This window comes from Taudactylus pleione, unplaced genomic scaffold (assembly GCF_031769625.1).
Source record: "Taudactylus pleione unplaced genomic scaffold, aTauple2 ptg001357l, whole genome shotgun sequence".
NCBI classification, from domain to species: Eukaryota; Metazoa; Chordata; class Amphibia; order Anura; family Myobatrachidae; genus Taudactylus; species Taudactylus pleione.
Window position 1 is genome coordinate 578302 of NW_028285757.1, and position 124509 is coordinate 702810.

At 43.2% G+C, this 124509-nt stretch overlaps 1 protein-coding gene across 1 annotated transcript; it reads left to right on the plus strand.

The window, feature by feature from the left end:
• Positions 1-36670: 36670 nt before the first annotated feature.
• On the plus strand, positions 36671-112079 carry LOC148443006 (venom factor-like; the record flags this gene model as incomplete). The annotated part of the gene is made up of 25 exons (XM_088463401.1): positions 36671-36736; positions 39006-39100; positions 42900-42982; positions 45042-45129; positions 50502-50604; positions 51030-51150; positions 55393-55508; positions 60503-60649; positions 64068-64274; positions 65743-65946; positions 67275-67436; positions 69146-69275; positions 70196-70270; positions 76879-77079; positions 79411-79522; positions 83813-83898; positions 86108-86247; positions 90372-90578; positions 90785-90851; positions 93547-93633; positions 97702-97905; positions 98824-98899; positions 100149-100308; positions 101514-101615; positions 111929-112079. Coding segments are annotated over exons 1-25 (3175 nt in total), but the record flags the coding sequence as incomplete, so codon positions are not given.
• Between the last annotated feature and the right edge of the window lie 12430 nt (positions 112080-124509).

The following is a 124509-nucleotide window of genomic DNA, read 5'->3' on the forward strand; positions in this document are numbered from 1 at the left end:
CTCCACCCACACAACTCCACAACTAATCACAACTCCACCCAAGTCTGCCCTATACCCCGGGGGCCCCTGCCTATTTTGTCAGTACCGGGCCCCAAAATTTCTGATGGCAGCCCTGAGTTAGGCTAGGGCGCATGTGCAGAACATAAAACATTGTCCATTTGCGAACAAATAAAAACAGCATCCACCTGTGTCCCTAATATGTACCCTGTGATATTGCATTCATCACTTCCTTGTTGCCCACCTGCTTTGTACTGTTATGTCTTTCTGTTTCTTTTTTTATGTTTTTGTAAGCGCTATATCCAAAATATGCATATAAAATAAATTTATTTAAAAAAAAAACTTTTAATAGGAAAAAAGGTGTATTCCACCCCTAGCACTTCCCCAACACCACATGCAAAAAGGTGATAAGGCAAAAAAAAAGAGGACTTATAATCACCATAAAACAACTTCACTTGTTATGGGACCATATAGACATAAATGAGTCTTGCAGTCTCTAGTTACAATAGGATCTGAATTTTCTTATCCTCCAAAGCTTAAATGCGCTGATCACAGCAGGATATCACATATGGGGATAAAAAATACAAACATAGTGTAGATCCAAATAAAATAAAATATACTTTTAATTAAAGGTTACACTCACAAATGACAAGTCAAAAACGAACATGTAGAAATCCATACAGCATGGCACAGCAACAGCATGTACGCGAATTCCCTCCTTGGATTTCTTTGGATGATGGAATACCAAAGATAACTGCTCCGGATGCAGTATTATGTCACAAGGTGATGCAAGTACAGCCCAGCCTCTGCCAATAATGGATATCGTCCTTAGAGCACACGCTTAACGAGTTTCAGACCGATTGGTCTTTCCTCAGAAGCGTATCAGGGGCTCATTCATACAGCGTATATATACCCTATTTAATTATCCTAACATGCTAACACAGCCGCTAATCGGCAGTCATTAGTGTGTGCACATGCGCACTCGTAAACATATCCCGGAAATAAGATGGCCGTGCGTTCCACCCAGCAGGAAGTTGTCATATTCTGCGTTCCACTACCTCCGCAAACCCGGAAATCATCGATTCTTTTCGTTCCAAGCTGTTTTTTTGGAAATAAGATGGCCGTGCGTTCCACCCAACAGGAAGTTGTCATATTCTGCGTTCCACTACCTCCGCAAACCCGGAAATCATCGATTCCTTGCGTTCCAAGCTGCTTTTTTTGGGTGGCACTTCACACGAAGATCAAATTTATACATCCAGCCACCTCCATATTGTAAAGCAATGCATATATTGCCTTCCAAAAACATAGAATATTAAAATTCACGTAATCATCCCATCTCACGATAAGGTTAACCTCCATATTGTTTTAAAACATCCTAACTCAAAAATCCCATCAGGGGGACGACATAGTGTCCATGAATAACGTCCATATATAGATGAGGAATATACATATATAAAAGAAGGGGAGAATATATAAAAAATTAAAACAAATAAAAATGCAGAGAATTAAAGCAAGTAATCACACATATATCAATATAAAAAACATTTCAATTCGAAATAACCATTCAAACCCCTGGGTACAAGGGTCTTTAATTGATGAATCCATTTAATCTCGGATTGGGACAACCTTTTATCTAAATCTCTGGTACGCCATTTTGGCATAATAACCTGTATGCCTAAAACATTCTTTATATGGCATATCTGTGAATTATGCATTTGTTTAAAATGTTTAGAGACTATACGGGTCTCCAATCCTTTACATATATTATAAATATGTTCTGACCATCTCGTCTTTAGGTTTCTACTCATTTTACCTACATAGAATAAACCGCATGAACATTCTAAGATACATATTGCATTTTTAGAATGGCATGTGATGAATTAATTGATTGGATACTTAATACCTTTAACTGTAAAATCTGTAACTTTTCTTACACTTGATCTCACGTTTTTACACATAAGACAGCTGCCACAGCGATGGAAGCCCTTAGTTCTTATACTTTGTCTTAACTCCATATCTAGACTACTTTTAACCAGTTTGTCCTTCAAAGACGGAGCCTTTCTATAAATAAATTTCGGTCTCTCTGGTATTTTATCCCCAATAATCGGATCTTGTTTCAATATACTCCAGTGTTTTTTTACAACTTTTTCAATATCTTTATAAGAGGAACTATATTGCGTGATGAAAGCCCACTGAAAATTTTCTTTAGAATTATTCTTTTCTTTATCCTTAATTAGGTCAACTCTCTGAATCGCTTCTACTCTCTCTCTTGATTTTTTTAAAAGATCCTCCGAGTATCCTTTTACTTTAAAGCGATCTGAGAGTTCATCTAACTGTTGTTGGCAAATTTCATCCTCTGTACAGTTCCTCTTCACTCTTAGGAACTGACCGAAAGGGATACCATCCAACCAATTGGGATGATGTTCACTAGTTTTTTCAATATATCCATTTGAGTCAGTTAATATCCTAAAATTCCTAGTATTAATAGATCCGTTTTTTATATAAATGAGGAGATCTAAGAAGGAGACTTCTAAAGTGCTATGTGCAAATGTAAACTTAATGGAAAAAGTATTAATATTCAACTCCATGCAAAATTTTAAAAGGGATTCCTCACCTCCTCTCCAGATAAAAAATATGTCATCTATGTAGCGCTGCCATGACACCAGGCCCGCCACCATAACACCATCAATCCAAATATGTTGGTCCTCCCAGTACGCCATGAACAAATTAGCGTAACTGGGGGCGAACCTGATGCCCATGGCAGTGCCAATGACTTGAAGGTAGAACACCCCATTAAAATAAAAATAATTATTTGTTAAAATAAATTTTATACCATCCACTAAGAAAGACTTCAACTGTCCACTATAGTTGCTAAAATTTAAAAAATAATTTACAGCTTCTAATCCTTTTTGCAAGTCGATAATGGTATATAACGTGCTTACGTCCGCACTGCATAAAATATCTCCCTCCTGCCACTTTAAATTAGAAACTTTACTTAACAAATCACTAGTGTCTTTTAAATAAGCTTTGGTTACTTGGACCAAAGGTTGTAAATAAAAGTCAATCATGGCTGATAAATTACTAGTAATACTATTGCAGCCTGAAACTATTGGTCATCCTGGGGGGTGGAGGGGGTCCTTATGTACTTTTGGCAATGTGTATATTGTAGGTATAGAAGGGTCTTTAATTAATATAAATTCTGACTCTTTTTTGGTAATAACATTATCATTCAGTGCTTTTGATACTAATTCACTTAAAGCTTGTTGGATCCTTAATGTAGGGTCACTTTTTAGCTTTTTGTATGTTATACCATTATTCAATTGTTTTAGTACCTCTTCCATATAAGTTTCTTTATTCATAACGACCACACCCCCACCCTTATCAGCCGGTTTGATAATAAGCTCATTATCATCTTTCAAAGATCGTAAGGCCTCAAATTCTTTTTTAGTAAGATTTAATTTATGTTTGCCATTTTTATTAGGTTTTTCTAAACATTTTTCAATCCCATCACATACCAATTTGTTGAAGCACTCCACGAAACTCCCTCTCAAGTGCACTAGATTGAATGTGGATGGAGGTTTAAAATTTGATTGTTCATCTATGTTTTGCGTAGGACACAAATTATCTTCCTTTTCTTTATTCAAAAAGAAACGCTTAATGGCAAGCTTACGAGTGTATTTTTGTACGTCTAAAAACAAATTAAATGAATTTGGATGATTCCACGGGGCAAATTTAAGGCCCTTTTTAAGGACTTGTTCCTCATACTTTGTTAATATTCTACCCGAAAAATAAAAAATTTTACTTTCATTATTTTCATTCAAATTCAGACCTAATGATCTATTTTTTTCAATAATTTTACTTCCCTTATGGTTACCCGCTCTCTTACCTCTATAAGATTTTTTACTTGTATTAGTGCTCTTCTTATTTACTAAAACTTGTGTCTCCTTGGTATTCTCGGTTCCCACCCTAAAAAAGAGGAATAACCTGATGTGGAAGGATCATTAGTCTCGAAATCTTGCAAAGGTGTGTAACGGTTAGACGTATTTCTATTTAAATTTCTATTGTACTCCATATTATGTCTACTGTTACCATTATCTTTTCTCCATCTATTCCTTTGGGGTCTTTGTTCTTTCCCTACTCTTCTCCATGTAGAATTCTTTTAATTATTAATGGGAAAATCATTTGTTTTTGATGGATATTTATCATGAATTTTCCTTTTTACAAACGGTATCCTCTCTTTAAATCTCCCATGATTCTTTCTATTTTCCATAATATTATTATCATCTAAAGTGATCGCAGTTAATTTATTTTCTTTAGGTGTAAGTGTCAGATTTATATCCCTCATATATTTTTTTTATTTTTTATCCCGTAGTTCTTTAGTACTTCCATTTATTTTTGACATTAGGACATTTTCTAGTGCCCTAAAATCATTTGAGTCCTTATAAGGATGTACCATAGTCTGTAATATGGTTATTTCCTCATTTAGCTTAGATAATATAATCCTCCTTTCTTTAATAATTAGTTCAATTAAAGAAAAAGAGCATGTTTCAAGGATAGTTTCCCACTCCTTTCTAAAGCTACCTTCTGATGAATCAAAGGACGGGGGTTTAAATATCCTTAACCCTTTGGGGATAATCGGAGCAGCCTGATACTGCTCCATTGTAACCACTTCCCGCCATATTTTATTTTCTTTTAACATCGTGTTTTCCAATTTAATAAACATCGATTGTAAATCATCATCACAAATTTCTACATCTTCTAGATTCGTAGAGAAAGTATTTTCAATAAGATCTTTCCGCTTATCCCTAAAAGCAAACATGTTTGCTGCACTCAAATTAATCAATCAGGTGAGAAAGAATACAATATAAAAAATATTGACCGTAAGTGCGCAATAAAATCAGGGATGCAGCAATGGTGAAAAATACAATTGAGTAAACACCCACTACTCAACAAATCACATATAATAGGAAATAAGGTGTATTCCACCCCTAGCGCTTCCCCAACACCACATGCAAAAAGGTGATAAGGCAAAAAAAAAGAGGACTTATAATCACCATAAAACAACTTCACTTGTTATGGGACCATATAGACATAAATGAGTCTTGCAGTCTCTGGTTACAATAGGATCTGAATTTTCTTATCCTCCAAAGCTTAAATGCGCTGATCACAGCAGGATATCACATATGGGGATAAAAAATACAAACATAGTGTAGATCCAAATAAAATAAAATATACTTTTAATTAAAGGTTGCACTCACAAATGACAAGTCAAAAACGAACATGTAGAAATCCATACAGCATGGCACAGCAACAGCATGTACGCGAATTCCCTCCTTGGATTTCTTTGGATGATGGAATACCAAAGATAACCGCTCCGGATGCAGTATTATGTCACAAGGTGATGCAAGTACAGCCCAGCCTCTGCCAATAATGGATATCGTCCTTAGAGCCCACGCTTAATGCATTTCAGACCGATTGGTCCTTCCTCAGAAGCGTATCAGGGGCTCATTCATACAGCGTATATATACCCTATTTAATTATCCTAACATGCTAACACAGCCGCTAATCGGCAGTCATTAGTGTGTGCACATGCGCACTCGTAAACATACCCCGGAAATAAGATGGCCGTGCGTTCCACCCAGCAGGAAGTTGTCATATTCTGCGTTGCACTACCTCCGCAAACCCGGACATCATCGATTCCTTTCGTTCCAAGCTGTTTTTTTTTAAAATAAGATGGCCGTGCGTGTCTTTTAAATAAGCTTTGGTTACTTGGACCAAAGGTTGTAAATAAAAGTCAATCATGGCTGATAAATTACTAGTAATACTATTGCAGCCTGAAACTATTGGTCGTCCTGGGGGGTGGAGGGGGTCCTTATGTACTTTCGGCAATGTGTATATTGTAGGTATAGAAGGGTCTTTAATTAATATAAATTCTGACTCTTTTTTGGTAATAACATTATCATTCAGTGCTTTTGATACTAATTCACTTAAAGCTTGTTGGATCCTTAATGTAGGGACTTGTTCCTCATACTTTGTTAATATTCTACCCGATAAATTAAAAATTTTACTTTCATTATTTTTATTCAAATTCTTTTATATATGTATATTCCTCATCCACATATGGACGTTATTCATGGACACTATGTCATTTTTTGAGTTAGGACGTTTTAAAACAATATGGAGGTTAACCTTATCGTGAGATGGGATGATTACGTGAATTTTAATATTCTATGTTTTTGGAACGCAATATATGCATTGCTTTACAATATGGAGGTGGCTGGATGTATAAATTTGATCTTCGTGTGAAGTGCCACCCAAAAAAAGCAGCTTGGAACGCAAGGAATCGATGATTTCCGGGTTTGCGGAGGTAGTGGAACGCAGAATATGACAACTTCCTGCTGGGTGGAACGCACGGCCATCTTATTTCCAGGATATGTTTACGAGTGCGCATGTGCACACACTAATGACTGCCGATTAGCGGCTGTGTTAGCATGTTAGGATAATTAAATAGGGTATATATACGCTGTATGAATGAGCCCCTGATACGCTTCTGAGGAAGGACCAATCGGTCTGAAACTCGTTAAGCGTGGGCTCTAAGGACGATATCCATTATTGGCAGAGGCTGGGCTGTACTTGCATCACCTTGTGACATAATACTGCATCCGGAGCGGTTATCTTTGGTATTCCATCATCCAAAGAAATCCAAGGAGGGAATTCGCGTACATGCTGTTGCTGTGCCATGCTGTATGGATTTCTACATGTTCGTTTTTGACTTGTCATTTGTGAGTGTAACCTTTAATTAAAAGTATATTTTATTTTATTTGGATCTACACTATGTTTGTATTTTTTTATCCCCATATGTGATATCCTGCTGTGATCAGCGCATTTAAGCTTTGGAGGATAAGAAAATTCAGATCCTATTGTAACCAGAGACTGCAAGACTCATTTATGTCTATATGGTCCCATAACAAGTGAAGTTGTTTTATGGTGATTATAAGTCCTCTTTTTTTTTGCCTTATCACCTTTTTGCATGTGGTGTTGGGGAAGCACTAGGGGTGGAATACACCTTTTTTCCTATTATATGTGATTTGTTGAGTAGTGGGTGTTTACTCAATTGTATTTTTCACCATTGCTGCATCCCTGATTTTATTGCGCACTTACGGTCAATATTTTTTATAAAAAAAAAAACTTTAAAATACTAATTTTCTATAATACTTAGAGAAATCCATTGTCCTCTCTTACCAGGCACTTCCATTAGAGACAGTTCAACTATCTGTATGCTGTAACAAAATAGACATCTGCTTTTAAAGCTAGGAGTCATTTGAGGCTTTGAACTTAGCAACTGGACTGATTTACTTGGCCCACTATAGAATATTAACTGCTTTCTCAATATATTTTGGCATTGAGGTATCTAGTTTAGATAGTTTAACTTGCACACAGTCACAGTAATGTTCTAAATTTTCCATGAAAACAGTCTTGAATATAATATATATATATATATATATATAGTGGTCTAAGTGGCAATTTTAAAGTGGGGGTATGGAAATATCAGGAGGGGCTTTACTTAGGCAGTCCCAAATCCTTAGCCCTCCTGATATTTCTATACCCCCACTTCTTCCCCTCTCAGTACACACACCCCACCTCACAGCACAGCACACCTCACCTCACATCACAGCACACCTCACCTCACAGCACACCAGCACTGCACAGCATAGAACCGCTCCACACCTCACCTCGACATGTTGCGCTCTGCTCAGACTGGTGAACGCAGAGATCTGCTCAGTTCAGTGACAGCAGTGCTCCCAGGCTTCTCCTCGCTCCTTGGCGGCATAATTCAACCATGGGTCTGCGTATCCCCATCGCAGCGGCCGGATCGCGCACGTGCCCTGCGATGCCTGATGACAATCTACTGTAATCCCACATTGAATTGTTGGACTGACTTGCTGTAGTAGTGTTTTATTTAACCCAATGGTGATGTACCGTATTATGGGTTCATGGATGCAGCTATGTTATTTAATGTGAGTGACTTTCTGACTGATTGTTAAATATATACAGGTTGAGTCTCCCATATCCAAATATTCCGAAATACAGAATATTTTTAGCGTGACTGAGAAAGTGAAATCTTTGCTTTCTGATGGTTCAATGTACACAAAGTTTGTTTAAAGCACAGAATTATTAAAATACAGTATAAAATGAGCTATAGGCTGTGTGTATAAGGTGTCTATAAAACATAAGTGAATTTCATATACAGTATGTACACAAATTTTTTTTGATACACAAAATTATTAAAAATATTATATAAAATGACCTGCAGGCTGTGTGTATAAGGTGTATATAATAACATAACAGCATTCTTTGTGTATAGTGAGGTCCCATTTCCAAGATAACTCATTATGATATGCAAATATTCCAAACAACTGAATATTCCGATATCCAAAATACCCCTGGTCCCAAGCAATTTGGATATGGGAGACTCAACCTGTATATTAATAGTTAAAATGGCAAAAAAAAGGTCAGCCATTTCCAAAAAGGTCGACAAAGATTGACAAACTGTTGAATTGTTAAACAAATATGTAATTTATGCTAATAACAATATAAACTGACATTTTAGAATTCGAACACACATATATATATATATATATATATATATATATATATATATACACACTATTGCCCTGATTCAGATTGCATGCAAACCCTTTTTTGGACAGTTCTTGTGACTTTTTTCACTGCGCATGTGTCCGCCCCAAGCATATAACATTATGAGCAACTACAGGCAACCAGAGTTGTATGCATCCCCGTCGGATAAATTGAGACCAGTGGAGGCTCCAGAGGTGGTGCTGCAGCACAGTTCAGAATTCAAATAGGGGAGTCACACCAACTGCCAGTGAGTCCCAGCCAGTGACATTTGGCTTTGTATGAAGTGGCAGTTGGTGTGGCTAACCTATTTGAATTTTGAACTGTGCTGCAGTCGCCACCTCTGGAGCCGCCACTGATTCTAAGTCACGTGCAAAAGCGGGCATCTATTGCCAGTCACCCGTCTGTGGGATAAATTTACTAAAGTGAGAGTTTTTAGAAGTGAGTTTTAAAAGTGATGTTGCCCATAGAAACCAATCAGATTCTAGCTACTCTCTTCTAGGAGGTGCTAGTTAAATGTTAAGTAGAATCTGATTGGTTGCTATGGGTAACATCACTTCTAAAACTCACTTCTAAAAACTCTCACTTTAGTAAATTTACCCCTGTGACTTTATGCAAATACCACTACAAAATTCTTCCCTTGTGTACATCCGTGCTGCTGAATGTACAAGGTCTGAGAAGCCTATTTTTAGCGCCGCGCAAGCTGTAATACTGATTGGTTTGTCCGTCAGTTGCAAAATTTGCACAATCCCTATAGCAGGTGTGTCAATCAAGCACAGTCATACGGGTCCTGCGCACACAGATTCCTGATGATCGGGAATCTGCTTTCAACAGTGCACTTACATGCACCACTGAATCAAGCCCAAAGATTGCAAGCTCTCACATGCTTGAATCTGTCCCTTCATGTTTTTTTCCTTCCCTAGTAGATCATGCATTTACTGTACATGTTATAAAGACTTTGTATACCGGAATGCATGGTAAGAATCCATACAGTAGCACCATGATGACATGAATCTGGCCCTGATTCAGAGCCGGACGCTCTGACCAGAGCGCTCGCTCTGAATCAGGGCCCACCTCCATAAATATGGAGCGTCCTCCTGGACGCTCGTATAGCTGTGGGTCACCACCCACAGCCTATACGAGCATGCAGGATGATGGTCGCGATGGTCTTGACCATCGCGACCATCGCCAGTGCGAGCAGAAGCCTGCGGTTGAGTTTCTCAACCGCAAGGCCAGGAGTGATTTTGGCTCTATCAGAGCCAAAATCACTCCCACTGACATCACTAGTGATGTCAGTGGGGCCGGCTTCTGACGGTAGGCGTTCCCTTGGGAACGCCTCCGTCTGGCAGGCACGCCCATGGCACGCCCACCAAAGGGGGCGTGCTGTCAATCAACATCGACAGCACGCCCCCTTTGATCAGACACACCGAGCGAAGAAAAGTCCTTCACTCGTCGCGTCTCGCGCATGCGCACGACGGAGCTCCCTCCGTCGTGCGCATGCGCAGTGCACACCATCGACCCACTTGCGAGCGGACAGTCGCTCGCGAGTGGGTCTGAATCAAACCCTCTGTTTTTAAGAGAATCTGTGGTAAGCAATTCTTATTACATGTTGATAATAAAGAGCTCAGACATCGCAGTCTGTATAACAGGCTATGAGGGGACGACAATGTGTGAAATTAAAGGGACTGCAGGAAATCGGTTACCAAATGCCCAAAGTAGGGATTACCCCTTATTCAGAAAAACACAGGAAAAGGGATTATCACTGCTGGATAAATAGACCCCATTATATAGAATAAGGGTGTACAAAGCAAAGTGTATCAAAGTCAGGGGAGTCACACAGTGAGAATAACAGTTTTTCTGCAATATTTTTTATTTTTTTGTTATTACAGACAAAGACCCACATGTTTTGCCTGTAACATTGCTGTTTTAAAAAATGGTCTGCAAAACCACCACAAATCTGTGAATTAGAGATACGCCGCTCAAAAGGCGATCTTACGTGGCATTTACATGTCAAACTCAACTTTATACAGCAATAGAGGGCATTAGACCTTCGGAACAAACATTGTATCCCTTACATAGATCCAGGGCCGGATTAAGGCTTGTGGGGGCCCCAGGGCAACTAAGTTGCATGGGCCCCTTTGAAGCAACACAGAGCCGAGCCCAGCCCAGCCGTGCTCCCAGTAGCAGTCCCCCTTCAACAGCAGTCCCCCCAAGAGTACCCCTAGTAGCACTCCCCCTCTATGCTGTGTCCCCCAGTAGTGGTCCCAGCAGTGTGCAGTGCCCCCAATAGTATCCCCAGCAGTGCCCCTAGTAGTACCCCCCCTCTATGCAGTGTCCCTAGTAGTGGTCCCACTAGTGTGCAGTGTGCCCAGTAGTATCCCCAGCAATGCCCCTAGTAGTACCCCCAACAGTGCCCCTAGTAGTAGTCCGATCCCCCCAGCAGCGCCCTTAGTAGTAGTCCTTGCCCCCCAGCAGTGCCCCTAGTAGTAATCCTTTCCCCCCCAGCAGTGCCCTTAGTAGTAGCCCTTTCTCCCCCCAGCACTGCCCTTAGTAGTAGTCATTTCCCCCCCAGCAGTGCCCTTAGTAGTAGCCCTTTCCCCCCAGCACTGCCCTTAGTAGTAGACCTTTCCCCCCCCAGCACTGCCCTTAGTAGTAGTCCTTTCCCCCCCAGCAGAGCCCTTAGTAGTAGACCTTTCCCCCCCCAGCAGTGCCCTTAGTAGTAGTCCTTTCCCATCCCAGCAGTGCTCTTAGTAGTAGTCCTTTCCCCCCCAGCAGTGCCCCTAGTAGTAGTCCTTTCCCCCCCAGCAGTGCCCTTAGCAGTGCCCTTAGCAGTAGTCCTCTCCCCCACAGCAGTGCCCTTAGTAGTAGTCCATTCCTCCCCCCAGCAGTGCCCCTAGTAATAGTACTTTCCCCCCCAGCAGTGCCCTTAGTAGTAGTCCGTTTTTCCCCCCCAGCAGTGCCCTTAGCAGTAGTCCTCTCCCCCCCAGCAGTGCCCTTAGTAGTAGTCCATTCCCCCCCCAGCAGTGCCCCTAGTAATAGTACTTCCCCCCCAGCAGTGCCCCTAGTAGTAGTCCATTTTTCCCCCCCAGCAGTGCCCTTAGGAGTAGTCGTCACCCCCAGCAGTGCCCCTAGTAGTAGTCTGATCCCCCCCAGCAGTGCCCTTAGTAGTAGTCTGTTCCCCGCCCCCAGCAGTGCCCTTAGTAGTGGTCTTTTCCCCCCCAGCAGTGCCCTTAGTAGTAGTCTGTTCCCCCCACCAGCAGTGCCCTTAGCAGTAGTCTGTTCCCCCCCCAGCAGTGCCCTTAGTAGTAGTCTTTTCCCCCCACCAGCAGTGCCCTTAGTAGTAGTCTGTTCCCCCCACCAGCAGTGCCCTTAGTAGTAGTCTGTTCCCCCCACCAGCAGTGCCCTTAGTAGTAGTCTGTTCCCCCCACCAGCAGTGCCCTTAGGAGTAGACGTCCCAACCCCCAGACACACACACAGGAAAAAAAAAATCTCCACTTGCCTTAATACCCGCTTCGGCATCTGCTCCTCCGTCCAGCGTCCTCCCGGGCCGGCCCGCTGTGCATGATAGGAGAGACGTCATCATCTCTCCCATCAGCCACTGCGGGAGCCGGAAGACGGAGGCTCCGGCAGTGGGCCACAGTGCAGCAGCCAATGAGAGTCTGCTGCTAAAACAAACACACAGCAGCCAGTGCCGACGGCTGTGTGTTTGTGTTGTGTAGTGTGGATGGCACTTATGTGCCGTCCACACTACCGCCCTGCCCCAAGCTGATGCAGCAGCACTGACTGTGCTGCTGCGTGCAGTAGTGTGGGGGCCCTCTGTGTGTGGAGGCCCAGGGATGAACGCCCCTGTCCCCCCCCCCCTTAATCTGGCCCTGCATAGATCACAATAGAAATCACTGATTTACATCACTTACTGTGTTGTCCAAAATTGCCCTTAGTAGTAGACCTTTCCCCCCCCAGCAGTGCCCTTAATAGTAGTCCTTTCCCACCCCAGCAGTGCTCTTAGTTGTAGTCCTTTCCCCCCCAGCAGTGCCCCTAGTAGTAGTCCTTTCCCCCCCAGCAGTGCCCTTAGCAGTGCCCTTAGCAGTAGTCCTCTCCCCCACAGCAGTGCCCTTAGTAGTAGTCCATTCCTCCCCCCAGCAGTGCCCCTAGTAATAGTACTTTCCCCCCCAGCAGTGCCCTTAGTAGTAGTCCGTTTTTCCCCCCCAGCAGTGCCCTTAGCAGTAGTCCTCTCCCCCCCAGCAGTGCCCTTAGTAGTAGTCCATTCCCCCCCCAGCAGTGCCCCTAGTAATAGTACTTCCCCCCAGCAGTGCCCCTAGTAGTAGTCCATTTTTCCCCCCCAGCAGTGCCCTTAGGAGTAGTCGTCACCCCCAGCAGTGCCCCTAGTAGTAGTCTGATCCCCCCCAGCAGTGCCCTTAGTAGTAGTCTGTTCCCCCCCCCAGCAGTGCCCTTAGTAGTGGTCTTTTCCCCCCCAGCAGTGCCCTTAGTAGTAGTCTGTTCCCCCCACCAGCAGTGCCCCCCAGCAGTGCCCTTAGCAGTAGTCCTCTCCCCCCAGCAGTGCCCTTAGTAGTAGTCCATTCCCCCCCCAGCAGTGCCCCTAGTAATAGTACTTCCCCCCAGCAGTGCCCCTAGTAGTAGTCCATTTTCCCCCCCAGCAGTGCCCTTAGGAGTAGTCGTCCCCCCCAGCAGTGCCCCTAGTAGTAGTCTGATCCCCCCCAGCAGTGCCCTTAGTAGTAGTCTGTTCCCCCCCCCAGCAGTGCCCTTAGTAGTAGTCTTTTCCCCCCCCAGCAGTGCCCTTAGTAGTAGTCTGTTCCCCCCACCAGCAGTGCCCTTAGCAGTAGTCTGTTCCCCCCCCAGCAGTGCCCTTAGTAGTAGTCTTTTCCCCCCACCAGCAGTGCCCTTAGTAGTAGTCTGTTCCCCCCACCAGCAGTGCCCTTAGTAGTAGTCTGTTCCCCCCACCAGCAGTGCCCTTAGTAGTAGTCTGTTCCCCCCACCAGCAGTGCCCTTAGGAGTAGTCGTCCCCACCCCCAGACACACACACAGGAAAAAAAAAATCTCCACTTGCCTTAATACCCGCTTCGGCATCTGCTCCTCCGTCCAGCGTCCTCCCGGGCCGGCCCGCTGTGCATGATAGGAGAGACGTCATCATCTCTCCCATCAGCCACTGCGGGAGCCGGAAGACGGAGGCTCCGGCAGTGGGCCACAGCGCAGCAGCCAATGAGAGTCTGCTGCTAAAACAAACACACAGCAGCCAGTGCCGACGGCTGTGTGTTTGTGTTGTGTAGTGTGGATGGCACTTATGTGCCGTCCACACTACCCGCCCTGCCCCAAGCTGATGCAGCAGCACTGACTGTGCTGCTGCGTGCAGTAGTGTGGGGGCCCTCTGTGTGTGGAGGCCCAGGGATGAACGCCCCCTGTCACCCCCCCCCCCCTTAATCTGGCCCTGCATAGATCACAATAGAAATCACTGATTTACATCACTTACTGTGTTGTCCAAAATTACCAAAACTGAGTGTACGGTACATATTGCATCAGAATAGAAGAATTAAATAGATGACCAAATCAGTGGTGGCTTTGGCTGTAAAAAGGAACCCTATCTGTCCAGCCTTACTTATGATGCTGATAAAAGGAGCCCAAATCACCTGCAGCAATGTGGCTGTTACTAATATGGCAGCTGGAGGTTTAGTAATAGTACTTCCCCCCCAGCAGTGCCCCTAGTAGTAGTCCATTTCCCCCCCCCAGCAGTGCCCTTAGGAGTAGTCGTCCCCCCCAGCAGTGCCCCTAGTAGTAGTCTGATCCCCCCCAGCAGTGCCCTTAATAGTAGTCCTTTCCCACCCCAGCAGTGCTCTTAGTTGTAGTCCTTTCCCCCCCAGCAGTGCCCCTAGTAGTAGTCCTTTCCCCCCCAGCAGTGCCCTTAGCAGTGCCCTTAGCAGTAGTCCTCTCCCCCACAGCAGTGCCCTTAGTAGTAGTCCATTCCTCCCCCCAGCAGTGCCCCTAGTAATAGTACTTTCCCCCCCAGCAGTGCCCTTAGTAGTAGTCCGTTTTTCCCCCCCAGCAGTGCCCTTAGCAGTAGTCCTCTCCCCCCCAGCATTGCCCTTAGTAGTAGTCCATTCCCCCCCCCCAGCAGTGCCCCTAGTAATAGTACTTCCCCCCCAGCAGTGCCCCTAGTAGTAGTCCATTCTCCCCCCCCAGCAGTGCCCTTAGGAGTAGTCGTCCCCCCCTGCAGTGCCCCTAGTAGTAGTCTGATCCCCCCCAGCAGTGCCCTTAGTAGTAGTCTGTTCCCCCCCCCAGCAGTGCCCTTAGTAGTAGTCTTTTCCCCCCCAGCAGTGCCCTTAGTAGTAGTCTGTTCCCCCCACTAGCAGTGCCCTTAGCAGTAGTCTGTTCCCCCCCCAGCAGTGCCCTTAGTAGTAGTCTTTTCCCCCCACCAGCAGTGCCCTTAGTAGTAGTCTGTTCCCCCCACCAGCAGTGCCCTTAGTAGTAGTCTGTTCCCCCCACCAGCAGTGCCCTTAGTAGTAGTCTGTTCCCCCCACCAGCAGTGCCCTTAGGAGTAGTCGTCCCCACCCCCAGACACACACACAGGAAAAAAAAAATCTCCACTTGCCTTAATACCCGCTTCGGCATCTGCTCCTCCGTCCAGCGTCCTCCCGGGCCGGCCCGCTGTGCATGATAGGAGAGACGTCATCATCTCTCCCATCAGCCACTGCGGGAGCCGGAAGACGGAGGCTCCGGCAGTGGGCCACAGCGCAGCAGCCAATGAGAGTCTGCTGCTAAAACAAACACACAGCAGCCAGTGCCGACGGCTGTGTGTTTGTGTTGTGTAGTGTGGATGGCACTTATGTGCCGTCCACACTACCGCCCTGCCCCAAGCTGATGCAGCAGCACTGACTGTGCTGCTGCGTGCAGTAGTGTGGGGGCCCTCTGTGTGTGGAGGCCCAGGGATGAACGCCCCTGTCACCCCCCCCCCCCCTTAATCTGGCCCTGCATAGATCACAATAGAAATCACTGATTTACATCACTTACTGTGTTGTCCAAAATTACCAAAACTGAGTGTACGGTACATATTGCATCAGAATAGAAGAATTAAATAGATGACCAAATCAGTGGTGGCTTTGGCTGTAAAAAGGAACCCTATCTGTCCAGCCTTACTTATGATGCTGATAAAAGGAGCCCAAATCACCTGCAGCAATGTGGCTGTTACTAATATGGCAGCTGGAGGTTTTATGGCTGTACCAAGCAATTATGTTATATACCCTTAATGTGAGGAATTTTACCTATGACATCAGCCTATTAAATTGCATATTAATGCAGGATTTACCATTTTCTAGTTAATTCAAATGAATAAAGTTGTAGAAAAATGTACTCATTAAAGTTAAAAATCTATCTCTGTATCCCTGACTGGATGGGACCAACTGGAACACCAGCTGCATGTATAGATGCATTTCCTAAAGAGCAATAGAGCAGATCAATAGCAGGTGACATATAAAAATGCATCTAAGGTTATACAATACATCACTGTAGATGTATCTACAGTTGTGCCCTCATGTACCTATCCTTAACCAGACATTACTTAGTTACAGTGGTATGAAATGATGACAAGATGTCACAAGCTACAGAACTGTGTTGGTAGCGTGTGATATGTTAGACATAAGGTATCACAAAAGCTTCATGTGTGTGTCTGGCCAGAGGGACAGTTATACTGCTTTTCCATCTGATGCCGGGTCACACCCGGGATTTTGTCCACATGCCCATCCCGGGTGTGACATGGCTGAAACCCCATACAGACAGACAGCCTGACCCTACACTAATGCCGAGTCGATGATGCCATTGTCATTAAGTGATGAGCCGGCCATTGGAGATTATCTCATTTACAAGCACTGGCTCTTCCTATGCAGAGAACGGGACCAGGGTCGCATCGACCCGGGTTACCCGTTCACACTGCATCACGAGCAGGGTTGAACACGAGTTTGACCCTTCTCGCAACCAGGGTGGCAATGTCGGGTCGCTTGACCTGACTTATTTCAACCCAGCCCTTTCAGAACTGCTCAGTAACTCGGGTTGCTGTGCGCTCACGCAGACAAACCTGGGTTATTGAAGCTAATGTAATAGGGGTAAAGGGGTATTACTGTAAGTCAGGACACATCTGTAGACAAAAGAGCAGTAATAGTACACATCATCATATACAGTCTGGAGAGCATAGGCATGTGCAGGATGGGCGCCTCAACAGCCCCACCCCATCCTGGGTCATGGACTACCCCCATTGCCTCCCTCAGGGACATAGACTACTCACATGGGTGGCCCAGGTAAGTAGTTATGTCCCAAAGAGGGGGGTACCCCCTAGGCCAGTTCCTGCACGTGACAATGCTGGCAAGAAGGGAGTGTCCAGTTGGCTAAACATTTAGGGGTCTATTTACTAAGCAGTGTTAGGAGACACAGGGGTCTATTTACTAAGCAGCCAATCAGCTCCCAACTGTCATCTCACAGGCTGTGTTTGAAAAATGACAGTTGGGAGCTGATTGGCTGGCACCTTATCACTTTCTTATCACTTTTCACTCTGTCTCCTCACACTGCTTAGTAAATAGACCCCAAAGTGAAATGAGATACAGCCAATCAGCTCCTAACTGCCATGTCACAGGCTGTGTTTGAAAAATGACAGTTGGGAGCTGATTGGCTGGTACCTTATCTCCTTTCACTTTTGTCTCCTAACACTGCATATTAAACAGACCCCTATATCTTATTCTCAATGCCTGACCTGATCTTGCCACAATATGCATTGCACAACTCACATTCATACTGTGTGAAGCTGTGTGTGGTATTTTCCTTCAGGCTAGATTTTGTAATAGACATTTATTTTTTCAGATAAATATTTGTTTCTGCACCTTGGCACATAAACCTATTAAATTCAATTCTCTAAAGTTACTGATTAAATTATTATTTGGTCAGGGCTACAGAAAAGCTGATCTTCTATAAACTCCCCCCAAGCCTCAGAGACTGCATATACAACAGACAGAGCCATGGAGGGCAGAGGTCTCTGTCTCATCCTGCTATGTGGGATTATCCGGACCTACGCACAACCACAGTGAGTATAGGGATGTCCCCATTACACCTCCTTTATGCTTCACTCATGTTGGTGCTAGAAAGTTACTGAATGTAATCAATGTACTAAAATAGGAAACAATATGAATTTATATCTACAAGTTCAAAAGAGCAGCCACAAATTCAGTGCAAACATAGTTGTATTGCTTGAAAACGGGGAGTGGAGATCCGAACGCAGGCGTGCCAAACGGTCAAAACGGGCGTTTTAAGGGTGTGCATAATTAACAAAGCTGCGTCATCGACCACGTCACTTGTGGTTGTCTTTTAGCCTGAACTGCTCGCATGATTGCGGTAGGAAAATGCTACCACAAGAATAGCGAGCAGTTCATACGCCGTTCGATGTACTCGAATAATCTAATAAATAGCGGAGATGACGTATGATGAGAGCGGCCAGGGGGCGTTTTTTCAAAATAGCGAGCGCATGTTTCATTCGCTCGTTCAGACATAGAGGCGTCAACAGGCCGCAAAGAGCGAGCGCTTAATTTAAATATCCGGCCCCTTTTTCAGAACGACCGTCCGCAAATAGCGTCTGGCTCTGAATTAGGCCCATAGACCCCTGTGGCTTCAGTTGCGCCAAACAGCCTATTTCAGCGCACCAGCTCAACCGTGAGCGTTTTTATCACTCAAAATAGTTTCTTATTTGCATACATAAAACAATAGGAAGCGACAAAATTATGTTGCTAGATTACATTGATCAATTTGATCTGCGACATTTGTACATGTGTGTGCGACTGATTCTGAAAGCGTATACAAAGTGCTATGGTGCAGCAGCCGCCAAGTTCCGTTGTGCTGTGTCTGCGACTTTGTACGTGTTTAAAGCTAATTCCTGTGCGGTTAAAGTCACAGCCCAGCGTCTCTAGCCCTCTGTGAGTGGTGTTATGCTGCTTCTGCGATGTGAATAAGATGCATCATTTAAAGTAAAAGATTGTACGCTGCACCTCTCAGAGCTGCTCAGTTGCAGCAAGCATCTCGCGCCGTATGGCGTATAGACATTAGGTGAATAAGGACACATCTGTATTTCATCAAAATATATTTGTTTGAGAGAAAGTGTTTCATTCAATTATAGTGTATTTATCTGTTTATATTCTATAATGTGTATTTTCCTTTTATCCTTTTGTTAAACAATACAACAGCTGCTTCCAATGTCTGATTTTCAGGAAATTTTCAATTTTTTTTTTTTAGTCGTCTAACTTTAATTTTTTTTCCACTTTAGTTTTTCTGCAGTTTTCTTCATAATTAATGTTTGTATGAATGTGGTAGAGGATACAGATCTTTTAATGGCACAATGACCATCTGAGAATCCATTAAGTGGACCAGGAACCATTTCATACTGGTCGCAGCACTCTAATGCCTGCTCACCATATTCACACTGTGAGCCGTATTCAATTTGAGCCGAGCCGCGATACTTTTTCGCGACCCGGACATTCCGCCTACTTCGCCTGTTTTGTAGGCGGAAAAGTATTGCTCGCGTGCACACTTTACCCCGTATTCAATTTGAAAGTACTCTAAAACGGGACCCGACGAAACTTGAACAGGCGGAAAGTACTGTCAAATTTGGTGAAATCAGCCTGACACCACCCAAATGATGCTATGACAAGGGGGTTAGCTATGGTACCCCCCGATTTGGCTTGCTGAAGGTATTTGGGGTTTTTAAACGGGCTTAATTGTCACTAAATAGCGTTTTTCTATACGAGATACAGAATAGTTTTTTTTCCAGAAAATAACTTATTCCAGCAAATTTGGGGTACTTGAAAATGGGGGTTAGCATATTTAAAAGTTGCTAAAGTGAAGTTGAAAAAATCATGAAAAATCCACCTGCCGCAAGCCCCTGCAATCAAAAAACATTTGGGGCATACTAGGGGACCCCCTCAGAGTCAAGTTCGCTAGTTTTTAACTTTGTCCCCCAACATTTTTTTTTTTCGTCCCCTTTTTCAAAGTAATTTTTTGGGGTGTCCTTAAGTGTTTTTTAAAAATTTTTTGACAGTTTACCTTTGGGGAACTGTCTGAAGGCTGCAGGGGGTTCCCGCAACGTTGCACCCCAAAACCCCAATTCTGCACTTTTTTCCGCCTCCCATTCATAGACGAAACTTTTCCGCCTATTACATTGCATTGACTTTCTGCCTAGGCGGAAAGTCTTTCAAATTGAATATGGGGTAAAAGCCAAACAGGAGAAAATGACGTCATCGGCGAGAAGTTTCCGCCAAAAACACGTGAAAATTTACTTTTCGTCTCAAATTAAATACGGCCCTAAATGTGTGTTCATAATTTAGTAGTGAGGGCTTCACATTATTAACAAAGCTATACAATTATTTCACTGCAATTAATCTCACCTGAACTAAAGCACTAAAGGTGGCCATACACCAGACCAACTTCATTTGCTCCCAAACACCAGAAGATAGACAAAAACGGTCATTCGGACAAGTTGTGTAAATCAAACAGATTTAACCAACTTTTCTGAATGACTGTTTTTGGCAGTTTTCGAGCTGATTGTCATTTGCCCCCAAACATTACCAGATTTTGATTCCAACCATTCAACTTGTTGGATGTTTGGCGGAAAGTTGGTCTGGTGTATGTACAGTTTAAGTGATTCAGCGCAGGGAGATTTTGAATTTCTCTAGGCAATTCAAAGATGAAAAATCTATTTCCCATCTATAATAGCACTGAAATGAAGGTATTAAATGAATGACACTTTATATAATGATACAGTTTTAGAGATGACATACAGTACATACACAATGATAAATGACTAGATCCATTACTTTTCCTATATCTAAAAAAAAGAATAAAAGATAATCTGACTGATATAAATATACATCACTGTAGGGCAGAGGTTACCAAACGTGGTCCTCAAGCCACCCCAACAGCTCAGGCTTTGGAGATATCCATGGTTGAGCACAGGTGGTTAAATCAAATTGACTGAGGTAGTAATTAAGTCACCTATGGTCAAGCATGGATATTCTTAAAACCTGGACTGTTAGGGTGCTTTGAGGAATGAGATTGGGAACTTCTGCTGTAGGGTAATGGCAAAAATATAGAATGTTGCTCAAAAATGGCAGTTATTAGGTATCTGAAAGTTAAATTATCTGACTACCTCAAGGCCAAAAAAAATTGAGAAAGCAGATAATATCTAAAGATGCTAAGTACAAACCATCAATATAAATCTTAATTTTAAAAGCAATTTGCCTGTTAAAAAAAACACAAGACAATGGTGTTATCTCTTAGTAGCATAGAAAATATACAGTGTTAAACATTTATCTTTATATTATAGTATGGATTTTTTACATATATGAATTGTATGTAGTATTGTAAATATTATTAATGGTTATATATTTAATTATCAGAATCTGTATAATATGGTTGCTTAGCAATTCTTAGAGGTTGGGTATTCAAGTCACTCTCCTATTGGCTACCTTAGTATATACTAAAGTTACTGTTCCTGCTCCATACACCTGTGCTGGTAAAAGTTCTTGCTGACTGTTTTCCTTAGTGTGCTTATTGCTGTAAACCAAATTGACTTTGTTCACTAACAGCCCTGACCTAGGATTATGTACTGACTTTGCCTTGTCTGCTGCTAGCCCCCAACCTGGGATTGTTACTGCACTTTGCTATTATGCTCTACCTGATGTGACCTTGTACTGTTTTCTGGACTTTGTGCTGTATCTATCCTTTCCTAGTCAACAGTCTACAGCACCTGGCACACCTACTCCAATACCTCATGAACTATTTAAATCTATCAAAACTCAACTCAGGGATCTCTTTTTTTAAAATTCACTGAGAAAACTTTAGCTAAAACTATAAAAACTATACAAGTCTGACACATGATGTAAACTATGGCCCTGATTCAGAGCCGGACGCTCTGACCAGAGCGCTCGCTCTGAATCAGGGCCCACCTCCATAATTATGGAGCGTCCTCCTGGACGCTCGTATAGCTGTGGGTCACCACCCACAGCCTATACGAGCGTGCAGGATGATGGTCGCGATGGTCTTGACCATCGCGACCATCGCCACTGCGTACAGAAGCCTGCGGTTGAGTTTGTCAACCGCAAGGCCCGGAGTGATTTTGGCTCTATCAGAGCCAAAATCACTCCCACTGACATCACTAGTGATGTCAGTGGGCCGGCTTCTGACGGTAGGCGTTCCCTTGGGAACGCCCCCGTCTGGGAGGCACGCCCCCGGCACGCCCACCAAAGGGGGCGTGCTGTCAATCAACATCGACAGCACGCCCCCTTTGATCAGACACAACAAGCGAAGGAAAGTCGTTCGCTCGTCGCGTCAGGCGCATGCGCATGATGGAGCTCCCTCCGTCGTGCGCATGCGCAGTGCACACCATTGACCCACTTGCGAGCGGATAGCCCCTTGCGAGTGGGTCTGAATGAGGCCCTATATCTTATAGCTACTTTAGCTCCCTCTGTGGAGTCAGGATTATTTTGAGAGGAATACAAGGCATCCACTCTCGATACACTCACCATACATATATATATAGCACAAAGGCCCTCATTCAGAGCCGTACGCTTTGAGCAGAGCGCACGCTCTTAATGAGGGCCGCCCTCCATAAAAATGGAGCGTCCTCCTGGACGCTCGTATAGCTGTGGGTCACCACCCACAGCCTATACGAGTGTGCAGTTTGATGGCCGCGATGGTCGTGACCATCGCGACCATCGAAACTGCGAGCCGGAGCCTGCGGTTGAGGTTTTGAACTGCAAGCTCCGGAGTGATTTCGGCTCTATCAGAGCCAAAATCACTCCCACTGACATCACTAGTGGGAACGCCCCCGTCAGGGAGGCACGCCCCCGGCACGCCCACCAAAGGGGGCGTGCTGTCAATCAACATCGACAGCACGCCCCCTTTGATCAGACACAACGAGCGAAGGACTTTCCTTCGCTCGTCGCGTCTGGCGCATGCGCACGACGGAGCTCCTTCCGTCGTGCGCATGCTCAGTGCAGAACATCGACCCACTTGCGAGCGGACAGCCGCTCGCGAGTGGGTCTGAATCAGGGCCATAGATTGCTTCTATTAAAAGGGAAGCCTCTATTCAAGGAACTGTCCCATTGATCTTATAATAGAATTTGCCTGGCAAACTAGTCTTTCTATGCTACAAAATTTCCCTTGGCCATCACCAGTAATTGCTAAGGAATCAAACGTTAAGTTCTGAACTTCTCCTACCATTAACACCTATTAAATACTTAACTGACCATTTTTTTTTCTGAAAACTGCTCAGAAATTGTGTTTTTTTTTTAATGAGTGAATTATGTGAAGAACATGTATTTTAACTTATTCAAAACTATTTCATTAAAAAAAAAAGATTTTTTTTTTTTATATATTTGAAAAAAAAATTAGATTTTTCAAACAACGGAACATCACATCACCACCATCGGAACATTGCAATCATCGTGACTTTCCTTTTCCCAGCAGCTGTTAATCTCTGCAGCCGCTGGGTGGGGAGAACAGCTGTGCTTTCCGATTAGCAGTGATCGGTACCACGGCCGACACTGGGGGAAGGTGCACGGAACAGAGGGCCTGATTCAGAGATGGCCGCAAGCGCTGAGCCCTCGCAACCGGGTCGATGGTGGCCCACTGGGCATGTGCACGACGGAGCCGGCTCCGTCGTGCACATGCCCAGTGGGCCACCATCGACTCAGGGTCTCGCAACAAAAGTGACAGCTTGTCCCCTTTGGTAGGCGTCCGGCGGTGTGGCCGGGCAAACAGAGGCGTTCCCGAAGGAACACCTACCGTTTGGGGGCGGTCCCACTGACATCACAAGTGATGTCAGTGGGAGAGCTTCCGGTTCAATTTGAGCCGAAAGCTCTCTGGGGCTTGCGGCCACGAGACCCTACCACAAGCGTCTCATGTCAAGCCCGATGGTCGCGATGGTCTTGACCATCGCGACCATCATCATGGCCGCTCGCTATAGCTGTGGGTGGTCACCCACAGCTGTGCGAGCGGCCAGGAGGCCGCTCCATTAAAAAAAAAAATGCCCTGATTCAGAGCGAGCACTCTGTCAGAGCGTCCGGCTCTGAATCAGGGCCAGAGAGAGCAACAGCTGCTAGTAGATTCTCACATTGCGTATCTGACTGGTCGCAAACAATGTGCAAGGGGTTAAACTTAGTCTATAAGTTAGATACCTACTATTACTTGTATCCCATTGCAGACATCAAAATAAAAGTTACACAACAGTGTTGCCTCAGCCTCTAGAAATGACCCAGGTCAGGCTTCACTTATTTAAATATGCACCACTGTGAAAAATGTCCATTAAATTAAATTTGTGAAATACTTTAAATGACGAATGTACTGTTTTGACATTTTATTGGGTTAACTTTATATAAGGTATAAGTAATTTAAGATTAGCAAATTAGCTAATTATATATTCAGTAGAATTACTGAAATATGCTAGAATTTAAGATAAGATAATTTAAGATTTCAGACAATCAATAGAGTACTTTGTGACTGTAAACAACCCAAAAATTGTAAGTGATATTTCTGTACATTGGTTGAGCCAATTATTACATTTTTTAAATAATTAATTTAAGGGATTGACCTAATGGGTTATCGCTAATAACAATAAAATAAATCTGTTTGTAAATGATTGTGATTTTATTGTGTTTGGAGGTGAGAACCCTTACCTCTCTGCCATTCAGTAAGTAAGAAAGACATGAACCATTTGTGCTGTTAGCGAGCAACCACTTGCTAGAGAGGAGCAAACCAAATTATTGACTTCATCATCCAGGTATTTTAAGCAAACAAACCACTGACAGTAATTCTCTAACTCACCTGTCATGGTGTTACAAACATAAGTCCCACATTATTGATTTACACACTTTAGATATATATGTTATATAAAATAAATCAGCTCGGATGTCTCTTCACTGATATGAGTTACATTATACTGATAAGTGCTGTACTACTAGCTAGAGTCCCCCAGGGTTCTGGTGCAAAATCTGAACTGGAACTTTTTAATGTATCTTATCCACCTCCATTGTCCAGCATATCATGTGGCCACATTACACATATAAACCCTGAGCATTGGAAGTTATATTCCAATGCAAAAAATGGAAATTATTGTAAACCATAGCAACTGTAGCTTAAAATACCTGGAATCTGTCTACTTCCCACTGTCTCCATTAGATATAAAGATACATCTGTGCATGTGTTTGTGTGTATATCTCCTTAAATGGCTATCCTCCCACAGTAATTGTCTTCTTGTGGGTGTTATCATCGACTCATCTACTTCACAGCCCACATTTATGCTGTCTCCCCAAATCAGCCACTTTCACTCCAGCAACATCTCTTGAATTTGACACTTTCTCACTGTTTAGGCTATCAAGTCTTTTATTATTGCCCTTGTCATCATTGCTCCATGCTCCTAGACTCTGGTCTTCCTCTCTCATGCCACCCACTGAAATCTATCCTCAATTATGCTGATTATCTCATCCCCTTCTATTGTTGCTCTGATTGGACCTCTTTCATGTCCTTCACTGGTTGCCTCTTCCCTTATAGTACAGACCCCTCTCCCAAACTTTCCACTTCATTGCTCCTTCTCTTCCTTCATCTCTTACCTCATCTAAGTCTACACTCCCTCTCATCACATCATTGCTCCTTCTATTCCTTCATCTCTTACCTCATCTATGTCTACACTCCCTCTTCCCACATCATTGCTCCTTCTATTCCTTCATCTCTTACCTCATCTATGTCTACACTCCCTCTCATCACATCATTGCTCCTTCTCTTCCTTCACCTCTTACCTCATCTATGTCTACACTCCCTCTCATCACATCATTGCTCCTTCTATTCCTTCATCTCTTACCTCATCTATGTCTACACTCCCTCTTCCCACATCATTGCTCCTTCTATTCCTTCATCTCTTACCTCATCTATGTCTACACTCCCTCTCACCACCACATTGTTCCTTCTCTTTCTTCATCTCTTACCTCATCTATGTCTACACTCCCTCTCATCACATCATTGCTCCTTCTATTCCTTCATCTCTTACCTCATCTATGTCTACACTCCTTCTTCCCACTACATTGCTCCTTCTCTACCTTCATCTCTTACCTAATCTACATCTACACTCCCTCTCACAACTACATTGCTCCTTCTCTTCCTTCATCTCTTACCTCATCTATGTCTACACTCCCTCTCACCACTACATTACTCCTTCTCTTCCTTCATCTCTTACCTCATCTATGTCTACACTCCCTCTCACCACTACATTGCTCCTTCTCTGCCTTCATCTCTTACCTCTTCTATGTCTACACTCCCTCTCACCACGACATTTCTCCTTCTCTGCCTTCATCTCTTACCTAATCTACATCTACACTCCCTCTCACCACTACATTGCTCCTTCTCTGCCTTCATCTCTTACCTCTTCTATGTCTACACTCTCTCTCACCACGACATTTCTCCTTCTCTACCTTCATCTCTTACCTCAGCTAAGTCTACACTCCCCCTCTCCTCTACATTGCTCCATCTCTTCCTTCATCTTTTACCTCTTCTATGTCTATACTCCCTCTCACCACTACATTGCTCCTTTTCTTGCTTCATCTCTTACCTCAGCTAAGTCTACACTTCCTCTCACCACATCATTGCTCCTTCTCTTCTTTCATCTCTTACCTCATCTATGTCTACACTCCCTCTCACCACTACATTGTTCCTTCTCTTCCTTCATCTCTTACCTTATCTCAGTCTACATTCCCTCTCATCACATTATTGCTCCTTCTCTTCCTTCATCTCTTACCTCATCTACATCTACACTCCCTCTCACCACATCATTGCTCCTTCTCTTCCTTCATCTCTTACCTCATCTACATCTACACTCCCTCTCACCACATTGCTCCTTCTCTTCCTTCATCTCTTACTTCATCTCAGTCTACATTCCTCTCATCATATCTGCTCTTTTTCTGACTGTTAGCTTACCACTGAACTTATTACCTTGTCCTAATCCTGCATCTAAGTCTTCTCCCATACTGCCTCCACCTCTGGAATCATTTCATTGTCCTAACAGATGGTCCAACAGCCTGCATTGTTTAAAAAGTAGCCTGAAAAATGCACCAGTTCTATAAAGCCCACAAGCACTCCTCACTCATGCCATCAGTCATTCCTCCTCATCTGTGTCCAGTTCACATCACAGTTATAGTCCTCACTTGCCTTGACTGTACTCTATAATGAACATGGTCTTCCTTCCTTTCTTGTGCACTTCAACTCACAGGACCTGATTCAGAGATGGGCGCTCCTGGACAGTCTTAGCACAGGCAAGGAGACAGTCTGCATTATGGGTGTGATATAGGAAATTTGTAGGCATGTTGGTGAAAGTGGTTACATGTCAGCTTCTCTCTGTGGTAGCAAGTGTCATCGACAGGTGACAATTGAGGTGACATGAGTGATAAATTAGCAACCTTCAAGAGTCATCTTTTGTTTTTGCACTTGTTGAGTGGTTGCATACATAGCTACTCAACTTCTCACATAGGAGACCATAAGTGGATGGAGAAAATGCACATGCCATAGAGCTGGTGAAAGTTTCAAAGGTGCATCTAAAGATCTACCAACAGATATTTCAGCACCTACTGATGCTGACAATGGGCAACTCAGTCCTTGCACATTTGGTCGCACGGATATACTGTGTACCAGAAAAGGACTTTGTGGCAGCATTGGAACAAAGGGCCTGATTCAGACCTGCTTGCGAGCGTAGCACGCTCACAAGCGGGTCGATGGTGTCCTAATGCGCATGCGCACGACGGAGGGAGCTCCGTCGTGCGCATGCGCGAGACCCAAATAACGACGGCCAAGCCGTCATTATGGGTCTCGCACCAAAGGGGGCATGCTGTCGATGGTGAGTGACAGCATGCCCCCTTTGGTGGGCGTGGCTGCCAGATGGAGGCGTTCCCATCTGATAGAGCCAAAATCACTCCAGGGCTTGCGGCAGCGAGACCCTACTGCAGGGTCTCATCGCAAGCTCGATGGTCTTGACCATCGCGACCATCATCATGGACGCTCGCTATAGCTGTGGGTGGTAACCCACAGCTATGCGAGAGTCCATGAGGCCGCTCCAAGAACAGGTAGTAGGGCCCTGATTCAGAGCGAGCACTCTGGTCAGAGCGTTCGTCTCTGAATCAGGCCCAAAGTCACAGATGGCTGACTGCCAATAGACACAGCCGCGGCCTCTTCTCTGGTCCTTTTTGTCTGCCCTTCCCAGGGTACTGGGTCATTGAGTGATACTGTTTCAACTCAGTTAGATGTCTTAGTATTTCACTGTTTGTATTTTCCCTCTGTACTGTCTGTTTAATTTAATTGTTTGTGTTTCATTGCAATGTTTCTCTATATTGTGCTACCGACATTTGGTGGTACCATATAAATATAATAATAATAATAATAATAATAATAATATATAAACCAACTGCATATTGCAAGAACAGTAAAATGACCTTTACAACTGTGTTTTCACCCGTGGTTCTATTCAGAACCAAGGACCTGATTCAGCAACAATCGCAACTGCGATTCCGTACGCAATCGGCCGATTGTAGCGTACTCACATGCGTATGCATCAGAGTGTGTCTGCGCAAACCCTCCACTGTGATCGGGACTGCGATCACAGTGACTTTGCTGACCCATCGCAGAGTGTTTGACAGGAAGTACAGTTTAGTGGTGGTGATGGGTGGTGGTCAGTGAAACGCAGGCGTGCCAGGGCGTTTGAACGCTGTTGCATGGGAGTGGCATAAATTATCTACTGCTATGCCTTACACAGCTTGTGTACTCCTTGCTTGAGACGAGGTTAGCAATTCCTGAGTAAGGTCAGACCTTGTGCAAGTGTGCATGAGGCTGCGATGGTACCCGATGTTACCGATGGTTTTGCAGTCTTGCTAAGTATTACGGATGTTTGTAAGGTAAGGTGGGCGTCCTTATGTTGTGCTGCCGCGGCATAGCGATCGCAGAGGATTAGCATATCATCGCAGTGAGACTGCATGCATAATCGCTATTGCAATCGCAGTTGTGATCCGTAGTAAATCAGGCCCCAAGTTTGCTAAAATTACAGCCGTGATTCTAATCACGATTCTTGTTAAATTTCGCTGTTGGAAAGTACCTGCGAGTTTGGAAGATGGTGTATTTATTTCTATTTGGCTTTTCACCTGTGTTTTGCTGAGAGTTTTATGATTTTTCACCCGAGTTTGTCTTTAGTAAATTTGTAAGTTGTAAAAAATGGCCAAACACACCGGTGATTGCAATCTCGACCAGACATGATTCTTACTAAATTTACCCCCAAAAACCTTAATTATCACCAGGAAGAAAGCATGATAGGTTGGTGCTTAAGCACAAGGCACTAAATAAAATGTAAATTTTCAGTACAATGATATCAAGCTATGGGCCTGATTCAGACCCGCTCACTAGATGCTCCCTGCATATGCAAATTCGGCTAAGTGATGCCAAGACAGGCGATCGCACAGCAAGTCATAAGCACACCCACTACGTTTTGGCGAGCGATCACTTTGTGTGTGTAGACGCCCACCAGCTTGACTTAAGATGCCCACTTGCGCTCGTCATCTCCCGGAAGCGCATGAAACCATTGGTACATCGAGCACCATCGGATGTGATCGCAGCGCTTGAGGTTGACTATACCCTGCCACAAGCAGTGCGAGTACTTCAGTGTATATTTCAACCAAGTGACGTGTCCTATGATGCTGGCTATAAATTATGCACGCCTCTAAAACGGCGTTAAAATTCTCAGGCACGCCTGCGTTCGCACCTCCACTCCCCCGTTTTAAGTGGCCAGCCCCTGTTACCACCCACAGATGGCTTGACCCGTCACTCATTCAGCTGGGCTGTCTAAGCTTGGCGAGCGAGTGTTTCCAGAACACTCGTACTAGTTCGCACACGCGCAATACGAAGCGTACGCATGCGCACATTGAAAAACATTGCTCGCTCCGAGCGATCGCCTGCTAGCGAGCGGGTCTGGATCAGGCCCTATGTCTGCAGAATGTTCAATGTGTTCTATATGGTGAATAACAAATGTAATTTAAAACAATCACCTAATGCATAGCTATATTGCCCTAATATATTTTCACCCTACCAGATGCTCCCTGATCACACCCAATGTCCTGCGCTTAGAAAGCCAAGAGACCATCATAGTGGATGGACACAACTTTGCATTTGAGGCTGATATTGTAATCCAAGATTTCCCGCAGAAGAAATACAAAATAGTTGATGAAAAGGTTCTTGTCAATGAGGATAATGGCTTCATGGGAACAGTTAAATTGATGGTAAGGTTGCAGATTGTATAATATTTGAAGGATCATGTGAAAATGTACACTATAAATGTATAAAGGTTAACAGTATTATAGTGCGAAATTATTTAAATACAGTAACTCAAAGATAGAGATGATATTTTTATGTACCAGTGGTGAAGCTAGGTGCCCCACTCACCTCAGAAGTTAGTAATCACCCTTTACATATATTACAGCCTTTTAATGCAGAGAACATCACAGTGACTACCCTAAAATATATAGAACATTACAATGAGCATCATAGTGACCATATTATAATGCAGAGAACATCACATTGACTACCATAAAATACATAGAGCATCACTGTGACCATAATGTAATATAGATAACATCACAATGATTGCCATATAATACATAAAGCATCAGAGTGACTGCCATATAATGCTGAGAACATTACAATGACAGCCGTGTAATGCAAAGAACATCACAGTGACCACCATACAATACATATAGCATCGCAATAAGCATCACGGTGACCATAATGTAATGCAGAGAACATCACAATGATTGCTGTATGGTATAGTACATATGGCATCAGAGTGACTGCCATATAATGCTGAGAACATCACAATGTTGATCGTGTATGAAGAGAACATAATAGTGACCACCATACAATACATAGAGCATCACAGTGAACAACACAGTGACCAAAATATAATGTGGAGAACATCACAGTCACCGGTATTTAATATAGAGAACATCTCAGTGACTGATGTATAATGCAGAGAACATCACAGTGACCTCTATATAATGCAGAAAACATCACATTAACTGTCATACAATGCAGAGAGCATTACAGTGACCACCATATAATGCATAGAATCTCACAACGACTGCTGTATAATGCACAGAACATCAGTTACTGCCATATAATACAGAGGATATCATAGTGACTGCCATATTAAACAGAGAATATAACAGTGACCACCATATAATACAGAAAAATATCAGTGACCACCATATACTACAAAGGAGTATGACCACTATATAATACAGAGCATCAGAGACTGCCATGTAATGAAGAGAATATCACAGTACTGCCATAAATGGCAGAGAACATCACAATGACAGCAGTATAATGCAAGAAACATTCCAATGACCATTATAAAATGCAGAGAACATCACAGTGAACACCCTATAATACAGAGGATCATGATGGTCATATAATACAGAGCATCAGTTACCACCATAATGCAGAAAACATCACAGTGACCACCTTTTAATGCAGAGAACATCACAGTGACCACCATATAATACAGAGGACCATGATCACCATATAATACAGATCATCTGTGACTGCCATAATGCAGAGAATATCACAGTGACCTCCATGTAATACAGAGAACATAACAGTGACCTCTGTGTAATTCAAAGAACATCACAGTGACCACCATATGATGCAGGTATTCATATCTTTTTTTATATGTAGGGTTTCTATTATCCTGTATACAGTATCTTTCACAGTATTTGTTTTATGACATTTTCATGCACTGTAGATTCCCTCAACAAATCTGATGGCAGACCCCAACAAGAAACAGTTTGTCTATGTCACTGTGAAGTCCCCCAGCTGCAATCTGGAGAAAGTGGTCTTGGTGTCCTTTCAGAGTGGACATATTTTTATACAGACTGATAAACCCATCTACACTCCGGGGTCCACAGGTAAGGAGCTGCAGAAATACAGTATGTTTATACAATGAGGACTCCTGCTTTAGTAGCATGTGATACAAGGGTAGAAGTGGCAGGAGATTGTGTCTTATATTTGATAGTACTTCTACTGTATTCAGTTCTCTTCTTGGAAGCAGTGGCTCATCTGTTGGATATCTCCACCTATTATTGGATGACCTGACCAACACAGAAATACAATAACCTAAAATGCTGACACATAACTAAAATGACCACAAAAAGCAGAAGAATAGAAAAGTATAAAATAAATATCTGGGAACGTGTATAATACCAATTTCCTTCTCATAAACTTTGGGATTTCAGAAACATGTAAAATACTCTGATACAGTACTGTAGTTCTGATATATTGAACATTTTATACTTTTATGCTGTTTTGAAATGCATTTGTATTGCTGCATTACAATCATTTTATATTTATTGCGATTATATTTCTTTATAATAACTTAATTTGACTGTCCCATTTTTTGTGTATATACAATTCTTATATCTTTTAGAAACAAATTTTTATAGCTACCAAGAGGCATATTTTCTAAAGTCTAGTTTTTTAGAAGTTTAGATGTTGCCCATAGCAACCAATCAGATTCTAGTTATAATCTTCTACAATGTACTAGATAAATGATAAGTAGAATCTGATTGGTTGCTACGGGCAACATCTCCACTTCTAAAATCCTGCACCTTAGTAAATATACCCCATAATGTTGACAGATTTTTTTTATGTTATTATATGTAAATTAAGTTTTGTGTTTTGTTGACCTGTGGAAGCCCCACCTGCCCTGCCCTAACACAATGATTACACGTGTGACACATGTAAGCCTATTGGCATGTTTATTATTGGAATAATGTGTAACATGAAAGGAATCATCAGCTGTGTGGGGATGGGTAAGGGGTAGAAAGAGAGGTAACATTTTCATATATTCGTAGCAAAATTATTTAACTGAATCTTGATTAAAAATATTCATAATAATTAAAATTAATTCCCACATACACAGCACATGCTAGCATTCCTTTAGGCTTGGAAACACTCAGCAAATACATTACACACAATATTACCCCACCCTTGTAATTGACTGTCCCATGCGTGCAGGCTCACATCACATTTATTTTCAGCGAGTTCTCCCTGAGCTCATTGCTTACAGTGTCAGCACACTGGGTCCTAATATGGTTGGTGATGCTTTCGGGAACAAGATCAAATAAATGATCACTGTCTCAGTCCCCTACTGATGTCCAAGTACCCGTTTAAGAAGGTCATGGTGGATGGTGCCACACCTCATTTTCCTGAAAACATGGCAGGTAGCTGTCACTCCAAATAGTGCAGGTGTCCTTTATCTTCTCTATTTAATGTGCCCTGCCCATTTCTCTCTCTCTCCTACGTACAACTGTATCTTTATTGCATTTTAAAATATTAATACAATACACCAATGTCATGTTAAGTGGTACTTAAACAATCACCAGGTTCATCATCAAAAGCCCCTAATTCAGGTGTTACCCACACAGTATGTCTCTTAGAAGAGGCAACACTCCACACCCCAAGTCCTGACTGATGCAACAGCCCTGCTCTACCAAAGGGATACGTTCACAGAGGTTAGGTTCAGGCACTGCGGAGGAAGGGGGTGGGTTAGGATGCCTACCGACAGGTGTGGGTATCCTAACTCTGTTGGGATGCCAGCGTCAGGCTTTTAAACACTGAGATCTTCAGCGCCGGCATCCCGTACCCATCTCCTACCAAAAGCATGTCTATTTTATTCCCACTCAAATTCCATTGATTCTCTGTGCCTTCACAGACTTATCCCAGACTGCCATATACCTAGTGAGTATTCAAGTCCTCAAGAGGGCTTTAGAGGGTGTGCGTAGACCTACCCTACTAGTGAGCTCCCAATGTGTTGGACCCATTAAAGTCTATGTGCTTTTTTGTTGGAGCAATAGAGACAAACTGATGTTATGATGGGGACTAGATATGATGATGATGATGAGACCTTCCTCATGTAACTCTTTGGAGTAATTTGTGATGTCACAATCCCTCCAGCTCTATCGAGTTTCCTATCTGAGAATGAAGAGTAATGGTGGGAGGAAAGGAAGGAGAAAGGGTATATGGCAATATATAGATGCACAATGTTCTTATGCTATGCCTTATATTCTGTATATAGACCTGATTTAGAGTTGTACGCTAATGTCACCACTGCTGCAAATGTGTTCTGCAGATGATATGCAAAAATATGCGAATGTCACAGCCACTGGAAGATGTATGGAGCCACCCACCAGCGACTTTGCAAAGCTAAGAATCTGCATACACAATTGCAGCATCTGTTTCGATTATCGCAGTCCTGAGTGAGCCTATGGTCCCACAGAATGGCCGTGGGAATTGAGACACCAGATCCATATTTCTTCCATACAGGATCACAGATGCAGGGCGTTCTTTTCCACCACTCCCTATTACCTCCCCCAAGAGCTACAGTACCTAAGTGTCAATAACACTGAGAGTAAAAAGTTGCTCCAAATGTCTATGGTAATGTACCTTGATGCATGCACAGTGCAACTTAGACGCATGTATGGCAGTGGTGTCACCAGGGATGGTGACACCCAGTGTGCACTTTATAACTAAACATGCCCCTGGAAAGGGGTGTGGCTTTTCATAAAGGGGGCATGGCCTGGTGGGAAATCCCAATCGCATCTGTCTAAAATTACCTTTTAACAGGTGTTCCATTGTTGCATAAAGTAATAAACTCCAATCCAGTATACTTAAGAATTTGTCATTTTATTAATTAATTAATTAATTAATTAAATAGATCTAGCCCTTTAACTGGGAGAACATATCCCCCCAGGGTTAATGCAGCAAACAACAACCATCAACCTTGTTACATAGGTTTTATACCTTATTACAATCTTCAGGTACTATGCCCCCTGTACAGCCACTGACGACATCAGATAGACAAAGCTTGTTCTTAGCCCCTCCTGTGCTCGGCAATCAAATAGAAAGTAAATTCCTTTATGAGATGCTCATTGCTCGGGGTATCTCTATATTTGGTCACTAAATTTCTCTCGGATAAAATTATACATAAATGGACAAGCTCTTGTACACACTTTCAGATAAACAGTTTCATAGGGAGTCGCCCTTAAAGACATCTCATCTAATTTCTTCATTTAAATGTGAGTTTGCACAAAGCAAAAATGGCGGTGCAAAGGCCATATTGAATTTCATGAACTGTATTCCTTATACAGCATACAGCATATGTAAATATGGAATTATGTAAATATGTTTCTTGTTAATTAGTTTTTCACACATCAGTCCAGGAGGCTGCCCCCAGAGACTAATGCCTGCACTGTCAGCTCCTCCTCTGTGACAGGAGCAGAGTGCTGCTGGATAATGTCACTGCAGCACCCGGCGCCTGTCACTGAGGCAGAGCCGCCATTTTGGTGTCACCTCTTCCAAGGGTGACACCCCGGATGCGGCCCATACCTCCTGATATGATGGTTTGCTGATAATCGATCAAATCCATAAACATCAGCATTGCGTACAACTGAATCAGGCTCTATATCCCTCACCCACAATATATAGAGCACAAATTTATAGATATATCCTTTGCTCAGCTACAGCGTCTACTTAAAAATGGTTAGCCAAGCAGACCTGCATTGAATGGTTACATTTGTGGAACTTGTCATGGTGAATTGGATTAATCCTTGCTCAATGGGGGAGATATGCAGAAATGCACCTCATCCTGAGCTTAAATGCAAAAAAATGAGATTTCATGCTGTCAAGATATTTCAATGCACCTCGTATATGAATAATGTGCAATTATGTTGGTGTTTCTCACTTACAAAACTACTTTATTCAGACATTTTTACTGACGTTTCTGAGGTCTGGTTTTCAGCAAATGCTTTAAGCCTTTATTTGCGCAAAACTTATAAGTGCAAAAGTACCATAAAAATGTCTTGACATATACATATGATATATTAAATAAACATAACCCCAGTGCTCCCTCATACTTATATTTTATTTCAGACATTGGATGTACAGTATATGTAAAAGTGACTTAGTTGCTTGATTTAAAGTGGAAATCTTTTTAATCTTAAACCAGTCTGGTTTTGCCTTTTAAAGAATTGCTGCTTTAAGTCTAGTGGTTCAATCGATGGCATCTTGTGAGTACCTGAAAATCGCAAACTACAGTATTACATTTACCCCATGCATATAGTTTCGGCAAGTGGAAATATATGAGAAAGGATATAAATGTTGTAATTAATTAGAGTCTTGTCCAAAAGGGACAGTTAAGATGGGAAAAGTTGTAGTGCAATTTTATTTTATATTTACTGAATTTTGCAGAGAAAAGTATTTCATAGAGATTTAAAGTTTTGTCGATAAAATTTTAAAATTCCTCAATTTCTTCAAAATGCCAAAGAGTGAGCCCGCTGTACTTGTGAATTATTTATTTTCTCTATATATTGCTGAGGCAACAACAATTTAAGTTCGTTCAGCTCTATAGAGCGATTTTTAATTCCTATTGGAAGAAAAATTATTTTATAGTTCTGTGTGGAACCGCGAAATGAAAATTCATCATCGTAAAAAAATTGTAGTTGATTATTTAAAAAATATATATTTATAATCTCTAGTGATTGGGACTGGGGCTCTGAAGTGACATTATTACCCTTCCTGGCATGAGACATGGCAACATCCTGGTGCAAACAAAATGTTCTGCAAATCCAAACACATTTCAAAGTTATTAATCTTGCCCCTTGCAAACATGTTACTTAAACATACAACAAACATGTTACTTAAACATACATCCAGTGATTTTTACACTCAAGTTCCTTGTTTGGAAATAAATGTCATCAATTAAAGTGTAATAATTAAATATTTTATGAAAAATTCATTAACTTAACAGAAAGTCTTCAAGTAAAGTGCAGTCTAATATGTTTGTAGTACACGCAGTTCAGACAATTACATAGATTGCTGTGTTACGCCTAATGTGTACTTAATTCTGTCTTCCCATGCAGTTCTCTACCGAACTTTTACCATGAGCCCAAATCTACAACCTATGAACAAAGCAGTGACCATTGAATTCCTGGTGAGGTTGCTGTTCATACCCAATATACATTTTATATGTAAATACATAAAATTGAAATATAAAAAAAAACTAATTATTCTATTATTTTTATGAAGAATATTACCAGACATTTTCAAGTTACAGCCATCAGATATGATATTATTTTATAAACATTACTTTATTCATGTGCTACGTATATAGTACAAAATATTCTATAATTATTATTTTTTTTTAAAAACACCAATTTTTTTTCTTTATTTAAATGACAAAAGGAGCAATCATACAAACAATATGCTCCAACAGCTTATAAAGTAATGAACCAGGAACATATAGCAGACACAGACAGGTAAATTGCACAGAGGAAAAGATAAATGCAAGATGATAAAAACAACAATGCCAATCATCATGCGAAATATGAAGATAAATAAATACTACATATTATAGGGATTACAATAAAAAAAACATTATTATTATTATTATCCTTTATTTATATGGTGCCACAAGGGTTCTGCAGCGCCTCACAAATACATTAACAAATGAGCAAACTCGTAAAACAGCAACTTACAGTACAAGACAATACAGAATACGAACATGGTTTATAAGCATTGCTGCAGCGATCATAACACTCAAAAAAGCAGTAGGGCGTCAGCTACCAAGTCATAAAACTAAAGAAGAATACAAATCAAAGAAACAAAACACAAAGTACAGTGTGGTGCTCCTCAAACTGATCACAAAGAATGAAAGAAAAAACAAGATGCAAAATGCCGGTGCCCCCACCCTCCCCACCCCCCGCCTTCAGGCGTATTAGGGAGGATTGTAAAATTTAATAGCCAATCTATCATTCAAGTTGTCCATTTGGGATAGTGCTAACATTTTGTTGTGATTATTCCTCATCAATAATTCAACTGTTTATTTTCCGAAGGGCACAGCAGATAGAATTGGTCAATAATTTCATATTCACGACAATTACACTTCCAAAATTCATTAAATAAAAATAGGTTTCCCCAGTGCCCCACAACACTGAGCATGCACTGTTATGGATTCACACATGTTCTACCTATGTATTTGGATATCTCTCTTCTATCTTATCCAGTCTCCAATATATCCATGAATAGAGGATATTTTATATTTACACACAATGGACCTGATACAGAGCTGCAACTAAAGTATTTGCATCTGTGGCCGCTTTCCGTGTTCAGGAAAAAAATGTACATATCCGCCTATTATTCAGAGTCAGCCTCATCTATGCGGCCACACTGTCTCCATCCATAAGCCTGTGGATGTAGCTGCCATCACCGTCAGTGCAGACTTTCACCAGCTCACCAGCCCTATACATAGTGCAAGAGATCCATCTGAATAGCCTGCAATTCTATCTACATGCCCTTGTTCTATGTGCAAGCAATCAGGTACAGCCCAATTGCACTTAATAAGCTACAACTGGAGTTGCAGCTGAGATATGTAAGATTCTGAATTACCCCCAGTTGCTCCACATTGTGTATGTAGGCTCTGGTACATGAGCAAATGGCAAAAATTGTGAGATCAGCCTTATGACATTTTTATCCTAAATACACATGTTCACATCCAGAGTTGCCTGGTGTGTTCCTGATGACAGCATGTTCCATTCCTAAATATATGCTCAGTGGCAACTTTATTAGGTATAGTACAGCTGTATAATTGCTTGTTAATGGAAATCTGTAATCTGCCAATCCTTTGGCAGTAACTCAATTGGTAATATTGGGTTTATCGATGATAGTCAACACCAATTGAGAAATATAAACTACACATACAGTATGAAAGATACAAGAATGGGTTTCCCAGCTGGTAGATCAAAATAATATCTATGAAGAAAAAAATGGATGAAGAGAAATTGGAGATGGAGATAAATCCATGGATTGTAAACTTTCAACACTGCTTGCAGTCAGGCATACAGTCATCATTATGGATCAGTTCTCATCATTTTGGTGGACAAGGGTGATGATGGCTATCGCGCATGATGAGACCGAAACCTGACTTGCTGCGAGTTACACAGTAGGCGGCATACAGTGCAGTGTTTGCCAAGTAGACACAAATACATCAGACACTGTGCAATCCAAATCAGATTGCTGTGTCCACATAAAAAGTCTTCCTATCTGTGTGACACATTTAATATTCTTTTCATTGGCAAGGTTTTACTGAAAAGATGCCGAAACTAAACACAGCGCACTTTAGCAGAACTATAGTACCAGATACTCTTATTATTTTTCTTTTTTTCATTGCTCTGTATAACTTGCATTCTCCCTCTCCATTATAGACTCCAGAGAACATCATTGTAAACAGAAATATTATAAAACAAACCAGCAAAACTGGCATCATCTCCAAGTCCTATAAACTAGCTGAGCTTGTAAGGTGAGATTCAAACACACAAGATGTTTGCAATGATCTATTTAGTAGTATAGGTTGAGTCTCCCATATCCAAAATGCTTGGGACCAAGGGTATTTTGGATAATGAAATGTTCCGTATTTTGGAATATTTGCATTAAATAATTAAGTATCTTGGGAATGGGATCATAATATATACACAGAATGCATTTATGTGTTATATACACCTTATACACACAGCTTGCAGGTAATTTTATACAATATTTTCAATAATTTTGTGTCTCAAACAAAGTTTGTGTACAGAAATTAAATTAATTTATGTTTCATATACACCCTATACACAGCCTGTAGGTCATTTTATACATTATTTTTAATAATTTGTGCCTTAGACAAAGTTTGTGTACATTGAACTATCAACAATCAAAGGTTTTATCATCTCAGTCATGTAAAAAAAATTCAGTATTTTGGAATATTTGGATATGGGAGACTCAACCTGTTTTGAAACTTAAGTGTCATCATCATCATCTTCATCTAATAATAATAATAATAATAATAATACAAATAATAAAATTAGAAGTAGTAGTATTAACAATAATAATAATAATAATAATAATAATAATAATAATAATAATAACAATAACAATAATAATGATAATAATAATAATAATAATAGCAATAACAATGATAATAATAATAATAATAATAATAATAATAATAATAATAATAATAATAATAACGATAATAATGATAATAATAATAATAATAATAATAATAGCAATAACAATAATATTTTTTGACTAGGATCTTAAAAATTATTGTATTCTGTCTTCGGCTTTTACATGTCTGAGGCATCGTCATGCTTGAAGAACAGTATGTGGAAATAAAACAACCAGTAATCAATCAGATCATTGCAATACTGGTAGTTACAGTATATAAGTGCACTGATATTATGGGGTCTAGGGTATGTGAGCTCAAGGCCTGTCTGACAGAGGCAGTGCCATGCTGTGAGGAGGAAAATGAAGGCAGCAGGAAGCTACAGACTAATGGTGCATACACACGGTCAGATGTGTCAGATGAACGATTGGACGATTTGAACGATTTTACCAACAATTTGAACGATTTGAACGAAAGAACTATTTTTGACCGCATTAAAATTATTGGAAGCATCCAAATCTGACTGCAAACACATCAGATGTCAGATATCGTTGTCTGACAATCGGGAACGCGCATCGTTCATTGTTGAAGGCTCACATGTCCGATTTTCTGTCAGATATGAACGATTGAATGATTTTTAAAATCATTATCATTCAGATCTGACCGTGTGTATATACCATAAGAGTAACGTAGTAAAAGCAGCAGGGCTCTCAAACAGCACAGAATAGTGATAAACAATAATAGCTTTTGACATATTGATGCATCCTGATTGTGGTGTCAAAGGCATTTATAGAAGAAATGAGTTTCATGCATCCAACTTTTTATTACTATTATTATAATTTTGATGAAGACTATTATTATGTACTTCTAAGAAAAACATATTATGAAATGTGCATGTGCTATAGTATTTTTTTTAAACCATTACATACAATTATTTTTACAATATTGCATAAATGCTGTGATATTTTAAAGTCTAAGGGATTTATGTATCAAGCAGTGAAAAGGGTGGACTTGTAGACCTGTGTAGAAGTTTTCCATAGCAACCAATCAGCTTTGAAGTAGTATTTATCAAGCACAGAATATAAAATAATGGGTAGGAGCTGATTGGTTGCTATGGGCAGTTTGCTCTGGTTTTAATACACACAAACAGTAGATGTGGATTATTTATATCATTTAGATAACTAAATTTGTTATCTGTCCAAATTGAAAACAAAGAGTCATCCACATTTTGGTATAGACAAACCTCCTGGGAAACAACAAGTGCACACCTCTGTCAAAGTGGGATCCAGCATCAGCACAGCTGAGCTTCTAATCCTGGATCCCCAAAACAAAGTGCCTCCCTCTTCCCGATGCCTCTAAGCTGGAGCTGAATTTGGACCATTGAGTTGAAATGCTCCATCCCATTATTAAAATATAAATTTAGTAATTAAATTAAAGTAAAACATAGACCAATTTGTAAAGATTAAGTTGATCTAGATAAAACCTTTGTTGATAGACCTTGTTAACCGCTCTATTATAAAATTAAATATTTTTATTTTTTTTCATTAAAATCCAATGGGAAATATCGAACAAATATTTACAGACAAACAACTTGCTAACTATGAGCTATGCCACAAAATAACCGTCACTATAATTGACTTGGGAGAACCTAAACTACTTAGCCAATCAAAAGCAGTTGTACATGACCCAGCCAATACCACTCTATAAAAAATCTTATGATTGGTACAATTATGCTACAGCAGAGCTCATTAGATGCAAATATGAGGACATACGAGTTTGAATTCTTGCAGACATAGAAATATGTACTGTATGCATTGCTGTAACAGGGCTTTAACATGGAGTATCATGATGTCACAGCTAGGGGCAGCTCCGGTAAGTAGAGCATTGCCCAGAGCATCTTAAGGATGCTCTGCACAGCTCCACAGGCTGCAGGATGCCTGTCTGGAGTGTCCCTTGGATACTCCAGGTGGCTCTGCAGTAGCACTAGTGGATGCAGGGTTCCATTTCAAAGCCACATGCAGGGGCTATGGAGCAGAGATGGTGCCACTCACAGAACCCATTGATCTGTGCGGTGGCACCACTCACACACTCCTAGTTACAGCCCTGACTGCATGCCTGATGACATTCGCTTGGCACAGTACTTTATATGCGAACCCTAGCTAAGGATAATATTGTGGTCATGTCATACAATCGTGCCCTGTTTGGTGCTCCACCAACATTGCAAATAAACTGTGATCTGTGTCTTGTCTTTTTTCACAAAATATGCATCTCATTCTCATCAGTATTGTAACAAAAGTACATAGCATGAGTACCCTGGATGCTGATGTTGGCAGGTTATGCAGCTGCTGTATCCAAGATAAAACGATAACCTGTATAGAAAGGCAAAAGATGGAGGTCTGATCTGAGTGAGCCGCACCGTGCTCTGCTCCACATATTGTTGTGCTTAATCTGCAGCTTTATATCAATTTGTTTGCAACAACAGTAGTAATCTGGAGTGCCTAGTACACTAGTAATCCCTACTTCTAATCCCTAACCTACCCTCTAGTGCCTAACCATAAACTCCTTTACCCCCATAACTTAACCCTAACCTTCCCCTAGTGCCTAACCATAACCCTCCTATCCCACAGCATAATCCAAACCCTGCCACCCCATAGGCTAAGCATTTCATACATCAACATTCTGAGAAAGAAGGAAACAGTGCCGACATCATAACTGATGTTATTGTTGACCTAATGACTACATCCACATGACTTTATATGCATTTACAATGTAAATAAGACACTACATTTAGGAAAAAGTATGAAAGTCTGAGACTCGCTTCCCATGGCAGAGTGTCCAAGTCACTCCATGCGTTTCTTGCCACATATAGTATCGCAAAATGATAGGTGTATGGGTACACAGCTGTAATTGCAAGGTCAATACAGTGTGAGGAAAATCCCATTACAATTTACGTGTGTAAGAATATTGTAACACAAAAGTACCATTCGCAGAGTTGTATGTGTGTATTCATTAAAGCAGTCACAGAGTTTATAGCACTTTTAAATGGATATATCACACTTAGAGGATGTCTCTTTTACATAGATTGAATAGAAATAGACTGAATAGCAATGCTGTTATTATTAATAGGTTACTGAGATGCTGTGAAATATATATCTTTGTTCTGTACTTACAGTTTGGGAGTATGGACCATATCAGCAAAGTTTGAGGACACAATGATACAGAATTACACCACAAACTTTGAAGTGAAAGAATACGGTAAGATGTAAGATGGTTTATATGGTATAATTACAATACAGTTATGATAAGATGATAACTGTATGTCTTAACCAATATTTGGGGGTAGGGTTTTGTTAAGACCTCCCCCCCAAACTAGTAGAGTGACACCGCAATGTGCTGTTCACTGGAATCTATTAGGATCTAAGCAAGAAGAACAATGTATAGAATTTATTCAAAAGATATAAAATCGCAATAAGTATAGGAGGTATATACCGTACCTACAGTATACTCATTTAATCTCCCAGAAATATTGAAGGTACCGCAGAAGAATCAGGTACATGGGAGTAAAACATTTTAGCAATAATGCAAAAATAATGTTATAAATTCCAATTTTTGTCCTGGTTTTAAATCAGTCAGAAATATATTTAAAATCAATCCAACCAATTTGAGAAGAAACTAGAGTCAACCACATTTATTAAAGCCAAACCACACAGCCGACCAGAACCTCTTAGTCAAGTAAAATGAACTATACATAGTAAAATAAATATGAAGTATGAATGTATTGCTAAACATTTACCTACAGTTTTATTGGTCATTATGTAATTGCTGTGTAATGTACTATTCTGTTAGTTGGAAAAGAAAAGAAGGTCTAACATGAAATAATAAATTTGAGTAAGTAGCTCTTTAAACTTCAATGTGTTTGCAAGAAACAAAGTTCATGGGTGAGGTATATTTTGTTGACATGATCATAGTGTCCACATGCTTGGTATGTCTACATTGGCAATGTGACCAGCTCGGCATTGATGACCAGTTTGGTGAACTGCTGAAGGCAGAATAGAAGATATTTTATGTGTGAAGCTTAGGTGTAGTGAGGGGCAGTTCTGGGGAGAGGGTGGGTCCTTGGAGGATCTACACAACAGAAAGGATGACTATATAATTCTAATTTATTAGATGCGTGTTCTTCAGACTTTGAGTTTTCTAGTCTTGACTTTACTTACACAGAGTCCAATTTTAAAATAAAATAATAAAACGTAATATGTTATTTTCCAATAACGCAATATAATGTTCAATATAATGGTACTATAGGTGTAAATATGTGTGGAATATTGATGTATCAACCTAATATGTATTGGTATCTTAAAAAAGAATGCTACCAAACTATCATATTTGCCAATACCAGTCCCCTACCCTATAGTAGTACTACTACTACTACTACTACTACTTACTGCCTGTAGTGGTAACTTCCAGTTGCTTAATAGAAGGAATGGCAGACCAATTACTGTAATCTGCAGGACAAACTCTTGTATCATCTGTCTCCCAGAAATGTACAGACACAAACCACATTCCAGCACAAGGACCAATATTGCTCTTTCTGCTCCCTATAATCCATTTGCTCTTTACCAAAGTGATCACATCTCCCTCAACAATTATGCCACATACAGTACAGGTGCTCTCTGGCACTGCTCAGGCTCTAATCTGAGTTACAAGCTATGGGGTTTTGGTGTGGGACTCAGGAGATGAGAGTCCATGCTTGTAAAGCTGGGTACACACGTAAACATTTTCTGTTCAACCATCCAACTAGTTGATTGGTCGGAATGAAAACCTGGTAAGGTATGAAAGCAAATGACAATCAGCAATTTGCTCCCAAATGCTGGAAAATAACCAAAAACTGTTGTTTGAACAAATTGTTTAGATCAAACATTTAACAAACTTGTCTGACGACCATTTTCATCTGTTTTCTGGCATTTAGGAGCAAATTCCTGATCATCAGTTACTCCCATATGTTACCAGATTTTCATTCCAACCAATCAATTAGTTGGATGGTTGGACAGAAAATCTTTACGTGTGTGTGCAACTTTAGGGTCAGATGTGAGGGTCCCACAGTAAGTTGTGGAGGGGAGGAAAGCAGTATTGTATTTTGCCCTCCACTGGTCATCCAGATGGAAAATTAAACGTGCATTCATATTGGCTATTAGCTTTTGGTGCCGTTCATATCAGGTGTCTGGAGCACAAGCCCCATGCTTCACCTCTATACCGAATATTACCTTTAAGTGAAAAAATAATTACACTGATTTGTTTCTTTTCTCTAACGTCTCAGTCCTGCCAAGTTTTGAAATTAAGCTTAAATCAGCTCAAAAGTTTTTCTACTTAAAAGACCAAGAACTAAAAGTGGAAATCCAAGCGAAGTAAGTACATAGGCTTTTCTGATGATCTCTTTAGATCTGTATGAAGCATCTGTGTGTTCTAGTCATCTGCGGGACTATAACATCTATACAATCAAAGACACAGTATCTGTATAGAAGGTGCTTGCGTGTTCTAATGATTAGTATTTTAAGTACAGGTGTTGTATGTGCATTACGGGTTCATATTCATGAATATACCACCAATTACCCCATTATATTATAATATCTATACCAGTCCTGGGCAACCTTTGGGTCTCCAGCTGTTGTAAAACTACACATCCCAGCATGCTCTGCCACAGTTTTAGTGACCCCTAATAGTAAAACTGTGGCAGAGCATGCTGGGACTTGTATTTTTACAATAGCTGGTGAGCCACAGTTTTTCCAGGCCTGATGTATACAATCAAATATACAGTATCTGTACAGAAGGTGACTGCATGCTATAGTGATGATTAGTGTTTTAAGTTCAGGTGTTAAATGTGTATGATGGGGTCATATAATCATCTATATGCCACCAGTGACCCCGTTATTTAGGTACTCAACTTAACAGAAGTTGTTGCATTGGATTAAAAATGACCTGAGCGATTTAAGATTGATCCAGTGTTTGGAGAGCTGCCGCTGCTAACATGTGGTATAACTTTACACTTCCAGGTCTGAGCCGGCAATGTGAGTGTGCATGCATGACCTGAGTTTACACATGTACAAGAACATCGCCGGCCCAAATAGAGGCAGCAAATGGGATCATTAAATCTGGTGCTCCTTCCCATAGGAAGTAGCGTGGTCCCAGGAACCAATGCAGTCTGAAGATGGGTCTCACTTACAGAATTCAGATTTTAATGAATGCTAGTGTATGGAGTCTGCAGGCAGTATAGGGGCTGCCTGATACAGTAAGCAGGACATATCTGTGATATTTCTGCATTACCAGTGAAATGAATAGCCCAGATACTTTGATTTTAGAAATTGAAATGATTATTTGTATTTCACTCACATTAAGGGTTGCTGAATGGGCACCATAGTGATCAGTGATACTGTACAGGAGGTGTCTGTCTGTCCTACTGACTAGTGATATATGTAATGTCCTGGAGATCAGTGATATCTGTACATGAGGTGTCTGTGTTCTGCGTGTCCTACTGATTATTGATATATGTACTGTACAGGAAATGTATGTGTCCTGGTGATCAGTGATATATGTGAAGGAAATGTATGTGTCCTGGTGATCAGTGATATATGTACAGGAAATGTATGTGTCCTGGTGATCAGTGATATATGTACAGGAAATGTATGTGTCCTGGTGATCAGTGATATATGTACAGGAGATGTATGTGTCCTGGTGATCAGTGATATATGTACAGGAAATGTATGTGTCCTGGTGATCAGTGATATATGTACAGGAGATGTATGTGTTCTGGTGATCAGTGATATATGTACAGGAGATTTATGTGTCCTGGTGATCAGTGATATATGTACAGGAAATGTATGTGTCCTGGTGAGCAGTGATATATGTACAGGAAATGTATGTGTCCTGGTGATCAGTGATATATGTACAGGAAATGTATGTGTCCTGGTGATCAGTGATATATGTACAGGAGATGTATGTGTCCTGGTGATCAGTGATATATGTATAGGAGATTTATGTGTCCTGGTGATCAGTGATACATGTACAGGAGATGTATGTGTGCTGGTGATCAGTGATATATGTACAGGAAATGTATGTGTCCTGGTGATCAGTGATATATGTACAGGAGATGTATGTGTTCTGGTGATCAGTGATATATGTACAGGAGATTTATGTGTCCTGGTGATCAGTGATATATGTACAGGAAATGTATGTGTCCCGGTGATCAGTGATATATGTACAGGAAATGTATGTGTCCTGGTGATCAGTGATATATGTACACAAGGTGTATGTGTACTGGTGATCAGTGATATATGTACCGGAGATGTATGTGTCCTAGTGATCAGTGATATTTGTACAGGAGATGTATGTGTTCTGGTGATCAGTGATATACGTACTGTACAGGAGATGTACAATATGTGTCCTAGTGATCAGTGATATATACAGGAGGTGTCTGTGTGTCCTGGTGATCAGTGATATATGTACAGGAGATGTATGTGTCCTGGTGATCAGTGATATATGTACAGGAGATTTATGTGTCCTGGTGATCAGTGATACATGTACAGGAGATGTATGTGTGCTGGTGATCAGTGATATATGTACAGGAAATGTATGTGTCCTGGTGATCAGTGATATATGTACAGGAGATGTATGTGTTCTGGTGATCAGTGATATATGTACAGGAGATTTATGTGTCCTGGTGATCAGTGATATATGTACAGGAAATGTATGTGTCCCGGTGATCAGTGATATATGTACAGGAAATGTATGTGTCCTGGTGATCAGTGATATATGTACACAAGGTGTATGTGTACTGGTGATCAGTGATATATGTACCGGAGATGTATGTGTCCTAGTGATCAGTGATATTTGTACAGGAGATGTATGTGTTCTGGTGATCAGTGATATACGTACTGTACAGGAGATGTACAGTATGTGTCCTAGTGATCAGTGATATATACAGGAGGTGTCTGTGTGTCCTGGTGATCAGTGATATATGTACAGGAGATGTATGTGTCCTGGTGATCAGTGATATATGTACAGGAGATTTATGTGTCCTAGTGATCAGTGATATATGTACACAAGGTGTATGTGTCCTGGTGATCAGTGATATATGTACACAAGGTGTATGTGTACAGGTGATCAGTGATATATGTACACAAGGTGTATGTGTACTGGTGATCAGTGATATCTGTACCGGAGATGTATGTGTCCTAGTGATCAGTGATATTTGTACAGGAGATGTATGTGTTCTGGTGATCAGTGATATACGTACTGTACAGGAGATGTACAGTATGTGTCCTAGTGATCAGTGATATATACAGGAGGTGTCTGTGTGTCCTGGTGATCAGTGATATATGTACAGGAGATGTATGTGTCCTGGTGATCAGTGATATATGTACAGGAGATTTATGTGTCCTAGTGATCAGTGATATATGTACACAAGGTGTATGTGTCCTGGTGATCAGTGATATATGTACAGGAAATGTATGTGTCCTGGTGATCAGTGATATATGTACAGGAAATGTATGTGTCCTGGTGATCAGTGATATATGTACAGGAGATGTATGTGTTCTGGTGATCAGTGATATACGTACTGTACAGGAGATGTACAGTATGTGTCCTAGTGATCAGTGATATATACAGGAGGTGTCTGTGTGTCCTGGTGATCAGTGATATATGTACAGGAGATGTATGTGTCCTGGTGATCAGTGATATATGTACAGGAGATTTATGTGTCCTAGTGATCAGTGATATATGTACACAAGGTGTATGTGTCCTGGTGATCAGTGATATATGTACACAAGGTGTATGTGTACAGGTGATCAGTGATATATGTACACAAGGTGTATGTGTACTGGTGATCAGTGATATCTGTACCGGAGATGTATGTGTCCTAGTGATCAGTGATATTTGTACAGGAGATGTATGTGTTCTGGTGATCAGTGATATACGTACTGTACAGGAGATGTACAGTATGTGTCCTAGTGATCAGTGATATATACAGGAGGTGTCTGTGTGTCCTGGTGATCAGTGATATATGTACAGGAGATGTATGTGTCCTGGTGATCAGTGATATATGTACAGGAGATTTATGTGTCCTAGTGATCAGTGATATATGTACACAAGGTGTATGTGTCCTGGTGATCAGTGATATATGTACAGGAAATGTATGTGTCCTGGTGATCAGTGATATATGTACAGGAAATGTATGTGTCCTGGTGATCAGTGATATATGTACAGGAGATGTATGTGTCCTGGTGATCAGTGATATATGTACAGGAAATGTATGTGTCCTGGTGATCAGTGATATATGTACAGGAGATGTATGTGTTCTGGTGATCAGTGATATATGTACAGGAGATTTATGTGTCCTGGTGATCAGTGATATATGTACAGGAAATGTATGTGTCCTGGTGAGCAGTGATATATGTACAGGAAATGTATGTGTCCTGGTGATCAGTGATATATGTACAGGAAATGTATGTGTCCTGGTGATCAGTGATATATGTACAGGAGATGTATGTGTCCTGGTGATCAGTGATATATGTATAGGAGATTTATGTGTCCTGGTGATCAGTGATACATGTACAGGAGATGTATGTGTCCTGGTGATCAGTGATATATGTATAGGAGATTTATGTGTCCTGGTGATCAGTGATACATGTACAGGAGATGTATGTGTGCTGGTGATCAGTGATATCTGTACCGGAGATGTATGTGTCCTGGTGATCAGTGATATTTGTACAGGAGATGTATGTGTTCTGGTGATCAGTGATATATGTACTGTACAGGAGATGTACAGTATGTGTCCTAGTGATCAGTGATATATGTACAGGAGGTGTATGTGTTCTGGTGATCAGTGATATAAGTACTGTACGGGAGATGTATGTGTCCTGGTGATCAGTGATATATGTACAGGAGATGTACAGTATGTGTCCTGGTGATCAGTGATATATGTACTGGAGGTGTATGTGTCCTGGTGATCAGTGATATATGTACAGGAGGTGTATGTGTTCTGGTGATCAGTGATATATGTACTGTACAGGAGATGTATGTGTCCTGGTGATCAGTGACATATGTACAGGAGGTGTCTGTGTGTCCTAGTGATCAGTGATATATGTACAGGAGGTGTCTGTGTGTCCTAGTGATCAGTGATATATGTACAGGAGGTGTCTGTGTGTCCTAGTGATAAGTGATATATGTACAGGAGGTGTCTGTGTCCTGGTGATCAGTGATATATGTACAGGAGGTACTGTATCCAGGCCCACCAAGAGCTGCGGCGGGTCAGGGTAACGGGGGGCTTGGCCTAATTGCGGGAGGCGTGGCCACGCCGCCTTCGTGAAAAAAAAAACATTTCAGCGCCACGAAGCGGCGCTGCATGCCCCCTCAGCCCGTCGCAAAGCCAGGGGGGGCGCGATCAGTGTGATCACTACCCCCCACAGACATAGGAGATTGCTGTTCAGCGGCCACGCGCAGTCTCCCACTGCAGCTCAGCACACGCTGTGTGCTGGGCTGCTGTGAGGGAGGGGGGGGCGGCAGCAGACCCGGGCCCCCGCCGGGCCTCTCAGGAAGCCCGGGCCTGGGTAATTTGTACCCGCTCCCCCCTCTCTCGGCGCCACTGACTGTATCTGTGTGTTCTACTGATAATTTATGTTTGTACAGTACTGTAGGTGTCAATTAAAGAAACATGGGTAATACAATGCACAAGTGTAACTGTAATGTGCACTATTTTCTCGGTCACTTTTTTATCTTTCATCAGTTATCTTTATGGGAAACCTGTGAATGGTATGGCTTTTACAATGTTTGGAGTAAAGCAAGACAATGAAAAGAGAAACCTTCCAGATACTCTACGAAGGGTTGAGGTATCAAAATCTTGAAAATTGCTAAATACAGTATATTCAATTGCAGGCAAATTTTTTTCCCGCAGCTACGAGTTTTTTCCTTATTCAATTGTTTGCGAGAAAATCAGGCGCAGTATTTTCTTTAGAAACTAACACATCTTTTTTCTGGCTGCTTTCGAGCAAGTTACATTTTTACTAAAATCGTTAGTTTAAGAAAAATTGCCGAGACTTGCTTAATAACCCTAAGACATTTGACCTAATGACTCATTAAGCAATTGGAAGTTTCCAAATAGCTTAATTAGCACAATGTTTTCAAGTTACTCCAAAATCAAATTTTTCATTAATATATGCACCCCAAATTAAATGAATGCTAACCTAAACTAAATTACTTTATTATTTTTTATATTGATCTTTTTTTTTCCTATTTCAAATTTGTACACAACCAGATATCTTACGGTAAAGGTACAGCTATTTTGGAAAGGAAAGACCTAGTGAAGTATTTCCAGAATGAGAACGACATGCTGCAATGGAGGCTATATGTGACTGTGACTGTCATCACTGGGTCAGGTAAGATTAGCAAATTAATATTCTCATTTGCAGTACTGCTTTACTACAGTCGATAACATAAATATTGATAAATAGACCACATGGTGTGGACATTATTCCTGAAAACCAAGTTACTATAGACATCATTGTTTCTTCCTTTTAAAGATGTAGGGGCTAATTCAGGATTGCACATATGTGCAATCCTGAATGCAGATTATTCCTGACTATCTGGAATCTGCACGTGTGCAGGACCTGTTATGCGATTTGCACGCAGTCCCTTTTATTCCTCTGCCTGATTGACAGGCATAGGCATTTAAGGGACAGTGCGGGGGTGGGGACGACCGGCATTCCTGAAAACGAGGGCGCCCTGTTTTCAGGGAGTGCCAAGGCCAGCCGACCAGCCTGTGTAAACTGAGGCTTCTTCAGCTGGCCAGCGGCATGGGGCTGTCCACTATCATGACCGATGGTTGCGATGGTGATCCCAGCCTGTGACCTCAGTCTCAGCGCTGGGATTGCAAATGCAGCAGGGGTGTCATACACAGCATACAGTATTAGCAAGGACGGAATTACAAAGATGCCTAGGTGCAGTTTTGCAATTCCATCCTAAGCTGAATCACCCCCTTGGAGACCATATTTTCAATTTAAAAAACTAAATTATAAACTATTGTGTAATCCCGGTAATATTTTATACTTTTGCACTATGTGGTATAAAAAATTGCTAATTGAAGGAATTGTTTCAAAGCGATGAGACCTCCTTTCTGTAATGGGTGGCGACCCTCCTTCATCATCACAACTTGAACAACTTGTGCAAATTTCCAAAACATTAAAATTACAATAGAGATGTGTCCTTATTGTCACACTTGTGCTTGTTCGTAGAACCAGCTTTGAGACTTGGGGTGGAATGGAATCTGAGACTATTGACGTATGCTGGATTGTTTTAAGTAGTTTCTGCTCATGGACTTGGACAGGAATGTGACGTGTATGAGGTGCACTTGTGTGTTTGACTGGTAAGCAAGATGTGGTTTCTGGCGACTGAAGGCACTGTTGGGACAGCTGGAGCCTTGATGGGAACCAGATGATGGATGCTTGAGGCACACAGGTGCAGAAAGATATTGTAGGATAGAGAGCATTGGTATGTCAACCAGGCTAACAACAGCAGGACACTGGATCACGTGGAACCCGAAGCAACTCTGGACAGCCAGAATGAGACTGGATTGCTGGAATGCTGGAATGGGACTGGGACTCAGGCAATTGCTAAGGCTGTAGGAATTGCAGACTGGAAACTTAGTGAGCTCAGAAGGTTAATGAATACAGAGAGCAATGGTTGAAGTCTGTATACAAACACTATAGCTGAAGCTGGGTGAAACACAGTAATCAGCAGGCTAGACAGAAGAGGAACTCAGCTAAGCAGGATTCTATGGTAGCCAGGAGCCAGGGATTGCTGAATAGCATTCTGCAAGCAAAAGCTTTAATATGAGGATATCTCTCAGGTAAGAGACTGTTCGCTCTTGCATTGGACTTATGGCCAAAGAAGGCTTACAAAGGTGTTCAAGGTCTTTTATTGGTTGCTGGTGTCAACTGAGGCCATGAACATTCTGAGTGGAGGGAAAGGAATCAGCTGACATGGCGACATCTGTTCTCCAACCAAGACAAGAAGTAAACCTGACCTGCAGGACAGATGGCAAGATATCTCAAATGAGGAATTACTTAGAATATGAATGTAGCATGTCAGGATCCTGATACTTATGCAATGTGTCTCAAATATCCACACCAAATATCCCCTCTTGGTGAGCCAGGTCCTGTGTGGCTCGACCGCATAGTGCACCATTTCGCTCAAAATGTGCATTTTATTCACATACTTAAAACAACTAGAAGTAACAAAACTACATTTATAACGTACACTTACCAGCAAGGCTTGCAGATTTGTACATAGGTGTGTGACCGACTCTAAATCTTCTTATGAAGGGCTCCAATATGAGCAGCTGTAGCTTTTTCTCACTCCAAGTTCCATTGTGCTTCATCCGCATCATTACTGGACATCTGCAATGTGAGTAAGATGCAAAATGTAAATAAAAATACAATACACTACAGTATTTTGTCACAGAGCATCTCACTCACACCAGACGTCTCACGCTGTACACCATAAATAAGCTTAGTCTATGAGGACACTTTTGGAGTTGCCCTCTAGTTGTAGTAAGTTCACCAATATTCCATTCATCAAATGTTATGGTTTTGGTTTAGGCAAAACCACCCTCGAGTGTTTTGGTTTTGATTTGGTTTTGGCTTTGGATTGCTTTCAAAATTATAAAAACAGCTAAATTCATGTAATTTGGACCTCTTTACATACAATCCGAAATCAAGATTGGGTTTTCAAATCCGAGTTCTGAATTTACACTAGAGTCAAGCCAAGACTTGGTTCTACTCAGAACCTACAAAGTGATCCAATCTGAGACTCTATTTGACTTGTAACCCCTAAGTTCGGGTGTGTTCAGTTTTCAGGAATACCCAACCACACATCTCTGGTTATTACTTGTTGCTTTTGTATGCAGCGATTAAATATTAATAATTTGCCAAGGGAAAGCAAAGACTAAAAAGTTATATTTATGGCCATAAAAAAACAAAACATTTTAATCAGTATGTCCCTTATTCTGGTATAACTAAACTAACACATTTTAGATGAAAAAGATACACTATGTAGACAGAAGTGATTGGACACTGACAGCAAATAGATCAATAAGATTTTATTGACGTCAGTACGTTGTAGGACCACCATGTGCAGTGATTACTGCAGACACCCTTCTTGGCAAATTGTCCACAAGTTCCTGGACAACAGCAGGTGAAATGTTTTGCCATTACACCTTAAGTACAGTGACCAACTGTGACACCAAAGAAGGTCGAGTCAGTCTAGAGTACATCCATCACTAAAATTCGTCCCAGAGGTTCTCAATGCGGTTAAGATCTGGACTCTAAGCTGACCAGTCCATCCAGGTTACCAAATGTTCTGTATAGGTGTTATGGTCACTTATGTATCAATGTATATTATCCATGTCCTTGTCCTATTTTGTACTGTAAGTCAGTTGTCAAATTATTTGTTTATGTACTTTGTAAGGCGCTGCGGAACACTTGTGGCGCCATATAAATAAAGGATAATAATAATAATAATAATAATAATAATAATAATAATAATAATAATAATATACCAGTCCAGCGTGACCCTGGAAACAAGATAGGTGGCATTGTCATCCTAATAAAAACATTTGTTGTTTCCATGGCACTACAAGTGCATGGGCTTCCATACCAAGTGTTCGCGTCGAAACCGACACAGTAGTGGCCATTTGGAAGCCCTGTGCATTGGTAGGACTGGTATGCATTTCGTTTGTACGGGGGTGTCCAATCACTTCTGTCTACATAGTGTATTTGTAGAGTATTCTCCTGGAATAGTCTAATGAAGCCACCATTCACAATTTCTAAACAAACAATGTTTGAATTCAAAATGTAATACCAGCTTCTGGAGCAAGTGGGGAGGATATAAATGATTACATTAGCTTAATGGCTAATTTAAAAAAATGGTAAGTTTAGCATTGTCATCTTCTGCTGCTTGCTCCATGTTACTACTCATAATCTAGATCTTCTCATGTGCTAAAAAATATATTTCTATACTTTCAGTATTTTCCAGGAATACTATGAGACTGATTCTGTGTGTCATGTAGTTCCATGTGCGGCCGCGTTAGGAATGCAGATATTTTGCTAATGAAAAAACGAGAAAAGAGATAGTGGGCGCCACTAAGAAACTATTAGAACTTGTTAATTATGATTAATAAGGAGCCATTACAGCTGCCCCCACAAAGGTGGATCTGGAACCCGACCTGATAAAATGTAAACCGTACAAATATATAAACAATGGGAGCGCTTGTACACAGCTGCTGGTCATCATTAGTGTCCGCACTTATGCCTTCTCTATGCTGGGTGCAAGAGATCCATATGAAATAAGTGTCCACTCCTCATATATGCAGATCAGATTAGGACGCATCCCTGGCTACACACACTTGGCACTACCATGATACTCCCATGAGATAGTTTTCCTCCGTGCATATGCATACTCAACAACCAGAATACCTATTTCATGTATGAAGTGAGACAGCAAGGAATATGCAAAGTTGAATAGAGCGCATGAACAATTTGTTAAAATGGCCGCCTACAGAGCTGCGTGCAAATCAGGCATGTGGCTTTGAAGTGTAACATTTCTGTCTGTCTCTCTTCCAGGCAGCGATTTGTTGGAGGCTGAGCTGGATGATATTTATATTGTGACTTCTCCATATAAAATTCTCTTCACAAAAACCTCCAAATTTTTTAAACCCGGAATGCCATTTGACTTTATGGTAAGTGTCTATATGATCCATTCTGCAGAGGCCACAGCCTGCATACCTCATCATTGGGTACAGACATAATCAATGCATTTGTCTTGAACAAGCAAGATGGTTGCGTAGAGTGGCCCCCTTTAAAATAGACGTGAAGCAATAAATAGCCCCTTTGTACTTTATGTGGTTTTTAATTTCTCAGAACTGTGTGGCTGTGATTGACAGGTACAATTTTTGTTGTTAATAATGATTCCAATCACGGAGAGTTAATGGGCGAGTTTTGTTTACTTTTGTTCTTATACTGGGTCTGACAGAATGTCTTCCTTTTTCCATTTTGGATTCCTCACCCACCCTCGCTTTTGTCTTGTCTTGTTTGTTCACTAACTCTTTCTTTCAGAGGAAACGCAGCGTGTCGGGAGGGCACTGCTCACCGGCGCCCAAATAGTGTGCAAAGGTGACTGACAGGCATTGTTTCTTTAATGTCATTGCGAATGCAATTAACTTAGGCATGGGCCTGGTCTCTGACTTAGGGTTAGGGCTAGTACTGGTCCAATAGGAGGAGATGATACCTGGATGGTTCTGTTGCATCAGGAGCTGGGCTTTGAAATTGGCAATTATTTGTTTATCAATTACATTCTGACTGTTGCCAATGGGCAGCAGGGCCGCCATCAGTGGGGGACAGCCAGTACTCCTGTGTGTGGCCCCGGAAAGATGAGGGTCCCGGCAACCTGCAGAGGTAATTAATTATTCACCCTCACGCTGAGCTGCTAGTGCTGTCCGGAGATATGAATGAGTTATCACTGTGTGTGATGTGATGAGTCATTCATTAACTCTCCAGCCAGCAGCACTGCTAAAGCACACACCTACCCGGCACCAATGTCTGGCTGCTTCTGATAGAATCAAAAGCACCTGCAGGAGGACAAGATTCTAATAAAGTTAGTTGCACTGGGCCCCCTCTCACAGACAGGTTCCCCTCTCAGGACCCCACAAAATAAGTTAAGTTTCTGCTTCACCTCTGCTGCCTCGATAGTTGCTCCACCCTCAGCTCTCCTACTCTCCTCCCCCTGCTCTCATTGAATCCTGCCTCTGCCCCCTCTCCCCTATACAATCTGCCCCACTGTCCCCTGTATTATTCCTGAATCCTGCCTCTGCCCTCTCCACCCCTAAGCAATCTGCCCCACTGTCCCCTGTATTATTCCTGAATCCTGCCTCTGCCCTCTCCACCCCTAAGCAATCTGCCCCACTGTCCCCTGTATTATTCCTGAATCCTGCCTCTGCCTCTCCCTCCTATACAATCTGCCCCACTGTCCCCTGTATTATTCCTAAATCCTGCCTCTGCCCCTCCCTCCTATACAATCTGCCCCACTGTCCCCTGTATTATTCCTGAATCCTGCCTCTGCCCTCTCCACCCCTAAGCAATCTGCCCCACTGTCCCCTGTATTATTCCTGAATCCTGCCTCTGCCCCTCCCTCCTATACAATCTGCCCCACTGTCCCCTGTATTATTCCTGAATCCTGCCTCTGCCCCCCCCACCCCTATACAATCTGCCCCACTGTCCCTTTTACTATTGCAGAATCCGGCCTCTGACCCTCCCTCCTGAAATCTGTAACTCTGCACCCTTCCCATATGTGTCTCTGCTCCCCCATATCTGTGCCCCTGTTCCCCCATAACTGTGCCTTTGCCCCCTCTCCATATCTCTGCCTCTGCCCTCTCCCCACCTGTGACTCTGCTCCCTTCCTATCTGTCTCTGTGTCCTTTACCCAAGAGTGCCTCTGCCCATTTGCACCTCTGCCCCTTTTACCAAGGTGTACCTCTCCCCACGTGTGCCTCTGCCCCCTTGCCATATCTGTGCTGTGTTCAAAGCCAGATACAGTATCCAAATCTAAGGATAGCAGGTAGGCACAGTCTTCTGTTATTAAATCATTAGGATTTTCTCACTTTATAAAAAATCCTTTATTCCTTTGTAATCATTTAAAGTCAAATATCTTAATTTGATTATTTTATATATAATCCATATTGCAGAGTCCATTCATAAACCTAGAATAAGCAGCACTCTCTTCTATGCAATCAGAGAAATTTATTAGTAAAGTTCATACCCATCTGTAAGCTGTGTCACGTCCATGTCATATACTGCTGCCTATTCTACATTTGTGGATGGACTCTTAATTTGTGCGTGTATATGTGAGTCTGAGGGGCATGTGAGGCACGTCATTACCATGGTGAGAGCTCATTGCATGCACTTGCTTCAGGTACCAGAGCTTAACGCTGCACCTCTGCGTCCACCAGGCCTTTGAGGGAAGAAACCAAGAAGGTGGGGGGCCCCTGCCTTTTTCATTTGTACTGGGCCCCACGATTTCTGATGGCAGCCCTGATGGGCAGTGCCTTCTTGCCACACTGAAATTTGATCAAGAATTTAAATAATTTTCAAAAATGAAAGCAGTGACCTCATTTATTTAATACATTGTTGGTGAGTCATTATTAACTTAGTTTCTGCCATTTGAAAGTCATCCACTATAGGTGGCTTAAGAGTCAGTTTATTTTTTAGTTACGACATTTAGAATTTGTATTCAGAACACATTGATCCAAAGCTAATTACCAGGCAAATGGTTTTATAATAATTTTAATAATTAAATCTGCAGATTAGAATCAATTCTATTAAAATCACAAGGAACCTAATACATCATCTAGTGTAATAAAAGTAGAAGTTCACCTTTTCCATATATTTAATAATGTTTGGCGGCAACCACCCTTAATAGTTTTACGAACTGTTTAATATATATATTTTATTCATGTTATATAGATTTATTAAGTTTAAGATCCTATAGTTTTAGGATTTGCAATGCAAATTTTCTGTTTTTTTTACAACTTGTAATTCCTGTTCCCTTTTAACTTTAATAATACATTGCTTAAAGAAATGTTGGCTCTTTATTCAGAATAATAATAATAATAATAATAATAATAATAATAATAATAATAATAATAATAATAATAATAATAATCAATTTAATATATTGTAATATATTGTAATTATGAACAAACAGAAGACCAATTACAGAATATATATTTTTTTAAATATATTTAATCTTCCCAAACAGAAACTGAGCTCCAATATACATATTAAAAAACATGGAGCCTACATTTTTATTTCTTCTATGTAATTTTTCCCCAATAGTTTAATATTGCGCTAACTAAAATCAAAGAACACTAAGGACTTTCTACAGCACTTGTTGGCAGAATCATAAGAGTTTACTAAAAAAAATTTTTTTATTAGCAATTAGCCTAAATATATATAATTACCTAATATTCCTATTTGAAATTGCAGTGTTTAACAAAAGTATGATGTAGAGTTAAAAACGCTGTAAATATAGTACAACACTGTCTACTGATAAATACAAATGATAAATACAAATTATAATATGACAGCTATAAAATAGAAGAGGAGAAACAATTCTAGCAATCGTGCTGGGTTTATCACACAAGAACACAGTGAATTCATAGTCACATAAACATTGATGTTAAAATCTACATTTGTGTCATCAATATCAGTTAAGCAGCCATTACAGTTATTTTGTGTTAAACTAAGATGTGCAAAACTAATGTCATAATTTTAAAGCAACAAAAATTATTGTTTTAACTTCCATCTGGAATTTTTTGCATAAATGTGGGTAAGGTCGACATGTATCTCAAAACAAACAGAAAGGGATTAAAAAATCCCCAATCCCAGCACTAAAATATAAAATATAAATGATAGTATAATGAATAATAAATAAAAAATTGTAATAATTGGTTTCAATTTCCAACACTTGCTGCAATTTTCAATTTGGCTGCGATATAATATTCACCTGTTTCAATTATCCCCATATTGAATTTCAAAGACTTTTCGCAGGTGCGAAAGTCTTTGTTAAAAAACGAGGATAAGTTTTCACCATGTAATACATGGCGAAAAAAAGTGCAGAATTGGGGTTTTGGGGTGTAGAAAAAAATAAAATAGCCTGCAGCCTTTTTTTAATGTCCCCTAAAAGTAATCTGTGTAAAAAAAATAAACAAAAATCCTCTGGACACCCCAAAAAATGTACTTTAAGTTTTGGGGCAAAAAAAAATGGGGAACAAAGTTTTAAACTAGCGAAATTGCTTCACATGGGGTCCCCAAGTATGCAGCAGGTGTTTTGTTCATTGCGGGTGGTTGCTGAAGGTGCATTTTTGAAGATATTTGAAAAATAACTTCAGGAACTTGAAAATTTGCTTGCAGCCATTTTCATGTACTCCAAATTTGATGGGCATAGTTATTTTTATTCACCCCTTCTTCACAGGCGCATTTATGCACCTGCCGCAGCTTTTTAAAAACCCGACTTAACTTCCACAGGCCAAAACGGGGGTACCCATAGTGATCCCCCATGTCAGACTATCTTTAGGGAAGGAGCAGGATGATTTCCCGAAAATTCCCTGCACTTTTCAATACTTACCTTTCCGCCGGGTCCCAGTTTCAGTTTCTTACTGTAATATCAAAGACTGTGCTAGAAAAATGACAGTTAAAAGCTGATTGGTTGCTTTGGGCAACCACTCCACTTTATCACCCTCCAAGGCTTGATCCATCTCCCCCTATGTCCGGGCCAGATGTACTAAGCTCTGAAAAGTGATAAACTGGAGAGTGATAAATCACCAGCCAATCAGCTCCCAACTGTCATTTTTCAAACACAGCCTTTAACATGACAGTTGGGAGCTGATTGGCTGCTCGTTTATCACTCTCCAGTTTATCACTTTTCAGAGCTTAGAACATCTCCCCCTAACAACAGCATGGCGTAATAATGTGGGGCTCCTGTCAAACTCATGAAACAATTTTGTCGTGTTAACAGACCTCTATATGTAACAAACCCAACTTTATTTCACAATAGCTCCAGGGACCTGCACAGAAAGCACCACTGAATGGGAGTAAAGAACTACTGATTTTGTTTCATAATCAGTCGTCTATGTTAAAACATAGATACAGTATTTCCCATTTGTCTTTCCTACTTTAGGTGTTTATCACTAACCCAGATGGGTCTCCGGCAGAGGGTGTATCTGTGGTGGCTGAACCAGGGGCAGTGGGAGGATCAACTCAGGATGATGGAACAGTTCGGCTCATTGTCAATTCGGGCTCAGATATAAGCTCTCTGCAAATAACGGTAATACATATTTTTATATCTTTGGAATAATGCAGAATTGACAATATGTTTACATGGTGGAACAATCATTAAAGTACAGATGTGTCATCATAAACACATTTAGTGTGAGGAAAGCTGCAGCTATTCACACCACAGCCCTTCTTACACAGATGTACAAATATCGCTCTGGTCTGCGTTCACTATAAATACAGAATGGGTATGAAATCCCGGCAGTTGGGATGCCTGTTGTCAACATACCTAGAGAGGCATACCAATGCCCAGGATCCTGACAAGGGTCGGGTAAGTAACCCTTCCCCCTTCTACCCCTAACCCTAACCCTCTATTTCTACATCCTAACACTAACCCTCCCCATTAGTTCCTAAACCTAACCCTCCCCCATTGGTGCCTACATCTAACCCTCCCATTTTAGTGCCTAAACCTAACCCTCACAGTGGTGCCTAACCCTAACCCACTGCCGGGGGTGCCTAATCCTATCCTGCCCCTCCCCTAGCCTAACCCAAACTCACACCCCCCGTGATGGCTAAACCTAACCCTCCCCCCATGGATAAGTCGTAACTAGCCCCGCTATATTTACATTCGGCATCCCGGCTGTCGGGAATCCGACATCGGCATGTCACCTACTGTCGGTATTCATCAGCTGGGGTGCTGGGTGTAGATATATTAACTACATCCCAGCAATAAAACTTTGTCACTTACAGCATTTTTCTTTATGCAAATAAGATGCACAGTTTCAGTGAAAAGCCGCTTGGCGTGGCCGAGTTGTCAGGATCCTGGCACTCTGAGAGGGGTTATCTGGCGCGATTTAAGTCATAGTGTAAAAGGACATGTCTGTTTATACTGTATGTTTGGAGAAAGAGCAAACATCACAAACACTGCAGAAATATTCATGATATACACGGGGTCTATAGAAGTCAATGAGCAGCTAAAATAATAGAAAGTAGGAGCCACAACAAAACAATTAAATAATCTAACGAGCAGGTGAAGAAAATTATTCTTAAATATTCCCAGCATTGACTGAGCTCTGATATAGAGGGTCTAATTCGGAGTATGGATGTGCGGCTCAGATCAGTTCGGATTTTCCCACCAAGTTCGGATTTTTCCTTCCAAAAATCTGGTCCCAGAAAGAGGCAAAACGTCATCTTTCATGGACAAACATCATCATTCCTGAAAGATTATTTGTCCATGAAAGATGACCTTTTGCCCGATTTTTGGCGGGAAAAATCCAAATTTGGCGGGGAAATCGGAACTAATCTGATCTCGCACATCCCAAATTCTGAGTTGAGAGCCAATAAAAAAAAAGTTACTTTTTATCTGGAACAAAAAGTCTTGCAATGAAAGGTGTGCAAATATATTTGTTTCTGCGTGCAGGGTAAATATTGGCTGTTTCTGCATGTAGCCCACAAATGCTGGACAGCTTTCAATTCAGATATGAGCTAGGACACGGCCCTCCCAAATCTATTCTCTCTGCACATTTTACATCTGCCCTTCCTGTAGTGCAGCATGGTTTTACCAAGGTGCAAAGTTATTTGATTGTTTTTTTATTCTCAACTCAGAACCGGGTCCAGATTATCAGTCTACTCACTGAACTTTAACTAAAGCTACAGGGAAACTATATTTACTATCCATGTTCCTTAATGTATTCAGTAAACATATATAACACAAAACCACATTAGGAATTCCTTTTTATGATAGATTTTTTTCTATGGTATAAGATTGCAAAATGGATGTGCTATTTAGCCAGTATATTTTGTTATCTGTTATTAGTCGTTTTGAGCTGGAAAGAGTTCCAGGAGTTTTATTCATAATGCTTAAAGACAGGATGAACTATGAGCATATTCGAAAATATTTCCCTTTACAATGGCCACATATAAAATATTACCCCTGACAAGTCCCTGAAATATTTGAATTTATACTTCTATACAAAGAGTTAAATGGCAGTACCCATAGTAATGGTTGGGAGATTTATAGGTGTTGCTGCTATGGGGAGGAGAGTCAAAATGAAAGAAAAACATAATAAGATATCTACCCTAGAGCGTTACCATTGTAAACTCTGCCTTCCTGTATACAGCACAAGGCATGGGATAATCCCAGAATCCTAGTGTTCTGTATAAAATACCAATCTCTGCATGAGATGAACCATATTAAGCTGACTTGTACAATGAACTCAATTATTAATTAAATACAAGGAACACAGGCACATTCATAGGAAGGATAGATCCCAATGCACGGTATATAGTTAAAATGGCAGAATGTTGACTGCAGAATGCCGACATGGCCTGAAAATAGACATTTAGAATATCAACATGGATGCTATAATATCGACAGGCACAATGCTGACAGCTATTGTTAGTGGTAGGGTTAGGCTGCGGTTAGGGATATGGTTAGGGCAGGCTTTGGGCTTAGGAGCTCATTCAGACCCACTCGCTAAGATGCATACTCTCGCTGCTGCCGATGGTATGCAGTGTGCGCATGTGTATACTTTAGAGAAAGTTCACAATGCATTCACTCGCTTCGCTAGACAGCCCAGCAGAGTGAGTGACAGGAGAGGCCGTTTGTAGGTGGTAACAGGGGCTGGCCATTAAAAACGGGGGAGTGGAGGTGTAAACGCAGGCGTGCCTGAGCATCTCAACAGCGTGTTAGAGGTGTGAATAATTATAAGACAGCGTCATAGTACACTTCCCCTGGCTTGTTTTTACACTGAGGTGCTCACAGTGCTTGCGGAAGGGTATGGTCAACCTCAAGCTCTGCGATAGCATCCGATGTACCGATGATTGCATACACTTCCTGGACATGACGTGCACAAGTGGGCATCTTAAAACAAGCTGGTGGGTGTCTTCATACACTATGTGATCGCTCTCTAAGAAACACTGGGTGCGCTAATGCATTGTTGTGCGACAGCACTGCCTACGCAATTTGCATACACATCGTGCGAGCGATCGCATCTAGCGAGCGTCTCTGAATCAGGCCCTTAAATGCATGAAAAATGCTGTGTTCTAACAATGTCGACATTTCACATGCTGACATAACGTCCATGTCAACAATCTGAATATCGACAACTTGTACCACATCGTACTGCACTTATCTCATTATAATTATTGGAATATATAATAAATATAAATATTACACCGCTATACACATATAGGACACATTGTGATCTACGGTTTTATTCATTTTCCCATCCATCCTGCACTAGAATTGTAGATGTCAACTGAACTGTAATAATGTCAGCGTTATACATGTAATAATGTTATCCTGCCTAGAAGAGAGTCAGGGTATTAATGGTACATAGGTGATGATAAGATAACGTCGGCATGTCGATCCTACATTTGTGTTCAGCTGCTTACAATTTAAAATATGTTATTACTCTAGTCATTAGATCTAGATGTCTATCTCATGTCCGGCTTTTCCTTCTTTCTAGGTTACAACAACAGACCCTAAATTAACGGATGACCAGCAAGCCTCTGCCACCATGACAGCCAGCGCATACAGGTCTACTGGTGGCAATTACCTGCATCTCACTACCACAGGCGGGGTGCTGAAACCTGGACAAAATACCGTGATCAGCTTCAGTATCCGTAACAAGGACACTGCAGTTCAGAGCCAGATCAGCCATTTTAGCTACGTGGTAATGACCTACATCAATATTTTGAAGAAATTGAAATGTCTACAAATTTTATTCTAGCAGCCTGTTAGACTTCAGCAGTACAGATGTGTCCTCATACACCTAGCGTCAATAAACCATATGGCATAAGATGCCTGGCGCCACTGAGATGCTCTGAGATCAGTAGAGTACAGTATTATTCTTTAAATACGCATCACAGAATCAGTGATAAGCCGCTCACAGTGTACTACAGTAGAGATGCTGGTCTGCGACTTTAACCACACAGGAATTGGTTTTACACACGTACAAAGTCACAGATCAAGCACAAAAGACTTGACGTGAGGAAAGCTCCGGCTATTGACATCAAAGTGGTTTTTGCACAGATTCAGAGACTCACACAGATGTACAGTACAAATATCACAAATCAAAGAGGCCCGATACACTAGCTAAGCAACTTCGGGCCTGATTCAGAAATGGACCCTATTGCAATTTTCACGCAGATCGAACGATTATTTCCCATTGTGCATTAATAAAAGCCGCACTGTGTAGGTAGTGAGGAGGCGGCGGAGGGTCTGCCATGTAGGTAGTGAGGAGGCCGTGGAGGGATCAACTGAATTCCTCTTCGCATCCCCGGAATTTCCTTCCCATAGGAAGGAGCTGGGATCCAAGAACAAGCGCCGTCTGAAGACGGTGCTTGTTCTTGGAAGCAAAGTTTGCTGAATACCAAGGGGGCCTATTGCTGGTCCTGAACTTGCTGCACGTTCTTTATCAAATCATTTCTCAAATGTATTATTTATTTTAAAACAGGGGTTATTTACAGTATAAATATGTTTTTTATAATACATACAGTGGTCATTATTTTGTACAAGTTAATATTTAGTTTATTGTACAACTTGATCCTCAAATAGGCTCATTATATTAAAACTATCATCAACTCTTCATATTTCCCCTTTCCTTACCCATCCAAAATGTGTTGAATTTGAAAGTAAATAAAACAGCGTATCCTGTATGTTATCCAAAGTGTATAGTATAGTCTATTTAATTTAGCATTTTAAAACATAGAAATATACTTATCAGTAATAAATAAGAATATTGTCAGTGTCACAGTGATAGTCTGATAAATGACTTGTGTCATCAGTTTGTTGACCAGATTAGTGGGACGTACAGTAGTCTCACCAGTCCTATCTCTACAGCATAAATCACACTCATCCTTAAGAGACATTCAAGCAATTGATAAGTTCAAGGGGCCGATTTTATTCTGTGTGATGCCGGCAATGTGACTTTTTTGGATTTATTTGTTGCAGTCCTGGAGGTGCACAGAAAAACTTGTGCTTTTAATCCTACTGTAAAAAGCAAACACATGGGAACATCGATGATGGAAAGCTGCAGATCATGGAGACTGATATTGGCCCCAAGTGTCTATTAAGCACATTATACTTTGTGTTGAACATTATAACAATGAGGATTTTTTTTTACATTTCTTTCTATACAGATACTGAACAAGGGGAGGATAATGAAAGTGGGCAGACAGGAGAGGTCACCAGGCCAAAACCTGGTGTCTATGTTGCTGCCAGTAACCATGGAATTCATCCCGTCATTCCGCTTTGTGGCTTATTATATGGTGGACACTGGTGCAGGGCGTGAGATCGTAGCTGACTCCGTCTGGGTGGATGTGGCAGACACCTGTATGGGGACGGTAAGAGAGATCTATGTAATTATCTATGTATCTTACTGTGTAACCAGGGGCATAACTATAATGGGTGCAGGGTGTGCGGGGAACACGGGCCCCTGGATCCAGGGGGGCCCCGCACCGCACATCTTGCACCCATAATATTACTTACCTCTCCGGAGTCCTACATCAGCGCGGGGGTCCGGCACTGTAAAATGACTGGAAAATGGCCGCGGCGGACATTTTCCCATCATTTGCACATGTGCAGTACAGGGAAAATAGCTGCCGCGGCCATTTTCCCGGTGACCTGTGCAGACATTATAGACTCTGGGTGCATTCTAGTGCCCAGAGTCTATAACTCCGGCACTGGCCGCACACAGCTGAGTGCGCTGCCGGCCGCCGGGCGGAGAGAAGGGGGCCCGTGTCGGAGACTGCACAGGCACCCCCTCCTCTCTAGAAACGCTCCTGTGTGTAACTTATACTAAATATTATATAATCATATCTGATATTATTGTTATGAATGGAGATATAAACATTCTAGCTATTGTTTCATTGATACTGAATAAATATAATACAATTAGATAAATGGAGATTCTTTTAATTGAACATACTTAATTAGACCTCACAATCCCTATTAATGTTCACAAATATACTGTAATTTCTCTACATCATCTGTTACTATATATCTTTGGGTTTATAGTCCAGCCCTGCTCTTATAAGATATTTAGATCACACCTATTAAAAAAAAAACGGGAAGATGGTTTCTAGAAAACACCTCCCCGGGCAGAGTGAATCTATGCCCTCCAAGTAATTGCTTTGCCCAGTGAAAGCTTATTAGAGATTATATTTAAAGGCAAAGGGAAGATTGCTTTATCTTTCTTTGACTTTTGCTTCCCCAATAGCATGGCCTGTAGACAGCAAGTCTGTCCTCAGGGTCTGTTTCAAGGGAGGGATTGTTCAAACTGTTTAAGCCAGGGGTCAAGCTGCCTGGGCAGTTGCCTAATCCTCCTACAGCAGAGATTCTCAAACTCGGTCCTCAGGACCCCACACAGGTCACCTTTCCAGGTCACCCATTAAGTGTACAGGTGTATTCATTACTCACTGATACATTTTAAAAGATCCACAGGTGGAGCTAATTATATCACTTGAGACTCTGTTAGGAGACCTGGAAAACATGCACTGTTTGGGGGTCCCGAGGACGGAGTTTGAGAACCTGCACCCTACGGGAGTATTCACAATCAGCAAGCAGCTTTGTAGTATTGTGATTATTATTTATATAATTGAATAAATGTATCTGTACAGATGTTATTTAGGTGATTGATTGTATACTAACATATGCATGGACTGTGCCAAAGCTGGAGTTATCAGGAGAGAAGGACAAGGACAACGCAGTACAGTTCCCAGGGTCAGCTATGAGACTGAAAGTGAGGGCAGATCACAAGTCCAGCGTGGGGCTGGTGGCTGTGGACAAAGGTGTCTATGTGCTGAACAGCAAGTTTAAGATCTCACAGAGCAAGGTAAGTAGAATAAAATGTAATGAACACTGAAGTTTATATATCATAGATTCTGTAGGAAAGCTCAACAATCTAACTATGCAGAAAGTGAACTGTGCCTCAAAAAGATTACAGGGTCTATCTACTAAGAGACAGTGGACAAAGATATAGGGGGTCTATTTACTAAGCAGTGTTAGGAGACAGAGGGCCTCATTCAGAGGCGGTCGGAGAATGCAAGCGATCGCTCAGAAACTGGGTGGCCACTTGCATCCTGACCGCCCGCCTCTGTTGCGGTCGTTAGGCTCTGGGTTAACACCCACAGCTTTAACGACCGCTCGGGTGATGGTCACGATGGTCAGAGACCATCGCGACCATCGGGGCTTACGACAAGACCCTAGGATAGGGTCTCACTTGTCGTAAGCCCAGGAAAGCTTCTGGCTCTGTCAGAGCCGGAAGCTCTCCACTGACATCACTAGTGATGTCAGTGGGGCCTCCCCCAAACGGTAGGCGTTCCCATGGGAACGCCTCCGTTTGGCTGCCACCCCCCCGGCCCGCCTTCCAAACGGGGCGAGCTGTCAATCAACATCGACAGCTCGTCCCCTTTGGATCGAGACCCGCTACGACCGGCGCTGTCGGTCGTAGCGGGTCTCACGCATGCGCACGACGGCGCCGGCGCCGTCGTGCGCATGCTCTGTGGGAGGCCATCGACCCGGTCCGTGCGCATCGGCGCTAACGACCGGGTCTGAATGACCCCCAGAATGAGAAGTGATAAGAAAGTGATAAGGTGCCAGCCAATCAGCTCCCAACTGTCATCTCACAGGCTGTGTTTGAAAAATGACAGTTGGGAGCTGATTGGCTGCCACCTTATCACTTTCTTATTACTTTTCACTCTGTCTCCTAACACTGCTTAGTAAATAGACCCCAAAGTATCAACCAATCAGCTCCTAACTGCCACTTTACCGTCTGGGTTTGAAAAATGACAGGTGCTGATTGGTTGGTACTTTATCGCCGTCCACTTTATCTCTCTGCAAGGCTCAGTACATAAACCACAAACATTGTTTTGTTTTTCACTTTGATGTAGGAAATAGGAGCTCATTCAGAGCCGCTCGCAAGTGGCCGCTCGCTCGTGGCCGATGGTAAGCGACTGCGCATACGTACACTTCGTTCTGCGCATGCGCAAACTACTCGGAGCGATCGGAATCCGCTCGCCCAGCAAAGACAGCCCAGTGTAATGAGTGACAGGAGAGGCCATTTGTGGGTGGTAACACTAATAACGGGGGAGTGGAGGTGCGAACGCAGGCGTGCCTGAGTGTTGCAACGCCGTTTCTAAGGCATACATAATTAACAGACAGCTTCATAGTACACGCCACCAGCCTTTTTTTTACACTGAAGTCCTCGCAGAGCTTGCGGTAAGGTAAGGCAACCACAAGCGCTGCGAGCCCTTCCGATGGTTCTCGATGTACCAATGTTTTAATACACTTCGTGGATATTACGTGCGCTAGTGGGCATCTCTACATAGGCTTATGGGCGTCTGTGTACAAAAAAGTGATCGCTTGTCAACACAAAGTGGGCGTGCTTATGCCTTTCCAAGCGAGCGCCTGCCATGCCGTCACTTTGCCAAATTTGCATACGCTGGGGGTGAGCGATCGCATCTAGCGAGTGGCTCTGAATCAGGTCCATAGTTTGGTGGTCATACTTTTATGTAAGTCTCAGGTGTAAGCTCTTATTACAAGGTTTGGGACTCAGTGGAGAAGTATGACATTGGCTGTACACCGGGGAGCGGTGCAGATACCCCAGGAGTGTTTTATGATGCTGGGCTGGCCCTACAGACAAGCTTCCAGACGACAACTCCTCAGCGCTCAGGTGATAATTTGTTATACATTTGGCAATTATAGCTAATAGGCACTAAAACCACAAATCGACACAATGGGGTATATTTACTAAGGTGCGGGTTTTTAGAAGTGGTTTTGTTGCCCATAGCAACCAATCAGATTCTACTTAACATTTATCTAGCACCTTCTAGAAGGTAATAGCTAGAATCTGATTGGTTGCTATGGACAACAAAACCACTTCTAAAAACCCGCACCTTAGTAAATATACCCCAATGTTTAGTTGTAACTTTCTCAGTCTAAAAGTGAAAGCATTTACCTGGTTCAACAATGAAAACTGCTGTGACACTGTGTAGCTGAATCAGAGTTAAAGACGTCTTCATCAAAATAAATATATTTTTGTGTGCTTTCCAAATAACTAAGCTATATTGACTGTGCTGCATCAATCCTGTCATACCGACAGGGACGTCAAGAGCTGCGCCGGGCCCAAGGGAAAGGGGCGTGGCCTAATAGCAGGAGGGATGACCACGCCCCCTTAGGAAAAAGAGGGGGGCGCTGTGAGCCCCTCAGCCCGGCGCAAAGCTGGTAGGGGGGGCGCGATCAGTGTGTTCGCCCCCCACCCCACAGGCATAGGAAACCACTGAGGCTACTTTCATCTGCCTGTGTCCAGTGCACCTATTACCTACCTGTGTCTCTATTTTAAATGTTTTAATGAGAGTCCCAGTTTTTGCACCTAGAAATTCATGGAATGTACAGTATACTGTTAATACACTTTGAGTAATAGAAATTAGGGAATGAGTTACAAATAGCTGTATTACTGTTTTCCATATCTCATTTATATAATTGTTTGGCAGTGTTTTCTGCTTTAGGAAATATTAGAACCCTAACATGAAATGTACTAATTAATTGCCAGTTATTATATATGCCCTCACCTGTTTGTCTTATTTCCTACAGACCCTTTATGTCAGGTAAAATTAAAGCGCAGACGACGTGAAACAGCAGCATTGATTCAACATAAACAGAATAAAGGTAAAACTACAATAGGAAGGAATCCTCCAACTGCTTGTTCAAGGGTGGCCAAACTCGGTCTCCGAGATCTACCAACAGTTCACGTTTTCCAGGTCTCCTCACAGAATCACAAGTGAAATAATTAGCTCCACCTGTGGATCTTTCAAAATGTTTCAGTGAGTAATGACTACACCTGTGCACCCGCTGGGTGACCAGGAAAACGTGAACTGTTGGTAGATCTCGAGGACCGAGTTTGGCCACCTCTGTTCTAGAGACACTGAAATAGTCTGTAATCGGGAATGCTATAACTGCCACTCACCTTCAGTCTAATGTAGTTAATTCACTTCACATACCCTGATACACTCAATCAATGTTTACCAAGAAATGAAAGGCTTCCTTCTCATGAACATTTTTATATGAATAACATCCATTAAAAAGCTCCATATAAATGTATTCTCTGTATAGTATAAAGAAGTACAGAAAAAAACACAGCAATGTATTTTGTGAATGTTGCAGTAAGGAATGTACAAACCTTTATATTACTGATATATGAATTGCAGATAACTACATTAAAAATTAAAACATTTATATTAAACCTTTCCTGTTAACTACCTTATTCTATTACACGTGTTTCACACTTATCTATCTAAGGCCTTATAGTGTAATTACTGTATTGTTTCCACTTCGGACTTGGAAATATTTATTCCTTCATCAAGCGTTAACCAAAGTGATACTTGAATTCAGAATCTTATCACACATTCAGAACCCGTAAAGGCTGATCCAGCACATTCAGATCCTGTAAAAGCTGATCCAAGACATTTACTCAATCATTCACACAATGGTCAACAACATTATAACAGTCTTTTAAATAAACAGTAAAAAGATATATTGTCTAAATTATTCAATGTTCAGTCAAGGATTAGATAATAAAAAACTTACTTATACTTAACAATTCTTGAACAGAAAACAAGTAAAGTACAAATACAAGATTATACAATCTCTTGAACCCATAAAGGCTCCAATATTTATACCTTCTCTACAGAGGAAGCCATCAAGACTCATCTTTTAATATTTAATTCCATGGGAAATAACCTTGACATAGATTTATGTACCATAGGAAACTAACCATCTGTGGATCCATGAGTAGCTAACCGTAACCTTGACATAGATCCATGTTTGTGTCTTAGATCACTTGGCCTGTATCCATTTTTATTTTTTCCAAGGGACCTTGGACCTGTCTTACTTCATATAGCATATGTCTCTTTTTTTTAGTTTTACCAAGGGACCTTGGACCTCGGTGGCCATTTTAACTTTTCTATATTTTCCCATTCCTCGATATCTATCCTTTTGTTACCACATTTCCAGCCATATTTGTCTTTATAAACAATATATTTATTTCCAGTACATAGTAGCATAAAATATATCAAATTATATATTTTAACGTAATAACATCAGTTATAATCTTTATCAATATTTAAATATATATATATATATATATATATATATATATATATATATCTATGTATGCATGTATAAACATTTTACAAGGTCAGTTTTCTTAAAAGTTAAACTAATTTTTTTATCAGTCACTTGCATTGTTCTGTTAAGCCGGTCTCAGCTATTATGATTCTCCTCTGTAAAATTTTAAGAAAGTTATTTTATTCTTCACATAGTACGCACATATAATTGCATTGTAATATCATCTAAAGTCACTACATTACTCGGTATTACAATTCTATTTATCAGGTCGGTATTACAATTCTATTTATCAGTTATGACACAGCATAATAAAGTACTTTATAAAACAGTTAATAAATATATCAGAAAATTAATTTAATAGGACTAAAGAGATGATATTAGTTTACATCAATATTTTAGTAAAATACATACTAATGGTAATTGTGGTCAAATAATCTTTGAAATCCATTTTATATTTGTTTTATGTGTATAATTAAGTAAAGGCATATTTCTGCTTTATCAATTTATCAACCACATACAGGTTCAATCATTTAGTTAAAATAGCCTATAATTGGGCTCATCACTGTGAGGGAAGTCTACAAAGAAGTAGACTATGGTCTTCAGCAGGGACTGCCACAAAACAATTTGTACTTGGCTGCCAGAAGTTCACAGGTCTCATTCCTCTGTCAGCTCTCTAACATGGCTAGCTTGGAGTTGCTTTTGGAACATGGGAGAAAAGTACCAAATTGGAAATCAGAATTGTACTCATTTTACCTAGGTCAAGGTGAAGGCCAACTGATTAGGGCACAATCTGAGCTCAGTGGCACAGAATCTGGACTGAGAGCACATGCAGAGACATAGTCAGAAAACAATTAATTCTGGAAATAGGTGAAAGAAACATAATACTTTGGCACTATATGGTCCTCAAAGTGCAATTAGGCAGAACAATTTGAATACCATGGTAGGTGACATCAGTGGCCATCTGTCACCTTAAATTCGAGGAGATGCCACTTGAGGGAGTGCCAGTGGCCAGGGGGATGGACTGCAGCCTGAAGGAGCTAAAAGACTGTTATGGGGCCTGTCAGCCTGTGCAGAGAGAGACGTTCAGTGGCCAGCTAGTGAGACTTGGTGGACTAGAAGGCACTGCTTAACACAGTAGATGCTGTAGATACCAGATGGTGATGATGTTAATCTTGATAAACATTAGCCTTGTTACTACTTAGTATCCATGTAACATATTATCAATTAAATAATTAACCACAATCTCATTAAAAAATAGGCAATAATGTTTATATTTTCCAGAGCAATTGTAAAGAGGGACAATACTATATTTCTCATTCATCCATGGGGACACTGAAACACTAGGGTGACAGGAAGTATGCCATTTAAATGTACATTCTAAAGCCCAACCCCTCCCCACATTGGCTGCCTTGGTGTTTTCTTTAAGTGCTCACCAGAGCTTGGCACTTTTTCTGTGACTGGCAGTCACTTTATTTTTCTTGATTTCTTGTTTTTATTTAATTTGTTTAATTTTCTTCTGGTTTGGCATCCTTCAGAAAGCAGGTTTGTGAGGTGCTAAGATCAGTCATACTTCTGACAACAGTACATACGCAGAATTGGATTACCTCTACTGCTGGTACTGGTCTCACTATAGGCATGCCAACAAGGTAAGTAGCTTCCTGCACCTCTTTGAAGATGGTTCCATCAGACCATCAGAATAAGGATTTTGCAGCTCCACATTCCATTTATGGGAAAAGGAGTATGACCAGGGCCATGCCTGGAATAAGGTCAATGGTAAAAGATTGTATTTGCTTTACATGTCACTACTTTTGGCCAGTCTGGAATGGACACCCTATAAGCAGTATGTTATTTGGAGGACCAGTGCATTATATTATATATCATATATGCTTGTGAGTGCACCCATAACTTGGGATCTGCTTGGACCAAGTGTCTTATCCAGGCTAATACATAACCCCCATAGCATGTTCTATGTCCTATGGAGCTTAGTAGGAAGTTTTCCTCTTCTGTCCTTCCCATGACATATCTCCCAGGGTCCTTTACTTTCTGCATTTACTATACAATGCCTGGGAAGCTCATCTGGGCTCAGGATCTAACAAGGTTGGTACATGGTATTTAAGTATGCTCATCATTGGAGATAATTCTGACAAACACCATCATCTCCAGACCACAGAAAGCATTACCTTCCTTGGGTTCTCCAGGCTCTGGATGCAGTAGATCTGAATTTGAGTTTTCTTCCCAGGAAGAAGGTAAGATGGTGGCAGTTTTTGACCTTGTAGTTTCCTCATATCCTGGTGAGGATTCTAACATAAAACAGGAGGCAGATATATTACTTTTCATCAGGCACAAAACAGAGATTAAGGAGAACGAGGAATCAAAGATTCCAGACAGTTTTTTCCCCTTCTTCTCAGTTGGGTGATCTACTTAGTGAACCATGAACTAAGCTTGATCACATGTTTGAACTCTAAATAGAATGCCCTGCCTAAGGTGAATGATTTCATAGTGTTTGCGTATGACTACCACCATTCTAATAAAGACTATGTTACAGGAGCATGGGTAGATACATTAATTAAGGCCATACTTAAGATTGTCTACACTATTACAGGAGAAATGCTTTGTCCCAGCTTAACTTTAGAGTGTGTTTATAAAGAAATAGAAAGATGGATCAGGAAGTTGGCAGAGGGTCCGGAATCTGACAGACCAAATGCAGAATTGATAAATCTCGTGGAGTATATTTATAAGCCTTATTACTATATATGGAAAACAACCATTTACAAGGAGATCATTGGGGATAGAATTACAGCCGTAGCAGGCTTGGCATATCATGCCCATTGGCTTTGGACATGTGAAGTAGATGCAGAGTCCAAGAACTGCTGAAAATTTTTTTCAAGCTACATGGGGAAAAAAGATCTTTTTTCCCTGTTATTGCTTCTTAATGCCAAAGTCTTGTTCCCTTCATCCATACAAGTAGACAAGGAGACAAACCACAGCTCCCAAGACGTCTGAATTGCAGTCAGTGTGGCAGGTAAACTATCTGCCAGGAACTCTAGTGGTGGGAGCCCATAGGCATATCTCATGGTGCCAGTGAAATGATTACACCACAGACTTATAGGTAAGGTTTATCATGCGTTTTGTATACAGTACATGATAAATCAACTGAAATCCCGGCCAAGGTCCTTCACATCATGAGACTTCATGTAAACAAAGCCAGTCAGTTCCTTATTTGAGCTAGAAAAAGTTAATCCAGTCCTGAAAGAGCAGAAAGGATTGGGTTTTTATTTAAATCTCTCCCAGTTACAGAGGAACCATTAGGGTATATTTACTAAAGTGAGAGTTTTAGAAGTGGAGATGTTGCCCATAGCAACCAATCAGATTCTACTTGCAATTTACTTAACACTTTCTAGAAGATAATAGCTAGAATCTGATTGGTTGCTATGGGCAACATCTCCACTTCTAAAACTCTCACTTTAGTAAGTAAAGTAGTATAGTAATTATGCCTCTTTGACTTTGATTCTGAATTCTCTAAAGGTTAAATTGTAGGTGAACATGTTCAATATGGAACCATTGATTTTGGTTATTAACAGCATAAAACAGGGCAACTTCACAAAGATCATAGTAGTGATGACTGCCCTACTCAGATATAAGGGGATGACAGTCAAATCTTACCTGTATGATCAAAGCAATCTCCTCAGCCTCACAGCAGGTTCATGTTCTATAGGTGGGCCAGAAATTAGAATCTCATGGTTGGATAATCAATTAAAAAAAATTAAACCTCATACTGTCCTAGTCAATGATCTTCCAGAGGCTTCTTTTTGATACTCATCAGAGGGTGCTCCTACCAAAAGGTAAAATGCTACACAGAGACTGGTGAAGTCCCTGTTAGCTCACGGACATGTGTCAGTTTCTCTTTGCATTAAGGTTCTACACAAGATGATTTCCACCCTCGAAGCAGTGTAATTTGCATTTTCATTCATTTGTGTTCCAGATAAAAATGATTTGATTCTACACACTGCAGGGTGTGTGCCCGAGGCGTCATTTGGCTGCTCTGAGCAACACTGCAGCACTACTGGCCACAGGGTGCCATTCCATTCACCTTGCTAGCCAGATGCAGGGGCCATGGGACGGCAAAAGTGCCCACCTCCAGGCCCTGGCACACTGATGATGGACCACTATTACACCCCACTCTATGGGCCTGCTTTACACTCTTTGCTTGTTAATTTTCTTGTGCATTGTTTTATATTTGCACTTGTCTTTTTGAAAGAATTATTCTTCTTGATAGAATACATTCTTCTCTCCTCTTCATGTTCTGTGCATCTGATTCTCTCCTTTGAAGCTTTGTTTGATTAATATTGAATTCCCAGGCAGCCAAGGTGCAATAGAGAGGGAAGAGCTTGAGCTTTTGAATATAAAGTACTTGAGATCTTGTCACCGCACTCTGGGCCTAATTCAGACCCGGACGCTAAGCCGCGATCGCTTGCTGCAAAAAGGGGCCGGGTATGCAAATTCCACGATCGCACTGTGTGGCGGAAGGACGCCCTCTATGTCTTATAGAGCGACGGCAGTGAGCGAACGCAGGTGTCTATAGATGCCCACTTTCCTCTCTTAACACAGGTCATCTCCAGAAAGTGCGTGATTAATCGGTAACATCGAGAGCCATCAGAGCTGCACGCAGCGCTAGAGGTAGCCCCTACCCCACCGCAAACACTGTGATCACTGCAGGCTGAAAAATAAGCAAGTGACGTGTACAATGACGCTACTTTGCTAATTATGCACACCCATAAAACTCTGTTTTGACGCCCAGACACACCTGTGTTCACAGCACCACTCCCCCATTCTCAAGCACCTTCCCCTGTTACCACCCACAAACGGCACTATCTGTCACTCAAGGTAGCGCTCAGTCTTTGTGCTATGAGCGCATGATTCCCGGTTGCAGAACTGGCTCGTGCACTGCGATGCATACGCATGCACAGACGGGCGACCATTGCCCATAGCGAGCGATCGCAGCTTAGCATCCGGTTGTGAATCAGGCCCTCTATACCCTTATGTTCTAGTCTCCCACATTGGATTCAGAGAACAGGAATATACATCCGTAATTTTGGGATATGTGGGTGGTTTTACAGAACAAATGCTAATTATGAGCCTCAATTTTACAGCATCACAATACACAGGCATGGAGAAGACGTGTTGTCAGGATGGCATGTTTGATAACCCCTTGGGTCACAGCTGTGAACGTCGCTCACGTCTCATACAGGAGGGAGAGAAGTGTATTGCTGCCTTCATTGACTGCTGCAAGGATATTGAGAAGCTGAGGGCAGTTGAGAGGCAACTGAAAGATCCCAATGACCTATCAAGAAGTAAGGAGACATGATACTAATAAATGCATCATAGTTTATAGACACGTCCTCAAGAAATATGAACGTAGGAGACAAAGTTTTCAGTAACTGGTGTTACTAGAATGTGATTATCCCTTTATGAGGCCAATCATTGGTATTTCCCAGCCACAGTAATAAGCTCGTCATCATTTGTATAGTGATGTGCACCTCTTTTTGTGGCTTCTTGTGATGATCTTGTTGTGACTAATGAGGGCTGAAATGGTTCAGGTGTGAACACATTTGCAAATGATATTTTACCAGATACAAAGATAATTATACCACTTGTAGCACCACATATGGGAGCTTCCTGGATTTGAAGTCCTACAGCATCTGCCACTTGTGAACACCACAAGTGTTCTCATTATCTATGGAGGAGATGTACAGTACCAAGCAGTGTAAACAGTGGACAAGTTGAGAAGTTGCTCATAGCAACCAACCAGATTTCACTGTACCTATCATTTTATAGAATGTACTCCACTTGTGCGCTCTTTACATTCCTTGATAGATAATCTATTACATGGTGGTTTCCATCATTTTCTGTCATAAATGTTGTGAAGGAATGTTGCACATGTTCAATTTTAAAAGACAAGCTTGCATGGTTCCCTTTCCCACAAAGGTAATACACTGGGTTATGTTTATAATGTTGTTCAGTCCTACTGAATGTCCTCCCAAAGTATCTAGTTCTGCCCTGAACTTCTCCAGTGCACAGGAAAGGGTTACATTGTGTTGCCTGTGTCTCGGTGTTTTTAGCCAAAGTGTGCTACCCCCATATTTCCCCAACAATAACCCACTGCCCTGAGTGATTTTATCTAATCCTTATGGAATTTTATGGGCTGACATGATGAGACCAACTTTAATCTTTGGGAGGGTTTTGGTTCATATCAGCAGGGGGGGCGGTTTGGCTCCCATTTGGCTAGAGCTAAACTGAAGATTGCAATGAGTTCTAATTGGGAGACTGCATTCCTTGTTGCACTAAGGGCTATGTCCTCCCTGGGCAATTGGAAGCAAGGGAGAGCAACATCATTGTCTAGAAAAATCTTGGCCTGAAGCAGTGTTCCACTGAAAGTCGGAGAGCCTTGGTCTAAGATGTTGCCGGCTATGTGGCTCGTTGGCAGAACAGGTATCTCATATAATAATCTGCCATTAATTTGTGATGAGCAGGAATGTGCAATACAGATGGTATTCTACTTTATTAGGAACTCCACCTACTCGGGATGAAGTAAAAAGTTCGACAATGACGATGTTGATATTCATGTCAACACTACAATGCCAACAGATATGACATCGACATTGTTAAAATGTCAAAAGGCAACATGTCAACATTGGCAACATGTGAAATGTCGACAGTGTCAGAATGTTCATATTAAGGTTGACATTAGTCATTAGACACTAGAGGCAGGGATAGGATTTGGGATTAGAGTTAGGGGTAAGGGATAAATACACACCCCAACGCCAGAAGATTAAAGCTCTGACCTAAAAGTCACAGTTACGTAACTGCCAGGACTCGGAAGCCATGCTGGAGCCACTGCAGCCATCGGGAGCAGGTAAGTCACTGCTGGGCCACCAGGGACGATATGTCAACATTCCAACATGTCGACATTTCATCACTGTCTACATGTCATACCACACACCCCAAATTATACCTTTGATTCTATTGAGTTCTGCCTTTGGTTCACTTTTAGGGCATCATTCAGAGCTGTACGCAATGCTGATGTTCATGGGCTTCAGCGATTTTTTTTTTCTATTACGCACGTGCAAAAAAATCCCTAAAAAATACTAAAGTGCATTCATCACACAGCGTACACACAGAGGCGCTGCTGCAAATGAGATGTATATCAGAGATGAAAAGTGCTGGGTGTTCCTGGGTGGTGATTGGGAGGTGGCTTAGTGGACGGACATACATGGTCTGTCCTATGGGCGTGTTATGGGAGTGATGCAGACTTGTTGCTGAGATGTTTACATACACAGGCGCTCAATCGTTCACTTTTAAGGCCATACTCTGACAGTAAATCTGCAGCTGCCATAGTTCAGGTACAAGTTTCCATGGTGAGACTGATGGTGTTATCTACAGCTGCACCAATTGTCCTTAGAGCCTGTACGGATGCTGACAGTGGGCGTCTCAGTCCTTGCACAGGCCTACGCATGGATAGATGGCAGATAAGGACTTTGTAGCTTCCTTTGCAAAAAGTTGCAGACGGGACACCTCCAAAAGAAGCAGCTATGGCCACGTCTGTGTCCACCTGTGAATCAGAGCCTCAGTGTTAAAAAGTTGTGGGAGCAATAATAGTAAATAAAATATTTTACCAATATCAGGTGGTGATGACAGCGATTACATTGAAGATGATGAAATTATATCCAGAACAGAGTTCCCGGAGAGTTGGTTCTGGAAGACGGAGACCATGCATGAGCAACCAGACGCTAATGGGTAAATAGCCTCTTGCACATCTGCAAACATATTCTGAATATCACATGTTAATTGTAGACTTTCATTTCTTTTTTTATCACATTAATCAGACCAAAAAGTGGCCCATCCAATTGTGTCCATCACTTTTTTCTTCCAAAAGGAATATACTGTAAACTATGAACTTGTGTTGCTATATAAATTTTTTATTCTGATCATCGAAAGCTTTGACAGACATATTTAAATTGGCAATAGGAATAACCAGTAAGCAAGCCTGATTTAGCCTTTAATTATCTTGCTGTTTTAAATATACCAGTCAAAGCTAATGGTCGGCCATTTTGACAACTTGCTGGTTGGCAAATAAAATCCTAGTTCTCAGTACTGTTTTGCCTGATCATCATATATTGGATCATATGCACAAGGAACAGCTGTGAAGTAGCTGCGGGTGTACAATGCTTTGCAGCTATAAAAATGTGTCCTCGTACATCTGTCCTTTTTGTGCCATATGGCACAATATGTATGGCATGACTTTTTGCCAAAATGTTGCATCCTATTAGCATCATAGCCACAGACAAAGTCGCTGATAATGTATTAGACACTTTGGTTTGGGTATTTCTGTCACAAATTAATTGTACAAAGTTGCAGTTAAAGCAGAAGTACAGTATGCATGGCACTACCCACTGTTATTTGCTATTTTACACAGGTTAGCATCTCAGTAGCACAAAGTAGCTGCATGCAATCATAGCACCAGTGTTCAGGGTACCCATATATTGTACTTTTGTTGCATTATCAATGTGACTAAGTTGCATATATTTGATAATAATAACACGACTTGCTTGGCTTATACCTCTTTTCCAGCAAAAATCCGGGTCCGACCTGAGTTTTTGGACATGGCTCCAACCCAGGTCAGACCCCATTGACACTGCACCTTCGATCTGGGTTACTCCCAGGTCAGCTCTGTTCACACTGAACCCGGGTCTGCCCTGCTAAACCTATGAGGTCATAAAAAGTGGGAGGTGACTGCTCCACAACCACCAATCGGCTCATTTTAGGCATGACCCAGGTCAGATAACCCGGGTTGCACTGTTTACACTGCACCATTACCCGGGTCAGGGCCGGCTCTAGGGGTGTTCGACCAATGCGGTCGCACAGGGGCGCCACCTGTAGAGGGGCGGCACCCCTCCCCAGCATCCCGATTTCAGTGGGACAGTATTGTCCCGCTGTTCTACCCGCGGGCCGAAATGGCCCGCAGGTGGTCAAATTGGGAGGTTGGGGACCCCACCGCCGCAGATGTGTGGTGGTGCTGGACCCCCGGAGTGTCCCCGGAGTGTGAATGGATGCCGTGCGCATGCTCGCGGCAACCATTCACTGATTGCAGAGGGCTGGGGGAAGCCCAGCCAGTAACGGAGTGCTGGGCTTTACCCCCAGCCTGATGTTATTTGGAGGCGTGCCATGTGGGCACGCCTCAAAATAATGTCACACAGGGGCGTGGCCTATGGTAATTAGGCCACGCCCCAAATTTGATCGCTCACAGCTTTGCCGCGCACGATGTTAGGGCGCCTTCTCAAGGGCCGGCGCAGGGTGCTTCGAACCCTGGAGCCGGCCCTGACCCGGGTCCATCCTGGGTCCAACCCTGGTAACCCTGGTATTTTTCAGGGACCCTTTTACACTGAACTGTGACCCGGGTAGACCCAGCAAAAACCCAGTTTTTGCTCTGGTGTAAAAAGGGTATAAGTTGCAAAGTCTGCAATGTGCCAGATTAGTCTATTTGGCACAATTTGAGGATAGGTGTATGTGGACACATCTGTACAAAGCAGTCTCCTTGCGTGTCATCCCAGAGAGGCACACTAAGGTACAATAAAGGTCCTCGCTTGTACTTCTATGCAACAGCAGACAAATATTAATGATAAATTAATGAGTAAAGGATAGCAAAGTAAATGTATTATTCAATAATAAAATTAATTGGTTTATTACACATTAAACATATCAAATTAAAAGCAACAAATTAAAAAAAAAGATATTTTGAATGGGCTAATCACAAATAAAATTAGCATGCATATTGAAAGTTTATACTGAAGACAGTGTAGATAACCAGTACTAGTAAAGTAACAAGTCGCTCCTTAAATCCTTACATAGAATGTACTTTCACTTGTTTAAAGCAGCCCCCTGATGATAACCTGGTGCAGTTAGAAGTTCCTGTCCTGAGAACAGAACACCAACCAGTATTATAGCTTTGGAACTGCTCAATAAGGACGCCTTTCTCTCATCTGTCGGCTTTCAAACTGCTCAATAAAGTTTGATTTCTCTCAACAAACAGCTGTTGCTTGAAAATAATAGACTGGAGATTGCTGTATTTATAATGAAGATGTCAGTCACTGCCCTGGATGATGTATAAGCCAGTCTGCTTGGCTTCAAACTGCAATGTCACAATAGTTTGCATAATTAAAGGGTGGCTGCGTGGTCTTACGCATTTCTCTGCTTAAATACGTCAGTTTCTTCAGAGGAAATGAAAAATGCAACAGGCAGCACCGTTCAACACTTCAGTCCATTTCAGTGGCCAAATTAGAGTCAGGGATTCTGCCTGGTGTTCAGGGCAGGCGACAAAACAAGCCTGATTATATTCTCTAGTATTGGACTGTTTAAAGGAGAGAATAAATAAAATAAATATATTTAAAAAAAATAACAAAAAAGGTATTTTAAAATGGTATTCAACTTTCCATTCACTTAGAAATAGTAATAAAAAATGGTTTACTTATTTTAGCATAAAACTATCATCCTATATTTAAAATGTTATAACATACAAAATTCCATAGAGACAGAAAACATTTTGTAGTTACTCAGAAATTGACTGTTTATCTGATTCTACAAACTGATAACTTCTGTATTTACAATATTCTGACCGAAAGAAAAAGGCTGATCACCATGTCACCCAAGTTACCTCGTGCCATTTAGATACATTTCTTAAGGCACACATCCACTAGCAGACCCCAAAACGACTGCACGATTACGACATTGTAATCGTGGAGTTGTTTGACAGTCTGTGCTGTGACTACACTGAACAAGCAGTCGCTCAGTGCAGGCACATCAATAATCCCCTACCATGCTCAACCTGACGTTATCGGGTTATCGAGATGTTGCGGTTCGGTTTTCCTTAGATACAAACTCATCCATACTCAGGGGTTCCGAGTCTAATCAAGTTCAAGGGCCATATTCAATTAGAAGCGAAAAGTCGGAATCCGCGGAAAAGTATGGTGGATGATGTCATTTCGCCAGGCGGAAACTTTACGCCATATTCAATTGCAAAGACTTTTCGCGTACGCGGAAAGTAAATGCAATGTAATAGGCAGAAAAGATACGACTCTGAAACAGGTTGGAAAAAAAGTGCAGAATTGCGGTTTTGGGGTGCAAAGGTGGGGAAACCACTCTGCACCCTTGGAACAGCCCCCCATAAGATAACTGCTTCCAAAAAAATTTTTTAAAAAAAATGAGGGACACCCCAAAAAATGACTTTGAAAATGGGGTTGAAAAAGTTCAAAGTTGGGGTACAACCATAAAAAGTAGCGAAATAGACTTTTTGGGTGTCAGCAAGTATGGGGGAGGTGTTTTTTTGATTGCAGGTGCTTGCAACAGGAGCATTTTTTTTAAAAAAATTACTTAATTTTAGTGACTTTAAAATATGGGTGTACCCATTTCCACGTTCCCCAAATTTAATAGGACTACTTATTTTCACACACAAAAAAACTGCTTATTGCTATTCTTCACCACTTGTGCAAAAACGCTATATTGAAGCAATTGACAAGAAAGAAGTTCCCCAATACCTTCAGTAGAGCTAATCGGGGACTTCAACATTGATCCCCAATGTTAGTGCATCTTTTGGGGAGTGTCAGGCTGATTTCTGACAGGACTTTACGCCTGTTTGTGTTTCGCCGGTCCAACTTTTTGCGTCCTTTGGAATTGAATAGGGCGAATAGTAGGTATGCACATGCTAAGTTTCCGCGGCCAAAACACACGATGTAGGCGGAAAGTAGATTCCACTATCAGCAGCGAAAATATCGTGGCTAATTAAATACGGGCCCTAGTTGGAATCACTTTGGGGTTCCGAGTCGTACTGAGTCCCGGTTTGGTTCTGCAGTCAGTTCAAAACTCAGATTTAAACACTGAATTCAGCGTATGAATGGACATGAGTTATGTTATGTTCATTATACATTGTAAAATGAAATTTAAACCTAAGACTGTATCTGAGGCTGTATACACTGATTCTTGCATCAAGCATTAAATAGTGTTGAATAAATCCCAAAATGTTTTTTTTAACAGAATTTCAACCAAGGGTCTCAATGTTTTCTTGAAAGATTCAATTACTACATGGGAGGTTTTGGCCGTAAGTTTGTCTGAAAACAAAGGTAGGAGGATTACTCACTCACATTCTTCTTCAAAAATGATTCTTTGTTCTCATACTGTATGTAGGATGTGTATGATCTGGCATCGGGAAGATGTCTACTCATGTTGGGTGTGTATAATAGATGATCTAAGCGATTGTTCTTCTTGCAAGATACCCTGTATGTGATATACGATCACAGTTGGGATTCCCCATGTTTGTGGGTAGTGACAATCATGTCAACATTACCTCAGTTTCCACATGCTGAATGTAGGCATTATATACAGAACCTGTGGGATTTAAAGCCAAGGTGGTAATTCCATATGTAAGATTGGATCAGCAGGGTGTTTTCTCATATGGATGCATTGTACATGATTTAGGATCAGTATGATGTTTCATCATGTCGGATATGTAGGAGCTAGGATCCGGATCATTTTTCCTTGTGTTAGATGAGTATCTCCATGATTCTTCCTCTCGTAGGATACATATGAGTTACAATGTAGAATCCTTATCTAGAATGTGTATATTTTAAAATCAGCGTGGTGACTCCTCATCTAAGATGGGTAGGACATAGGACCAGGATTTTGTCATGCAGGATACGTATAAACTAGGATCAGGATGGTAATTACCGAGCCAAGACATGAATAGAAAAAAAATTACAATGTGCTGGTGAATAATAATATGCAAATGGACCATAATCACCCCAAGTAAAAAAATGATTATTATTTAAATAAAAACATTATAAACTAAAACCAGACATCATAAAAAAAAAAGTATGAAACATATAATGTGACATATGGTATAATAAACCGATTGGAGCATGAGTGATAATAGATAACATCGGTAGAAGTTAAACTTAAATGAAAACAAAAAAAAACACAATAGCGACCCTAAAGACCTTAGTGATAAAGGGATAAATCACCTATCCTATAAAACCTGAAAAAGTCCACAGAAGTGGATGAAATGCATTGCTGCTTCGGTTCCCAGCACATGTGATTGACAGCGTGGTATACCAAGTTTTAATCTATACAGCAGGAGCTCATCCCCACGAAACGTAGGAGAGAGGGTCTGCACTTTTGCAAACTCTATGCATTCTGGACTGTTCTTTGTGCGGTACACTAGCAGCTTGCCGGCAGCTCTCACTGGCCTGCATGATCATTAATACTGTAAGCAGCCTGGCGGCATTTCCTAATGCCAGACGTCTGTACAGCAAGGAGAGAGGCACAATACATTGGCATGGGTGACTAATAAAGGCGCCACACTTATAACAAGGTTTGCCTTACAACTGACAAATTGCGGTTCGGAATTCGGATTTTAAATCCGAATTTCGGGTTTTGGATTGCATACATTTTACTCTTTACATTTGCCCAAGGTACTATACTTATTATTAGAGATGTGCAGTTCGGTTCTCCAGAAATCTGAATCCACCCGAATTTCGTGAATCCGGGTAAATACGATTCTCGGTTCTAATCTCCTGAGGAGATCGGGGTATATCCGAGTTGAGGTTCTGATCTCTTTGCGGTTCAGAATTCGGATGTTAAATCTGAATTTCGGGTTTTGGATTGCATAAATTACATGATTTTAGCTGTTTTTAAAACTCCTATCTATTTTTTTATTTAATAAATCCAGATCCAAAACCAAAACACTTGAGGGTGTTTGCAAAACCAAATACAGATCTAAAACCAAAACCAAAACACGGGGGTCGGCGCACATCCCTATTTATTATGGATGTGATTTTGGATAATTTACAGTATCTGTTGTATACTAGCATTTGAATACATACTGCCATTATTCAATACTCTAGCAATCAGTGTTGCAATCCATTTTAGATGATCCCTGTAGTCAATTAAGGAGACTTTTTTTTTCCATATAAATGTAATTGGTGTTATCTATAATCACTCAGGTTCAAATTGGTTCATTCGTACTACAGTATATGATGATTTTTTAATCTTTCTATTTTTTTTTATGATGTGTGGTTTAGTTTATAATGTCATTGTTTGAAGAAACTGGTTATTTTTTTACTCCAGTTAGTTATGGTCCAATGAAATTTTTATTCCCCAGGTGAATAAACATTATTTAATAATTATATTCATTATTTCAATTGGATATTGGCTTACCTAGCACTGGGTATCGTCCACTTATACAAGACATGTTGTACACAGTTAGAATCAGAATGATGTTTCCTCACATACATTACAAGGTTCCAGTCTTATTTTTTATTTTTTTATTGGCAGGTATCTGTGTTTCTCGTCCACATGACATTCTGGTTAGGATGGACTTCTTCATTGACCTGAAGCTGCCATATTCCGTGGTGAGGAACGAGCAGGTGGAGATACGGGCCATTCTCTACAACTATGGCAACACCCAGCATAAGGCAAGTCCACCAGTACTAAAATTAATAAAGGTCACTTAGAGCCCCATGCTATAAATGCTAGTTTTGTGTTATCTAATGTCGGGCTAAATTTACTAAAGTGAGCGTTTTTAGAAGTGGAGATGTTGCCCATAGCAACCAATCAGATTCTAGCTCTTATTTTCTAGAAGGTGCTAGTGAAATGTTAAGTAGAATCTGATTGGTTGCTATGGGCAACATCTCCACTTCTGAAAACTCTAATTTTAGTAAATATATCCCATCTACTCTTGTGCAAATACATCTGGTTTAATGGTTTCCCTACCAAGACTGCTGTGAATAAAGGTTGTCCAACCAAGAGTGTAGTGTTTGCATGGTGCCATAAGTGTGTGCTGTCCATTTAGAGTATTTGATGTTCCTAGCTGTTTGTGAATTATGAGCAAGTCTACTGTAATTAAGGTAAAGGGGTGAATTTTATTTTTTTATTATTCATTGATTATTTATATAGCGCACACATGGGTCCTGATACAGAGACGGATGGTAATGGAATCACAATTGCATTCTCTCGCGTATCGCAGCTGTTAAATTGTGCTAATACCTTCCAAGGCACAGCTGAGCATAGGGACGCCCACTGCTGCCTTCCCATATCAGTCCAATGGCGTGCAACAGCGTAAACATCGGTACCATCGACGCACATCGGACAGTCACGGAGAATGTAAGTGAAGTCTGACCAGCCGCAACCACTGCAGCTCTCCTGACATACCAAGAGCTCTCATGCTGCGCAGGAGAACGCAATGGCTCATTTTTTTTGTACGCACACTTCCACACTAGGGTTTATTCTTGTCAGAAGCCGATTTATCTACCAGTTTGTCTTTAGATTGTGGGAAGAAACCAGATCACACCGTGGAAACCCATGAAAGCACAGGGAGAACATAGAAAGCACACAGTTAGGGCCATGATGGGAATTGAACGCAAGACCTCAGTGCTGTGAGGCAGTTACGCTAACCACTACACCAACCATGCTGCCCAAGTCAATTCCTTTTTCTTCATGTCTACATTTATCCAACAAATCGGGCAGTATAGAGATTTTGCTTCATCCAGTACAATGAGTGGGATTATGGGCTCTATTTATCATTATTTTTACTAAAATTCTTTTCACACCCTTTTCACATTATTTTAGTTTCACCTAAAGTTACTCCATCCCCTAATTATCACTTAATTTTAGCAATCAGATGGCATTTCCCATCATTGTAATGGGAAATGTGATCTGCCTGGTAGTTACTAAAAATACATTGTGAAAAGAATTCCTGGGGGAAGCCCTGTGATAATAACGCCACCTGGAGGCCGGAGCCGGCCCCAGTGATCAGCTGTGTGGTCTGAACAAAAAAAAAAAGACAAAAAAAATTGTAAAAAATAAAAGCTTACCTGAGTCCAGGGACCGGAGATCGGTGCTCCGGTGATGTCCTCCCTCTGGTCAGCTGGTCTCTCATCCCGCACATCGGGTGACCGGGTCCCAGTGCAGGATGGGATGTCAGCTGACTGGAGCCATGGAGGACATCACTGGAGCCCGAACACCGGAGGTAAGTGCAATTAAGTGAGGGGGGGTCGCGGGGGGGGGAGGGGTGTCGGGGACACTGATCTGGGTGTGTTCTTTTAAATGTAATAGGTGGCAAAATAGGCGACCCTAGCAGTGAAATAAGAGATTTGATGGTCTGTATTATTTAGCATTTTATAACTAACCATTAATGTACTCATGACACCTTTTTATGGTAAATTGCTGACTTGATTTTAAGAACTGTTGCTTTAAGGCTGCTCAACCACATGTATTTACTACACATTATATTGTGTCAGGCTTTTATTGTCTTTGTTTTGGAAATATTAATTGTTATATTTATTACACAAATCTTTTAGTCCTGAACAATAGTTCAAGCGCCAAGGTCCTGACATGATACATTTTTGCCTTTGGGTGGATGAGGGATATGCGATAAACTGTGGTGGTGGGATGTGGGGATGGGAGAAGGGAAATTTGTTTTGTTATGCAAAATGCCACTGCAATTATCCTGTGGGTACAAATAATACAAATGAGGCAGGATGTACAGTACGTATGCATGTTTATATGAGCCCCACTGTGCCACGTTTCCAAGCCTATAAATGTATGCCACCCGTCTCCATGGAACAGCTTTGATTGTATGTAAAATGCATTGCTAAAATACCCAAATGTTGCATCCCACCACCTGTGATCTGGACCCTGCTCCAACCAAGCTTTTATTATGGTTTGTGTACATAATTGTCTCTGTATTTGCAATAATAGTATAATGCTCTGTACAGACAGGCATTTTTCTTGAACCACTAAGGCAGCAATTGTTAGACTTCTTCTTAAAAAACGTTAGATCCAGACTGAATGACCAAGTGTAGACTGGTATCAAACCTCTCTTTTCTAGGAAAGGTTACTGAGAAATTGTTTGCAACTCAACTGGAAACCCATCTGTCAACCCATAGTATTTAATATCCATTACAGTCGGGATTCAGTAGAAGATACTGCACTGAAACATCCCTGCTATGTGCATGCTTAGTGATCTGGATGTCACCCACAGCTTAGTGAGCGGCCTGAAGGCCAGGGTAAAAACAACAAAATGGCCCGCCCTGATTCAGAGCGAGCGCTCGCAAATAGCAAGCGCCTCTGAATCAGGGCCTTAGCCTGCTGATGTTTGAATTCTGCGCATCATACAGTAGTTGCCTACCTTTTGATTGCCCTCCCCAGGAGAAGCCTGGGGAGGACAAGCAGATGGGCTGTGATGGGGGCGGGATCTGACGGGTCACATCATTATCCCCGCCCCCTTCATGGCAACTGGCCATGATTGGCTTAAATTTTATTTGGGGGCGGAGCTAAAATATTCATGTAGAATCACGTCATTAAGCCCCACCCCCTGCACGGGGACCAGCAGTCACCGTGGAAATTCTCCCCATTCTGCCCACTTCACTAGGAAGTGGGGAGAATGTGGGAGAAATGCCTACCCTTCTGGGTGTGCGGGGGGTTACCCAAAAAATTGGGAGCCTCCCGCGAAAACTGGGAGGTTAGGTATGTATGCTACGTGTCCGTATGCACCGCAGTGCACGTGCACTAACCAGTCTGTGCGATCGCGAAACGCTCGCCCCTTGTGTACAGATGCCTTGCTAGCTTCAGTGACAGAACGAGCCGTTTGTGGGTGGTGACAGGGGTTGGTCGCTGGAAACGTGGGAGTGGGGGTGCAAACACAGGCGTGCCTGAGCGTCTCAACACCGTTTCAGAGCCGTGCATAATTAAGACGCAGCGTCATAGTACACGTCCCTTGGCTGATTTCTACACTGAAGCACTTGCAGTGGTTGCGGTAGGGTAGATTCTACCACAAGTGCTGCGTATGCATCCGATGGTTCTCGATGTTAAAAATTGTTGCATACACTTCCTGGAATTGACGTGTATTGCGATGGGAAAGTGGGCGTCTTAAGACAGGCTGGAGGGCATCTGCATACACAGCGCGATCGCACGGCAAAACACAGTGAGCGTGCTAATGTTTTGCTAGCGATCGCGGGATTTGCATACTCAGGCTGCTGATGGCTGCGTGTGAACTAGGGATGTGCAGGCTCGGATAGGTTCGAATTTGCACGCCGAGTGCGGATTTTTCCCTCCAAAAAACGGGACTCAGAAAGAGAAAAACGTCATCTTGCATGGACAAACATCATCATTCCTGGACAAAAGTCCAGGAATGATGATGTTTGTCCATGCAAGATGACGCTTTGCCTCTTTCTGAGTCTCGTTTTTTGGAGGGAAAAATCCGAACTCGGCGTGCAAATTCGAACCTTTCCGAGCCTGCACATCCCTAGTGTGAACGCATCTAGCGAGCGGGTCTGAATCGGGCCCTCACTTCCTTGCACAGTTCTGGAGGCCTCCACTCTAGAATCCTACAAAACAGACTCAAGACTTACATGTTTACTCATGCATGTCACTAAAGTCCCTATAGTTCCGAAATAAAATACAACCAAAATACTTAGTTCTCTATTTTACTCTTTAAATCCTATTGAGAGAAAAGTGCTATATAGATGCACTTATTTAAAATAATAATAAAAATGTTATCTCATATTCTTCTCATGTTCATCTTCTCTATTTGGTGTAGGTGCGTGTAGAGTGGACTTATAATGAACAGTTCTGTAGTCTCTCCACTGCTAAAAAGAAATACTGCCAAGACGTAATCGTCAGACCTGAATCATCGGTGGCTGTCCCTTTTATCATCGTGCCCCTGACCTTAGGATACCATGATGTGGAGGTGAAGGCAGCCAGCCGGTTAGTTTCAGATGGTGTCAAAAAGAATCTGAAGGTCGTGGTGAGTGATATAGTTATACTGTTTCTCTAACTATTGAGGATAAAGTTGCTCTATGATGTAAAAGGTATAAAACAGTAACTATTACAAACTTCACTATTTTAAGTGTCTCGATGATAGCGTACAAAGTATCAGCAATCAATAATTATCATCTCAGTCCTCATCACTCCACTAGTCATCTCAGAGCATGAATCTTCTTTCTGTTACAGCCGGAAGGAAGGCGTATTACAGAGACTGTGAAGTCGGTAATTTTGGAGCCAGAAGTAAAAGGCAAAGGTTGGTACAGTATGAGTTTATAAGCATTAGACCTAATTTACTAAGGGGTCTATTTACTAAGCAGTGTTAGGAGACAGAGTGAAAAGTGATAAGGTGCCAGCCAATCAGCTCCCAACTGTCATCTCACAGGCTGTGTTTGAAATATGACAGTTGAGAGCTGATTGGCTGGGACCTTATCAGCTGATTGGCTGCCTCCCTCATTTTGCAAAGGGACATAATCCACCCAAAAAAGGGCCATGGCTTTATGGGGAAGGGCCAGGGAAGAGATAGGAGAGGCCAGGAGATGCTGGGGATGAAATAAGAGGAAGCTACAAGCAAGAATGATAATAAACAGAAATTTGAGAGGCCCAAAGAGCGCCCTCTGCCCTGTGGTGCCTTGTGCGATGGCACCGGCCGCACTACCCTAGCTACGGCCCTGTGCAGGCCTACTCTCTTCTCTAACGAGTCACTTCCACAAACTAGGGGGTAAATTTACTAAAGTGAGAGTATTTAGAAATGGAGATGTTGCCCACAGCAACCGATCAGATACTAGCTATTATATTCTAGAAGGTGCTAGTTAAATGTTAATCAGAATCTGATTGGTTGCCATGGGCAACATCTCCACCTTTTGCTCCTAGGTGTGCACATACAGTAGGTGTGTGGAGTATCAGAAGACAAGATGCTCTCTGCAGTAACATAAACTTCATACCACTTGTACAGGAGAGAGTGAGGAGACGTTGGGGCAATAAATATTTATGCTTATATATATATATATATATATATATATATATATATCACTATTATGTGTCTATTTATTTGATCTACTGTACATGGGGTAAAGCCATCTTAGAAATGCGCTTCTTTAGCACAGTGTAACTAGTGAGTGCAAACTGCGTCCTCTTCAGAAATGAAAATAAACCACCATCGCAGCAAGATTCTCCTCACACCACGGAACGTCCTATGAATGGACCCTCCTTACCCTTTCATATCATCAATCACAATCTCATAGTGCAAAATATAATCTAGTTTTTGTGCCGCGCCATCGGCCTGATTCAGAGACGGACGCAATGACAATATTTTTGCAGAATGAGCAATTGTTGGCCGAGGCGCAAGTTTAAATGTCGCAGTGCGCACTTGCAGCAATTGCTTTGCGATTACTCTGGTACACGGGAACCACCCACAAAGTGAGTGACAGGTAGTCAGCGTTTGGGGGTGGTTAGAAAAACACAGACGTGTCTGATTGTTTAAACGCCATGGGCGTGCATAAGTTAGCCATTGTGATCTCCTTCGCAGCATGAGAGCTCTCTGCGTGTCAGGAGAGCTGCAGTGTTTGCGGCCGGTCACACCTGCCTTACATGCTGTGTTATTCCCCGCTGTGCATCGATAGTACCGATGTTTAGGCTGTTGCACATCATCGGAAAGGATATGAGAAGGCAGCAATGGGCGCCCTTATTCTCGGCTGTGCTTTGGAAGGCATTAGCATATTTTCACAGCTACATTGCGTGCAAAATCACAGCTGTGTTTGCATTGGCGTAAGTCTCGGAATCAGGCCTCATATAAGTGAATGAACTGGGGTAATACTTTAGATTTAGGGGCGGATTCAATTAGCAGCGAAAAGCAGAGATCGGCAAAAAGCGCAATGTTTTTGCTTCATTCGCGTGTTTTGAAGCGAAGTTTTCACCAGCTTATTCAATGCGCACACCCGCTTTTCGCCATATTCAATTGTAAAACAGGCAGAAACGCTAATAGGCGGATGCAGCTAATTGCGGAACTGGCGAAAAGGTCTGTTTTTTGGGGGGAATTAGTCTGTACCCCCAATAATGCCTAACTGACCTGGGGAATCAATATAGAGGTGTATCATTAGCCATAATAAAAGTAATTAAGGATCTTATTTTGAGTGAAAGGACTGTTATATGCATATTTACATAAGTGTGGAAAAATTATATATAAAGCAATATTTTTTATGAAAAATAATTGTTGGGGGTACATGTAAATGGATACTAGTATATTTTGGGGTTTGTAAAGTGCATAATTAAAAAATGTTAAATATACACCTGCTGAAGCCCCCTGCAATCCTAAAAACACCTGTCCCATCCATAGAGCACCCCAAAATACCTGTCCCAGTACTTTAACCTAATTTTCAAAAACTTTTTGCATCTTCACCCCAAAAATGACATGGCTTTTTTAGGGGCTATTTAGAATTTTTTTTGTGTCTAATTAGTCATTAGGGGGGGTGTCCAAAGGGTTCTGAACCAAGAACCCACATTTTCCCCCCAAAATATGGATTTTGCAATACTTTTTAATTGCTTTTGGGTGGATTAACTTTTTTGGCTATGGTGTTTTCACCTAGGCGAAAATGTCCTGGCTTTGAATAGGGCGATACTTCAGAAACAGGCGAAAACCGAGCATCGGCGAAAACTTTTCGCTGATCGCGGCTTTTCGCCTCTACTTTAATACGGGAGATGTACTAAGCTCTAGAAAGTCATATATTGGAGAGTGATAAACTACCAGCCTCTCAGCTCCTAACTGTGAGGTCACAGACTGTGTTTGAAAAATGACAGGTCGGAACCTGTTCTTAACATTTTGAGACGTGCAATATAATAGAATACATTCTACCTTTCCACTGCATATTGCTCTTTTTAATGCTTTGTTACCTTTGGCAGTCACAGACCTCCATGTCACATAATATGGTAGCTAATTAATGTGTTTATTACAGCTGGGGTACAGGAAGAAAGAATCTCAGCGGTCAATGCCAAAAATATTGTTCCCAAAACAGATGTTAACATAATTGCCACTATCCAAGGTATGCATTAATTATCCCAGCACCTACACTCAGCGGCTGGCTGGCAATTTTTATCACAAGGAAAAGTACTGCTAGATTTATGTATTTAAGTCAGCTGCCACTATATTTTGCCTACGCCTATCCCTTAAACTGCCCACACACGGTGCGATATAGCAGCCTATCCGACGGATTGGTACGATATTGATGCTATATCGTACCGTGTGTGGGCATGATATCGGCCAATCCGTGCTCCTGTGGGGTCGAACATCGCACCTCCAGATCTTACCGCTTGTTCTCTTGATCTGGGGATGCGATGTACAATCCCATGCAGCGCTATGCCGGTGGCGGAGGGGGGTGCCGGCATATCGGGTGATGGCACCGTGTGTGGGGACCGCCCGATATGTCGGCCGTCATATCGCAAATCCCACTCCAAGGTGCATATCGCACGGTGTCTGGGCAGGTTTACTGCTGTGTTTCTCTCTTCATTGTTTCACACTGACACGCAAAGGGTGACCAACATGGGAATGCTCAGGAACGCACATGCACTGAGGCACATACAGAACACAAAACACAGCCAGGCTGGGGCACATTTCCTTTGTGATCCCACCTCCCATTTCTTAAACTCCCCATCACCAGATGTATGTCCTCCCACTCCCAGTGTAATGCAAACCAGTAACCATATTGAAAGAATGACACTGAGACCTGCTTAAGGGGAAAGGGAGGTCAGCTTTTATTTATTTTACTATTTAAAACTATAAATGGCTATTTTTAAACTAGCAGATACTAAAAAATGCTATCAATGCTAAACGACTAAGAAGAGGAAAGGACAGATAAAGAATGGTGGCACCGAAAGAACGGCCCCACAATGCAAGATCCACCAACTGCCACTCCATACTTGACCCGTACCAAAATGGGAGGCGGCCAGCCAGCCCATTACCGCGCCCAAGGTTTCCACCTCCCGCCCCAATGACACAACATGAGCTCACCTGGAGTGGCGGTACCTTCTGACCCCAGTAGGGAAGAATCAGCCTAAGCCATGTATTAGGGTGGGAGAGCACCTGAAGCTCCATAGACAGGTGGCGACTGCAACCGTTCTTTCCTGCCAAACGCCAAAGCTGACACCACTCAGAAATCGAAAAAACAGGGAGGGTGGGCGAGGAACAAACCAAAGGAAGATGACCTAGAATGGCTGCTAGAACAATCTCCCTGAAATGTCCCTGAAACTCCACCCCCCAACATACTTCCTATAAGCTGACCCCCATCACCCCATCCCCTAACACTGCCTATTAACAAAAACTTAGGCCCTCATTCAGAGGCGTACGCTCTGAGCAGAGCGCACGCTCTGAATGAGGGCCGGCCTCCATGAAAATGGAGCGTCCTTCTGGACGCTCGTATAGCTGTGGGTCACCACCCACAGGCTATATTACTTACCTTCCTCTCCCGGAATGACCGCAGTCCCCATGCACTAGTATCACAGATATCTCCTGCTTACCTTTCTCTCCCGGAATGGCCCGCTGTCCCCATACACTAGTATCTGTGATACTAGTGTATGGGGACAGCAGTCATTCCGGGAGAGGAAGGTAAGTAGGAGATATCTGTGATACTAGTGTATGGGGACAGCAGGCCATTCCAGGAGAGGAAGGAAAGCAAGAGATAACTGTGATACTAGTGTATGGGGACAGCAGGCCATTCCAGGAGAGAAAGGTAAGTAGGAGATAACTGTGATACTAGTGTATGGGGACAGCGGGCCATTCCAGGAGAGAAAGGTAAGCAGCAGATATCTTTGATACTAGTGTATGGGGACAGCGGGCCATTCCAGGAGAGAAAGGTAAGCAGGAGATAACTGTGATACTAGTGTATGGGGACAGCGGGCCATTCCGGGAGAGGAAGGTAAGCAGGAGATATCTGTGATATTAGTGTATGGGGACAACGGGCCATTCCGGGAGAGAAAGGTAAGCAGGAGATATCTGTGATACTAGTGTATGGGGACTGCGGGCCTATCGGTAGAAAAAGGGAAGCAGGAAATATCTGTGATACTAGTGTATGGGGACAGCGGGCCATTCCGGAAGAGAAAGGTAAGCAGGAGATATCTGTGATACTAGTGTATGGGGACAGCGGGCCATTCCGGGAGAGAAAGGTAAGCAGGAGATATCTGTGATACTAGTGTATGGGGACAGCGGGCCATTCCAGGAGAGAAAGGTAAGCAGGATATATCTGTGATACTAGTGTATGGGGACATTGGGCATTCCGGGAGAGAAAGGTAAGCAGGAGATATCTGTGATACTAGTGTATGGGGACAGCGGGCCATTCCGGGAGAGAAAGGTAAGCTGGAGATATCTGTGATACTAGTGCATGGGGACTGCGGTCATTCCGGGAGAGGAAGGTAAGTAGGAGATATCTGTGATAGTAGAGTATGGGGACAGCGGGCCATTCGGGAGAGAAAGGTAAACAGGAGATATCTGTGATACTAGTGTATGGGGACTGCGGGCCTATCGGGAGAGGAAGGTAAGCAGGAGATAACTGTGATACTAGTGTATGGGGACAGCGGGCCATTCCAGGAGAGAAAGGTAAGCAGGAGATAACTGTGATACTAGTGTATGGGGACAGCGGGCCATTCCAGGAGAGAAAGGTAAGCAGGAGATATCTGTGATACTAGTGTATGGGGACAGCGGGCCATTCCAGGAGAGAAAGATAAGCAGAAGATAACTGTGATACTAGTGTATGGGGACAGCGGGCCATTCCGGGAGAGGAAGGTAAGCAGGAGATATCTGTGATATTAATGTATGGGGACAGCGACCATTCCTGGATAGGAAGGTAAGCAGGAGATATATGTGATATTAGTGTATGGGGACAGCGGGCCATTTCGGGAGAGAAAGGTAAGCAGGAGATATCTGTGATGCTAGTGTATGGGGACAGCGGGCCATTCCGGGAGAGGAAGGTGAGCAGGAGATATCTGTGATAGTAGTGTATGGGGAAAGCGGGCCATTCCGGGAGAGGAAGGTGAGCAGGAGATATCTGTGATACTAGAGTATGGGGATAGCAGGCCATTCTGGGAGAGAAGGTAAGCAGGAGATATCTGTGATACTAGTGTATGGGAACATCGGGCCATTCCGGTAGAGAAAGGTAAGCAGAAGATATCTGTGATACTAGTGTATGGGGACAGTGGGTCATTCAAGGAGAGAAAGGTAAGCAGGAGATAACTGTGGACAGCGGGCCATTTCGGGAGAGAAAGGTGAGCAGGAGATATCTGTGATACTAGTGTATGGGGACAGCTGGCCATTCCTGGAGAGGAAGGTAAGCAGGAGATATCTGTGATACTAGTGTATGGGGACATCGGGCCATTCCGGGAGAGAAAGGTAAGCAGGAGATATCTGTGATACTAGTGTATGGGGACAGCGGGCCATTCCGCAAGAGATAGGTAAATATGAGATATCTGTGATACTAGTGTACGGGGACAGCGGGCCGTTCCACAAGAGGAAGGTAAGTAGAAGATATCTGTCATATCTCCTGCTTTACCTTCTTGATGAATGGCCCGAACACTTAATTTTCACAATTGCAGGTGAAAATGTGCATTTTCACCTGCTTTTGTGAAAATTAAGTGATGATGAATATGCTCCTAAGTCATTTTAAAACACACACATTTTGCAACTAAATATATCAAAGCTTTCCAGTTCTCTTCCTAGCTCACTGCACGGTGCTGCTTTCTCACTATCTAGCTCATCTGTTTGTCTGCTCCTCTCCTTTAGAATGCAAGCTCTCACGAGCAGGGCCCTCCTCCCTCACATGCTTCTCCATCCTTTACTTGTACTATCATCTACTCCTAACCCCCCACAATGGCACCTAACACTTGGTTGCTGACGCCCAGCTGCATATATCTGTGTTATGCAGCTATATTTATAAACCATGTCCTTGTCCTGCATTATTTGTACTGTTAATAATTGTTTTTCTTGTGCGCTCATATGTTACTTTGTAAGGCACTGCAGAACCTTTGTGGCACCATATAAATAAAGGATAATATTAATAATAATTAGTGAAAATAATTTGCTATTTATCATCTGAGTTCTTCACTAGTCTCTCTATATTACTCAGGGACTCCAATTAGTGAAATGGTGGAGAAATCCATTGACGGCATCAATCTGAATCACCTGATCTCAGCTCCCGGGGGATGTGGGGAGCAGAACATGATGAAAATGACTCCTACTGTCATTGCTACACATTACCTGGATAACACCGGCCAATGGGACAGAGTAGGCGTAGAGCGCAGGGAGCAGGCCATCCAGTACATCAAGGATGGTAAGGAAGTCCATACTTACAATACATTGGTCTGATTTCCATTTTGGGATGAGCCCAGGTAAGACAATACGTGTCTCATTTCCTTTTGCTCTTGATGATCAGCGTTATTGAGTAGTTCATGAGATAACAGAGGATCACAGTACAATGTATGGGTACATACTTGTTAGACTGTTAAAATTGATGTTCTTGGCCCTTTAAAGAGCTAAACATAAACCATGAATAGTAATGGTGGTGATATTAAGCGACACAACATTATTGGTCAATTGTACAAGGTCTGACCTTGTGCAATTGTGCGTGAGGCTGCGATGGTACTCGATTGCAATCAGGGGCGTATCTATAATCATACTTGCCGACTATCTGGCTGCTCCTACTGGGAGGGAGCAGCCATATCGACATGATGGGGGGGCGTGGCCAGCAAACAGGGGTGGGGGCGGCCAGACGGCAAGTGTTTGCGGGCAGGGGGCGGAGCCACACTATCGCATAATTTTGGCCCCGCCCCCGCTACACTCTGCCAATATTACAGGCAGTGTGAAGCAGGGGGCGGGGCCAAAATGACGCGATTGCGTGGCTCCGCCCCCTGCCCGCAAACACTTGCCGTGGGGGCCGGAGGGTTCGGCGGCAGCCGGGAGGATTGCCTGCCTTTCCGGGAGGACGAGAGCGGCACCCGATTTTCGGGAGGCTCCCGACCAGGAGTGCACATGAGACCCCTCCTCTCTGAAGACGCCTCTGACTGCCATGTATGACAGGTGTGAATAAGGGGAAGTGGGCGTGCGTTATGTTAGGCTGCGATGGCATAGCGATTGCAGACATTAGCATATTTTCGCAGTGGGTCTGCGTGCGTAATCTTGGCTGCGATCGCAATAGCGCTCCGTAATGAATCAGGCCCTATGTCAATATGTTTTGTCGCCTTTTATACAGGTTTAGATAACCAAATGACATATCGTAAGTCAGACTCGTCATACGGAATATGGAGAGGCACGCCATCCAGCACATGGTAATATACATAGACCTTTTCTGTATGCTATTATTTTTGTTACATTGTGATTTATATTAGTGTCATTTCATTACACATTAGGGGCACATGAGGGGCTGAACACAAACCCATGTTGGAGACAATTGCATAAGGCATGTTCACATAAAGAGGTGTGGTAGAATACGTAGAAAATTCTAAATGTCATAATGTACCATTGTCGCCATCAGAATGTCAACATGGACTTAATGTTGACATTCAGTAGGTCAACGTGGGTGGGAGGTCGACATGTATAATGTTGACATTGTGCCAATGTTGACAATGACATTCGCAATGTTATCATTGGCATAATGCTGGCACTGTTCATGTCGACCAGTAGGGATTTTATTAACCCTAACTGTTGTCTCCAAGTCCGGCTGCTCATTCAGCGGCCATAGCAACTGGCCACTGATTGGCTAAGAGCAACTAAGGTGCAGGAAACCTCACGGGTTTCCTGTCATTTAGGTAGCATTATAGTGCATATACATCATAGTGGTTCATATAGCGGTCTGAAGTTCCACTGCACCCATTTGCATTGTAAATGGCGCCGACTAGGGAATAACCCGGGTCGGTGCCACGGTCTGAAAGGGGGTATGTTTGTAACCTTGTTCCTACTACCGGGTCAGACCTGGGAATTTAGTGTAAAAGAGGTACTAGAAAGAGCAAGTAACTGAGCACCTTGGTATAAGTGCAGGTGGGACACATTTAAAATGTGCAGAGAGATTTAGAATTGGGAGGGGGGTGTCCAAACTGACATCTAACCTACAGTTTCAAAATAAAGCTGCCAATCATTTGTGTGCTACATGCAAAAGCAGCCAATATTTACCCCATATGCAAAAAAAAATAATGTATGTATTTGCCTCCCTTGCATTTGCAACATGGTTTGTCCAGGTACACAGCTACTTGCTTCTTCCTACATGATTCCCAAATCTGAATCAGGCTCATAGACGCTGTGGTTCTTTATTATCTGGGAAACTTGTATTGTAGATGGTTGCAACTACAGTATGTGTTTATTTGCAGGTGTAATGCACGGGGGCTGTTAGGTAGTGGAACATGTTGAAACTTTTTGTCATTAATGATTTATTATCCAACCTTTTATGTTAGTAAGTCTAACACCTTGTTACCCATTACTCCTCCACTGCTCAACGTACAGTATCTCCCCCTCACCCCCTTTATTTCAGCTTCTCTGTGTGTCCTAGTTTGTCATTGTCTCACTGGGGTGTCTTCTCCTTAGGCTCACTGCTTACGTGGTGAAAGTCTTTGCCTTGGCTGCAAACCTAATCGACATTGATAAAAATGTACTGTGTAGTTCTGTGAAGTGGCTGATACTGAATAAACAGAAGCCGGATGGGTTATTCCAGGAGGATGCACCAGTCTATGAACAGGAGATGGTGGTATGTACTAGCACTTCGTAGCTGGGGCATTGTTTTTAAGTTGAGGGTATTAGCTTCATTTTCTACATTTTGCATATGACATCAAGGATTTATGGTTTGATTAGAGCCTGAAATTAGTCGGGGACCTTGTTCCTAGCAGTATTTAAGTTTTAGCCTCTCAATATCTGTAAATTCATCTCATGTTGCTGTGATGAGATTGGTTACATGTAAGGTGGTGAAGACTGAATGCAGTTAAGTGCTCATGTCCTAATCATCAAATACATCTTTAAAAAATAACAAAATGGTGTGGTATGGTTATTGTGTATTATCTCTGTGGTGTGAGCGTACACCTCTCTTTCCAAAATACATAGAGATTTGTCACATCTGTACAGTATATAGTGTCTCTCTCTTATAGCAGATTAACTGCCCTAGATGTTTTATAACATTTATTTTCTGTATGGTGTTTAAATACATATCTGTTTCCTAAAAAACATTCAACAGATTTCTCTCTGTATTATATTGGTTTCAAACCATAGTGTATTGTAGCAGTGGATACACTGACACGCGTTTCGCTACCACAGCTTTCTCATAGCATAATAATACTATAGTTATACCTACACTACATGGGAATTGGTTGTTAAATGGGGCACAATGCCACATCTTGGTTTGTGGTACAAGATAGTTAATCAGTTTGTATCTGTGTCCATGTGATAGGGAATGTAGATTGTAAGCTCCATTAGGGCATGGACTGATGAGAATGACTGAAAAATTCTTCCATAAAACACGGTATGATAAGTATGATCACTAATAATAAATAAATGGCTTGTTATTTATAACTCTGATTGTAGCTTCAATGCATACAGACTGTTTGAACGTATATTAAGTCAGATTTTATCTAGGACTCATATTTGTTTGTGATAAATAATGTAAACGGTGCTTCAATACTAATTGTTAATATCCTTATGACAACACATATGTAAAACTGCTGGTGTCATTTTACACACTGTGGGTGAGGTGCGCTAAGCCTTGGGGAGAGATAAAGTACCAACCAATCAGCTCCTAACTGTCAAAGTGAGAGTTAAGAGCTGATTGGTTGGTATTTTATCTCTCTACACTTTCTCTCTCTCCAAGGCTTTCACCCATAGTATGTTACACAGTCATAGTGAATTTCATGACCACCTGTATTACAGAGACCCATGTCTGTTCTCCGTCTGTCTTTTGTTCAGGGTGGGATAACAAAGGGAGCTAAAGAGTTGGAGTCTACACTCACAGCCTTCGTCCTCATTGCTATGCTGGGGAGTGAGACAAGCTGCACCGGAGAGGTTTCTGTAAGTGACTGGAGTATGTTTCACCTCCTTTCATCCCTTTCACCCACCATTGCCTGCGTAGAGCTATCCCTTATGTGCTCTGTCCTGCTTTCTCCGGTTGTGGTATAAGAGATAAACAGTAATTAGTTAGACAATGTCTAGATAGACACCAGATGTTAGACAGTCAATAGTTAGACAGGGAAAAAAGTTAGACACAAACAAAGTCAGACACACTAAAGTTAGACATATAAAAAGTTTGACAGGTACAATAGGTCGACAGGGTCGAAAGTTCGACATGAAAATGGTTGACACAAAGAATGGTCGACAGTTTTTTTTTATTTTTTTTTTAGCCCTAATCTTCACCCTAACCCTCCCCTTGGTGCCTAACCCTAACCGTCAGGGTAAGTGCTTAACCCTATCCCTCCAGTAAGTGCCTAACCCTAAACCTACAAAAAAAATATGTGTCGACCATGTTTGTGTCGATCTTTTTCATGTCGAACTTTTGACCCTGTCGATCTTTTGTACCTGTCGAACTTTTTACATGTCTAACTTTAGTGTGTCTGACTTTTGTCTGTGTCGAACTTTTATCCTTGTCTAACTATTAACTGTCTAACATCTGGTGTCTATCAAGACATCGTCTAACTAATTACTGTCTGTCTATAGTCCGAACCCCCTTTCTCCTGCTGAAATCGCTGTAGGCTATGGATTGTGAAAAGTCCAGTTCATTAAACAGTGTAGCATCTGGGACATTAACATTACAATAAACATTGACCAAATTGCATTATGCTTCTAATATCAATATGCATGTACTATTGGGCTCTGTAGTAGGCTTATTTAAAAATAAATAAGAAGAAATTGGTCCCGATTCTGATGGGGAAGATGTATTATAGCGATACTTATTGTGCTGCTCAGGGCTGCCACCAGAAATTGTGGGGCACGGTACTAATAAAATAGGCAGCCCCCCCCCTTGAGAGAGCTTAGGGCAGGGAAGGCTGAACCTTATTGGTGGGGGGGCAGGGTAGGAAAGACTTTAGTAGGGGGGAGGCACAGGGGGGGGAGGGCTGTTAGGAGTAGGGGAGAGGCAGAGGGCAGGGGATGCTGTCTGGACTTGGGGGGGCGGACGAGCAGTGAAAGGAGGACTTATGTACTTACCTATTTACTGGTCCGGAGAGAGCGGGGCCCGGGTTGCAGGGCCGCAGCAATGCAGTTATGCAGGGGCAGCCAGCTTGAAAGCGTCGGTGTCGGTGGCACTTCAAATATGGCACTGACCGCGAGCCAATCACAGCTCGCGGACTAGCAGTCAATCAGGAGCGTCCGCTGCTGATTGGCTGCTCGCGGGACAACCAATCAGGAGCAGTTGCTCCTGATTGGTTGTCGTTCTGCAAGCAACCAATCAGGAGTGGCCGCTCCTGATTGGCTGCCGTTCCGCGAGCTGTAATTGGCTCGCGGCTGGCAACGTATTTGGAATGCTGCCTGCGCAGTGCTAGGTCTTCTCCCTGGCTTCCCATAGAATAGTGACCAATCCATTAATTTCAACATCCGGGTCCCCTCTCTCTCCGGGCCCGGGACTACAGGCCCGGCAGTCCCCCCCTGATGGCGGCCCTGGTGCTGCTATAACGCTTCCTGCTTCACCTCTTTACCGAGGTGAAGCAGGAAGCACTAACGATGAGATGTATGAACATCTCATCAGCCGGAGTGGGGAGTGATAACCCACCCCCCCTCCGGCGATCCCTGCCTGAGTACACAGCACATCAGCCTAGTGCCCTGGAGCCGGCAACCCCCCACAGCAGGACATCGCCATGCTGTAGCTGTCGATAGCAACAGCTGCAGGGGGCGGAACGGTCAGCTGAACTTGTAGATAGCAGTGCCGATAATGACAGGGGCACATATACATAAAGTACATGGGGAGAAGCGGTGTCAGCGCACATATAACGTGCGCTGATGCCACTTCGGCTTTTCATACATCTGCCCCAGTGCCTGATGCAGCGGCAATGTAAGGCAGGTGGAGCTTTCCATTGTACGACCGATGGTGCCTCTAAAGTCGCACCCACAGTTATTTCAGCATATATGGACACTGACAAGAGGCGTCTCAGTACTTGCACATTGGGACACATGGCTGTACACCAGGGAAGGGTTGTGCAATGGCATTTGCATAAAGTTGCAGATGTGCATCCAGGAAAAGATGCATCCAACACAGTCAGACCCACAGTGAGTAAGCACATTGCAAACTTAAAATCAACTGCAAACAATTTTGGTACCGGAACCAAATCATAGATAGTACATAGTACGGACAGTTAAGGATTTGATTCTCTTCTCTACCACCAGCTTAGTCCAGCTCTTCAACAGATGTCTGACTGCCTCTGGGTACCTACAGTAGATAGACAGGCAGACAACTCAGACATAACTGAACTTATCTGACAATGAACGGTTTAGGGTTTGTATTATGTAGACTTCAGTCCATTAATGACATTTTCTATAGTAGAACACATATACAGCAGACCTTATTGCACCTTCTGTGACTCCATTATTTTGTATAACGTATTGGGGTCGGGTACATTTCTTAGACAGCCATAATTCAGACATTCAAAACATAGACACATACAGGGGTATTCAATATGGGAGTGAAAAGTCCATGCTTGACTTTTCGCTCCACATCAGAGATTTTTCTGGGATAAAGTATCGGGCGCGCGCCCGCTTTATCCCCGTATTCAATATAAAACCTACGAAAACGGGAACCTGCGAAGTGGGATTTGCGATAAAAAATGAAATTTATCTGGAATAAATTGTAGGACCCCCCTAAAACTGTAAAAACATGGGGCATCACTATGGGTACCCCGTCTTAGCCTGCAAATGAAAGTCGGGGATTTAAATAGCCGCAGCAGGTGCTTTTTTCCCGACATTGAAGAAGTGATGCAGAAGAGCACTTAGGTTATTTTTTTCATTTTTTTAAGTGGTCCCATCAAATTTGGGGTACATGAAAATGGGTACTAGCATATTTTTATGTCCCTAAAGTAATTTTTTTTAAATTCTGCAACTATGCACCTGCCGCTAATAATCTATTCTAGAATACACCTGCCACATACTTACAGAATAGCCCTGAACCTATTTCCCTAGTTTTAAACAATTTTTTCCCATTTTTTTTTTTACCTCAAATTTTAAATTAATTTTTTGGGGTGTCCCTATTTTTTTAAAAACTTTTTTTTGACACAGTTATGTTTAAAATGTCATTCCCAGGGGTGCAGGCTATTTTTTTTAAGCCTGCACCCCTAAACCCCAATTCTGCACTTTTTTTCGCCACCTATTCAGTGGTGAAAAGTTATCCCCGTTTTTTTTCAAAGACTTTTCGAACCTGCGAAAAGTCTTTGAAATTGAATACGGTGTAAAACCAAATCCTGCGAAAATTACGTAATCGGTGCGAAAACATCACAAAAACTGAGTTTTCGCTCCATATTGAATACTTAGATAATCCAACTGTCGACATGGGACTATACGTAGACAGTCAAAATTTAGGAAGTCAAAATGTTGACAGGTACATAATTTAGACATGGACCTAATTTATACATTCAATATATAGACAGTTTGAAATGTCGACAGGGTCAAGATGTCAGCAATTAAAATGTAACAGTTAAAATGATGGCTGCCAAAATGTCAACATAATGTTAATTACAACTAGGGATGGACATCGGAAGCCTACCATCATATGATGGCAGGGCTTCCACCATCAAACCTTTCGATGTGATGGTAACTAACCATCACATCAAAAGAATTAAATGGCAAAAACTATTAATATGACTAGTTAAGGGGGGGGGATTGGGGGCGGGGCTTGGAGCCTGAGAAGAAAAAAAAAAAAACAGCTGAGGCCAGCCAGGCAGAGCTGAGGACTAGGAGGAGAGAGAAACACTGTCCCTTCCCCTGCTGCTATGTCACAGCTGACACTGGATGTCTGCATCTGTGTGTTTCTACTTCAGGGTCCATAGGGGGTCCACAGGGTTGACCTTGGGGTATAGCTGGATCTGGATCCACGGGCACCACGCAGTTAAAGCTTTGCTGCTCCCATGATGCACTTGGGTCCGTCCTCCTCTATACCCCGCCCCCGGCCACAGGCACCTCAGTTTTAGTTGGTGCCCGGCCGGAGTCGGGTCACCCTGTCGCAGTGGGGCTGCAGGAGCAGCCCCTAAGCTTTATTTTAAAAGAGACATTTTTTTATTTTTTTATACTTTTTTTACACTTTTAGAGCGGCAGCATCAGACTGTCCTTTAAGACGTCCACGCTGCCGCTCCTTCTCCCCGCTGGCGCCGCGATGCCAGTACAGCTCTGGGGATCGCGGCGGGACCCCAGAGCCTGTACTAGCCGGGCTCTGGGGACTCCCTTGACTGCTGCCGGATGCGACGGGGATCAGGTAAGCCGCGGGTCGCCGCGTGCGGCGGCCCGTGGATACTTTGTATGCAGTCAGAAGCCTCCGGTCTCTGGGGACAGACCGGAGGCGCTAGCGGCGGCGGCGGGCTCCCCCTCAATTGAGGAATACCCCGCGTGTCCGCTAGACCACCAGGGTAACAGGCTGGTAGCGGGACCGGCAACCCGGGGGTTAATTGCTAGCCAGGGGAGGCAGCCTTCCCTGTCTAGCGGCTCCTCCCCTCAGCTCAGCGCGCCTTTCAACTAGCAGTCTGGCGTCGCTGAGCTGCTCTTATCTTACGGCCACTCCTCCTCTGAGGTCTCCGGCGGCCATCTTTACTGGCACATCGCAGACTCCCAGCCGGTATCAAGTGGACCGGTCCCCCTGTGTACCTCTCCCCTGCTAAAGGACAGTGTACACAGCGCTATAGCCCTCCCAGACACTGAATCTGGGAGGTTGATTGTAGCGGAAGGTGCAGTGAGTACTAACTTTTCTGCATTGTATGTGACTATTGCTAGTGCTGCCTGTCTGTGACTTATTCTCCTTGCTGTCAGCCTATAACTATCCCTTTCCTTCTCCTACGGCCCGGCAGGTGTGTGGGGGAAGGGCGTTGTTTCTGAGACCCTCACTTGTATAAAACACGTATTAGTGGGGTCAGTCACATACTGTTGTGTGCTACACAGTACCATATCTGGGCTGTTGTGTCGCATACTGGTGAGTGCGCGGGTGTTAAAACCGTAATTCCTCTGGTGATACCTATTTCTTGTGATTTACGGTATCATGTCTGATGAGGAGACTGAGCGCTCTGTGGCTCCTGTGCTATTTTCCTGCAGACGCTGTGCTGCTGGAGTTGATGGGGAGGACTTATCTCAGGATGGTCTGTGCGGGCGGTGCCAGCTGGTACCGGGCCCCTCCAACCCCCCTGTATCACAGGACCCTCCTTGGGCGATGTTTTCACAGGTGCTGGCGTCTATTGCGGACCGGTTATCGGTCCCATCAGCGGTCCCATCTAGGGCGTTGCCGCAGCCCACCATCCCCCATTCCCCGGGTGTTCCACAAATGTTGCGGTCTCCCCCCGGGGCCCAGACTGTGGGTCCTTACTCGGGACTGCCTGTGTATGTGCAGTCTTCCCCAGGGACGCGTCAGTCTGTAGTGCCTTTGCAGAGTTTTGCTCCGACGACTCCTCTGCCTTGGGTGGATGTTCTCTCCAGCTCCGTACAGAGTCTGGCGGCTTCATCCTCGGAGTTTCAGTCCATGTTGCAAGGTGATGTGTTGTGAGTTCACTAGCTGCGCAGTTGTCGGACTCGGAAGTGTGCTCAGATGATGGAGAAATCCATGAGGACTCTGACTCTGATGTCATGGGGCAGGAGGTGGAAGCTAAGTCCTCCATTAATGTTCCAACCTTAGTTAGGGCGGTGCGGGCTATCCTACATGTTGAGGATGATGCGCCGGCTCCTAGGTCGAAGTTTCCTAATTTTAAAAAGGCCAAGGTGACTTCAACTGTGTTCCCCCTGTCTGATCAATTATCGGATCATATGGCGGCGGCCTGGCAATTACCCAGTAAGAGGTTCCATCCACAGAAGAGGTTGGCGGCGAACTATCCTTTTCCTGAAGCTCATTGCAGGAAATGGGAGACTCCGCCGGCGGTGGATTCCCACGTTACCCACTTGATCAAAAGCGTGACGCTGCCATTGCCGTCTATCTCCTCTTTGAAGGATCCCACGGACAGGAAGGTGGAGACTTGTTTAAAGTCCATTTATTCTCTTTCCGGGAGGTGGCTCGCCCGTCCATGGCTATCTCCTGGGTGGCTAAAGCCATTGAGGCATGGGCCAATGTCTTGGAGGATACCTTTCCTGATGAGGCTCCGGATATCCAGAGAGCGTTAGTGGGACAGATGCGGGATGCAGCTTCCTATATCGGGGAAGCGTCTTTGGATGCCAGCCTGCTCACTTCTAGGGTGTCGGCTGCAGCGGTGTCTGCTCGGCGCTCCCTGTGGCTGAGGTCCTGGAGGGCTGATGCAGATTCAAAAAAGGGTCTGGAGGCCTTGCCTTTTAATGGTGATTTACTATTTGGTCCGGATTTGGACAAAATAGTGGATACTTTGGCTAAGTCCAAGTCGGCTTTCCTCCCTTCGGCCTCTGCGCCGGCTAAAGTGAGGAGCTCTGCCTTTTGGTCCTTTTCGGGTTCAGGGTAAGGCCAAGGGCCAGTCCTTCCCGAGACATTCGGCGACCAAGGCCGCACCCAAGCCCAAGAAGCAGGCATGGAGTGCTCGGCGCCCTTCTTCCAAGCAGGAGGATAAGCCTGCTGCCTGATGGGACGGGCCTCTCTCTGGAGGACCCCAGAGTGGGAGGCCGACTTCTCCAATTCGCCCAGTGTTGGCACAATACCACCACGGATGCCTGGGTTCGAGAAGTAGTCTCTCAGGGGTACGCCCTGTCTTTTCGGTTCAGGCCGCCCCACCAGTTTTTCTGTACGAGTCCTTCTCTGGACAAGACCAAAGCTGGTCAGATTCAGGTAGCTATAGAATCCTTGCTACAAGCAGGGGTCATTGTTCCCATTCCGCAGTCTCAGCGCGGGACGGGGTACTATTCTACTCTGTTTCTGGTACAGAAAATCAATGGTTCTCATCGCCCTATCCTGAATTTGAAGTCTCTGAACAGATACCTCAGAGTTCCCAGGTTCAGGATGGAAACGTTACGTTCCATCATTCTGGCAATGGAACCCGGGGATTATATGGTCTCCCTCGATATCCAGGACGCCTATCTCCATGTGCCCATAGCACCGGCACATCAGCGGTATCTGAGGTTTGCTATCCTGAACCATCACTACCAATTTCGGGCGTTGCCTTTTGGCCTTTCCACGGCTCCGAGGGTGTTCACCAAGGTGATGGCAGTTATGGCTGCCCACCTTCGGGGTCAGGGTCTATGTCTGTTGCCGTACCTGGACGATCTTCTGCTGCTGGCGAACTCCCCGGAGGTGCTTCTTCGACATCTCCACCTGACCATTGCTTGTCTTCAAGCACACGGGTGGTTGATAAACTGGAAGAAGTCCTCCATGATTCCATCACAGCGGATGGTTCATTTGGGAGCCCTGCTGGATTCTCGTCAGCAACGGATTTTCCTGACTCCGGAGAAGGTCTCCTCCCTGCAGCGGCGGATACACAGTTGCCTGAGCAGTTGCCGCCTGTCGGTCCATTCAGCTATGAGAGTTCTGGGGTCCATGGTGTCGACATTCGACATGGTGGAATTTGCCCAGTTCCATTCCCGGCCCCTGCAGGGGCTGATTCTATCGGAATGGAACAGGTTACCTCACCGGATCCGCTCTCAGATGCTGGTGTTGTCCCCGGAGGTTCGGCAGTCTTTGGCTTGGTGGCTTCAGACGGCGCATCTGGTCGAGGGGCGCCCCTTTTGGATCCCGGACTGGGTCCTGCTCACGACGGATGCCAGTCTCCGGGGTTGGGGGGCAGTGACCGGCTCATTATCGCTTCAGGGTCGTTGGTCCACGGAAGAAGCACTTCTCCCCATCAACATCCTGGAACTGCGGGCTGTGTACAGGGCCCTGCAGTCGTCCGGCCCCGCTCTTCACGGAAGGGCGGTTCAGGTGCAGTCCGACAATGCCACCACGGTGGCGTACATCAACCACCAAGGGGGAACTCGCAGTCGGGCAGCAATGTCGGAGGTGTCTCGCATTCTTGCTTGGGCGGAGTGTCACGTTCTAGCGATCTCGGCAGTCTTCATTCCCGGAGTCCTCAATTGGGAGGCGGACTTCCTCAGCCGTCACGACGTGCATCCCGGGGAATGGTCGCTTCACCCAGAGGTGTTTCAGCTACTCGTGGACAGGTGGGGGCTGCCGGAGCTGGACTTGATGGCCTCCCGTCACAATCCCAAGTTGCCCGTTTACGGGTCAAGGACAAGAGACGCGGGCGCCTGTCTGGTAGACGTTCTGTCGGTGAAATGGACGTTTCACCTGGCGTATCTGTTTCCTCTGATATCCCTGCTTCCTCGGGTTCTGCGGAAATTCAAGCAGGACGGCGGCACGCTCGTGCTGGTGGCTCCGGCGTGGCCCAGACGTCCTTGGTACTCCGATCTGAGGTGCCTCTCCATCGACGCTCCGTACCTTCTTCCTCAGCGTCGGGACCTGTTGTCTCAAGGGCCCTGCCTTTACCTGGATCTGGGTCGGCTGTCTTTGACGGCGTGGCTCTTGAGACAGCCGTCTTGAGGTCTAGGGGTTTCTCCAGTTCGGTCATTGGTACCATGCTTAGGGCACGCAAGCCTGCTTCCGCGCGGATTTACCACAGGGTGTGGTGCACTTATTTTCAGTGGTGTGAATCCAGAAACTATGATCCGCAGGTGTTCCGGGTTTCCAGAATCTTGGAGTTTCTTCAATCGGGTTTGGACCTCGGCTTACGCCTGGCCTCTCTGAAGGTTCATGTGTCTGCTTTGTCCGTGTGGTTTCAGCGACGGATTGCTACAATGCCAGACGTTCACACCTTTTTCCAAGGTGTTCTCAGGGTCCAGCCTCCCTTCGTGCCTCCAGTGGCTCCGTGGGACTTGGCGGTGGTACTGCGGGTCTTGCAGGGTCCTCCTTTTGAGCCGCTTGAGTCGGTGGAGCTCAAGTGGCTGACGTTTAAGTCCATTTTTCTCCTGGCAATTGCTTCTGCCAGGAGGGTTTCAGAATTGGGGGCGCTTTCCTGTCGCCCCCCTTTTCTGATTTTTCACCAGGACAGGGCGGTGCTCCGCACTCGTCCTGAGTTTTTGCCCAAAGTGGTCTCAAAGTTCCACATTAATCAGGAACTTGTTGTGCCAGCTTTTCAGTCACCTGATCTTTCCGCTGGTGAGGCTTCCTTAGATGTAGTCCGGGCACTTAGAATCTACGTGGACCGGACTGCTTCGGTTAGGAAGTCGGATTCTTTGTTTGTCCTCTTTGGTTTTCACAAGAGAGGTTGGCCTGCCAACAAGCAAACGATAGCCCGTTGGCTTCGTTAAGTTATTTGTGAGGCTTATGCGCAGGAGGGTTTACCTGTGCCAGCCTCTGTTAAGGCTCATTCCACTCGTTCTGTGGGTCCCTCTTGGGCTGGTAGACGTGGCGCCTCTGCTGTTCAACTGTGTAAGGCGGCCACTTGGTCTTCAATTCAGACGTTTTTGAGGTTTTAGGCGTTTGACACCTTCGCCTCTCAGGATGCATCCTTTGGGCGCCGGGTTATCCTTTCAGCACAGGAGCGTCCCCGCCCTTAGTTGAACTGCTTTGGGACATCCCCAAGGTCAACCCTGTGGACCCCCTATGGACCCTGAAGTAGAAAACAAGAGATATGGTAAGAACTTACCTTTGTTATCTCTGTTTCTACGAAGTCCATAGGGTCCACAGGGCGCCCGCCCTGACGCACCTGGCTTCAAATGGGCTGTGTGGCTGGTCACCGGTTTTCCATCTCCCATTTCTGTGAGTATGGTTTCTTGTGTGTTCCAGTCTTCCTTCTCTCTGTTTAGTCTCCTCCTCCGGCCTTAGCTGCTTACCAACTGAGGTGCCTGTGGCCGGGGCGGGGTATAGAGGAGGACGGACCAAAGTTCATCCTGGGAGCAGCAAAGCTTTAACTGCGTGGTGCCCGTGGATCCAGATCCAGCTATACCCCAAGGTCAACCCTGTGGACCCTATGGACTTCGTAGAAACAGAGATAACAAAGGTAAGTTCTTACCATATCTCTTGTTGTTGGTGAGTGTCTGCTGCTGCAGGACCAGGGCTGCACACTGATTGGCTCTCGTTGTCTCATGAGAGCCAATCAGAGCTAGCATAGAGGGAAGCGTGGGAGGGACTGAGGGCCAGGAGGTATGCATTAACTGGTGGCTTAGCATGTGTCAGTTTTTTGTCTCCTGTGTCCAACAGATCTTTTTATACTTTTGTCTATTGTAGAAATTCTTGTTTAAAAAAGCTATATTTTTGCACACAGAATCTACGTAGCAGCATTGATCTAGCAACAACATTCATAAGTGAGGAATATGAATCTCTGAAGAAACCGTATTCTATTGCAATCACTACGTATGCCCTGGCCAGAGCCGGAAAGCTGCCGGACACAAAGAGACTGATGTCTGCATCTACAGGTATAGTAATGGCACCTGCAGGACATAACACATAGGACACAGGGAGACCGATATCTGCATCTACAGGTATAGTAATGGCACCTGCAGGACATAACACATAGGACACAGGGAGACCGATATCTGCATCTACAGGTATAGTAATGGCACCTGCAGGACATAACACATAGGACACAGGGAGACTGATGTCTGCATCTACAGGTATAGTAATGGCACCTGCAGGACATAACACATAGGACACAGGGAGACCGATATCTGCATCTACAGGTATAGTAATGGCACCTGCAGGACATAACACATAGGACACAGGGAGACTGACGTCTGCATCTACAGGTATAGTAATGGCACCTGCAGGACATAACACATAGGACACAGGGAGACCGATATCTGCATCTACAGGTATAGTAATGGCACCTGCAGGACATAACACATAGGACACAGGGAGACTGACGTCTGCATCTACAGGTATAGTAATGGCACCTGCAGGACATAACACATAGGACACAGGGAGACCGATATCTGCATCTACAGGTATAGTAATGGCACCTGCAGGACATAACACATAGGACACAGGGAGACTGATGTCTGCATCTACAGGTATAGTAATGGCACCTGCAGGACATAACACATAGGACACAGGGAGACCGATATCTGCATCTACAGGTATAGTAATGGCACCTGCAGGACATAACACATAGGACACAGGGAGACTGACGTCTGCATCTACAGGTATAGTAATGGCACCTGCAGGACATAACACATAGGACACAGGGAGACGGATATCTGCATCTACAGGTATAGTAATGGCACCTGCAGGACATAACACATAGGACACAGGGAGACTGACGTCTGCATCTACAGGTATAGTAATGGCACCTGCAGGACATAACACATAGGACACAGGGAGACTGATGTCTGCATCTACAGGTATAGTAATGGCACCTGCAGGACATAACACATAGGACACAGGGAGACTGATGGCTGCATCTACAGGTATAGTAATGGCACCTGCAGGACATAACACATAGGACACAGGGAGACCGATATCTGCATCTACAGGTATAGTAATGGCACCTGCAGGACATAACACATAGGACACAGGGAGACTGACGTCTGCATCTACAGGTATAGTAATGGCACCTGCAGGACATAACACATAGGACACAGGGAGACTGATGTCTGCATCTACAGGTATAGTAATGGCACCTGCAGGACATAACACATAGGACACAGGGAGACTGATGGCTGCATCTACAGGTATAGTAATGGCACCTGCAGGACATAACACATAGGACACAGGGAGACCGATATCTGCATCTACAGGTATAGTAATAGCACCTGCAGGACATAACACATAGGACACAGGGAGACTGATGGCTGCATCTACAGGTATAGTAATGGCACCTGCAGGACATAACACATAGGACACAGGGAGACTGATGTCTGCATCTACAGGTATAGTAATGGCACCTGCAGGACATAACACATAGGACACAGGGAGACCGATATCTGCATCTACAGGTATAGTAATGGCACCTGCAGGACATAACACATAGGACACAGGGAGACTGATGTCTGCATCTACAGGTATAGTAATGGCACCTGCAGGACATAACACATAGGACACAGGGAGACCGATATCTGCATCTACAGGTATAGTAATGGCACCTGCAGGACATAACACATAGGACACAGGGAGACTGATGTCTGCATCTACAGGTATAGTAATGGCACCTGCAGGACATAACACATAGGACACAGGGAGACCGATATCTGCATCTACAGGTATAGTAATGGCACCTGCAGGACATAACACATAGGACACAGGGAGACTGACGTCTGCATCTACAGGTATAGTAATGGCACCTGCAGGACATAACACATAGGACACAGGGAGACCGATATCTGCATCTACAGGTATAGTAATGGCACCTGCAGGACATAACACATAGGACACAGGGAGACTGACGTCTGCATCTACAGGTATAGTAATGGCACCTGCAGGACATAACACATAGGACACAGGGAGACTGATGTCTGCATCTACAGGTATAGTAATGGCACCTGCAGGACATAACACATAGGACACAGGGAGACTGATGGCTGCATCTACAGGTATAGTAATGGCACCTGCAGGACATAACACATAGGACACAGGGAGACCGATATCTGCATCTACAGGTATAGTAATGGCACCTGCAGGACATAACACATAGGACACAGGGAGACTGACGTCTGCATCTACAGGTATAGTAATGGCACCTGCAGGACATAACACATAGGACACAGGGAGACTGATGTCTGCATCTACAGGTATAGTAATGGCACCTGCAGGACATAACACATAGGACACAGGGAGACTGATGGCTGCATCTACAGGTATAGTAATGGCACCTGCAGGACATAACACATAGGACACAGGGAGACCGATATCTGCATCTACAGGTATAGTAATAGCACCTGCAGGACATAACACATAGGACACAGGGAGACTGATGGCTGCATCTACAGGTATAGTAATGGCACCTGCAGGACATAACACATAGGACACAGGGAGACTGATGTCTGCATCTACAGGTATAGTAATGGCACCTGCAGGACATAACACATAGGACACAGGGAGACCGATATCTGCATCTACAGGTATAGTAATGGCACCTGCAGGACATAACACATAGGACACAGGGAGACTGACGTCTGCATCTACAGGTATAGTAATGGCACCTGCAGGACATAACACATAGGACACAGGGAGACTGATGTCTGCATCTACAGGTATAGTAATGGCACCTGCAGGACATAACACATAGGACACAGGGAGACCGATATCTGCATCTACAGGTATAGTAATGGCACCTGCAGGACATAACACATAGGACACAGGGAGACTGACGTCTGCATCTACAGGTATAGTAATGGCACCTGCAGGACATAACACATAGGACACAGGGAGACTGATGTCTGCATCTACAGGTATAGTAATGGCACCTGCAGGACATAACACATAGGACACAGGGAGACTGATGGCTGCATCTACAGGTATAGTAATGGCACCTGCAGGACATAACACATAGGACACAGGGAGACCGATATCTGCATCTACAGGTATAGTAATGGCACCTGCAGGACATAACACATAGGACACAGGGAGACTGACGTCTGCATCTACAGGTATAGTAATGGCACCTGCAGGACATAACACATAGGACACAGGGAGACTGATGTCTGCATCTACAGGTATAGTAATGGCACCTGCAGGACATAACACATAGGACACAGGGAGACCGATGTCTGCATCTACAGGTATAGTAATGGCACCTGCAGGACATAACACATAGGTCACAGGGAGACCGATGTCTGCATCTACAGGTATAGTAATGGCACCTGCAGGACATAACACATAGGACACAGGGAGACCGATATCTGCATCTACAGGTATAGTAATAGCACCTGCAGGACATAACACATAGGACACAGGGAGACTGATGGCTGCATCTACAGGTATAGTAATGGCACCTGCAGTACATAACACATAGGACACAGGGAGACCGATGTCTGCATCTACAGGTATAGTAATGGCACCTGCAGGACATAACACATAGGTCACAGGGAGACCGATGTCTGCATCTACAGGTATAGTAATGGCACCTGCAGGACATAACACATAGGACACAGGGAGACCGATATCTGCATCTACAGGTATAGTAATAGCACCTGCAGGACATAACACATAGGACACAGGGAGACTGATGGCTGCATCTACAGGTATAGTAATGGCACCTGCAGGACATAACACATAGGTCACAGGGAGACCGATGTCTGCATCTACAGGTATAGTAATGGCACCTGCAGGACATAACACATAGGACACAGGGAGACCGATATCTGCATCTACAGGTATAGTAATAGCACCTGCAGGACATAACACATAGGACACAGGGAGACTGATGGCTGCATCTACAGGTATAGTAATGGCACCTGCAGTACATAACACATAGGACACAGGGAGACCGATGTCTGCATCTACAGGTATAGTAATGGCACCTGCAGGACATAACACATAGGTCACAGGGAGACCGATGTCTGCATCTACAGGTATAGTAATGGCACCTGCAGGACATAACACATAGGACACAGGGAGACCGATATCTGCATCTACAGGTATAGTAATAGCACCTGCAGGACATAACACATAGGACACAGGGAGACTGATGGCTGCATCTACAGGTATAGTAATGGCACCTGCAGTACATAACACATAGGACACAGGGAGACCGATGTCTGCATCTACAGGTATAGTAATGGCACCTGCAGGACATAACACATAGGTCACAGGGAGACCGATGTCTGCATCTACAGGTATAGTAATGGCACCTGCAGGACATAACACATAGGACACAGGGAGACCGATATCTGCATCTACAGGTATAGTAATAGCACCTGCAGGACATAACACATAGGACACAGGGAGACTGATGGCTGCATCTACAGGTATAGTAATGGCACCTGCAGGACATAACACATAGGACACAGGGAGACCGATATCTGCATCTACAGGTATAGTAATGGCACCTGCAGGACATAACACATAGGACACAGGGAGACTGACGTCTGCATCTACAGGTATAGTAATGGCACCTGCAGGACATAACACATAGGACACAGGGAGACTGATGTCTGCATCTACAGGTATAGTAATGGCACCTGCAGGACATAACACATAGGACACAGGGAGACTGATGGCTGCATCTACAGGTATAGTAATGGCACCTGCAGGACATAACACATAGGACACAGGGAGACCGATATCTGCATCTACAGGTATAGTAATAGCACCTGCAGGACATAACACATAGGACACAGGGAGACTGATGGCTGCATCTACAGGTATAGTAATGGCACCTGCAGGACATAACACATAGGACACAGGGAGACTGATGTCTGCATCTACAGGTATAGTAATGGCACCTGCAGGACATAACACATAGGACACAGGGAGACCGATATCTGCATCTACAGGTATAGTAATGGCACCTGCAGGACATAACACATAGGACACAGGGAGACTGACGTCTGCATCTACAGGTATAGTAATGGCACCTGCAGGACATAACACATAGGACACAGGGAGACTGATGTCTGCATCTACAGGTATAGTAATGGCACCTGCAGGACATAACACATAGGACACAGAGAGACCGACGTCTGCATCTACAGGTATAGTAATGACACCTGCAGGACATAACACATAGGACACAGGGAGACTGATGTCTGCATCTACAGGTATAGTAATGGCACCTGCAGGACATAACACATAGGACACAGGGAGACCGATATCTGCATCTACAGGTATAGTAATGGCACCTGCAGGACATAACACATAGGACACAGGGAGACTGACGTCTGCATCTACAGGTATAGTAATGGCACCTGCAGGACATAACACATAGGACACAGGGAGACTGATGTCTGCATCTACAGGTATAGTAATGGCACCTGCAGGACATAACACATAGGACACAGGGAGACTGATGGCTGCATCTACAGGTATAGTAATGGCACCTGCAGGACATAACACATAGGACACAGGGAGACCGATATCTGCATCTACAGGTATAGTAATGGCACCTGCAGGACATAACACATAGGACACAGGGAGACTGACGTCTGCATCTACAGGTATAGTAATGGCACCTGCAGGACATAACACATAGGACACAGGGAGACTGATGTCTGCATCTACAGGTATAGTAATGGCACCTGCAGGACATAACACATAGGACACAGGGAGACTGATGGCTGCATCTACAGGTATAGTAATGGCACCTGCAGGACATAACACATAGGACACAGGGAGACCGATGTCTGCATCTACAGGTATAGTAATGGCACCTGCAGGACATAACACATAGGTCACAGGGAGACCGATGTCTGCATCTACAGGTATAGTAATGGCACCTGCAGGACATAACACATAGGACACAGGGAGACCGATATCTGCATCTACAGGTATAGTAATAGCACCTGGAGGACATAACACATAGGACACAGGGAGACTGATGGCTGCATCTACAGGTATAGTAATGGCACCTGCAGTACATAACACATAGGACACAGGGAGACCGATGTCTGCATCTACAAGTATAGTAATGGCACCTGCAGGACATAACACATAGGTCACAGGGAGACCGATGTCTGCATCTACAGGTATAGTAATGGCACCTGCAGGACATAACACATAGGACACAGGGAGACCGATATCTGCATCTACAGGTATAGTAATAGCACCTGCAGGACATAACACATAGGACACAGGGAGACTGATGGCTGCATCTACAGGTATAGTAATGGCACCTGCAGGACATAACACATAGGTCACAGGGAGACCGATGTCTGCATCTACAGGTATAGTAATGGCACCTGCAGGACATAACACATAGGACACAGGGAGACCGATATCTGCATCTACAGGTATAGTAATAGCACCTGCAGGACATAACACATAGGACACAGGGAGACTGATGGCTGCATCTACAGGTATAGTAATGGCACCTGCAGTACATAACACATAGGACACAGGGAGACCGATGTCTGCATCTACAGGTATAGTAATGGCACCTGCAGGACATAACACATAGGTCACAGGGAGACCGATGTCTGCATCTACAGGTATAGTAATGGCACCTGCAGGACATAACACATAGGACACAGGGAGACCGATATCTGCATCTACAGGTATAGTAATAGCACCTGCAGGACATAACACATAGGACACAGGGAGACTGATGGCTGCATCTACAGGTATAGTAATGGCACCTGCAGTACATAACACATAGGACACAGGGAGACCGATGTCTGCATCTACAGGTATAGTAATGGCACCTGCAGGACATAACACATAGGTCACAGGGAGACCGATGTCTGCATCTACAGGTATAGTAATGGCACCTGCAGGACATAACACATAGGACCCAGGGAGACCGATATCTGCATCTACAGGTATAGTAATAGCACCTGCAGGACATAACAGATAGGACACAGGGAGACTGATGGCTGCATCTACAGGTATAGTAATGGCACCTGCAGTACATAACACATAGGACACAGGGAGACCGATGTCTGCATCTACAGGTATAGTAATGGCACCTGCAGGACATAACACATAGGACACAGGGAGACTGATGTCTGCATCTACAGGTATAGTAATGGCACCTGCAGTACATAACACATAGGACACAGGGAGACCGATGTCTGCATCTACAGGTATAGTAATGGCACCTGCAGTACATAACACATAGGACACAGGGAGACCGATGTCTGCATCTACAGGTATAGTAATGGCACCTGCAGGACATAACACATAGGTCACAGGGAGACCGATGTCTGCATCTACAGGTATAGTAATGGCACCTGCAGGACATAACACATAGGACACAGGGAGACCGATATCTGCATCTACAGGTATAGTAATAGCACCTGCAGGACATAACACATAGGACACAGGGAGACTGATGGCTGCATCTACAGGTATAGTAATCGCACCTGCAGTACATAACACATAGGACACAGGGAGACCGATGTCTGCATCTACAGGTATAGTAATGGCACCTGCAGGACATAACACATAGGTCACAGGGAGACCGATGTCTGCATCTACAGGTATAGTAATGGCACCTGCAGGACATAACACATAGGACACAGGGAGACCGATATCTGCATCTACAGGTATAGTAATAGCACCTGCAGGACATAACACATAGGACACAGGGAGACTGATGGCTGCATCTACAGGTATAGTAATGGCACCTGCAGTACATAACACATAGGACACAGGGAGACCGATGTCTGCATCTACAGGTATAGTAATGGCACCTGCAGGACATAACACATAGGACACAGGGAGACTGATGTCTGCATCTACAGGTATAGTAATGGCACCTGCAGGACATAACACATAGGACACAGGGAGACTGACGTCTGCATCTACAGGTATAGTAATGGCACCTGCAGGACATAACACATAGGACACAGGGAGACTGATGTCTGCATCTACAGGTATAGTAATGGCACCTGCAGGACATAACACATAGGACACAGGGAGACCGATGTCTGCATCTACAGGTATAGTAATGGCACCTGCAGGACATAACACATAGGACACAGGGAGACCGATGTCTGCATCTACAGGTATAGTAATGGCACCTGCAGGACATAACACATAGGACACAGGGAGACTGATGTCTGCATCTACAGGTATAGTAATAGCACCTGCAGTACATAACACATAGGACACAGGGAGACCGATATCTGCATCTACAGGTATAGTAATAGCACCTGCAGGACATAACACATAGGACACAGGGAGACTGATGTCTGCATCTACAGGTATAGTAATGGCACCTGCAGGACATAACACATAGGACACAGGGACACTGATGTCTGCATCTACAGGTATAGTAATAGCACCTGCAGTACATAACACATAGGACACAGGGAGACCGATATCTGCATCTACAGGTATAGTAATGGCACCTGCAGGACATAACACATAGGACACAGGGAGACTGATGTCTGCATCTACAGGTATAGTAATGGCACCTGCAGGACATAACACATAGGACACAGGGAGACTGACGTCTGCATCTACAGGTATAGTAATGGCACCTGCAGGACATAACACATAGGACACAGGGAGACCGATGTCTGCATCTACAGGTATAGTAATGGCACCTGCAGGACATAATACATAGGACACAGGGAGACTGATGTCTGCATCTACAGGTATAGTAATAGCACCTGCAGTACATAACACATAGGACACAGGGAGACCGATATCTGCATCTACAGGTATAGTAATGGCACCTGCAGGACATAACACATAGGACACAGGGAGACTGATGTCTGCATCTACAGGTATAGTAATGGCACCTGCAGGACATAACACATAGGTCACAGGGAGACCGATGTCTGCATCTACAGGTATAGTAATGGCACCTGCAGGACATAACACATAGGACACAGGGAGACTGATGTCTGCATCTACAGGTATAGTAATGGCACCTGCAGGACATAACCACATAGGACACAGGGAGACCGATGTCTGCATCTACAGGTATAGTAATGGCACCTGCAGGACATAACACATAGGACACAGGGAGACCGATGTCTGCATCTACAGGTATAGTAATGGCACCTGCAGGACATAACACATAGGACACAGGAGACTGATGGCTGCATCTACAGGTATAGTAATGGCACCTGCAGTACATAACACATAGGACACAGGGAGACCGATGTCTGCATCTACAGGTATAGTAATGGCACCTGCAGGACATAACACATAGGACACAGGGAGACCGATGTCTGCATCTACAGGTATAGTAATGGCACCTGCAGGACATAACACATAGGACACAGGGAGACCGATGTCTGCATCTACAGGTATAGTAATGGCACCTGCAGGACATAACACATAGGACACAGGGAGACCGATGTCTGCATCTACAGGTATAGTAATGGCACCTGCAGGACATAACACATAGGACACAGGGAGACCGATGTCTGCATCTACAGGTATAGTAATAGCACCTGCAGTACATAACACATAGGACACAGGGAGACCGATATCTGCATCTACAGGTATAGTAATGGCACCTGCAGGACATAACACATAGGACACAAGAGACCGATGTCTGCATCTACAGGTATAGTAATGGCACCTGCAGGACATAACACATAGGACACAGGGAGACCGATGTCTGCATCTACAGGTATAGTAATGGCACCTGCAGGACATAACACATAGGACACAGGGAGACTGATGTCTGCATCTACAGGTATAGTAATAGCACCTGCAGTACATAACACATAGGACACAGGGAGACCGATATCTGCATCTACAGGTATAGTAATGGCACCTGCAGGACATAACACATAGGACACAGGGAGACTGATGTCTGCATCTACAGGTATAGTAATGGCACCTGCAGGACATAACACATAGGACACAGGGAGACTGACGTCTGCATCTACAGGTATAGTAATGGCACCTGCAGGACATAACACATAGGACACAGGGAGACTGATGTCTGCATCTACAGGTATAGTAATGGCACCTGCAGGACATAACACATAGGACACAGGGAGACCGATGTCTGCATCTACAGGTATAGTAATGGCACCTGCAGGACATAACACATAGGACACAGGGAGACCGATGTCTGCATCTACAGGTATAGTAATGGCACCTGCAGGACATAACACATAGGACACAGGGAGACTGATGTCTGCATCTACAGGTATAGTAATAGCACCTGCAGTACATAACACATAGGACACAGGGAGACCGATATCTGCATCTACAGGTATAGTAATGGCACCTGCAGGACATAACACATAGGACACAGGGAGACTGATGTCTGCATCTACAGGTATAGTAATGGCACCTGCAGGACATAACACATAGGACACAGGGAGACTGACGTCTGCATCTACAGGTATAGTAATGGCACCTGCAGGACATAACACATAGGACACAGGGAGACCGATGTCTGCATCTACAGGTATAGTAATGGCACCTGCAGGACATAACACATAGGACACAGGGAGACTGGTGTCTGCATCTACAGGTATAGTAATAGCACCTGCAGTACATAACACATAGGACACAGGGAGACCGATATCTGCATCTACAGGTATAGTAATGGCACCTGCAGGACATAACACATAGGACACAGGGAGACTGATGTCTGCATCTACAGGTATAGTAATGGCACCTGCAGGACATAACACATAGGACACAGGGAGACTGATGTCTGCATCTACAGGTATAGTAATGGCACCTGCAGGACATAACCACATAGGACACAGGGAGACCGATGTCTGCATCTACAGGTATAGTAATGGCACCTGCAGGACATAACACATAGGACACAGGGAGACCGATGTCTGCATCTACAGGTATAGTAATGGCACCTGCAGTACATAACACATAGGACACAGGGAGACCGATGTCTGCATCTACAGGTATAGTAATGGCACCTGCAGGACATAACACATAGGACACAGGGAGACCGATATCTGCATCTACAGGTATAGTAATAGCACCTGCAGGACATAACACATAGGACACAGGGAGACTGATGGCTGCATCTACAGGTATAGTAATGGCACCTGCAGGACATAACACATAGGACACAGGGAGACCGATGTCTGCATCTACAGGTATAGTAATGGCACCTGCAGTACATAACACATAGGACACAGGGAGACTGATGTCTGCATCTACAGGTATAGTAATAGCACCTGCAGTACATAACACATAGGACACAGGGAGACCGATATCTGCATCTACAGGTATAGTAATGGCACCTGCAGGACATAACACATAGGACACAGGGAGACTGATGTCTGCATCTACAGGTATAGTAATGGCACCTGCAGGACATAACACATAGGACACAGGGAGACTGACGTCTGCATCTACAGGTATAGTAATGGCACCTGCAGGACATAACACATAGGACACAGGGAGACTGACGTCTGCATCTACAGGTATAGTAATGGCACCTGCAGGACATAACACATAGGACACAGGGAGACCGATGTCTGCATCTACAGGTATAGTAATGGCACCTGCAGGACATAACACATAGGACACAGGGAGACCGATGTCTGCATCTACAGGTATAGTAATGGCACCTGCAGGACATAACACATAGGACACAGGGAGACTGATGTCTGCATCTACAGGTATAGTAATAGCACCTGCAGTACATAACACATAGGACACAGGGAGACTGATGTCTGCATCTACAGGTATAGTAATAGCACCTGCAGTACATAACACATAGGACACAGGGAGACCGATATCTGCATCTACAGGTATAGTAATGGCACCTGCAGGACATAACACATAGGACACAGGGAGACTGATGTCTGCATCTACAGGTATAGTAATGGCACCTGCAGGACATAACACATAGGACACAGGGAGACTGACGTCTGCATCTACAGGTATAGTAATGGCACCTGCAGGACATAACACATAGGACACAGGGAGACCGATGTCTGCATCTACAGGTATAGTAATGGCACCTGCAGGACATAACACATAGGACACAGGGAGACTGATGTCTGCATCTACAGGTATAGTAATAGCACCTGCAGGACATAACACATAGGACACAGGGAGACCGATATCTGCATCTACAGGTATAGTAATGGCACCTGCAGGACATAACACATAGGACACAGGGAGACTGATGTCTGCATCTACAGGTATAGTAATGGCACCTGCAGGACATAACACATAGGACACAGGGAGACCGATGTCTGCATCTACAGGTATAGTAATGGCACCTGCAGGACATAACACATAGGACACAGGGAGACTGATGTCTGCATCTACAGGTATAGTAATGGCACCTGCAGG